The following is a 144,179-nucleotide window of genomic DNA, read 5'->3' as shown; positions in this document are numbered from 1 at the left end:
GACAAAGCAACTACTGGAAGATATTCTGAACTGTACACTCGAATCACACTGCGTTGCAATTTAAGGTAACATAAGATATTTTAGAGCTAAACCTGAAATAAAGGTGATTAAATTTTCAGTTCGGCTGAACTTAAGAAATCCATTGTCCTATGGACTTAGCAGACACGCGCATAGCCGGAGATCTTACCACTTCAGACGCTCGCCGTGGACAGACTGACCTGGCCACCTACCAAGGGTGCTTCCGTATACAAAACAGAAGTGACCAGAGAGGCAGCTTCCTATACCAACATGACAAGGGATGGACAGGACCATACTAAGAATAGAAACCTCTCTGCTTTTAGAAAGCGTAGCTACCTGTTCCGACGTTGGTCCTACTGTTCTCTAGCAGACAGGCTTGTCTGCTACCATCCAGCATGCAACTAGAAATACATTTGCTCATTCATCCTCTCACACAGAAGGGAAGGGGGATGACAGTATCTTATCATATACAGTATATAAAAGAAAGCGGATGTAGGTTCCGTATGAGACTGTGTGACATGAATTACATATAAACTGTGTTTTAAAGTGTAGTAGTGTGACAGATCGTTCTTGTTTATGTGTAAAAGTAACACGTTTCACTGCTCAGTCTCCTCCCAGATAGTCAGAAACACCACAGTAAATTGAGAAGAGGAATTTATGCCGTAAATGACAACAGATTTCAGAAATTAACATGAAAGGAATCCAACAGAGACCTTTCAGTAAGAAAAAAGTAACTTTGGATTAGTTATAGGTTTTTGTATCTGTGATGTGAACCAAAATATTTCAAATAGTACCTCGTTAAATCTGTAATGTGAGTAAAAATATTTCAAAAAGTGTTACTCTGAATCTGTGAGGTGAGCCAAATATTTCGACCAGTGATACTTTGAATCTCAGATGTGTACTAAAAGAGCTCTGTCTGTGAAACATTTCAAACAGCTGTGACCTGAACCAAAAATCTGGCTGTAAAATACTTCAAACGAAGATACTTTGACTCTGTGATGGGAATCAAAACACTTCAAACAGCTGTGACGTGAACGAAAAGAATTCTGTAAAGTATTTCACATTATATACATATGCACAGCACAGTCCCACTAATCTGAACCCCGGTAATCCGAACATTAGGTGAATCCAAACATGAAAAATGTTAGTTTAAGTACGGAAAACTGTGCGGTAAACTGCTGTACATACATACTATTTTAATTTACACAATACAGTAAACATGTATTAAAATTGGCAAGAAAACATCAAGTTTAAACAATTCATAACAACGAAAGAAAAACTGTCAAACTTACTAAAATACAGCGGACATTTATCCCCACTTTTTGGATGACTAAAATTCAGTCACTGTTTTTTGGCTGTTGCATGACGCGTAGTTGCGCCATCGTCTCATAAAAATCACATCAGCAGGTGTAGCAGTGGGCTGTTGCTCCAAATAACGTAGCGCGTGGTCGAGGGCTTCTGCTGCATCACTGCGTCACTTCCATCACAGCAGTTCACTTCTTCCTGGTCTTCAGTCACAGCAGCGTTAGTAAGGTTCTCCACAAGTACCCCATCCGCTGCCATCCACTCATCTGCATCTCCTTCACTAGCTTCTTCACATCCAGGGAATGTCTGTGTCTTTTGTAGTAGATTTTCATTTTCAACTAGGTTGTCCTGAAATTCAAGAGATGTCCACAGTTTTCTCCACGATTTTCTCAGAGTGTTTTCTGAAATATTCTACCATGCCTCAGCGGCCCAGTAAACAACATCCGTCACATTGGTCTCTTTTATTTTGTCCACTAAAGGAATGCTATCATCTTGGATCAGCATTCTTAAAAATTGTTTTCTGTAAATCAGTTTTAATGTTTGCAGTACTCCCTAGTCCATTGGCTGTAGAAGTGGTGTAACATTTGGTGGCAAAAACTTCGCCACAATTTCACCATCACATAATTCCTCAGAGGCGTGAGATGGCGCGTTATCAATCCAAAGGAATGCATGGGGAGACAAACGATTTTCCTTAGAAAACCGTCGAACAGAGGGAACAAACAGGCTGTGAAACCATTCTTTGAACAGCTTACCATCCATCCGTCCATTTTCTGGTTGCGATGATATACGGGCAAGGACTTCATGTTGCAATTTTTAAAGCTCTGCACCTAGCAGATTTGCCTATCAGAATTAAAGGCAGCTTGTGATTACCAGTAGCGTTGCTGCACGCTAATAAAGCCTAATTGTTAGCTGACAGATTCCATGAAGTTTTTTGAATCTGTCCAACCGACCCGTACTCGCACTGAAGGGCTTATCACCAATCATTAACTTGTTCAGGTACACCACCTTCTCCTGAACCAGTGCTCCACTCAAAGGGGTTCCCCCTTTCTCTTTCCTGTGTAAACCAAAGGAGAAGAGCTTCATCCACTTTATCGTACTGGGACTGTTTCAAAGTGTGCCGAATTTCGAGTGTTTTTCCCTAAGATGTTGCACGGGACCGTTCAAGTTTCACTGGGTTCTTCTTCCAATCACAAATGGTTGTTTTACCAACACCCAGTTCCTTTGCCGGTTTAGATACGTTCTCACCATTATCTGTCCGTTTCAAAGCATTCAGTTTTTCTTTGAGGGTTAACGTTGTATGTTTCTGTTTACTCATGACGAAAATGTGTACACCACTACACCTGTATGAATACAACTGTTACGCGTGCCAGCGATCGATAACTAACATAACAAGCACTTTGCCAGCCAACTGTCAGTGTACTGACATCGGACACTGCAATGGTCTCAACAATGCACAACAAGAAGGGCAGGGAGTGAGAGTGAGCGATTGTTCCCACACTTTTCCCATTTGTTACCATGGTGTACCTACTTATCTGCTTGGTATACTTCATTCTAGAAACTCGTCACCGTAATTCCGGCTAATCCGAACAAATCGGTAATCCGAACAAGGTCCGGTCTCAATAAGCTAGCACTCACATCGTATTAGTTTGAAGTAGAGATGGGCAAACTGAAACACATAACTGTTTCGAAACAATTGAAACAGTACAATGTAATGTTTCGATACGCTGTTTCGAAACAGTGAAACAGTTTGTATTTTGTAATCGAATAGACCTACACATTTTATCATCTTGAATGGCTACTGTATAAGTATGTCCATATAAACACAAATGAGGTGCGAGAGCGCTAATCATATCGTAGAAAGTATGAAACTTTCACTTAGGTGTCTTGGCAGTTTCGTATAGTGCTTTCGTGTCGTGTGACTTCCATACTTTTCAATTGGTTGAGGACAGAGTTTGTATGCTTGACATAATAGATTTTGCCAAACTCGTTTCCCTGTATTCTAGCTCTTAATTTTGATAGGTTGCATGAGTGAAAATCCGTATGTGCTCTTGAAAAGGCATATCATGAGATGTAATTTACTGAGATAGAGTTCTGGGAAGGGAGGCACTGAATTAACATTCATGAGTGTGCTACTCACACTTTTCTTAGTCAAATTTTCCGTTTTTTGTCACATACAGCAGGCCTGCAATCATAACAGACTAGAGCATATAACGCAATGGTAAAGTATGGCAGTTTTTCATCAAACATTCACAAGTCAGCTGAATACAGCTCTTAATATGTACACTTGACAGAACTGGAAAACATGTTAAAATATTTCAAGGTAACTGAAATGCAGAGATCGGTATGTTGCCTTGTAGTATAAAATCCAGATTAAAATTTAAAACAATTCATACAGTGCAATGCCCTTGTGATACTTACATCATGGCAGATCTGGCGCTACACCACTTACAATTCTTGCTAAAGAAGTTTGTCTGATGTACAGTCATATGGAGATCACTCAAGTACTCACAGCAAGCAGATATATTTTCGTTTTATTGTAAACTTCGCCAGGAAATCAGAGATGAAGTTAAGTTGCTGTTGGAATGAAATTTTTATCACAGTATCTGAAAGACAAAAACAAAAGTATCAAAGTACCATTGTTGAACTGCCTGAGAATTATTTATGATACACAAGTATTAGGACGCCTATATTGCGTAATAACCAAACATAGTGTATTTATAAAAATAAACACACAAACATGTACATACATAAATCAGATGATTGTTCTCAAACACACAAATAAACGTACTAGTGAACAAAAACGTGTCTCCTGTGTGCAACAAATTTCAGAAGTATGTTCCTGTAAGGTAGCTACATGTAGGATTTAGTGGACTAAACAAAATACAGTCGGATACAAATTTAGTGCACATTCTCCAGAGAAAAACAATATCAATTGAAATTTTACTGTTTAATTTCTGAGTAGATCTACTGTACCTATTCTCAGTTTTAGTTTAGAAATATCATTTTTGATACTTTTCCACTTGAAGGACGGGATCGTCTGTCTTTTATTGTTTGCTCTTGCTTTCAAAATATGCACTGACATAGAACAGAGGTGGCCATAATACAAAGACATCGTTTCATTTTTTCAAACAGCGGACGAAACAACACATGGTTTTCTTTCCACGACAGCAATGGATAATGTGCAACTCTCCTACAGCTTGGTCAAAATCTTGCCAAATGTTGCCAGTGCTAGAGTTGAATGACCTCACCTCAAATGGTTTTGCCGGTGGTGGATTGTCTGTAGAACACATTGTGGGTTTCTGTCGTATTAAACAGCACTTGTTAATTATGGCATCTTTTGTTTCTTTTAATCGATGCCTAGTTTTTATGAACCCATGCTCCGTGAAGCGAGGATCCAGTAATGTTGCTCTGCAAGCAATTGCTTTATCTGCAAACTTTTGAATGAGGAGGATACAGATTCCATTATCAAGTTTAGCAGTTACTATATTAATGGCTTCATTGCTGTAATCTGAGTTTTTCAGTCTCAGACATTGACTTTGTAAACCTATGCTTAATAAGACAGCTTTTGACAATGTTGCATTTCTTTTGTTGCTAATTTCTGTTGTGACTTGCTCAAAGGGAGATTGTATTTCACAAGATTTTTCAATAACTGATTAGTCTTCATTGGACAGTTTTGTCTGTGAATCCAAACTGAGCATGGTGAGGGTGCAAAGGCTATATGATACATGGAATTCCATCTTGTAGGGAAATCTTGTTTTGGCGTTAAAATACGGAAGCCCATTTGCTTCTGAATATTGTGTAATTTCTCAAATACTTGATGGTTTCTTTTGAAAAATTTCACTATTGACTTCACTTTTGTCCTTGTCTGTGTAATTGGTTCAAGGCTTACTTTCACAATTAAATTCAGTGTATGTGCAAAGCAAGGTATATGCCACCATTTGCATCATCACTGCCTTCACCATATTAGGTGTATTATCTGTAGTGCAAGGTATAATTTTATTGGTAATACCCTCAGTTGAAGTCACATTTTGTAATTCGATGGAAATGTTTTCAGCCGTATGCTTGTTATGGAATTTAAAACTAGATAACAAATATGACTTCAGATTGAAGTTTTCATCAATGAAGTGAGCAGTCATTGCAATATAATTCTCATTTTTCACAGATGTCTATCAAGCAGTCGTAATGCAGATGGAGGATGCAGTTTACACTGCAGATCTTTCTCATATTAGTATGTTGTCAAACACTTGAGAGATTAAGCTTTTGGTGACGGTTTTTCTACAGGGATGTACACAGTTTTCATTTAATAAATAAGTCATTTTTCTAATCTCTGCACTCTCAACTACATTAAACGGAAGATATTCTTTAACAACAAGTCATAAAATCTGTTTGTCTATTATGGTTCACTTGGATGAAGGCACTGATCTTGGTGCAAATCCAGTAATCTTTGTTTGTCTACCACACCTACCCAGAACTGAATTATCAGATTCCTGAACAGTTGCTGTAGTCGTTGAACTGACTTCGTCACTGCCCAGATTCATAAAAACTGGTTTCGAACGAGTTTCACTTAAATTAACTGTTGGATGCTTATGTCGCAAATGCCTGTTTAAGCAAGAGGTTGAACTACTTTTAAACGACAACACTGCCGAGCACAAGTTACACTTAATTTCGTCAGGATTCGTTTTCATAAAATAATCCCACATCGTGCTTCATAAAATAATCCCACACTGTGCTTCTTAACGCCATAGCTGAAGACAGAAGAACCACCACGAGTGGATCTGGAGGTGGGAGCAAACTGCAGAAACAACGGATACGCCACTGGGATTCCCACATTCCATTAGTATGGGTAAGATACCCATCCTGCTAATTTCCATGCACACAAAAGGAATCTTTGTGGATAACAGACTCACAAATAACACCAAGTAATTCGAATAAATAACAAAATATAACAGAAAAAATGTTTGTCTTTCAAGATGTTTCGAACCATTACTATAAATTCACCATGCTTCCTAGACCTTCCCGTTCACCATTATACTATCAGTGACACGTCAAAAAGATTGCGTGCAATCATACCTGCATCAATTTTATGTATGTGTCTAAAACTGTCACTCTACGCCTTTTTTTTATTCAAAATGTTGTAGGCTTATTTGCGTTTCTTAATATGATTACTGTACATGAACAGAGAAGCGTATGTTTTAAAAAATGTCTAATTTAACTGAATGATTTTCACACATTTATTATTTTGAATGTGAATAGTGTGCGTTATTTTATTGTTTGGTTAATATTTATAAAGCAGATGTTACGCCACTTCGGAATAGGGCAGTCAGCTAGAAACGAAGCTGTATTTTCGGAAACCTTAAGCTTCATGCTATTGCTTGCCAAAAAGATTTAGACAGTCTTGAAAGTGTTTCATGAAGTGGTATGTTAACTGTGTTTCAGTACCTGTGCCGAGCCCGAATCTCGTCCGACACAGAGCGGAATGAAACATCACTGTTTCGATACAGTTAGTCCGTTCCAAGCACAGACGGACTGAAACAGCGTTATTTTGAAACAACGATACAGTTTCTGTGTCTGGCTCGAGATCGCATCTGGTTCGATTATCCGAGACAGGGGCGGAATGAAACACCACTGTTTCGAAACAGTGAACCATAGCCGTTCCGAAACACTGAAACAGTTCCACGTATCGATACACTGTATCGAAACATAGAAATAGTGGCCAAGTCTAGTTTGAAGCATGAGGGAGGTGACGTTAAAACGTAAACAAAACGTGTGAAATGGAGAGAAGGGACTTAGCTTATTGTGCTGCCCGTTTTGCGTTATGGGAGCTCACAGCATGTGACCGTGTCCATTTCCAAAGACGTATAACAAACATATTTAAAATTATATTAGCAGTGCTTGAGGAAAATCACAGAAGGAGACTCACGTAATAAGACACACACAGCTGACATAGGCAACTGGGTGGATGAGACAGAATGCATAGTAATGAACGAAGAAGTGATAGAGGTATCGAGATGGTAGAATCAACGAAGCCAGCGGCCTTGCCGCAGTGGTAACACCAGTTCCCATCAGATCACCGAAGTTAAGCGCTGTCGGGCTAGGCTAGCACTTGGATAGGTGACCATCCGGTCTGCCGAGCGCTGTTGGCAAGTAGGGTGCACTCAGCCCTTGTGAGGCAAACTGAGGAGATACTTGATTTAGAAGTAGCGACTGTGGTCTCGTAAGCTGACATACGGCCGGGAGAGCGGTGTGCTGACCACATGCCCCTCCATATCTGCATCCAGTGACGCCTGTAGGCTGAGAACGACACGGCGGCCGGTCGCTACCGTTGGGCCTTCCAAGGCCTGTTCGGATATAGTTTAGAACCAACGAAAGTAATTGCACCGAGAAGAGAAAAATATAGAGTAGCCTACAAAAACGACCCCAAAACCAACTGTTACATTTGTGACATTCACTAATGGGTTTTCACTGACACGTTGCATGTGCATATTGGATGGTGAAGTTAAACATTCAAAGCCAACACTTTCTTTTCAGGCTTACGAGACAGTAACCCTAAACTACGAGCAGAAACTACGTAGCATTAGCAATAAATTGAACAATTGTGGTGCATATATGGCGATACCACAGGCACTGCGCGCATAGTCACAGCGGAAGTGATGTCGTGCCTTGTTAATGGCATTAGATTTACAAACAACTATGCCCTCTCTGGGAACCAAAATAGGGGGGTTGGGGAAAGATTTCAGTTCCTTTAAACGAGATTCTGTATCGCCTATGGCAAAATCTTAGGGAAGCGATTTTGATCATGTCATAAAGGCAGAAGACCAAAGACCAGACCCCAACAAATACGCAGTACTCGAAGAAAATGTACGCTATTTGGAATTGGTGAACCCTAGGGAAATAACGACGGGAGACCAACAATGCTTTAAGTATCATACAGCTACAATTGCCAGCTGCCCCGATAGGATCTACTTCGGGAAGAACCTGAGAGAGAAAGTAATTGCATCAGAAACTTGGCCAACATATTTTTCGGACCACCTAGCATACTATTGTACCACTGGAATGACAAGAAAGAAATGTTCCATGTTAGAACTGAGTGGAAATTAAACGTCGAAATTCTTGGGCAGCACGAGTTTTGTGATCCAATGAAAGAAATATGGGAGACTAGTTGGCGCCGACATCATATATTTCCATCGGGAATGCTGCGGGAGTGTAACTGTGTCAAACATAGACTAATCAGCTGTATGGAGGGTGATAGCTGCAGAAGGAAACTTTTGAATTTTCTTTTCGACAACTCCGTGAATTGTATTTCGAAAGACCTATAACAGAGGAAAATTTCATATAAACCAAAAGGATTAAATCAAAGTTGTCACTACTTAAACGAAGACAAATGGAAGGGATTAAAATCCGTTCAGACAGTAACAGTAGTTTCAAGAAAACTTCATTAGTGTTTCATCTCTGGAAAGAAAAACGTCGCGTAACACAAAAATTAATTAACGGCTTAAGAAAAAGAAGACGGTACCGATGTAACGACTCACGCTGAATTAAGGGAATATGCCACGGAATATTATGAATAGCTGTATAGCACTGAGCCCATCGACGACAAATTAACACGAAGTAGTAACTGCCTCGCAAAACATCGATGACGAAGCAATACGAAGCAATAACTACCATGCAAAACTATCTTTTAGTAATGCTAGATGAGCAAGACAGACAACTCTTAGTGAGTGAAGTAACTACAGAAGAGATTTGGGATGCAGTAAGGAAGGTACAAGTTAATTAATCGCATACCAGTGATGGTCTGTCAATTGAGTTTTATAAGCAATTTCGGCATTTATTGGAATATTTCTTTGTATCCACATGCCACGAAATTGTAGTAGAACAGCAAACACCGGTAGACTTCAATGACAGCTTCATAATACTGATTCCGAAACAACACCTACAATAAGATATAAGTAAATTTCGTCCCACTCCCTCCACAACTCTGAATACAAGCTTGTGGAATTCGTTATAACAGCTAGAAGAAAGTATTTCCTACAGAAGATCATAGGCAACAGACAGACAGCAGCATTACCAGGGGAAAAAATAAAAGAATAATCTTTTGAAGAAAGTCTTGCTGATTATAGTGGGATTCATTGAACCCTCTGCCAGACACTTAATTGTGAATAGCAGAGTAATCACATAGATGTAGATGTAGATCCCATCTTACAGTGAAATATCACGACCAGAGGCTGCAATTTTAGCTCTAGATCAGAGGTAGCCAAGAATTTGGTTCGCGAGCCACGGTTTGGCACGAGTGTAATTGCACTCCATCCAGCTGCACAGTACTCCCATCGCCACACCACGCTGATTGAGCGGGAGGAGGGGAAACTGAGAACTGAAATGTCGTGTGACTAGGGCCTCTCGTCGGGTAGACCGTTCGCCGGGTCAAAGTCTTTCGATTGGACACCACTTCGGCGACTGACGCGTCGATGGGGATGAAATGATGATGATTAGGGCAACACAACACCCAGTCCCTGAGCGGAGAAAATCTCCGACCCAGCCGGGAATCGAACCCGGGCCCTTAGGATTGACATTCTGTAGCACTGACCACTCAGCTACCGGGGGTGGACAACTGAGAACTTTCCGCATTTAAATGGCAGTGCCTTCGCACTGCATATGACTTGGTTTTATATTTCAGATTTCTCAACAACATAGCTCGCAAACAAAACGAATTTTCAGTTTTAGTTAGTTATTTTTGGGCCGCTGAAAACACAACAATTTTTAGCCTGTACAAACTGTAGGCATACAGACAGACGCTAATAATTTCACAGATTTTCAAACTCAGGTTGCCACGTAATCGTGACTCATTTTGTTTCATAGTCGAAAAAACGCCTTTCACACACAAATGTTGATTGAAAAATCGTAGCACTTTGATAGCCTCACTATGGAGACGTTGGAACTCTACCCGAGGAAAGAACTGTAGACATCCTAGACAGTTTTAATGTTAAAGATCAGTCAGGTACACATGCGTATGCACAGGAACACTTTCAATTGAAAAGGCAAATGGTCTCGAAAACAGTTCTAAGATTGACAGTGACCTCAAAACATTTAGGAAACTAATTTTTTAATTCTTTCAAGGCCACAATAAATTCTCCAAATCCAATGTTTTCTTAATGCCAGTGAGCTTAGGGAAATGGACTGTATTTGTCAGTACAAGTCCCTTCTACAACGCGAATTTTTTTTTTTGATGCATCCCCATCAATTTAGAAGGAAGTTGTTTCTCACCTTGCAGTGTCTTACTGTGGGGGTGCGCACCATTCCACTTACAAAGCGAGGTCTGCAGACTATTCCGGATATTCTAATTTTCGTTTCTGCAGTCTAGTTTCCTTCATAAATTCAGCAATAGCGAGTTTTCAATCAAAAAATAAATAAATAAAAAGCCGTTCTAGGCACGACCTTTGACTTCACCAAAGTATTTTACGGTAGTATGTCAACATTCCACACTCTTCGTTCAGTTCCATCGAAAACTGTTGCAACAGCCAGTGAAATAATATGTGCGACTTTAGAAGTTCTACAATTCATAGTACCAGTTTCTCCACGTGCTCCATGCCTGTAAATTTAGCACATAGTGCTTCTTAATATACAGAGCAATGAATTCTCGTTGTTATTTTTTGCTCTTTCATTCTCAACTAAATCTTTAAATTATTTCTGCAAGGCATCGTAATGTCGTTTCATAGGAAATTTCCGATACTTATTGATTATGCGACTGCATAATACACACTTCAAAAAAAAGTTTTGCATCACCCTGGTTCCCAGAACTCCTGAACATAGACGTTGACTGTGCATATTGTATCACAGACACAGTCCGTTTGACTGTTCAGAGATGTCACTAAACCAGCCAAAAGATGTAAACAACCATGCATGAGCAGCGCCTATTAGACGGAGAGGGTCCGAAAGCCGATCAGTTCCAGTCATTCCTCCCAGAAGGAGGTATACGGCTCGTGTTGTCTGTAGTTCAACCATGCCTAGACGGTTAATATCGCTGTTCGATCGCGTCCGCATTGTTACTTTGTGCCAGGAAGGCCTCTCAACAAAGCAAGTGTCCAGGCGTCTCGGAGTGAACCACAACAATGTTGTTCAGACATGGAGAATATACAGAGACAGAAACTGTCGATGACATGCCTCACTTAGGCCGCCCAAGGACTACTACTGCAGTGGATGACGGCTACCTAAGGATTATGGCTTGGAGGAACCCTGACAGCAACCCCACCATGTTGAATAATGCTTTTTGTGCAGCCACAGGACGTCGTGTTACGACTCAAACTGTGTGCCATAGGCTGCATGATGCGCAACTTCACTCCCAACGTCCATGGCGAGGTCCATCTTTGCAACCACGACACCATGCAACGCGGTGCAGATGGGCCCAACAAAATGCTGTACGGACGGCACAGGATTGGCATCATGTTCTATTCACCGATGAGTGTCGCATGTGCCTTCAACCAGACAATCGTCAGAGACGTGTTTGGAGGCAACTCAGTCAGGCTGAATGCCTTAGGGCTTAGACACACTGTCCAGCGAGTGCAACAAGGTGGAGGTTCACTGATGTTTTCGGGTGGCATTATGTGGGGCCGATGTACGCCACTGTTTGTCATGGAAGGTGCCGTAATGGTTGTACGATACATGAATGCCATCCTCTGACCAATAGTGCAACCATATCGGCAGCATATTGGAGAGGCATTGGTCTTCATGGACGATATTTCGCGCCCCCATCGTCCATATCTTGTGAATGACTTCCTTCAGGATAACAACATCGCTCGACTAGAGAAGCGAGCATGTTCTCCAGACTTGAACCCTGTCGAGCATGCCTGGGATAGATTGAAAAGGGCTGTTTATGGACGACATGATCCGCTACCACTCTGAGGGATCTACGCCAAATCTCCGTTGCGGAATGGGACAATCTGGACCAACAGCGCCTTGATGAACTTGTGGATAGTATGCCATGATGAATACAGGCATGCATCAATGCGAGAGGACGTGCTACTTGGTATTAGAGGTACCGGTGTGTACAGCAACCTGGACCACCACCTCTGAAGGTCTCGATGTATGATGGTACAACATGAAATGTTTGGTTTTCATGAGTAATGGCGGAAATGATGTTTATGTTGATCTCTATTCCAGTTTTCTGTAAAAGTTCCGGAATTCTCGAAACGGAGGTGATACCAAAATTTTTTTTTTGGTGTGTGTATATACTGAGAGTTCTCATTCATTTTTAATTGCTTGTGATGATAGATTCCTAGACTGCCTCTTTTTGAGTAAAGGGCCATTGGACCTGTGAACATCCTTCGTACTATGAACAAATATTGAAGGGTAAACAGTGCTGACACCACGATTCTGCCGAAATGAAAAACATAGGGTTGAGCGAAAAATGCCAGCCGCAGTACTCAATGAAATATTGTGATGTCCCGGATACTTCCGAGAAGGACCAAGCAAAGCCGAGATAGGTGAGGCCATAGCCCCCACTGGCCCACAGACTCTGCATGCATGAAGTTTGACACGTTATGGCCGGCCCTGCTTTAGGTCAATATAAGACCTTCAACAAGATGTTTCACCACTACTTGTTCCAAGTACTGAACCATCTCGGATTCGGCGTAAACTTCATTTGAATGCTTAGCAATATGTGTTACCGCGCCAGTTACAAGATTATCTTCTATGGCAATGGACAACTCAACCAACAAATACCTATTAAGAGGTCGATTCGACAGGGTTGCCCCTAGTCAATGCCGCCCTTCGTTATTGCGATTGAGTCACTAGTCAGAATGATGAATTGTAAACTTCAAGGATTAAATCTGTACTCAAGCATAATGGGATGCATAGCATACGCAAATGATGTGGATGTTATCACATGATTGGAGCAGACCCTTCACATAGTCAGTAACAGAAAACATGAGAACGAAAAAGCGCTTGGATCCAAACAAAACGTAAGAAAACTAGCCTAATACCAAAAGGGATAGGATTCAAAACAGACGAAAATACTCCATTCAAAGTATGCCAGAACATCAAACTGCTAGGAACAACGATGAGTAACTGTCCTCAAAAAATAACGGCAGGCAACTGGAAGAAACTTTCGCCCTGATAAGAAGCTGTCTACAACACAACAAAGGCAGAGTACAGAATTTGAGACATAGGGTAGATTTCGACAACACCTAAATATTATCAAAAGTATGGTATATTGAACAATTAATTCCTGTGATAGAAAATATAGCTAGGAAAATAATGGCTGCAATAGGCTGTTTCATCTGAGGGAGGGTTGGATGAAATCTTTAAGCTGGGGAAAAATGTTAAAACCCTCCCACCAGAAATGGGGTCCTGGCCTAACATATGTCCAAACAAAATGCAAGACATTTCTGATATGGAGAATGATGCACCTGTGCCATAAAAACCTGGACAGTGCGCTGAGTGAGGCCATAAACTGTATAAAAGTACAAAGATATCCAAATACCAATAAATTTGGAGGTAATACACCACAAGACGAACATCAGAATGTCTCTGCTGGAAATCAGCTAGCGGTCTAAGGCGCTACAGTCATGGACTGTGTGGCTGGTCCCGGCAGAGGTTCGAGTCCTCCCTCGGGTGTGTGTGTGTGTGTTTGTCCTTAGGATAATTTAGGTTAAGTACTGTGTAAACGTAGGGACTGATGACCTTAGCAGTTAACTCTCATAAGATTTCACAAAGATTTGAACATTTTTCTGGAAATCAGCTACCTCTGGGTGAAGGTAAGCACACTGCACTATGGCATCATCACTAAACTATACCAGCAGATGAACAACCACATGAAAATAAAGTATCCATCTAACAACTGGAACACAAAGCTAGAGGAACGCCCAAAACCAAGTTCTAGGCATCGACGTAAGTTCAGACTAGTACAAAATAGTTGAAAAATATTAACAGAAGATAAACTTCACAGAATACATTTGTCAGAGTTTGACAAATATTGAAGGTGTAATATTATCGACATCCTGCTACTCAGAGACGTCTGTGGAGAGAACGACGTTATACGGAAGAGTTGATGAAGGAATCTGGTTATGATTTACAGAACAGCAAGACAGCACATCACACTAACATCGGTGCTACAATTGGATGAAAACTACCATCCAGTAAGCAAGAAAAGCCCCTGGACATGGCTAGTAATGCATACCCAGCATTACTTAACAGTGGACACGAAGAACTGTTGTATCCAGGCTACAGAGTATACATCTCAGCCTAGGCACAACTATTAACGAAAGACGTCAAATATAGGCGCAAGTATGCAAATTATATCTCAGCACTGGGGCTAATGAAAAAATGAGATGAAAAAGAAAGATATAGACATAAGAAGCCGCCTTTAATTTTTTAATTTTGTTGGCTGCTGCAATGGGGAAGACTACGAGGAACCATGTTCCTCAAAGTAGAGTATCAGTGCCAGTTTCAGGATAGATAACGATCTTATCTCAGTGTCACTGATAAGATAAAGGGGGCCTCAAGTTACGTGTTCGGTGTCAGGTTACACATTTTGGCGATTTATAATCAAGGTCATCCTCACTCTCCTTCCACAAGGGATCAATGTACACTACTGGCCATTAAAATTGCTACACCAAGAAGAAATACAGATGATAAATGGGTATTCATTAGACAAATATATTATACTAGAACTGACATGTGATTACATTTTCATGCAATTTGGGTGCATAGATCCTGAGAAATCAGTACCCAGAACAACCACCTCTGGCCATAATAACGGCCTTGATACGCCTGGGCATTGAGTCAAGCAGAGCTTGGATAGCGTGCACAGGTACAGCTGCCCATGCAGCTTCAACACGATACCACAGTATATCAAGAGTAGTGACTGGCGTATTGTGACGAGCCAGTTGCTCGGCCACCATTGACCAGACGTTTTCAATTGGTAAGAGATCTGGAGAATGTGCTGGCCAGGGCAACAGTCGAACATTTTCTGTATCCAGATAGGCCCATAAAGGACCTGAAACATGTGGTCGTGCATTATCCTGCTGAAATGTAGGGTTTCGTAGGGATCGAATGAAGGGTATAGCCACGGGTCGTAACACATCTGAAATGTAACGTCCACTGTTCAAAGAGCCGTCAATGCGAACAAGAGGCGACCGAGACGTGTAACCAATGGCACCCCATACCATCACTCCGGGTGATACGCCAGTATCGCGATGACGAATACACGCTTCCAATGTGCGTTCACGGCGATGTTGTCAAACACGGATGCGACCATCATGATGCTGTAAACAAAACCTGGATTCATCCGAAAAAATGACGTTTTGTCATTCGTGCATCCAGGTCCGTCGTTGAGTACACCATCGCAGGTGCTTCTTTCTGTGATGGACCGTCAACGGTAACCGCAGCCATGGTCTCTGAGCTGATAGTCCATGCTGCTGCAAACGTCGTCGAACTGTTCATGCAGATGGTTGTTGTCCTGCAAACGTCCCCATCTGTTGACTCAGGGATCGGGATGTGGCTGCACGATCCGTTACAGCCATGCGGATGAGATGCCTGTCATCTCGAGTGCTAGTGATACGAGGCCGTTGGGATACAGCACGGCGTTCCGTATTACCCTCCTGAACCCACCGATTCCATATTCTGCTAACAGTCATTGGATCTCGACCAACGCGAGCAGCAATGTTGCGATACGATAAACCGCAATCGCGATAAGCTACAATCCGACCTTTATCAAAGTCGGAAACGTGATGGTACGCACTTCTCCTCCTTACACGAGGCATCACAACAACGTTTCACCAGGCAACGCTGGCAACTGCTGTTTGTGTATGAGAAATTGGTTGGAAACTTTCTTCATGTCAGCACGTTGTAGGTGTCGCCGCCGGCGCCACCCTTGTGTGAATGCTCTGAAAAGCTAATCATTTGCATATCACAGCATCTTCTTCCTGTCGTTTAAATTTCGCGTCTGTAGCACGTCATCTTCGTGGTGAGGAAATTTTAAGGGCCAGTAGTGTATGTGATACATTCAAAGTCATCTACGGGAGCCCCCACACATTCCCTCCTCCCCCTCTCCCCCACCTCTCAAATCCCCTATGAGCCAATGAGATCTAAGCACCCTCTCCAAATCTTTATCTTTTATAGCTGGGGCACTTGACTCGCTGAGGTTCACTATGAAACTGGGCATCTTAGGGAGAGGACTAGGCAGTGTGTATTTGTCCATAACAAATTGCGTTAAGCCATGCCACTTGAGGTCTGTTTGTTAATAACATTGTGGTATTATGTAATCTAAGGCACCAGCAGAGACTGCGCCAGGCAGATATGTAAGTTCTCTTATTCTTTCATTTTTACGAAACTTATTCCATTTTCGTAATTTTTCGTATTTTCCACCAGTTTACCTTTTTTCCAAAATATTATGTATTTTATCCGCTTATGTGAGCTCGATCCCACTGCTCCTGACGTTGTGTGCTCTCAGTTAATCACAATGCAGCATGTGCCAGAATGATTTATCACTGCTATTGAAGCACCCCCCATCCCACCTTCGTCTTTTATAACTGGGACACAACACAACAGAAAAAAACCCTACAAGGTGCCACTACATCATTAGATTGTGTGATATCATAGCAACATTCTGATGCTTCCAAAAGTACTGTTTGTATAGGAATTAGCTCAGCGCCACAAAATACCCTCCTAGAGAGAGAGAGAGAGAGAGGGGGGGGGGAGGGGGGGGGAGAGACAGAGAGAGAGAGTGTGTGTGTGAGAGAGGGATCTGAGCATTACCTTCAACCACCCCAGCGACAAATGTGTTGCCTGCAGGGTAGCCCTCCCCTCTAAAGCTTACATGTGGGATATGGTCGTGAACACACTGCCACCAAACCCTGCAATGACTGAGAAATTTGCACATTGACTGCGTAATAGTCTCTGGCGTGATGGCTGGTATAAAAGTTAATGCTACGAAAATCGGGTATTCAGGGAGAGGAAATCCCAACACAGTAAACCAGTCGTAGCTCGCTAACGCCTACATGTCTACCAGCGGAAATCTCTGAAACGACTTTGCAAACACATGTTGCTAACAGTTTATGTGATAAGCACTGCCCTCCTCTATCCCTTTCTTTCTGGACCAATCATAATCTGCTTTCAAAACTAGTGCTTATGCACGGTCGAACTCATTTTCAGCCAGACGGCTCTCCTAGGTGGAATAAATACACATAATTAAAATATCTAAACAAAATAAATCCTGCAATATTATTAGTATATGCAACATTACTATGTCTCGTTTATTAACTACAGGAAAAACTGAGTATTGCCATCACTATTAACATAGTTTCGACTTACCCACGGAATTCCAAAGACATACGCTGGACACCTAGCACAGTTCAGTATTAAAAAGAAATATTGCTATGTAAAATCTGTGCATTAATAGTGGATGACATGACATATACAGGATGTTCCAAAACTATTCCTTCAAATTAATACAGGAGGTAGAGAACATCTAAACAAATGTTTTTGATAAGGAACATACAGTCTCTGAAGTCAACATGCAATGTTAGGAAATGTTTAGTTAGTGGTGCTGATGTAGTTCTATTGGTGTCACTAACTGATTTTGTGTACTGACAGTCAAACCTACTGTGTGAACAGATGACTGGCGGTAAGGTCTGCTTGAAACACACCGATTCATTCGCAAGCATCACCACCTAGCGACAACAATGGTGACTGCCTTGTAAACAGTCCGCAGCTCGTAGTCGTGCGGTAGCGTTCTCGGTTCCCACGCCCGGGTTCCCGGGTTCGATTCCCGGCGGGGTCAGGGATTTTCTCTGCCTCGTGATGACTGGGTGTTGTGTGGTGTCCTTAGGTTAGTTAGGTTTAGGTAGCTCTAAGTTCTAGGGGACTGATGACCATAAGTTTTAAGTCCCATAGTGCTCAGAGTCATTTGAACCTTGTAAACACACCGATTTGGTAACAGTCATTACTGCCAACTGACAACAACAGTGAGAATGCAGTAGTTTATGTACGCTGAAATGGCTGACATGCGTTCTGGCATATGGGTCTGTGAATGGAAATGGACGAGCTGCAGTGAGAGAATATCGACAGAGATTTCCCTCCCAATGGGTTCCACACAACCAAACATTCGGGTGTCTGCATCAACTGCTACATGAAACAGGCACTTCCTGTGCAAGTACATACGAAGTTGGTCTGAATCGAACAGTGTGAACTCACGAAATAACAGACGAGATCGTTCAACATGTTGATAACACTCGTTTTATAAGTACACAAAGTACTGCATTCATCATTCACGTCAGGTTACAGCCTTGTATGGAATGTGTTGAACGACCAACAGCTTCATTCTTTCCATCTTCTGTGGGTGGCAGCATTAGCAACTGAAGATATTTCCCAATGTATGCAGTTCGCACAATGGTCTTTAAAAGAGACTGCCCTGTACCTCTTATTTCTGACTGAGATCCTGTACACTGATGAGGAATTGTTTATTGTGAAAACTGTTTCAATACCACCATTCGCATGTTTGGGCACATTTTAATCCACGAGGAACTCGACCTCATGCTCATCAACAGCGATTCAGTGTTAATGTGCGAGCTGGTATTGATGTTGATAAGTTGACTCGACCATACATTCTTCCATTCTGCCTCAACAGACAGAAATATCACATCTTTGCAGAATGTGTGTTGCCAGAACTGCTGGCGGATGTACCAGTGAATGTTAGACAAAGAATATACTTCCAGCACGATGGTGCACCAGCCCGCTTCAGCATTGTTGTGAGTAGCTATTTGACAGTCAGTCCCAGGAGTAGTCACTCATGTCAGCTGATCTTACATGTCAGAATTTATTGCTCTGGACACATAAGAGGCACCTGGTGTATGAAAGCATTGTGGAAACAAAAGAAAACCTCATCACTAAAATTGCCATTTACTGCACTAGTATTAGTCTTAGTAGTAGGAAAGGGGAATTTTTTAAAATTCAGTAAAGGCACGGTTGGGCGTTGAAGTCTGGGGCCGCTGGCAGTGTGTGGTAATAGTCGGCAGCCAGTAGGCCAGGCAGAGTAAACATGGCACGGAGATGCAGTGGCATATTGCATGTACAATTTGCTTGGTATGGAGCAACAGCGATTCAGGGAACTGCAGCATTGCATTAAGTTATTGCGATGTATGAGGTGAAGCAGTACGCCATAGCTGGGAGTGGCGACGTGTAAGTAGCTGATGTATGGGAATTTACCCCTGCCATAGTTTCTGTCTCTCTCAGACACTACGTCAGAAGCGAGAGGAAAAGCAATAGAAATAATCATGCACTTTTAGCCTGAGGAGTTGCCAGGTCAGTTGAGAGTCGGATCGGACCTGTGCTGGTATGCACTTATAGGGGCCAGTCTGTCAGCGATGTCGTAAATATTCTCTGTAAACCTGTACTTTGTTTCTGTGTACTTGTTTAGGCTGCATTCCGCCTCCAGGGACACAACACCATGGTGGCATGGAACGGCAGCTGGGTACTTGGAGATTGCACAGTTTGCCTGAAGGAGGCACTGACAGTGGTCTGCAGCGGGTCTAGGACGGGCCATGTTCGCTTCCCACCTGGCGTACAGGGGTCCGGACGAGGCGTATGCTGCGGGAGGCACAGCAGCACTGTAGCAGCACCAGAGACGGCGGCAGGTGTTGCCATCCGACAAGCACCACTAATGCCAAGTTGCGGCACGGTGTCCAAGAGGGCACAGGTTCGAGTCAGGTCCTGTCCTGGGAGCAGCAGTGGCCAAGGGCCACGGGTGACCAGTACAACCACCTTTGTCCTATGGTCGGACAGAGCAGGCCAAATGGGGTGGAGGGCAGCGAGTGCTAGGTACTGTAGCAGTCTCTGGAATCACAGGCAGCTACGCAGCACACGACTCGACGCCTCGGTGGGCGGCGACCGGGCAGTGAGCGGCCGACTTCCAGCTGAGCGGCCTTGATGACGGAGCAGCGGCGTCGGCATACCAGGAGTTGCTAAGCTGGCTGGACTCGCGGAACAGTGCTGCGGACTGCACGCCGACGCTACACTGCACCCATTGAAGTACTGTAAATTATGTGAATAAGGCAATGGTACTGAATACCACTGTATCACTCTGCACTCCCCCTTGACGCTATTGAACTTGCTCGATCTCCTGACGAGAAATGGCGCAGTGGGCCTCAGCTTCAGCTCTGCCAGCTGGAGTCCCGGGTTCGACCATCGACAGCCCACAACACATTGCTGCTCGTATCACTGCAGACATGCTAGGAATCTTTCAATGTACACAACAATCAATGGACCACCGACATACTTCCTGTGAATGTCACCACTGTAATTAGTATGCTAAACTACCTTCTGTGTAAAGCGTCGCTAGCATCAGAAATTGCCGTTGGGGAACCATATGTACCATAATCAAATATATTTGTTTTGGTGTTCTGTACCTCTTCTATTAATCTGAATGAATAGTTTCTGAATGCCCTGTATGTGTATGCTTTAACAGTGAAAAGCCAATGCATTACTACTAACATGTCAGAACACGATATTGATACAAATAAAACCTGCAATATTATTAGTGTGTGGCGATGCTATAAGACTTGTAAATACCACTGACAATGGATGAGATATGCCGGTGATCCAAGGCAGAATAAAAGGACGTGTAACTCTCGTCACATGAGTGTGTGACATCACTCTAAGACTCGTAAATATATATACAACTGCAGAGATCACACAACTTCTGTCGATAAGAGTTCACCAGAGACACAACCAGGAAGTAATTTGCGACCAACATACACACAATGACTCCTGCAACATGGTCTGCACATATCTGATAACAGTAGAATTGCAGAGATTACTCGAGCGAGTGCTGCCTCCACCACCACAAGGCTCCAGGTAGCTCAGAGTGGTGCTCCTCACGTAAGCGACACGTCTAAAGCCCGGTCCACACGGAACGATCTGTCTGCGCAGACATCGGTGCAGTGGTCTGTACATGCAAAAGATCGCTGCAAATGTGGTGTGTTCACACGACACAAACCCCAATCTACTACTCGCCCGCCATCTATCGGTGTAGAAAAGAAATATCAGTGGCAAGCGACTACGCTCCCCGTAAACGTCAAAAATTTAATTCAGTTAGTTTGAAATATAGAAACGGGGGAAGTTCTGTTGTGGTCTGTGTTCGCAACTTGTGTTGCAAAAAACATTCAAACCAACAGCAGGAAACAGAGAAAGCGGTCAAAATGGTGTAGATAGTGGCTGCTAAAGCGAAAGCAGTTTTCTCACGTAAATGTACTGCGAGAATTGCAGGGCGAACCTTAAAAAAGCCAAGCAGATCAAAATACCATAACGTTGGCTGGTATACTTGATCTACTCCTACACCAGATCTTCTAGATTTCTGAACTTTGGATAACTCTTTTCGGTAAACAGTTCGCAACGAATTTTTTTTTTTTTTACTGTTTCTCTGTTTGACGAGGCGTCAACTGCTCGCAATTTTTCAATTAGAGCATTGTATGCTGCTGTCTTTTTGTCTCGGTCATTTTATTCTTTACTTTTCATCTTCCACAAACATGGGTGGTTTCTATATATTTCAATGAATTCACTAACAAACTCTCGAGGACACTGACGAGTATCAGCCATTTTAATGCCCTGTGCGCACAAATACAAACACTAGACTGAGCAAACAGCTGATTCGCGCCAGATTTGCGGTGATCTCCTGTCCACAGGCTCCAACTTGTCTGCGCAGATGTGGTTTGAACCTACAGATTTGAGAGGTTTCGCTCAAACCTCCAACTCCAACTTCCAGGTTTACACACACCTCAGGTTGGTGCAAATCTTCTGTCCACACGCAACGATCTGTCTGCTCAGATGTGATGTGCGCAGACATTTGCGCAGACAGATCGTTGCGTGTGGACGGGCCTTAACTCCGGGGGAGAACCACCAGAGCCTCAAGTGCGGACATTGGTTGACGGTATCCGTCGGAAAACGTCCCGCATAAACTGATAATTGGGAGAAAGGAATCGCCGACTTGTGTGTGCATCTAGTTAACGGCGCAGAAATCCTTTCAATGGCTTGATACACATGTAGTAGTTTTCGTCAGGTAACTGGCCGTCACGTCGAGGAGCCCACGCACTTAGATAGATACGGTCGAGTACTCTCCGAATGCTGCATAAAGACGACGTTAAAACGTTCTAAAATTATTTTTGTTACACGTCTGTGAGCTGCTGGATTCGCCTATACAGTCCTATTAACAAAAAGTATATTGATATCCTATGTTAAACAAAAAACCGTTATTTAGAAGCAAAGACACCCATACATGTACTCGATACAATAAAATCATAAGGTTTAAACTGATGGACGTTAAAATTTTACCACGAATCAATCTCTCTGCTGCTTCTCATACATCGTTAGAGCTCTGACAGCACTCGATCTACGACACTGTCATTGATGATGATGCACAAATCAGCCAATACCGGAGTCAAGCTCAGAGTCTGAAGCTGCCAAGAGGAGAAGGCTGTAGGCAGGACGTTACTAATTAAAAAAAAAATTCTTCTAAGGCGGTTTGTAAACTGCTTTAATCCTTGCCTATGATGATTTCCTCTAATAGCCCTGTGTTGGGTAATTGATTTAGGGAACATACATTTAATGTAGGTTGCGTGATAATTATATCCCACATTTATTAATCCAACCCAGCAAGAGTCTCAGACTGATGAACAAATCTCGTATTTTTTCGTAAAACAACCATGCAAATCCTTAACATGTTATCCGAGCAACACATAATTATAGATTCGATGGGTAATTGCAGATATTTATTTACGACAATATACTCACATTAGCACTGTGTGGTGGAAGCGTTACACATCTGCGAACGCTATGGTTCTGCCAGCCATAAATGTGAGTGCACAATGAAACATGTTTCCAGTCTTGGTTCTGTAGAAAGTAATTTGGCAGACGAAATGAGTTCAGTCATCCGGCACAGTAACACTGAAGTCCATCATTAGATTGTCTACAAAAAAAAAAAAAAAAAAAAAAAAAAAACTTTCAGTATTATTGTTTATGTAATCAATTTCCACTTCAAATAACTAAAACTATAGATATAAAATGCAGAGTTTTATAGCTCATTATGGGTCTTGATTGTCTTTGTAGTCATACATTGCATAGTTTCATAATTCAGTAACGACCCAGAAAATGCTTTGCAATTCCTAAATATGAGGGCTATCTGAAGAGTTCTTGTCCTCGCCCATATATCACAGCACTATTCAAGAGATTCTTTTTCCCTCACGTCGGTACACGTATTAGTAGTCGCCACGTAAAATTACACGTCATTCCAGGCACCAACGGACTGCAGGCAGTAGTTTGATGTGATGTGTATGATGTCGCAAATGAAAAAAAAAAAAAAAAAACCATACCGTGCAGTGATTAAATTCTTCGTAAAAGAAAGTTTAACACCGACCGAAAATGATTTCAGCTTGTAAATGTGTATGGCGATGATTCGCCTTCAATTTCCACTGTAAAGAAATGTGCGGCCGACTTTGAACGTGGCAGTGAAAGCGTCCAAGATGATCTATATGAAGGATGTCCAAAAAGTGCAAGCACACCGAAAATCATCCACAGAGCGCATTATATGATTTTGGAAGATCAGCATATAAAGGTGCGTGAAATTGCTAATGCTCTATGGACATCAAAGGAACGTGTTGATCACATCTTGCTCCAGGAACTGAACATGAGAAAGCTTTGCGCAAGATGGGTGCCACATGTGCTCACAAACGCATTCGCACGACACATTCTGAAAAGTGCTTGGTGCTTTTTCAGAAAAACCAAGTGACTTTGCGTCGATATGTGATGGTGGATGAAACGTGGATTCACCACTACTCACCCGAGTCCAAACTACAGTCTACGTAGCTGACAGAAGCCGATTATTCAACCCCAAAGGAGATAAAGATGGTGCCATCGGCGGGAATATTTTGACTGATTATCTTGAGAAAGGTAAAACCATAACTACAGAATACAACTCTCAACTTCTTATGAAACTGGAGGCAAGAATTCATGAAAACAGACCCAGCTTAAAGAAGGAAAAAAATCAATTTCAGAAGTGGAAAAAACTATGCTTCAGGACAATTTATTAGTGCAGGTTTACTATATTAAGGGGCAAGCATACATTGAGGGGCAAATCTATTGTTGTCTTTTGACTGACAGGTCCCTAACCTATTGTTCTGCTAAGACGATTAAAAACCCTCAGGACACTCCAACCTTTTGATTGGGAGGTTAACCTATTGTTCTGCTACGACGATTAAAACCCCCGGGACACTCCAACCTTTTTATTGAGAGGTTATGGTCCCCTGGGTATAATCCTTCCTTCCTTTTTATTGACAGGTCCTTAACCTATTGTTCCACCACCCCTCCCCCTCGTCCTCCTCCCAATCCACCTCCCACTCTGCCATCCCTCTGGGAACTCCCCTCACCAATACAAGCACAGTTTTGATATCAATTTGATTGGCTAATTAATTAAATCGATCAGTTAAATCCACCCTCTGGGAAACGCCCCAGACTTTCCCCTCCCCTCCCCCTCCCAGAAATTGGTGAGAAAAAGACTCAGTTGATCAGCCATTTGGAGGGAAATCGAATGCAGTGGATGGAATATTATTCGTATTTAAACAATATAGACAATACGTGGAATATTGTTTATTTAAACAATTTATAGGACACAAGAAAGAGTATGAAAATAGTTTATTTATTTATTTAAAGAATTTGATAGGAAATCGATTGCTGTGGGTGGAATACTGCTTAAAAATTTATACAATGTGTGGAATATTGTCTATTTAAACAATTTATGGGATATGAGGCCATGTATGGAACATAGTTTATTTATTTATATAAAGAATTTGACGGGAAGTCGATTACAGTGAACTGAATGTTGTTTAAACAATTTAGACAATGTGTGGAATATTGTTTATTTAAACAATTAAGGGGATAGAAGGTGATATATGGAATATTTAAACAATTGCGATGTTTTTTAATTCCGATCGTATAAGAAAATACATATTTAGACTGTCACAGACTGCTTAAACATATCTGAAAAACTTTCTCGCTTCTCGCCACGCCCGCATGCCGCTTGGGGTCCCGCGAATGGACGCAACCGTCTGCTGGCCCGCCCCCCCAGTGCCAGCTCACACCACGCGCACAAGCTGTCTGGACTCAGGTTGCACCAGAGGCACCGCAAAGCGACGTGTCCATCAGCGGGCAGGCCACACGCGAGTGTCGAAGAGGTATCCACTCGGGCCCCGCGACTGACGGACCGGATGTCATGCTAATCCCCAAACACCCAAGAAATTCCTGTCAAAACGCGTGCTTTCTCTCTCTCTCTCTCCTCCTGCAATGTGCCACTGCCGGTCCTATCCGTGCTGTCGATCGTGGTCGAACCGAACCGCAAACAAAGCACCATTTATTCTGTTAACCCCTGTGGAATACTGATGCATGCGAGAAATCCTTCCAAGGCAAATGCCTGACTGAGAATGGATTCCGCCATGACCTCTAAACTGCCATCTGTGCTGGAGAGGAAGGAACTCACGACAGGAAATTCAATTATATAGTATAGGATATACAGCTTATTTATAAAATTCATTTCGCAGGGGCTAGATCTCACTTTTATTTGGTGGGGAAACCTCACATCCAGCTACTACTTGGCCTAATTACTTAATTACACTGCTACAGATTCGAGATTTCGTCTTATTGGAAACTTTTCATATGTGCACTCATCTTGACATGCAGGGATCGACTTAGCTAGTGAAATTGTCACCAAGAGAGAACTTCACCCCCCCCCCCCCCGCCCCTCGCCCCATCACCCCCAACCATCCCAGAAACAAATCAAAGACAGTTATATATTGATACATATTCTTTATTTAATAAGTTCACAGGCGATGGGGCCTCCCCACTGGGGTAGAATCTGACTGCACCCCATCCTTTCCCTCCATGGCATAATAACTGTAATCACTAGGGAATGGAATGAAGTGCAGTATAGTAGCCACCATTTAGGGTCTCCTGTGAGTGTGTCTATTGTCAGGGCACCACTACGAAGGTCAAAACAGTCAAATGTCATAATTATAGACCACGTTACTAAATACCACTGACCACGCACCGGATATTGGCCTCCCTTGAACTCGCGCTTTCTCCCACCCAAATAAATCACCAAGTGGCGGCATTCACTTGATCGGCAAATTCCAGACTCACTTCATGTCTGTGTCTCTCTCGAAAGGCCACTCCATGTTGTCTGTGTGAATTAGTGTCTCCAAACACAAAGATTGAGGTTTTCATCTCTCCTCGGTATACTTTATTCCCATTGCCTAATTTTGGAGACAAAGGGAAAGCTGATGCAATTTCGATATAAAAAATAGATGAATATCCATTTGCACTACCCCGGCAAATTAATCGTTTAACAACTTACAGGAGTCAAATAGATCACATCAAACACTCACCTCCACCTTACGATGATCTGTCTTCATACTAAAATATTTGCAACGTTTGAGTATGTAATAGTACTTGAATTAACGTAACCATTACGGCACCTCACCTGAACCTCTCGATACCAGTAATATTCTACTGTGCTTCTGTTAACTACTTAACATATTTCTGAGACAACATTCAGATTTGATTTCACTTTTGATACATCGATATGTTTATATTGCAATGACATTATTCTTATGTGTATTCTTTCTTTTGTTACTATGATCTTTCACGTACTTGCAACTCTGATTTTTGAGCGCGTAAGTGATAGGTAGTTGTTAAGTTGTTAGAGAGTCGGACCTTGAAAAGATCAAGTCTTGGACACCATGTTGGAAAGACGCATATTATAGTTGGCTTATAAAATGTGAGGAAAATGTTTTCAAGTATGTTTTGTATTGTGATGTTTTGTATGATACGTGATATTGCAATAAAAGCAGTTAAAAGGAAGTGTAACTTAAATTCGGAGTGCTGATTATTTTTTTTTACATCACCATTGTGCTAACTTTGAAAGGTTTAATCTCCAAGAATGGTTTGAGAAGCGCATCTACAAAACTTTTGAATATGGCAGAATAAAACCTAGGCCTCCTTGCATCCGAGCTTGGAATCATAACCAGCTAAATTTTCAACGATTGAGCCATGATTTTACGATGAGACCAGCGTGGGAAACACAAAAAGATGAGTGCCTAGTTTTTTCATTATTACATGAAATGACTATTAACTGTGTTCTAATGACACCTGCCACATAATATGACTGTTGTTGCCCGATAATGCAGTATTTAGCAGCGTGAGCAACACCACAATCGTTATTAAGATTTTGACCTTTGTTGTGGTAGGGTTGTTAGAAGTATCACACGCCAACATTAAACAAATCAAGCAATGAAACTTTCTTCTCAAATATATCATAGCGCAAAATATCTCCGAGGTCCTGTGTGCACCGACGCTTGAGAACACAAACACCCTCGTCCATCATATACATTTAGTGGAAACAAACAATAAGTTTGCCCCTGAATGCTGTTTGCCTCTGATGTAGGCAAACCGCAATCTGGGGCGACACTGTCTTTAGCCCACTACTACCTTCCATTAGGACAATGCACCTTCCCACAAATGTGTCATGGAAATTTGGAAATTGAAGGATTTTCGCTAGGAATTGCTGAACATCCACCCCATTCCCCAGATTTGGCTCTGTCAGACTTCCACCTATTCTCAGATCTTAAGAAATTTCTCACATATCAGCATTTTTTGTCCAGTCGAGAAATCATTGTGGCTACAGATGGGTACTTCACAGCACTCCTGGAAAAATATAACAAAGAGGGGATAGTGGTATTGGCACACCGCTAAATGAAATGTATTTGTGTTAGAGGAGATTATGTTGAAAATTAAAACTTCTTTGAAATCATAAATTGCTGTGTTCACTGTCAGGCTCAGGACTTTTTAGATCGCCCTAGTATGTATGGAAATTACATATATATCCTAAATCATATCCTCCACTCCCTCTCTTCCCATCAGCTACTCCTTCTGTTTCTGTACATTTCGTTCCCCCTCTCTATCCTCTCCTCTTACCCCTCATTCTGACTTTGAGCCTTGTTTCTTGTGACTACAAACAAAACCTAGATTGGGAATTAAAGTCTCTTCGAATGAATGGGTAATTAGGTGATATCATTCGTATACTGAGTCCATGAGACACCTCTCCAGCTGCTGGATCTGTGAGGACCTGCGAATGGTTAGAATTGCAAAGATTTGGGTGATTCAGGTTCTGTTGCAGTATCCTAATCATAACCTGATAATCTAAATTGCAACTTTCTTAAAATTCTCTGTAAAACCGATGGCGAGGAAGCAAACAACACAGCACATTATTATGTATACAAGTTGTGTCTAAAACTGCACATAGGGAGAAAGAATATATATAGGCAAAATAATTTGTCTAATGATTTATATTCTCTGCTATTGTAGTTGAAACTGACTATGAGAAAGAGAAGAAAACCACACATTTTCACAGCACAGCAGAGCATTTTCTTTCTTGCAATCAGATTTAACAGAAAATCTGTACATTAGCATATTAAACAACACATAACCTATGTCTGTCTGAATATTTATTAGTGTATCATGTAAAAATTTGAAATAAATTGATCAAGTACTATTCGAGATTTGTGTTAATATAGTTTCCCCTTTCTGTAATATATATATATATATATATATATATATATATATATATATATAATTTAAAATAGATATTTGTTATTAAATGCTGTTTTTGAAAATGTGTGGTTTCATTTTCTTTCTCGCAGTCAGTTTCAACTACAACAGCAGGGTATGTAAATCATGAGACAACTTGTTTATCGCATATACATTCTTTCTCCCTATACATAATTTCAGACACAAATTGTATGAGAACGAAATCTTTCGCGATGACACTGATATGTAAAACATTCTCGGTTTTCTTGCCGTGTCAGTTCAGAATAAAATCTCAAGCTTTCGACTTGTCTCCATCGTCATCGTGAGGAGCAGCTATCATCTCCTTAATTTTCTTAGGAGGACGAAAAATCGGTCTTATACCCCGTCTTGATGGATATAGAGCCACAAAAAGGAAGAACCGCAATCGGTGGTTCATCCTGTGAGTGTGCAGTATTTTCACGTTTCCTTTTCTTGGAGAACGCTGCCTTTATATCGTGTGCACCATAGCCATTCTTCGGAACACGTACTTCAGATGGTTAATTTCGGACTTCAAGTGGTCATCGTCAGATAGAGTTTTTGCTCTATATACCAACGTGTTCAAAACGGCCCTCTCCTGAACAGGATGATGGAAACTCTGTGCATTAAGATATCAATCGGTATGCGTCGGCTTACGGTACACAGAGTGGCCGAGACGCCTGTCCGCCTGTCGTTGTACTAAAACGTCTACGACTGGCAGCCTTCCTTCCTTCTCCACCTCAACAGTGAACCAGATGTATGCTGTTCGAGAGCTTCTGCGCCGTGTGGCCAGACCATAAATGTATCACCAACATAACGTTAAAATAAGGATGGGTGGAGGGAAGCCAAATTTAATGCACATTCCTCAAAATTCTCCATAAAATGTTGGCCAGTGATGGAGACAACGGAGAAACCCAACGGCATACCGCCCCTCATTTCATAAAATTTATTACCATACAAGAAGTAGGTGGTCGTCATCACAAATCGGAACAACTTTGTAGTTTCCGGAGGAAAAAGATCCGCCAGCATTTTCAAAGTGTCCTCAATAGGAACTTTTGTGAACAGCAATATCGCATCCAGGCTGGCTAAAATGTCATTTGGAACAACTCTAATCTGTTTGATTTTCTTAATGAACATCTGGGAGTTTTTGATGTGATATTCACATTGGCCAATGATAGGAGCCATTAACTTTGTTACGTATTTGGTCAGGTTGTAGGTAGGAGAACCAATTGCACTGACAATAGGTCTCAACGGACCATCATCCTTGTGGATCTTCGGTAGTCTGTACAACCTGGGAGGTCTAGGAGCTCGGACACACAGATTTTTCGTAACATCATATGGCAGACCGGAATTCTTCAGTAGCTCCCTGGGTTTTCTGCTGTACACCAAAGTTGGGTCCCGTTTAAGGCATTTTCACGTACTGTCCTCCAACAGTGATGTCATTTTGCTATGATGTTCGATAGTATTAAGAACGGTGGAAGCAAGATCTTCGTCTCTCCAAAGTAAAGGAGCCCCTCCCTCTCCTCTCTACTGATAGTAGATCTGGGATGCTTAGCTGGGGCCAAAGAGCGACTGGTAATAAGTCTCACTTCGTCGGCGTAGTCCTGTGCAAGATGCCGCACTGCCTATTCTACTCCACTGATAAGATCAACGATGGGTAAATTACGAATTTTAGGAGCAAAATTCAAACCTTTATTAAGGGCCGAGATGGCTCCTTTGCCCAGGTTCTTGTGTGACCGGTTGACGACAGTGCGTGCTGTTTCATACAATGACTCCAATCTTTGCATAGCTGCAAGCTGCTCAAATTTATTAGCTTGTTTAGCCGATGTATGGCTAAGATGAGCTCTTTGGTGAGCACCCGTCGTCATATCAACCCACGCGCAGTCAAACGGCGAGATAACTGTAGATAACAAAAGATGGCAACTATATAGACTTCGTGCATTGTATATTAAAATTTACATGTATATATTGAAATCTGTAGAAATACACTTTAGCATCAAAAACATATAAATGCATATATATATATATATATATATATATATATATATATATATATATATATATATATCTTCTGCCCAGATGAATGATCATTAGATTACCGATTAAAACTTTTAAGTGAGTAATTGAAGAACTTTTAGAGAATTTTGGTAATAATATTTCTCCCTTATAAATTACAGGTCTTTATACATCCACATAGACACCCCGTAAGCCAATGTACAGTGCACGGAGGAGCATTCCCTGCACCATTACTAGTCATTTCCCTTCCTGTTCCACTCACACATGGAGCGAGGGAAAAATGACTATCTATATACCTTCATATGGGCCTAATTTCTCGTATTTTATCTTCGTGGTCCTCATGCACAATGTAGTATGTTGGTAGCAGTAGAACTATTAGCCAGTCAGTTTCAAGCGCCAGTTCTCTAAATTTTCTCAATAGTGCTCTTTGAAAAGAATGTCGCCTCCTCTCTAGGGATTTCCATTTGAGTTCCCAAAGCATATCCGTAACGCTTGCCTGTTGTTTGAACCTACTGGTAACAGATCTAACAACCCACCTCTGAATTGATTTGATGTCTTCCTTCAGTCTGACCTGGTACAGATCACAAACACTCGAGCAGTATTCAAGAATCTCCTTTACAAATGAACCAGACTTTCCTAAAATTCTCCCAACAACATATATTAAAAAGTATATAACTTATGTTCACAGAAGTATTGTGTAAAAATTTGAAGAAAATCTGACAAGAAATTTTCGAGATTTTTGGTAACAATGTTTCTACTTTATATATTACACACACACACACATGTCAAGAACTTTTCAAGACTGTTGGTAACAACTGTCATCTTAGGATCTGCAATATGACATAGACGCACACTACATTGGTAAACATCTTTTCTATGCCAAAAGCAATGAAATACATAAGTATAATATTTTGCATACAGGTAACATATCTCATCTTTTTCATTATGCCATATTTTTTGATAGTGTTGCAAATTTAAATAGGTTGGAGATGCAAACTCTACCAGCAAGTAGATCGCAACCAACCAGCATCTCATCAATAAAAATTTCTGTTTTGATAACAGAGCTACTTCATGTATTACACATATCTTTATATGTTACATCTATTTAAAAATGTAGCCTATATACAACCGAATGTTCGTTAGCATAGCATGAACTTTCTGGAAATTTTTTGGTAACAACATTTTCCCTTCATATGTTACATATAAAATTATGAATTATATGTATTAAGGAAAGTTCATTAGAGTATTATGGAAAGACAACTGGTTCAGAAGTTTTTTTACAATTTTTAGTATCAATATTTCCTCTTTTATATGTACTTACATCTAATTTATATTAAAAATATATAGTTTATACCTATCGAGTGTTAATTAGGGTATAGTGTAAACAACCAAAGGACAATGATGAAGAACACTTTCAGATTTTTGGTAAAACATTCCTCGTTTGTATATTGGATATATATTTGTATATTATATATATTAAAAGTATATACCCTCCCTATATCAGAATGTTAAGATTACTATGTAAAAATCTGAAGTAAATCAGTCAAGAACATTTTGGGATTTTCGGTAACAACATTACCCCTTTATATATTACATAATATTTGTGTATTATATTTATTAAAAATATATAGAATCTGTTTTTCCACGTTTTCAATAGAGGAAAGTATAAAAATTTGAAAGTAATTGGTGAAGAACTAATCGACAATTTCGATGAAAACCTTTTCTCTTTTATATATTACAGATGTTTCTATATTTTATAGATATTAAAAAAATATGTAGCCTACATCCTTGTGAATATTCGTTAAAGTAGTGTGTAAAATTCAGAACTTTTCGACATTTGTGGTAATTTTTCCATATATATATATATATATATATATATATATATATATATATATATATATATATGAGAATGTTTCCTCTCTATATATTCGTCGTTTTCGAGATGTTTGGTGACAATGTTAGGGCCTTTGTCTATGACAAGAATTTTCAGTGTTTGCCAGTATGGCAGAATCGCTTGGTTGTAGTCACAGATTATATCTTATGAGCAAGGGCGTCCATACGATAGTTTGTAGGGGGGGGGGGAGTCTAGACTCGGGGATATGGTGCATTTTTAATATTGTGGAAGACAAATGTCGACTTGTAAGTAGCCCAAAAAATTTTCAGATCTGACCATGTGAAAAACCTGTGTAATAATGTCATTTAAAATAATTTCTTGAAAGAAAACACAGCTAGGTGTAGCCACAGCCTAGCTTTGCCCATAGCTATGAGTGTCCTTCCTTATGAGAGATTGTTCATAGGATCTCATGGTCTGATTGTTGGTTGCAGCTCCAGTTTCCTGCTGCAGAACCGGCATCCGCACGGTGTGCCAGGCCATCAATTGGACATGTTACTACATGTCAGCACGTGCATGAGCTGGCAACTAACCGTGTGCTGGGAGCCATAAGTCATCAGAGACATACAAGCCGTTGTATGTGCTAGCTGTTGGTTTTCACATTGAATGCTGAATTCAGGATTGATTCTGTAGTTTTGATTATGTTGGTGGAGAAACGACCAGTCCTGTGGAAAAAGATGGTCAAAGAATATGAGACAGGCGGTTGACTTCCGAAGGAGGGAAGGATGTATGTGCATACCTTAAAGAAGATTTTCAAAGGCTGAGAGAAAAGGAAAGAAATTATATATAGATTAATTTCGTCTCAAATTTATTTTGTTTGATTTTTATTAATACACAACACGTTACTTCTCTTCATAGTTATTGTCTATTTTGCATAATGTATGACTACATATTGCAAACTAATTCTGCCACGGAATTTTTCCAGTTTCTGGAACAAAGTAATTAGCAAATTGCTTTATGATAGTGTTCGCTGACAAACCACACTGCTTGTGAATGCAGGAGTTCTGAAAGTTGAGAGTCATATCAGCACACATAGTATTAAGTGCCTCTTCTTCATGGATAAAATTTTGTCGAACAGTACAAGCCTTCACTATATCAGTCGCAAAAACTATGGAGAGGCTTAATGCTCGGTGAAAACTCCACCATTTACTGGCAGTTATTTCAAATTCACACTCTACAAATTGTCTTGCTTTACTTAAGCGATATCAAAAATATGCTTATTGATGTTAAGTTTTCATCCAATACAGGGCCGAAGGAAATTATTATGCAGTGCAAGCGTTACATCTAATACGAATATGTAAGGCAATTCCCCTGGAATATCTGTAAGTGCGCTGGGAGGAGGTAGGTTAAGTGTGTTTCTTTGCAACTTTTTCATAAAGACGTTTCTTTCAGAACACCTGTATCACAATATTTACCATAAACACCGACATCCACTAAAATAAAATTGTAATTCGCATCCACTACTGCCACCAAGACTAACTGAAAAACATAGAACCATTTACTCCTGCTTTGATAGTCCCTGATGTATTTACCGTCAATGCCACCTATTTGTGGTGGAGAATTTGCAGTAATTTCAAGCTGACCCGCTATGTTGAACCAGTCACGTTTCTCCAGAATGGGCATACATGTGTTGCACGATAACAGCCCCAACTTAATGCAAACCTTACGTATAATTCTACTAATTGTCTTTATTTGCAGTCTGAAACTGTAATGGAGATCGGTGAAACTACATTCTAAGACACAAAACAACGATGCATGACAAAGAAATTATCCAAATGGGACAGAAATCAGTAGATGTGATGTACATGTACAGACAAACAAAAGGTTACGATCTGAAAAAAATTTAATTAGAAAGAGCTTCACAAATTTAGAAAGTCATTAACGCACTGGTCCACCTCTGTCTCTTATGTAAGCAGAGATTCAGCTTGGCATTGTTTAACAGAGTTGTTGGATTCCTTCCCGAGATATAGTGCTCCAGATTCGGTCCATTTGGCGCGGTAGATCGTCAAACTCTCGAGCCGGTTGGATGGCCCTGCCCATAATGCTCCAAACGTTCTCGATTGGAGGGAGATCCAAGGATCATGCTGACCAAGGTAGGGTTTGGCAGGCATGATGACAAGCAGTAGCAACTCTCGCCATGAGCAGTTGGGCATTATCTTTGCTGAAATGTAATGCCAGAATGCTAGCCACAAAGGGCCACAAAACGGTGTGTAGAATACTGTCGACATACCATTCTTCTGTAAGGGCGCCGTGAATGACAATCAAAGAGGTCCCACAATGAAAAGAAATGGCACCCCAGACCATAACTCCTGGTTGTTGGATAACATGGTAGGAGACAGACAGGTTAGAATCTCATAGCTGTAAGGGGTGTCTTGAGACATGTCTTCATTCTGAAATCACACTTCCTGGAGTAGAAGTGTCTTCAGTGACGAGTCCCACTTTGAACTGAGCCCTGATGATCAGCAAAGAGGTGTCTGGAAACGTCGTGTACAGCTGTGGGATACCAGTCTGACTGTTACCCACTATATAGCATGACAGTAGTAGGGTAGGGGGAGAACAGTCATGCTTTTCTGGTGTGCAGACATACCTAACCATACCTAACCCTTCCCCCAACTGGCCTATGTGTCAAGCAAAGTTAAATTTAAATTTTTGAGGGAAATTCCAAAAAGGTCAGGAAATTCAAAAATGGCAGGAAATTCAAAAAATAGCCCAATTGCTCTAGTGCGTGTTTCCTATGAAAGCAGGGCTGTTGTCTGAAGCATAAATTGGCTGGAAACTTGAAGTGATGCATTGTCATGCTGGCTCATGTTGAATACTGGGACAGATTCTATGACATCACAATTCAGCTCAGACCTCTTGGGTTATTTACAACAGTGTAGCATTCAGCTTCGGGCATACTGGCGCAGGTTTCATTCCCCAAGTTCTGGAATACTGACTTGTCATCAGAGACAAAGAATGTTTTGTGCAGGTCCAGACCTGTCTGTGACCTATCTGACATGTATTTCCCTCTACGCTGCTATGCAATCAGAGGTGTATGGTCACTGTTAACTCTAAGTTTCGATCTTTCTGCTTGTGGCTTTATTTGAAAAGCTGTTATCTAAAGACGAATGTGTCCACTAAATGCAGTTTTTTGCAATCAACATATAACTTGTGTCATGTATACATATGAATGAAAATAATACGTTGCAAAGCAAACGCTCTTACTTTTGTGCCAAAAAGCAGTTCATATCTGTAAACCAAATCTACAACAAAACTTTTAAAAGTATATTTAAATATGGACATGCTCTAATTTGTATGAAAAATTTGGACACGTTTGTATTTCAATGATTTTCAAAAGGAAATCTCTTGCTTTTTTTACAAAAGAATTTCTATATTATTGTAGAATTTTTGCTATAATATATCGTATTATGTATTTGTAACAATTTTCTATGTGATATCACGTAAAAAAATATAAATTGGCAACTGTAACACTGATATTCCTTTTCAATGTTTTGCTGAAAGTTCTGATGTTATTGTTGCTTCACAATTATTTAAACTATTCCAAAGTACTGTGACAGAATACAATGATGTAACAATGGCATTAGTTATCATTAGAAAGGTTCTTTGATGCTATATATAAACATATAAACAAGACTTAGCTTCTAGACAATCATAAGCAATTTCCCCTACCTCTGTGCTGAACAACATGATGTTGATGTTCTAGGCGCTTCAGTCCGGAACCACACTGCCGCTATGGTCGCAAGTTCGAATCCTGCCTTGGCCATGGATGTGTGTGCTGTCCTTAGGTTAGTTAGGTTTAAGTAGTTCTAAGTCTAGGGGACTGATTACCTCAGATGTTAAGTCCCATAGTGCTTCGAGCCATTTGAATCATTTTGAATGTTTCCAAGAAATCTTTGTCCACCATCTGTTTCTCCTGTAGGTCCATCATCTGTTTCTCCTACAGGCAGCCTCAGTAGTAGGACAAAGTTCACACCACCCCAAGTTGCATTGCTGCCATATTTATTAAAGATGGTGGTTCCAAGATGGCGGCGATAGATATGGCAACTTCCCAATGACGTCATGGAGGGAAATTCAAATTTTGGCGGGAAAATAGGTCAATTAGGCTACCTCCACTAACCTAACCCCCTCTCCCCTCCCCTCCAATACCCCAGCAAATGGCGGGAAGTTCAAGTTGCAGCAGGACAATGCAACACACCATGGCTACCTCCACTAACCTAAGAAAATGGTGGGAAAATAGGTCACTTAGGCTACCTCCACTAACCTGTCATCTGACCGCTACCTCTTCAAAAAGATCAAATGGTTCTGAACACTATGGGACTTAACGTCTGAGGTCATCAGTCCCCTAGAACTTAGAACTAAGCAAAACTAACTAACCGAAGGACATCACACACATCCATGCCCGAGGCAGGATTCGAACCTGCGACTGTAGCGGTCGCGCGGTTCCAGACTGTAGAGCCTAGAACTGCATGGCCACAGCGGCTGGCCGCTACCTCTTCCTAGGAATTGGTGGGGTAAGGACTCAGCCTGTGCTGGGCTGCTGGATAGGTTGGACCCAATTCTTTATTTTGCATCCAGTATTTATTTAAACAATTTGAGGCAGTAGCCCCATCCATTGTGTCCACCATGAGGTCTGGAGTCCAACTGACTCAGCTCACAGTACTACTACCAGAGGGCTCTGTTGTCCCTCCCATGACATAATCCAAGATGGTGGTCAGGGGGGAAAATGGCGGGAAAAGGACTCAGCCTGTGCTGGGCTGCTGGGTAGAAGGGACTCTATTTATTTTGGAACAATTTCTTTAGGGACGGATTTGACATAGTATATTTATTACACTGATACAAAATACTCGCCCTGATGTGGTTGGAGTCACGCTACATAGCCTACAGACCTGCAAACTACTCGTAAATTATCGAAATGATGCAGTACACTGATGTACAGACACGCAAAGAACTTGGAAATTACCAAACTAATGCAGTACACAGCATACAGACCTGCAAGCTACTCGTAAATCACCGAAATAATGCAGCACACTGATGTACAGACACGCAAACAATTCGTAAATTACCGAAATAACGCAGTACGCAGCATACAGGCCTGCAAAATACTCGTAAATCACCGAAATAATGCAATACACTGATGTGCTGGCACAAAAACAACTCATAAACTGTAAAAAATAATGCATGTAACAGGGTCTGCAAACACGCTTACAACACTTAAACAGCCGAAAATAATGCACTGCACAAACTGTCATTGCACGTAAAAAACTCTTTCGAATTATCGTCAACTGCAAAGTATTAGAGGCTCCAATGCGCACACGCTCTGACGCCACAGTGAGCCAACGCCAGACACAAGCCAGCGCTGGACATTGAGCCATCGCTCTAACCCCACTATCGCCTACAGCAAGCAGGTGAAAGTCACGCCTATTTTCCGGTTTACAATTAGAATTCTTCGAGTGTTATACTGACGTCACATGCCTATGTAAATAAGAGACAAGTCACCCTCTGGACGCACACGTGTTTACCGTTGCTGGCGCAATGCCTCTCTACCTGTGGTCCAGTGAAGACCTAATTGCCGAGCGACTCACCCTTGAGGTTCTCAATGTTATGACTTCACAGGACACACTATAGAAACCTGATACAGTGCTTCCCAGAATAGCACAGGGTGCATTCTCCCTAGCGATCCTAATGGGACATGTGAGACACCTACGGCCACACACGTGTTTACTGTGACTTACATCTACCTGCAAGTCCAGCATCAAGCGAGAGATGTCTGCATAGCGGCTCACGCATGCAGGCACAGCTAAAAGATTCTTAATGTTTTACTGGCGTCACAGGTCTATGTAAATAAAAGCCAAGTCTACCTCTCGGAAATAGTAAAGTGCTCCAGAAATGGTTAACAGTCGCCTTTGTAGGAGCTTTCGTGATGTCTCAGCTTGCCTGTACGGAAATTCTTGTCCTAACAGGATCTGTTTACGAAAATAGCCCAGAATAACATCGATAGCATTCTTCCTGATGGTCCTAACGAGGCACCCCTCCGTCATGTGTTATCCTCCCTGAAAATCGCGACATCCTGCTTTCAGCATATGTCTCAGAAACAGCAAATGTTCTTCCTGGTATGTAGAGGCTCCTGTGTTCGAGCACAAAAGATGTCTTGCGAATGAATGGAGAGTCTGATCGGCTATTACTGAATTTATCCACCCAATTACTGATGGCACAACTGTGGAAGCACAGTCCCCCTTTTTCTTTCTTTCTGCAAGCGAGACTTTCAGCGACAAAAATATTTTGAACAGATCACAATATTGCACTGACAGTTAAACCCTACAAAAGTGGCATACAGATCGTCAAATATGGAAATACATATTCTCAATTACACTGCTCTGTCACTGAGGATGGAAGATTGAATATTAGAGCTTGAAACCGGTCTCCAACCCGAAAATATATCACCGCATATCGTGTCAGCATAGTAAAAATACACTTAGTATCCTGCACCATACAAAATCGCCCCTTTTGCATCATTCATATAGATATCGACCACCAGATACTCGTACATATACTTCAAAGACAGACAGCACCATATATACTCCTCTCAGCACTAGATATTTTCCCGCAGCCGACGGTCACAAGTCATTCCCTTCCGACGCGTGACCAGAGTGCTCATAGCGGATCGAAGTCACTCTCCAAACTGTTGTACAAAGACAAGCTCATTTCCCTTTGGCACAAAGGCATCACCGTTTCTGGTCCCTGCCTGATTGCTTGCCTGTTTTCTACACTAATCTCCAGACTCTGGGATTAGAAGAATACATCTATTTCAACATGGTTTGCCATAATACTATACCATTTACACCATACTTCTCGATATCTCGATGGCATATCATATTTCTGGCACGCACATATCTCGAAACGAGTTACCTTTCTCGAACCTGTCTGCTACAGTAAAATTCCGTCTTGTAACTGCTGCCATTTCTGGAGCTTTGCGCATGAGATCGTTGTAATTCAAGTCGGAACAACAGAAATCGGAGAAAGCCATATGCACCACCTTCTACAACCCGTGTAGAAACATAACGATCTGAATTAGTGAGATATACAGATACTGCAGTCTGAAGCAGATACATGTCCCTCAGGTCCCATTCACGTCTATCAGCCCAACATGCTATCATCGTTATCCTGTACCATCCAACAGAGAAACACTACGAACTATAAAAGCTCCACTAACTTCATTGATAGAGAACTCAATAAGATTTTTACCGCATCTCTCTCCTCCCATATTAAACTAAACTAAACTCCTCGCACACAGACTATGGAAGCCCAAAGGTACCGACTGGCCGCCGTGTCATCCTCAGCCCAAAGGCATCACTGGATGCGGGTATGGAGGGGCATGTGGTCAGCACACCATTCTCCCGACCGTAGGTCAGTTGCCAAGACCGGAGCCACTACTTCTCAATCACGTAGCTCCTCAGTCTGCCTCACAAGGGCTGAGTGCGCCCCACTTGCCAACAGCACTAGGCAGACCGGATGGTCACCCATCCAAGTGCGAGCCCAGCCCGACAGTGCTTAACGTCGGTGATCTGACGGGAACCGGTGTTACCACTGCGGTAAGGCCGTTGGTTCTCCTCCCATAGATCAAAAACACATACCACATGTGTGCCAGCATCGAGCACATGTGACGATCCTATTAAATATACAGGTGTTGATCCACTGCACCAACAAGTTTAAAGTTTCATCACCTGTACTGTAGGAGGATGACTGTATCCAACAGACCATACTTTAACTGACAAGAGACGCTCCCTGTGACCCTGTGTCGTTGTTTGAAACATTCTTTTTTTCTGCTGTAACACCCTTTGTACACTGCCATACATTTTGTTTTTCCACCACGACTTCGAGGTCTATGTCAGGTTTTAAACTGACATTAACACGTTCCGATCCATTGCCTCTCACAGAAAACTAGTCATGGCACGGTGTGAATCATCTTGTTACTCCGACTATCATAACACGCCACACACACCGGATGATTTTAAATAAAATACAGTTACAACATAAGGAAACTGGAAGAGTTTGGCAGCGTTGTGGTGAGTTTCCAAACTCCTATCCGACAGCGATTGACGACCTCTACATTAAACTCAACTGTCACAGTTACGGAATAGCTGATTACTCTGTGTTCTGTTTTGACTGATTCCTCACATTGCAGTCATGTACGCGATCGCTGTTTCAGGGTTATCCATCCCCAGAAAGTGTTGTCCCTCCACGAAAGCTTTTTCTCCAACTCAAACGAGCGATGTCAGTCAATTATTATGTGGTAACCAACAGCTTACCAGTGGATGGAAGGGGTGGAAAAGACACCATCAATGTACTCTAATACTAAGTAAGCATCACAGTTGATAGTGCGAACAATTTTAGCAATTTTACAGTAATTTCAACACCGAGCAATGTTGCAACAGTATGTTTCCCAATTTCAGTATCAAAGCTAAACCGCCCCTCCTCTCTACTTTGCGAGTATCATTACGAATGTAGATAGATAACTGTGCAGTACGCCCATTTATTGTTAATTGTCGAACACATACGTCATCAAAGCTCTACATATTTCTAACTCCTCGAGCATAGTGCTTACTTTACGCTCTAACTATATACTGATGGCGACCACAGAGAATTCTCACAGTCTTGGGGTAAAATTAGTGACTGAAAAACTCCTCACACTGTCACTGACCAACCTGCCCTGCAGCACCATTACCGATTTAATCTGCAACCGACCAGAAGTGGACCGTTACATTCCACGTCTCGTGAATGAATGGAGCTAGCCAAGTCCTCGCCCATCCTTGTGAGCAAGATTTCTCCAGATGCACCCATATAGATGAGTTAGCACCCCTTATCGGAGTATAGTAACATATTCAAAAGCGTTGTGATGTAATAGCAGACGGTAAAGAAGAACTTGAAACAGGTGATTTTTATGCATGATGGAGCTCCAGATGGATGGAGTTCGAAGCATTTTACGTAAATCAACTACGCTCTCAACTCTAAAGTGTTGTTCTAGAGTCTAGGATCAGTACCTGGAAGGTAATGGTAAGAGAGAACATAAACACACGCACTCCTAAGGCTACAATGTTCCGCACTTAAAACAGGCTATAATGTTAGATTGCTTGAGTTTCCGACCTATCAGTCATGTGGAATGTAATTTCTGTTAATATTCCAATGTAAGAAATATATTTCCAGAGCATGACATACATCCTTCTTGCAGGTTTCTCTACGATAAACTATGGTATCGAACTGTAAAAAGAGGAAACTACTTCCTTAAAACAATGACTCTGTGTGATACACGCACAATATAGCTTTCCAGAGATGTATAGCATCCACTGTCCACATCTGATCACGGTTCAGAAACTAAACTATGCCAGTATCAGTCCTATATAAAATGATCGTTAGTAACGGAGAATACCTCTTAGAAGGAAACAGATAAACGCATAGCAACGGCGTCTGACACGCGAAATTATAAGTAATGCCGCCACTAACTTTGTACGCAGCATATCTGTCACATGCGCAAAGCTGCAGTATGGCAGCAGTCGCAAGATGCGTAGGGGCTGACTAAAACCACGTTAGAAGTTTATTATAACAGACAGGTTCAAGAAAGGTAACTCGTTTCGAGATATCGTGAGTGCCAGAAATATGATATGGCAACGAGACAGAGTGTATTACAAATACTGGAGAAATATTTAGTGTAGAGTTTGAGTACGTCTGCCACTAGTTTCGAGTGGTACTGTAAAATTTTTTTCCCAGCAAGATATCACCAGTTGTATGACATCGTCAATTTTCGGGGCTGTATTGTGATTTTAGATACTTCTTGTGTAGCACTATGCATATAATTGTGTAATTAGGAGCAATTTTATGATTAATTACGTAATTGGGACCTATCTTTATTTCAGTTTCTCAACCAAAATAAATACACTAACCTAACCTTTCTTGATGTACCTGGACAGTTTCCATGTGTTGCGGGTTACAACTGGGCTTTCCATCAAGTAGGACCAGGGTTCGAGTCCCGGAAAGGGCACCCTCATTTTTAATTTTCCGACAGTTTCTGGGGGAGGGGGCTGGGAAGAGACATAGCACAACCCTGGGTAAAGGAATTCCCACCACAATTCGAAAATCACGCCAAAATTCGAAATTTCAGCCAAAATTCGAAAGTGCCGCCAATAGGGTAGGTGGGGTGATGGGGAGGGGGAGCGGGAGGGGGAGAAGTGGAGGGGGGAGGGAGTGGGGAGCCATGTGCAGGCTGAGGAAAACACATAATGTCATCTGGCTTGGGTGTGGGTGGGGGTAATTATTTGATGTATTTAATTAACTTGCATATCAACTTCATATCACAATTGTGGTCAGCGTTCCACTATCCAACTATTACCATATACTAGTTTGTGAATGTAAATAAATGACTGTGCAGTACATCCATTCATTGTTAATTCTCTAACATATAGATACCAAAGTATACCAGATAGCATCCTATACCGATGAGTTAGGTTATCTACATTTTTCTAGTACTTCGATCATAGTGCACAATGTACAACTGCTCGTCTTTCCCTATGAGGAAGGGACTGACAGAGCATTCTCGCATTCTCAGGATAATGTTAGAGATTGAAAGATCTCCTCACAATGTCTTTGACCAGCCCTCCATGCAACACTGTCACCTATTTAATTTGCAGTTGACGAGAAATAGGAGACCAGTATACACACTACATTCCACATCTTGGGAAGGAACAGAACGAGCCGAATCCATAACTGCTGTTCAGCAAAAGCTGTTCCGCAACAATCTTACTCACAGTGCCCAGCCAAGTGTACAAGGTCTCACCAGATGCGCACATGTCGAGGAGGTTAGCACCCCTTATTGGTGTATAGTAGATATGAGAGTGTTGTGATGACATAACAGACAGTTAAAAAGAAAATGTGTGGTGTGTGGTTTTATGCATGATGGGGTTCCATACAGATAGAGTTTGGAGCATTTTTAGCAAATCAACTGTAAAGTATTGTTCTAGTGTCTGGGGTCAGTACCAAGAAGGTACTGATAAGAGAGAAATAATCGTAGAACATAAACACATGTACTCTAATGCAGGTCATATATTTCCAACATAGATCCATCCTGCTAGTCTTCTATCCCACTCACTATGGTGACAAGCTTTAAGGAGATAAAATTACCTCCTTCTACACCAATGAAAAAAACGTTGAGTCTTTGTGATACTTGCACAATGTAGCTTTCCAGAGGTGCATAGCGCTCACTGTCCACATCCGATCATAGTTGAGAAATTGTACTATGCTCACATCAGTTCTACAAAACGATTATCAGCAATGGAGAATGCCTCATACAAGGAAACAGACAAATCCATAGAAGCAGTGTTTTGACACGTGAAATTATATACCATGCTGCCACTAACTCCGTAAACAGGACATCTGTCAAGCTGATGTATACACAGGGATAGGTATTCTCACAAAGACCCGCCACTAACTTAAAATCACCGTTGTTATGAAACTGAAGATTCAATTTATGCCCAAGAGGCGGCAGGGGAATGGAATACGTCGAATAAATCTTCATTCGTATAAAGGAAGGTGCGAAAACCGCTTTTCCATCGATGGACATGTTTCATCATCACACATGAGTTGAAGTTCTCTGATGACTGTTGTATGGAGACATCTGCTGTTAATGATCACAGGTAGATAGTGCTCTAATTCACACACAGCACACGCAGTTGTTTATGAGTCGAACACAGGCTATACCACACAACTATTACACCCCAAGAGGACAACGGAAAAAATGTTTAAATGTCTGGTAAATAGCTTGCAGACACATTTCCCTCTCTCTAGAATAGTAAACTGTACATTTTTGAGAGATCCTCAGTGTGCTAGTGTTTTGGACCAGAATTTATTTGTAGGACATAAGTTATAACATGTTATAAAACATGCCAAAATACGAGCTTGAAGAAATCCAATATGGACTCACCCAGGTGTTTCAGCGAAAGTGTATCTTTGAAAGAAGTGCAGTCACAGAACCTCTCATGGTGTATATGTAAATAAAGGCTCTTGAAATGTACATGTGTGATTTGAACCCACAGGTTAGAGTAATTTCGCTCAAACTAGTGGATTCAAATCACACATGAACAGACAAGCTGGAGTGTGTAGATTCGAGATAGGCCCAAATCTGGCGCTAAAATGTGTTTGAGTCAGCTGTCTTTTCACTAAGGTATTTCTCGTCTGTGTGTGTGTGTGTGTGTGTGTGTGTGTGTGCAGATTGAATTTAGAATGGTAGGTACACATCAGTATATTATATAGTTCATTGCCGAATTTATCGAAATGTATAAGACTTACACATTTTTGTGGAAAATTAAAATCAAAGGAATATGGCTATAGGAGTAAAAGGCTGCTGCTTATAATTCTTTATCAGAGAAATTTTGAGCGACTGACCTATGTAAAACAGAGAAACGTTACATAGTAATAAAAAAACTGTTGCATAGTGTTTACCCACAAAACTTAGCAAAATAACAAAATCTATTCGATTTGGTGCTGGGGGATTGCTAACACACTTTCACTCAAAACTGTCTAATGCCACAATCTAACATGAATTGTGACAGGTCAGCAAAAAAAAAGTAGACCTTATTTGTTCTAAAGAAGAGTGCAGTCAGAATATTGTTTTAAGATATTAATGGAAGATTTTCGACAGTGCCTTCAGGGACATAGTTATTATTACACTTGTATCAGTGAGGGGATTTACCAGAGTACCGAGGGAGGAGAAGGGAGAGGGGGGAGAGGTAAGGGGGTTTCTCAGAAGGATAGGTTATCCTCAGAGCATCATAAATTAGTTAGCGGAACAATAGGTTAAGGGGGGAGTGGGTCATATATCAATCAAGTTTGCCTCTGAATGTATGCAACCTGCTCTAACAAAAGGTGCTGATGCCCCCAGTAATGCATTACTTTTGAGACAGAATATTCTTAGAAGATAGAATATTCCTAGAAGTTATTACGTAGCCAATGAGCTATAGTTCAATTTCTTTCTAAGTCGATATTTTCAAACTTTAGACAGAGATTCATAGCATATGTGAAAATACTTACTTGTAGTATTGTGGTAGCAATTTCTACAGTTCACCTTCAAATCACTCTTGTTGAGAACCACATATTATATTAGGAAGTGAACAAGTGTAATAATAACTATGTCCCTGAAGCCACTGTCCAAGATCTTCCATTAATATTTTAAAACAATATTGTGGGTGCACTCTTCTTTAAAACAAATAAGGTCAACTTTTTTTTTGCTGACCTGGCACAACTCATGTTAGATTATGGCATTAGACAGCACTGAGTGAAAGTATGCTAGCAATCCCCCCCTCCCCCCCCCCCCCCCAGCACCAAATCGAATAGATTTTGTTATTTTGCGTAGCTTTTTCAGGTAAACACTGTGCAACAGTTTTTTATTGCTGTGTAACGTTTCCCTGCTTGCCATAGGACCAATCGCTCATAATTTCTCTGTTAAAGAATTGTAAGCAGCAGCCTTCTTATTCTTATCGCCGTATTCCCTGCTTTTAACTTTCCACAAACATATGTAACTCCCATACATTTCGATAAATTCGGCAATGAATTATCTAGTATACTGATGCGTACCTACCATACTAAATTAACTCTGCATACACACACAGACGAGAGATACCTGAGTGAACAAACAGCTGACTCAAACACATTTTAGCGCTAAATTTGCGGGTATCTCCCATCCACATACTCAAGCTTGATGTGCATGTGTGATTTGAATCCACAAGTTTGAGTGAAATTACTCTAACCTGTGGGTTCAAATAGCACATGCACATTCCAAGCGCCTTTATTTACATATACACCATGAGAGGTACTGTGGCTACACTTCTTTCAAAGATATACTGTGGCTGAAGCATCTGGGTCAGGCCATATTGAGTTTCTTCAAGCTCGTATTTTGGCACGTTTTATAATATGTTATATCTTATGTCCTACACTAGCACATTGAGGATCTCTCAAGAAGGCATAGCTTATTGATATTAAATGTTAGATAATGAGTTATTGCCTTTTAAAGGTTCCAGATGGCTCATGACACAGGAAAAAGTCGTAAGTTTTACATCACCGATGAGGTGCAGTAGATGAGGATATGGAACTGCAACTGCAGTAATGTTCTGTTCGCGTCTGGCTATGTGCAACATTTTTATTATTCACCTTCAGGTTTCTGAGAACTTCTAAGACTTGTAATTGTCAATAATTTACAAATTAAGCATTAAACACGGAAACGCGAGTGAACATTCAAACACTTTGTTTATCTGGTAAAAACAAACTACCTCCCATCGTCAGAAAAAACCATGAAACAACTGACACGTGTGAAGAAGAATTAATAGGTGAGTTAGTCTCACTATCAGCTGCCTATAAAGTGTAAAAGAAAATTAACAAGTTAGTTTTTTAGGAGACATCTTTTCCAGACAAGAAAGTCTTCAAATTAAGCACATATGCAAACCAAGTACATTCTGGCACTGGTGCAAGCATATTTCTCCCCATGTTTTTTGTAGCTGTTTCAGTTACTTTCGAGAGCAAAGGAAGAAGTTTATTTTCCTGGCAATGAATTCCAATTTTTCGCTCAAACTGCAATATACTTCACAAAACCAGCACACTATTTGTTATTTATTTATCGTAAATTAATTCTGTTTTGGAGTTTGCTAACAACTGTAATTAACATCTAAATGATTTAGGAAACTGGTAGCTTCTACCCGATTTTTGTGTTGCCTTAACAGAAATCTCGTTTTGTGTATTTGCTTCAATTCTTATTGGGAATTGCAACTTTTCATCTCAACAGATTAAAAATAATCAGCAGCCTTTATTTAAAGTTATTTGTGTAGGTTAGAGTCATAACTCACATGCTCCAAAATAATGAAAATTGAGATGCCAACGTATTCTCATATAGCTTTATACAAAGAACATAATTCACGAAACAATTATTCACATTTGGCACAACTTCATGGTTAATTTCAAAAGTCTCATGATCCGTGGGATCTTGTGAGTTTTCTCCCGTACCTCATCTTGACCAATCAGCAATTAGCTCACTCGGCGCTATTTTCTTGTGTAGTAGTACATATTGATGCCAGTGAAGTGGGTTTTCTGTTCTGTTCAGTTATTTTGGGGAATATAATTCAATGTAGTGGTTGGAATAAAACTGATTTGAGACACAAGTCATGGAAGAAAACGTTTCACCCGTTGGAAAAAGAGGAAGGCCAAGGAAACGTTCACAGCATCCAGAAATGTGGAAGCCAAACGAATGAGGTTAGAATATCCTGTTTTCTTCATTGTTTTCAAATTAAACTGATTCTTGTTATTGGCTTGATTTGTTCCTCCACATAAGAATGTATAGGACTCTTTCTTTAGAACTTAACAGTGAGGAATCGCAAATTCAATATTTTAAGTCCATTTTTGAAAAATAAACCGAACCTCACAGTGTAGTTTGTTCCACCATTAAAGGTACAAACCTTCAGTGCTGCCCCAGTATCCGACATGTGAACACCATGCAGGAGCATTTAATTGCTGTTCAGTTTCTATGAACAATATCAAAAACTTTCATGATCTGCATATCGAGTCGCAACACGATAGTTCCTGCGAAACCAACATCGTCCAAACAGCTCAGTACCGAAACTCACAAGATCCAAAATGGGGATTGTCAAAACTTACATATTACATAGCTTACATATTACATAACAAAACTCACATGATTCATAATATAACCTTAAATAATTGTAATTTCTCAATAAGCAAACATAATCTGAAATATACATAATCATTTACAGCCATTGTTCTTGCACATACTGATGTAAATATATGGGACATCCGTATGACGCATGTAAAACTCGTTTTTAGTCATTTGTGAAAATTTATGTTTTTGGAGCATGTGAGTTATGCTTCTAACCTACTCATTTGTTCACTGCCTTGTAATATACATTACCCACCAAAATGCATCCCCACTGTGAATGTTATTCTCGGACACAGGTTGAATTGGTTGACATCTGTAAGCAGCTGGAAATCGCCATCACTATTGCCAAACGATTGGCAGCTGCTGTGGATCAGAGTGATGTAAGAGCTCTTGAGAGTCGTGTACCTGTGATACCTGTACCAGAGGCACCTCAAGCACTGTCCTCTCCCATGGACCCTGTCTCCTCTGCCGAAAGTATAGGATCTGACATTACTCGTCCACTTGACTGGGAGTGGCATGTCAGTGCTACATCTAGGTGTCCTGTACAGGGCGGACAGGGATCAGGAAGGCCCCAGGGTGTTCCTCCGATCCCCCAAACCAACAAGTTCGAGGTGGTCTCTTTACTGAAGCTGAAACTGAGTCAGTGGGACTAACTTCACCTGTGTAGGGGAAACCATTTTCATCTGATGTCAGGTGGAGGAAAACGCAAAATGGTTTGGCCTATTAATCGTTGGCAGTTAAAATGTTCCGCAAATGATGGTACCCCTTAGGCAAATGGCACTAAAGGACAGGAAAGGACACCAGGTCCACTCAAAGTGTGTGTGGGGGGCCTCATTCAACATGTTAAATAGGCTATTCCAGCAGCCATTGAGGGAACAGGATGAACCAACCACAGATTGTGACACACATGGGAACAAATGATGCCTGTTGTGAGGGCTCCAAGGTCATTCTTGGATCATTCCAGGGACTGGCAGAGAAGGTTGAGAAGACTAGCCTTGCACATGGAGTTTCAATGAAGCTCACAATTTGCAGCATTGTCTCCAGAACTGATTCGGCCCTTTGGTTCTGAGTCGAGTGGAAGGACTGAACCAGAGACTTCGAATGTTCTGTGACAAGCTACACTGTGTCTTCCTCGACCTTAATGGGTCAGGTGTTCAGTGCACATCAGGTAGCTGACTGTGTGTGGGGCGCACAAAAGGATTTTTTAGATTAGGTGACTCTCTATCCAATTCAGATAACGATAGCTGTAGGAAAAGTAGAAGTATCAGTGTAAGATCGAAATAAATGCCTCCCACAGACGAGAGCATTAAAATCCCAATAGTAAACCGCTGAAACATTCGCAACAAAGTGCCAGAGTTTGAAGTACTCACGAAAAGTAATGAAGCTCACGTAATACTAGGTACATAAAGTTAGTTGTAACCTGAAACTGATAGCAGTGGGATATTTGGGGAAAACTTAAGTGTACATCGAAAGAATAGGCAAATGAGAAATGGAGGTAGTGTACAAAGTCAGTTCAAAAAATACCATAACTGTGCCTACAAAATTTTTCTACACTTACGTTTTACTTATTATGCATGAATTCCTTTAAAATACTCTCCTCCACAACTGATATACCGCTCACAACGCCGTTTTCACTTCCAGAAGCAGTCTTGGTATGCCTCTTGCTGGATCATGTGAAGCATCTTCTGCGAATTTTCTTTTATCTCGTCTATCGTTGCAAATCGTCATCCTCTCAGCAGTGTTTTCAACTCTGGAAATAAAAAAGTCCACAGGGGGCGGGTCAGGAGAGTACGGAGGATGAGTCAACACCGTGATTTCATTTTTTTTTCAACAGTCACGCTCCAACAGGGATGAATGTGCGGGTGTGTGATCGTGATGGAAGAACCATGAATTGTCTCGCCGCATTTCAATCCGTTTCCTTCTTACATTTTCTCGCAGGTGTCGCAATACATTTGTCCCTGTCGCACGAATTCATGAGTAACTAATCCTTCAAAGTCAAAGAAAACCATCAGCATAGCTTTGACATTTGACCTGATCTGACGAGCTTTTTTTGGTCTTGGAGAAACTTTACCGACCCATTGTGAAAATTGAATCTCGGTCTCAGCATCATAACTGTAGACCCAAGTGTCATCACCAGTTATGAGTCTTTTAAGGAATATCTCGTTCTCATTTGCGCGATTCAAAAGCTCTTCACAGATTGAGAGGCGAAGGTCTTTCTGGTCTTGACTCAAGAGCCGTGGGGCGAACTTGGCGGCAACACGATGCATTCCAAGACGCTATGTCAGGATTTCATGACGTGAACTAACTTAAGTATTACATTCTTCGTCAATCTCTCGAACAGTCAATGTTCGATTGGCACCCACATTTTCGCTGTCATTCCTGACATGAGCGCCGTCATTAGAAGTCGAAGAGCATCCTGAACGACGATCATCTTTAACTCCTGTCCGGTCCTTTTTAAATCTTGTAAACCATTCGTAACACCGATTACGGCTTAAGCACTCATCATTGTAGGTTTTCTGCATCGTCTGGTATGTCTCTGTAAATGTTTTCTTGAGTTTCACGCACACACCACTGTGTAAATAATGATTGTGAAATTGGCATGTCTGCCGCAGTCACGACGATACTTGGCAACATACACATCTATCGATGCCTTCGAGAAAACCAAAGTATGTCTTCGAAAAGAGCACAGCCACAGTATGTCTCGTGCCGTATATACAAAGAAAGGCATTGCCCAACTCCAACTTCCAGGTTTGCACACATCTCACATCTGCGCAAATCTCCTGTTCATACACAACAATTTGTCTGCACAGAAGTAATGTGTGCAGATATTTGTGCAGACAGTCAGTTTAGTGTACTGTTTGTCAAACCAGACATCTATGTCTTACTGTTTGTTTACACTGATGAAACAAATAATGAAATTCCACTGAATTGAGCGATAGCAAAGTAACATTACAAACGATTTTGTTCATCAATACATGATAACAACTTGTCATCATCTTTTACATTCGTTGCCGTGGAAAAATTGTTTCTCAGGGTGTTATGTATATGCATACTATGCATTCAGCACCGTACTTGACAGCTGAGCAATAGTTAATTTTCGTGTCCATAATTTTGGTAATTTTTTAAAATTGCATTCTTGCTCATTTAAATGGGGATAGTATTGCTGATTCGTTCTTTATGCATGCTCATGTGATATGTCCTGTCATGTATGGTACCGTACTCGATTTCTACATTGTGCTCAGTATTCGGTTTCCGTGTTTCATTATTCCCGGCACTTGATAAATTACGTTTGTGGCTATTTAAATAGGATGATATCGGTGATTAGTTCTTCTATGCACGTGTTAAACGCACAGTTGCATGTGCTAGTAAAATATCTTTGTTAATAACCCACAACGGGACGTTCACTCTGTCAGTCAGGGCATCTATTTGACAGCTGCGCGGTGTAGTGAAGATCCGACTTATGTATGGGCTGTGGAGCAAACTATGACTGTTCCGCTCCGTTCCGCCCCGTCCTTCGACCATAAATATAATACACTGGCCCTGACGTCATTTTCGTGGCTCCAACATCTCTGGGCTGAAGTCACGTGAATGTTGGCAAAACATGGTTGTTTCGTGTTGCGCTTAGGGCTGTACTCAGCGTTTTGTCGGGGGAAATGGCATTACATTTCACGTGTGTTTCTATGATAGTGCAGATGCCTTATTGAAACCTGCTGAAGCGACTTTTATATGTTTTTTACACTTGAAATAGAGTATCATGTAAATTAAAGTGTTGAAAGGGCACTTATGCAGTTTAGCAGGAACGGAAAAAAGTTTTCATTTTTTTTCAAAATTTGATCGATTATAGTCAAATTTGATACGCTGATTACGAATACGATATTTATTTTCGCCCCAGTCAATTATTTACATCAAAAAAATTGTTTTAAATTTTTAAAAATTTTTTATTTTTTTTATTTTTCAATATTTTGTCGATATAGTGAATTCTGATGCGCTGATTTCGAATATAATATCCATTTTCATTTTCCCATGACCGTCGGCGATATCTTCTGCCCGATAAGCACGGCGCTGCCGATGACGGAACATTGCGTAATACACTAACTAATCAGTATTTTCAAATCATAGGCGGCCGCTGCCGCGGCCGCATTCCAAAAAAAAAAAAAACTCCCAACCTAACCTCAAGTGGGCTACGCTACAGATCAATTTATGCAGTTTAGCAGGTACGGAAAAAATTTTTCATTCCAAATGTATCTGGCTTGGAGAGCTTTGTGGGTGAATATGTAAAGTTTGTTGGTGATTGTACTTTGTATTTTCATAAATAAAGTGATCTGTAGCGTAGCCCAGATACAAACATAGGATGGCAGACCGCTGATTTGAAATCCCGCCACGTTTTGCCAACAGTCACATGGTTTATGTTGGAGCCACACCAGCCCTATAGCTTCTGCACAGCAAGGCCAATCTACTAGTATCTATGGTCGAAGGCACCGTCACATGTGAATCGACTTCATGTTTCGCAGTGTGTATGAAAAGTGGAACATGTTTTGATGCTTCCTTCATTCCTTGCGTTTGTTGTCGCGCGAAATTGAGTTAGGTTGTGGCTCGGATCTTTTGAATTGGTGAGTGGTATTTGTTATTTTATTTATTTATTCATCGGTTGACCATTTAGAACAATAGTATCGGGAACATCGATAAATTACAGAAATAATAGAGATATATACAGGGTGCTCGAAAATCTCCCTTAAAAACTTCTAGGACTTGCAGAGGCGACTCAGTAGACAATATTTTGAATTGGAACCCATGTTCGGAAACGTACCGTTCACATGCTACAGCCGTTTCAAAACATGTTTGATAAGTAGGAATTGAGAACAGAAAAGAGTCAAATGTCTTAGAAGATACAAATACAGACAAGGGAGGGGAAAGAAGTGACAGATGCGCAACAAGTGTGTAATATTTTCAATGAAAGACTTATTTGTGAACTTCATAGAGAAGCGAAACATCTTAAACGAAGCCCATCATGGGTCTAGAAAGGGGAGATCCATTAAGACTGCGCCGGCCGAAGTGGCCGTGCGGTTAAAGGCGCTGTAGTCTGGAACCGCAAGACCGCTACGGTCGCAGGTTCGAATCCTGCCTCGGGCATGGATGTTTGTGATGTCCTTAGGTTAGTTAGGTTTAACTAGTTCTAAGTTCTAGGGGACTAATGACCTCAGCAGTTGAGTCCCATAGTGCTCAGAGCCATTTGAACCCATTAAGACTGCAGTGACAGACTTTGTTGTTGTTGTTGTTGTCTTCAGTCATGAGATTGGTTTGATGCAGCTCTACAAGCTAATCTATCCTGTGCAAGCTCTTTCATCTCCCAGGACCTACTGCAGCCTACATCCTTCTGAATCTGCTTAGTGTATTCATCTCTTGGTCTCCCTCTACGATTTTTACCCTCCACACTGCCCTCCAATGCTAACTTTGTGATCCCTTGATGCCTCAGGACATGTCCTACCAACCGATCCCTTCTTCTAGTCAAGTTGTGCCACAAACTTCTCTTCTCCCCAATCCTATTCAATACCTCCTCATTAGTTACGTGATCGACCCACCTAATTTTCAACATTCTTCTGTAGCACCACATTTCGAAAGCTTCTATTCTCTTCTTGTCCACACCATTTATCATCCATGTTTCACTTCCATAAATGGCTACACTCCATACAAATACTTTCAGAAACGACTTCCTGACACTTAAATCTATACTCGATGTTAACAAATTTCTCTCCTCAGAAACGCTTTCCTTGCTATTGCCAGTCTACATTTTATATCCTCTCTACTTCGACCATCATCAGTTATTTTGCTCCCCAAATAACAAAACTCCTTTACTACTTTAAGTGTCTCATTTCCTAATCTAATACCCTCAGCATCACCCGACTTAATTCGACTACATTCCATTATCCTCGTTTTGCTTTTGTTGATGTTCATCTTATATCCTCCTTTCAAGACACTGTCCATTCCATTCAACTGCTCTTCCAAGTCCTTTGCTGTCTCTGACAGAATTACAATGTCATCGGCAAACCTCAAAGTTTTTATTTCCTCTCCCTGGATTTTAATACTTACTCCAAACTTTTCTTGTGTTTCCTTCACTGCTTGCTCAATATACAGATTGAATAACATCGGGGAGAGGCTACAACCCTGTCTCGCTCCCTTCCCAACCACTGCTTCCCTTTCATGCCCCTCGACTCTTATAACTGCTATCTGGTTTCTGTACAAATTGTAAATAGCCTTTCGCTCCCTGTATTTTACCCCTGCCACCTTTAGAATTTGGAAGAGAGTATTCCAGCCAACATTGTCAAAAGCTTTCTCTAAGTCTACAAATGCTAGAAACGTAGGTTTGCCTTTCCTTAACCTTTCTTCTAAGATGAGTCATAAGGTAAGTATTGCCTCACATGCTCCAACATTTCTACGGAATGTAAACTGATCTTCCCTGAGGTCGGCTTCTGCTAGTTATTCCATTCGTCTGTAAAGAATTCGCATTAGTATTTTGCAGCTGTGACTTATTAAACTGATAGTTCGGTAATGTATTTTGCAGCTGTGACTTATTAAACTGATAGTTCGGTAATTTTCACATCTGTAAACACCTGCTTTCTTTGGGATTGGAGTTGTTATATTCTTCTTGAAGTCTGAGGGTATTTCGCCTGTCTTGTACATCTTGCTCACCAGATGGTAGAGTTTTGTCAGGACTGGCTCTCCCAAGGCCGTCAGTAGTTCTAATGGAATGTTGTCTACTCCCGGGGCCTTGTTTCGCCTCAGGTCTTTCAGTGCTCCGTCAAACTCTTCACGCAGTATCGTATCTCCCATTTCATGTTCATCTACATCCTCTTCCATTTCCATAATATTGTCTTCAAGTACATCACCCTTGTATAGACCCTGTATATACTCCTTCCACCTTTTTGCTTTCCCCTCTTTGCTTAGAACTGGATTTCCATCTGAACTCTTGATATTCATACAAGTGGCTCTTTTTTCTCCTAAGGTCTCTTTAATTTTCCTGTAGGCTGTATCTATCTTACCCCTTGTGAGATAATCCTCTACATTATTACATTTGTCCTCTAGTCATGCCTGCGTAGCCATTTTGCACTTCCTGTCGATCTCATTTTTGAGACGTTTGTATTTCTTTCTGCCTGCTTCATTTACTGCATTTTTATATTTTCTCCTTTCATCAATTAAATTCAATATTTCTTCTGTTACCCAAGCATTTCTGCTAGCCCTCATCTTTTTACCTATTTGATCCTCTGCTGCTTTCACTATTGCATCCCTCAAAGCTACCCATTCTTCTTCTACTGTATTTCTTTCCCCCATTCCTGTCAATTATTCCCTTATTCCCTTATGCTCTTCCTGAAACTCTGTACAACCTCTGGTTCTTTCATTTTATCCAGGTCCCATCTCCTTAAACTCCCACCTTTTTGCAGTTTCTTCAGTTTTAATCTACAGCTCATAACCACTAGATTGTGATCAGAGTCCACATCTGCCCCTGGAAATGTCTTACAATTTAAAACCTGGTTCCTAAATCTCAGTCTTACCATTATATAATCTATCTGACACCTTTTAGTATCTCCAGGGTTCTTCCATGTATGTGACAGACTTAATAATACACATTACTGAGCCACTGGATCATTAAAGGAAAGTATCTAGTGTATATTTACATCTTTCAAAAGCTTTTTATTGTGTCTATCACAAAAGTCTTATAGAAAAACTGGACTGCCATGACATAGGTGGAAAAACTGCAGACAATGTAAAAACCTCTGTTGAAAACGGACAAGTTTTGTCGAAATAAAACATAAATCCTAAAATACACAGAAAATTATCTACTCTGATGTTCTGGAGATTAAATATGTAGTAGCTCAGGGTTCAGTACTAGAACCTGTGGTCATTATCTTGTGTATAAGTGAAATGCCTACTGCAGTGCCGAGCGAGGTGGCGCAGCAGCTAGAATGCTGGAATCACATTCTTGAGGACAACAGTTCAGCCATCCTGATTTAAATTTTTCGTGATTTCCCTGAGTCACATCAGGGAAAAGTCAGGATGATTCCTTTGAATGGGCATGGCCAATTTCCATCACCATGCTTCACTAAACTGATGGGACTGATGACCTTGCTGCTTGGTCCCCTCCCCCAAATCAACCAACCAAGCCACTGCAGTGAATGAAAAAGTGATTATGTATGCTAATGACACAACTTGATTAGTGTGTAGTTACCCCGAAGGAGTATTTGGAAAAGAGAGCTGGTGAGAATCTGGAAATGGCAGAATGGTATTTTAGAGAAGATAATTCTGACTCTGAAGAAGTGGACTGTAACAGCTTTCTGGTAATAGAGGTGGACAAGTTTCTAACATGGGGAAACCACATTGATAAGATATGTTCAAAACTAAGTATAACTATATTCCTAATGAAAAGCCTGTGCAATACAATGGACACAGGAACCTTGGTATAAATGTACTATGGACTTATCTTCCCCAGTACGGGGAGGAGCAGTAGATGTATACATTCAGAGAATCTTAAAACTTCAAAAGAAAGCCATTGGATGCGTAGCTAAACTTCCTCCAGAAACAAATTAATAGAATTTAAAATACTGACTGTGCAAAGTTTATGCACACATGAGACAATACTTTTTTAATGGTAAATTGTACAGCACTTCCGAACAGAGATTTGCATAATCACAGCACGAGAACTAGAGATAACTACCATATGTGCAGCAAAAAATTGAAAGTGACAGATAGGGACCCTGAAAATGCAGGAAGCTTATTTTATAACAGACTTCCACTTAGCATGAAGAGTGGAAAGGGAGTGAGAACCTTCAAAAGAAATCTGAAGGAACATATCATCTTTGGATGTTCGTATACAGTGAAGATGTACTTGCAGGCAAATCCATAGGACAAATGTAAACTTGGATATGGCGTAAAACAATTTCTTTTTCATGTGGAAACAAATTTCCTAGAAGAAGGTAAATGGAAGACAAAATGTAGTGCTGAAAATACAGACGAGAACACACAGATGAAATGTATTGGTGCAGATATGTTTCAAATGAATTTTCACTTTGTGCTTATGTTTAAATATTTTGTGCAGTATGGTCGATTTACATGATCTAAAAAAATTTGTTTGCATTTTGTCTAAGTATATCAGTATTTTCAGCGGTATTGCAAAAATAGAAAAATGCAAGACTGCTACATAAATTAATGTAGGCTAGTAGTATATTTGATCATTATGTATTAATATTGACTATCTATAAAACATTATTAGAAAAAAAATTGTTTTTATTTGTCAATGACAAATTAAAAAAAAATTGTTTTATTAACATATGAAACTGTAAATAAACTTACATGAGCTAAACTAAACTAAATCTTTATCAAGATCATTATCCACAACCTCCAAGTCCATTGCAATCCCTTTTCAACACAGTTATGCAAGGGGAACCTTCACCGTCAGCAGGAGTGACTGCGGTGCTTCAAGGAGACATCACACAGCCAAATTCGAAGAGGCCATTCTGCATCATGTTGAAGATAACTTGCCAACACATATACGAGCAATTGAACATACCATCTGGTATGTTCTGCTGGACCAACAAGTACATCCATATGTACTCCAAATTATACAGTAAATAATGCCAGGCAATTTTGCACCATGCATTGAGTTCTGTATGCAGTTTTGCACTGCTGCATCAGTGAGCCCCTAGTATTTTAATGGCACATTCTCTTCAAAGATGAATTTAAATTTACTAGGAACTGTATTCTCAATTCTCAAAATGCCCATGCCTGGGCAGACAAAAAACCCACATGACGTAAATGTCTAGGGATTCCAACACAGATTGGGTAGCATTGTGTGTGCAGATATTTAGCATTTTTATGTGTCTGGACCACCCATGCGTAATCCCAAGTTCCCGGGTCCCATCCACTTAACCTTTCGACAAAGAGTTGTTGGATGCCATGCCACTGAAAGTCCATTAAGATGTGGTTTCAGCATGACAGTGGAACCAATCACTTTTCACATCATTTTTGGAAACATCTGGACCAACGATTCAGACACGGATGGATAGACGGAGTTGGACCAGTCGCATGGCCTCCACGATCGCTGGGTTTGACTCTGGGGTCAAATGAAGAGTTTGGTTTATGGTACTTCTGCAGGGACAGAAGAAGATATGGTGGTTCCATTGCAGAACAGATTTCAAAAAAATGGTTCAAATGGCTCTGAGCACTATGGGACTTAACAGCTGTGGTCATCAGTCCCCTAGAACTTAGAACTACTTAAACCTAACTAACCTAAGGACATCACACACATCCATGCCCAAGGCAGGATTCGAACCTGCGACCGTAGCAGTCGCGCGGTTCCGGACTGCGCGCCTAGAACCGCGAGAACACCGCTGCCGGCGAACAGATTTCAGACACACTATGTGTGATAGAGCATGTGTACCATGTCGTCATTTGTAGATACATTGTGTGCACCGAACTGGGTGGTCACCATATAAAACCTTATTTTTAGTGGATCGAAATTCTAACCCTCCTAAGATTTAACTGTAAACAACAGTATTTGTGAAAACTGATTAAGTTTCCTTGTTCTTTCTTTGCTTATTAATGAGTGGAATTGAAAAACAAGTGATGTACTGGGTCACACCTGATAAATTAGTTGTAAAAGTGGTCACATTATGTTTCTAGTAATAGAACCCATATTATAAAATATTAACCCCAACTGTTACACCTAAAAATGTAATGCATAAGGTCAACCTCCGTCCTCAGGACTTGGTCTGGTTAAATTTTGAGTATGTTTTCGTAGGGGAAAAAAAGATTGGGTGGAATTTAAATATTAAACATTTAATAGAGATTTATCATCATCATTGTAAAACTATAGTCATCATTTCTAGTGGTCCTGTTAAAAGGAAGTGAAGTGCATAGAATTTGGAATGTGAAAAATATTTTTCCAAGGACCTACGCAACAGCTACAAATACTATGCTACACAATTGAAACTTCACATCTAAACACAAAATAGACTAGGCTTCAAAGTTGTAAACCAAAAGAAAAGTTCTAATTCAGTATAAAAATTATACAATTGCTGAAATCGCTATAAATATCTTAGATTTTGATCATTCATCGCCTTCACCACTCAGTTCCAGTATTTTTATTCAAACTAACTACCAAAACAGGTTGGACACAATTGCTGTTTCTTCAGCTTATGTCATCGCTATCACTGTCCAGTGGTTTGTTTAGTCTGTCCATAATAACATCCTTGTTAATTTTTTTTATGTGCGATGGCACAGATCAAAACTATTGAGGGGGGGGGGGGGGGAACACCTCCCTAAACGTACGTCTTTACACCTGGGTTCACAGGACCCAATTGCCTTTATACAGTGAACATAATGCCCAGCAGAGACTCCAGTTTATTTGTGAAAATGTCTGTGTCCCCACTAGGTGCTCTAAAACTGCTATAGTTATTATGGTACCTAGCTCCTCATGTAGCAGCTTCAGTATGCTTTTCAGTACTCAGCATTTGCCTCACATCTCCTTTCATATTCCTCAAGAGAATTACAATATTCAAACTCCATCACTGTTCACATCCTTCCTGCAAAACTGACAAGTCAAATTGTAATGATTAATATTAATAAAACCACATTCAAAATCCCTACAATAGTGCCCCATTATACACATATAGTCGATAGTTGCATCTTTTTCACAGCCTTTGTATATTATAGCTCAGTACTGAAAACTTATAGAATAGAGACTGATGGCAGTTGTATTCACACTTTGCTATGTCATAGTTGGTACTGTTTTGAGGCCAGGTACCAAAAATTCTTGAGCACTACAGATTTTCTGTGCCTTGTGGAACTCCCTCTTGACTGCATCTTAATCCTCTCCGTGCTGTTATACTGTTTAAAACTTGCAGTGCTTTTCTCTTGCATTTGAAATGAAATTGCATAGTCACAGCTGAATCGTGAAAAGTGGATAACAATTAGTTATTTGAACAGTTCAGTGGGCTCTAGAAAAGTTTTTACAAGTTTTGAATTATTGTGATGTGTAAATGTGAATGTAATTAATTTAAGAGATTTTTAACAGTTGCCATATTTGTGCACGAGAGCTGTATGCTGATATTATATTACAAGGAGTATTACTAACTTTCTTATGGGCTTTTTGTTGTTCACAAACTGTATAACTACTGTTCAAATTACTGTTGGATTAGAAACATGTCTTGCATCGTTATAGGAAATAAATACCTTTGTACAGCACATGTACCTTGCAGAATCATAGCCAGTGACCAGTATTTTTTTGCACCAGGATGATATGCATAACAAGTCTTTGACAGACAAATTCAATCCTGCTGGAAGGCCTAAGGCAAGGCATGTGTTGAACACCTGATAAGAATGTATCCAAATCTTGGAAGGACCTACCACTTGGCTTAGAGTCATAATGCCCTTCTACAGCTCCATCAGTTAGGATTCCAGGGGATGAAAATCTTATGCCAGGCTCTAGCATTGCATTTATTTGTGTTGCTGTAGTCTTCAATCCAGAGACTGGTTTGATACAGTTCTCCATGCTACTCTATCCTGTGCAGACCCCTTCATCTCCGAGTAACTGCTGCAACCTACATCCTTATGAATCCGTATGGTGTATTCATCTCCTGGTATCCTTCTATGATTTTTACCCTCCACGCTTCCATCCAACATGAAATTGGGATCCCTTGATGTCTCAGAATGTGTCCTTCCAGCCAGTCCCTTCTTCTAGTCAAGTTGTGCCACAAATTCCTCTTTTCCCCAATTCTGTTCAGCACCTCCTCATTAGTTACATGATCTACCCATCTGATCTTCAGCATTCTTCTATAGCACCACATTCTGAAAACTTCTATTCTCTACTTGTCTAAACTATTTATTGCCCATGTTTCACTTATGTACATGGCTACACTCCGTGCAAATGCTTTCGGAAGAGACTTCCTGACACTTAAATGTGTAGTCGATGTTAACAAATTTCTCTTCTTCAGAAATACTTTCCTTGCCATAGCCAGTCTACATTTTGTATCCTCTTTACTTCAACCATCATCTGTTATTTCACTCCCCAAAGAGCAAAACTCATCTACTACTTTTAAGTGTCTCATTTTCTAATCTAATTCCTAAGCATCACCTGATGTAATTCGACTACATTCCATTATCCTCGTTTTGCTTTTTTTAATGTTCATCTTGTATTTTTCTTTCAAAACACTGTCCATTTTGTTCAACTGCTCTTCCAGGTCCTTTGCTGTCTCTGACAGAATTATAATGTTGTCAGCAACCTCAAAGTTTTTATTTCTTCTCCGTGGATTTTACTTCGTACTCCACATTTTTCTTATGTTTCCTTTTCTGCTTGCTCAGTACACAGATTGAATAACATCGGGGAGAGGCTACAACCCTGTCTCACTTCCTTCCCAACCACTGCTTCCCTTTCATGTCCCTTGACTCTTATAACTGCCATCTGGTTTCTGTACAAATTGTAAATAGCTATTCGCTCCCTGTATTTTACCTCTACCACCTTTAGAATTTGAAAGTGAGTATTCCAATCAATACTGTCCAAAGCTTTCTCTAAGTCTTCAAATGCTAGAAACATAGATTTGCCTTTCCTTAATCTTTCTAAGATAACTCATAGGGTCAATATTGCGCTACGTGTTCCAACCTTCCTGCGGAATCCAAACTGATCTTCCCCGAGGTCAGCTTCTGCCAGTTTTTCTATTTGAATGTAAAGAATTCGTGTTAGTATTTTGCAACAGTGACTTATTAAACTGATCGTTCAGGAATTTTCACAAGTCAACACCTACTTTCTTTGTGATTTGAATTATTATATTCTTCTTGAAGAGTGGGGGTATTTTGCCTGTCTCATACATCTTGCTCACCAGGTGGAAGAGTTTTGTCATGGTTGGCTCTCCCAAGGCTATTAGTAGGTCTAATGGAGTGTTGTCTACTCCCATGGCCTTGTTTTGTCTTAGGTCTTTCAATGCTCTGTCAAATTATTCATGCAGTATCATATCTTCTATCTCATCTTCATTTACAGCCTCTTCCATTTCCATAATATTGTCTTCAAGTACATTGCCATTGTGTAGACCATCTACATACTCCTTCCACCTTTCTGCTTTCCGTTCTTTGCTTAGGACTGATTTTCGATCTGAGCTGTTGATATTCATACAGGTGGTTCTCTTTCCTCCAAAAGTCTCTTTAATGTTCCTTACCCCTAGTGATGTAAGTTCTACATCCTTACATTTGTCCTCTAGCTACCCCTGCTTAGCTATTTTGCACTTCCTGTTGATCTCATTTTTGAGACTTTTGTATTCCTTTTTACCTGCTTCATTGACTGCATTTTTATATTTTCTCCTTCCATCATTTAAATTAAATATATCTTCTGTTACGCAGTGATTTCTACTAGCTGCCATCTTTTTACCTAGTTGATCCTTTGCTGCCTTCAGTATCTCATCTGTCAAAGCTACCAATTCTTCTTCTACTGTGTTTCTTTCCACTGTCCTTGTCAATCTCACCCTAATGCTCTCTCTGAAACTCTTTACAACCTCTGGTTCCTTCAGTTTATCCAGGTCCCATCACCTTAAATTTCTGTGCCTTTTTGCAGTTTCTTCAATTTTAATCTACAGTTCATAACCAATAAATTGTGGTCGGAGTCTATATCTGCCCCTGGAAATGTCTTACAATTTAAAACCTGGTTCGTAAATCTCTGTGTCACAATTATATAATCTATCTGAAACCTTTCAGTGTCTCCAGGCCTCTTCCATGTATACAACCTTCTTTCACGATTCTTCTTTATTGTGTAATATACAGTGCAGTATACTTTGATATCAAGTGTAGTAACCTTAAAGTTTTATTCCATTTATTTTTCATTTGCATGTTTTGGTTTCTAGATTACAATTTAAGGAATTCATATATAAACTAACAAAACATTCATGAGCTCCACATTTAATTCTTGTGCTATGAAAAACAAATATATATGCTACTGCCTGTTATCAAATAATCTATTATTCACGAAAGGAGTGGCATTGAGTACTATTGGTAAATCAAATTTCTTCCTCCTTTTACATCTGTGATAGATTTTATATTTTTGAATGTTGGATCATTTCTCTCCCCTCCCTGTCTGACATTTGTTTGTGTTCGTTGGCATAACATGAAAATGATCTTACTTTTGTGTATAATTATTGTGATTGCCTGAATTCTTAAAATCATTTTTTTTTATTGATCTCAAGTGTCTTTTTATTCATTTATTTATTCATCCAGGGATAATCTTACAGCAAAACAGTATTTATCATCATAATACAATGGGACTAAATCACTCAAAATATAAATAAACACAGAATGTAGAAGTATGCTTTTAATGAAGCTAGGCTTGATTGTCTCCTGTGGCCTTGACAAATAGTAGGTGTAAAGTTCCTGTGGATCCGGGAAGTGGTGGAATGCTTATTAGACAAAGGCCTGCATGAATCACTAACATTATTCCCAGTACTATGAAAAGGATCACCAGAATAGACAACATATGCACACACACTCTTGCAAACACAACACACACACATCTCTCTCTCTCTCTCTCTCTCTCTCTCTCTCTCTCTCTCTCTCTCTGTCTGTGTGTGTGTGTGTGTGTGTGTGTGTGTGTGTGTGTGTGTTGCCTATTCTGATGCAGACCTGTTTGGCCAAAAGCTATCTGTGATCAGCATCTCTGCTATTTGGTACATAGCACTATCCTTTTCATAATATTGTCATTATTGCATCCTGGATTTTCCATTGTTTCATTTAACACTCTTCCTAAATCTAAATATGTTATAAACAACCACTTGAAAAACCTGTTAAAAAAAAGTAACAATGCTTTAGCCTTGATAGCAGCACATGGGACAGTTTCAACAGTGTTGAAATGTACCCGCAGCCCATATGAATGATTTTATTGACAATAATATATTATTACATGGAATTATAAGTTCAAAGTAAGTTGTTTTCTTTGCGCTTTCAGAAAGATGTGCACTAAACTGGAAGCAGATGAAGAATAAATTCTTTTAGAAATGGGTAAGATGCTTTGAACTTTCAAAAAGAAGTGCACTAAATTAGAAGCAAATGAGGAAGTAATTACATTAAAAGTTGGTGTCTCTTCAGCTGCTACAGATTTGTACCAGATGTTTTATCCTGCTTTATTTGACAGATTAAAGAACTGTGATGCAGTTGATGTTTAGTTGAGTGGTCGTAATCGGACACTAACAATGTCAAATTGTTATCACTCAAAGTATACGAGTATACATGTTTTCATAGCAGATGTATAATCTAAGATTTCTGACTTAAAATATGAGCTATGGGCTAATTTAATTATTATGTCACCTGGACACACGTAGACAAAATGGCTGGACTGAAGCATACAAAGCAGTTCGGACATAAAACAGCTGGAATTGACTCGGCCAAGGGTTTCATGAGCCTTCATCAAGCGATCAGATTCTGGAAATTTGAAAACATTAGCTCATCAAGAACAACAGATATTAATAAAGCAAATATCTATGATTTTTTGACATCTGTGAATGACCTTTTCATCGAGAAGAGCTTGGAGGAGATTGAATCTACAATCAGCATGTTTTATTTGGTTCTTTGTGTGCTAAAGTGAACTGCACAGCTGAAATTGAAGAAGTCCATCCGTTTTGAGACTCTGTAGATCTAGGTGTAGAATGGAAAGAGTAAAAAACTTTAAAGCAAGCATGAATGAAGGATTCTGATATCTGGTCTTATCAAAAGCAGCAGCAAAAAGTAAAATTGGGTGAAGAAAACAAGGGAAATTGTAAATAGTATCAGACTCGGTAAGTGTGTGTAGTGTCGGCCAGTTGTTGACAAGATTCGGGTGCGGTAGCCGTGGCGGGATCGTAAGTCATGCAGCTGTTTGTTTTGACTGGGTCAAGGTCAGTGAGCCAGCAGGCGGCGGCCATGATGTCGCTGTCGGTAGCAGTCGAGCTGAGTTGGTGCTGCGTAGAGGGAGGTGTGGCACATCCAGTGTTGCACAGAGAAACAGCCGGCATTGTCATCAGTGTAATTGGCGCGTTATCATTGATCAGTAGGACGCCCTTGATGAAATTGTTCCTGTGATGTTGGTGACAGGTGCTGAATTAAAGCGGCTTTCGCTCTGGTGTACTTGTCACTCAAATTGTCACAGATTATGTCCGTAATTATATAATGATAGTCCTTTATGTGCCTGAAGAGTACGAGGTATTTTTCACTTTTGTCGGTGATGCCATAAGAGGAGAATATACAGGGTGTTACAAAAAGGTACGGCCAAACTTTTAGGAAACATTCCTCTCACACAAAGAAAGATAATATGTTATGTGGACATGTGTCCGGAAACACTTACTTTCCATGTTAGAGCTCATTTTATTACTTCTCTTCAAATCACATTAATCATGGAATGGAAACACACAGCAACAGAACGTACCAGCGTGACTTCAAACACATTGCTACAGGAAATGTTCAAAATGTCCTCCGTTAGCGAGGATACATGCATCCACCCTCCGTCGCCTGGAATCCCTGATGCGCTGATGCAGCCCTGGAGAATGGCGTATTGTATCTCAGCCGTCCACAATACGAGCACGAAGAGTCTTTACATTTGGTACCGGGGTTGCGTAGACAAGAGCTTTCAAATGCCCCCATGAATGAAAGTCAAGAGGGTTGAGGTCAGGAGAGCGTGGAGGCCATGGAACTGGTTCGCCTCTACGAAGCCATCGGTCACCTAATCTGTTGTTGAGAAGCGTACGAACACTTCGACTGAAATGTGCAGAAGCTCCATCGTGCATGAACCACATGTTGTGTCGTACTTGTAAAGGCACATGTTCTAGCAGCACAGGTAGAGTATCCTGTATGAAATCATGATAACATGCTCCATTGAGCGTAGGTGGAAGAAACTAAAATGAGCTCTAACATGGAAATTAGTCGTTTCCGGACACATGTCCACATAACATCTTTTCTTTATTTGTGTGTGAGGAATGTTTCCTGAAAGTTTGGCCGTACCTTTTTGTAACACCCTGTATACTCCGTGACCATGAACCACATTGGAAGTTGGTTCGAGAGAAATGTTGGTAGTTGAATGCTGCAAATGAGGGACAAGCACGGAGAAGCGGCATAAAAGTCGGCACGAACATTCGAACTCTGGAAGACGGGCTGTGCAGAAACCAGGTCAAATGAATTTGCACGCGGCGCGGAAGACGCGGTACCCGTGACGGGCGTTTGTGAATTCGACCAGGCGTGCGATTTAGCCGTAGTTCAGAGTTTATGCGAACTGGGATTTTCAAAATAGTCTCAGTTTGTTGCATTCCATTGTTTGGCATGATTGTCCGATGTCGAAGCAGTGCACAAAGTTAATTCATTACACAAAAGCAAGTCAAAATTAATCGGCGAAGGAGCACTGCACTGTCCAGAAGTAAAATTACCGACGCATTGAGCGGGTTTCGATGGACGACGTGTGCGCCTCGGTCGCATTGTCGATGTGTAAGTAGGTGACGAAAGTTACCAAAAAGCACGATTCACACAAGAGTTGGGAATTTACACACTAATTACACTTCCTGTACGCTGCATCCAGATGCGGTGTGATGCGAAGTCGATGGATGTAGAAATCCGACAAAGGGTTGCTGCATTGTTTGTCCATGGCGATGTTCCAGTACATATTTCTGGCGTCGTAAGCGGCGTTCGTGAGCGTCGGGGTCACCAGTGTGGGGATCGGGATGTTACGTACGGTAATATTGAACCCAACATTAAGTATTTGCTCGTTTATAATGAATTAACTTTATTTTGATCATGTTGGTACAAACACATCCGCTCGAATACAGAGTTCGGAACACACTGAGATCAACAGTTTTCAAAGAAGCTCGTTCTCATAGATGAGGCGGTCGACTCTTGCAGTCGATAACCACCACAGACCAAATTTAAAATGCTGTCATGAACTACTCATTATAAGCTATAAAGTTATGTTAAAGGTTTAACATAATAAGACAAATATTACAGTTACAGAAAGACAAATATTACAGTTACAGAGTGTGTGTATATCTTAGAGGCAGCATAACTCACGGCACACAAATTATCCAGACTTATTCATCCGGTATTTAAGAATGAGAGTGCTTAGTGACTTTTTACAAACTGTACACACAATTTCTAACTTTTAAGATAAGTTACATATGAAAGATTACAGTCTAGCAGCTTATTCATGCAGAACTAATATGGGAAAAGGAGGAGTTGTTGCATACATTAAGGCAGAACACAAGTTCAAAAGAATTGACACAAGTAGATTTTGTAGTGATCAGCACCTAGAAGTGTGTGCTTGTGAATCAGTGCTGAAAAACAGTTCACTTTTAATTGTAGTGGTATATAGATCTCCATGGGGAAATTTTGAATTATTTATGAGGGGCCTGGATTCGTTACTGTGCTTTCTGTCAGACATGAGCAAACAGTTAATAGTCTGTGGTGACTTCAGTGTAGATTTTATTAAATGATTATGATAGGAAAAATGATCTGGAAACCTTATTCGGATCCTACAATTTGCTCTCAGTAGTTAACATTGCAACACGGATGGATAAAGACAGTAGGTCCCTAATTGATAATGTTTTCTGCGCTGAGGGAAAAAAGCAAGAAAATAACTGTTCACCCAGTAACAAATGCTGTCTCTGATCATGATGCACAGTTAGTCAGGATAAATGACATAGTGCTGTACAGTGTGGATATACCTCAGTGGAAGTCAGTTAAAATCATTAATGACTACTGGCAAATATTTTCAGAGTAGTTTACAAGAAACAACCTGGGACGAAATTTATAATGAACCAAAAGCCAGTATAAAATATAATCTGTTCCATAATAAATTCATATCAGTATTTGAAAATAGCTTTCCGCATAAGCTAATTTTATACAGGGGAGTTCAATTCATTAAAGCAGCGGTGTACAGACTTGCAGGTACTGTGAGCTGTGAAACCCTCAATGTGACTAGTCAGGGCAGCAACCTCAAAACTAATGTGCCATGAAGTAAGTTATTATTCCAAGTTTTGATCTCCCCACTACCCCAATGCCTGCTAGACTCGGCTCAAAAGAACTAAGTTCCACAAGTGTCTGCTCTTTCCTTTTTGGGAGAGAGAAAAATGAGTAAAAAATTACAAGAACGAACAGTGAGAAGTGGGCTGCCATCAGATCAGTTACGGGCCACAGTCTGTGCATCCCTGCTTCAAAGAATGAAAGGGGGGGGTCACTGATAGTAACTAATAGTGCTAATTAATGGTGTACTGTTGATCCGTTTTATGCACAGTTTTCGATGACCAATCCAGTTATCTTCTTCAGGTGCTGCGAGCTGTGTTGCTAAGAGTACTCACTGCCTGGGCTCCAACAGTATGGTTAGAGTCAAGACAGCGAGTGTGCCTAACACATCTTGCACCACCTGAAGAAGACAACTGGTTATTGAAATATTGTGCATAAAACGGAATCAAAAATTTTGCTTTACACCAATCATGCCGAGGCAACGTGAAAGACCACTGCTAGTAAAAAAAATGATTCCATATTGTGGAAGTGAATGGAAATTTGCATAGTATGGGCTTGATATTTTTCTGCTCAGTGGTGCAGCTTTCCAGGATCCTTAGGGCATAACAGCCTTTTAATGATGAACATGCATGTACAACATTTACATTTTGTGTGCTGTGAAAGTTAATTGTCATTGTACTACCATGATTAAAATTTTGATGTTTTAAATGAGACCAGTTACTGTGTTGGTTTGTGGCCATGTTTATATATTCTTTTTGATACTTTTCTTCTTAGTTTTTATTATTATTGTGGTGTCATCCATAAATTCAGATAAGAAAGAGAAGAGCTCCTAGTACAGAACCTTGTGGTACGCCATGTTAACTTGCAGAAAAGAGAGAAGATGCAGTTGTTGTTGTAATTGTAATTGTTGTTATACATGCCCAAAGACAGGTTTGATGCTGCTCTCCATACTGTACATTTTATCTTCTTCCAAAATGCTTTTTGTGTCATGGCCAGTCTACATTTTGTATCTTCTCTACTTTGGCAGTCAGTTATTTTACTGCCCAAATTACAAAACACATATACTGTTATAACTTATTTCAATAGTGCATATCTGAGATATAGTTATATGAATGCCGTGATATTCATTAGACTTATGGATGTGCCACATTAGAGAAGTTACTCAAATTACACTTGGATCTGCGTATCAGAAGAGTCCATTTTTTTGGATGGCTTGACATATTGACTGTCATGAGGTTCACAGACAGACACAGCAGAGCCCTCATGCTCGATGCCATGTGCCCAATGACAGCCAGAAGCTTCACTCTGTTTAGTGAAGTACAGTAGAGCGTCAGTCAACTGAATGAGTATTTCTCGCTGCTCTCTGCCCGTTTGGTCCCCCTGCCCCCTTCCTGCACCAATACCAAGCTGCTGAGATGGTAATAACCATTTTCACTCTGTTACAGACGTGTGTTTCAACTTTATTGTGTAAAATAAACTTATAATATAAAATGCCTAATATTGTCCTTTTTGTGGAAGATAAATATGAGAGTAATAAAAGTTCAGAGGAATGGGAATCGGCAAACAATTTATCTAATGGTTAAGTCGACAATTGCGGGTATAAAAAAAAAACAAAAGATGAGCATCACAAATTTCATCTCTGAGCTTGATTCTACTGGTTGACAAGTTATAAAACTGTGAAGCTCGCCAAGAACATGGATCTAGCTGATGCTGTTTACAAGTGGTTTACACAAATATAATCACAAGAAGAACCTATCTCCGGTCCCATTCTATGTGAAAAGGTAATTCAGTTAATGAAAATCTTGGAGGGCTTTCAAATTTTAAAGCAAGCATGGGCTGGTTAAAATGATTAAGTCAAGGCAAGGCACTTATGAGCATCAGATACAAGGAGAAAAACTGTCTACTAATTCTTCAGCAACTGTTCTTTCAAAATCAAACAAAGAGATCTGTTGAGGGTAGAAGATTATGCTCTCAAAAACTTTTATAATTTTGATGAAACTGTGCTCAACTACAAAGAAAAACTCTTGCTTCATTTCATGGATTAGCAGCACTTGTTCCTAAAATAAGCAAGGATCACATTAGTGCTTTAGCTTGTGCTAATGCTCCTGATAGCCTATGCTTGCCTCTGGTAAAAGTGAAATCATGTTGTTTTGAACATATTAATATGTCTGTCATGACTGTTGTTTACACCACACAAAAGAGTGCATGGATGGATAATATGGTTTTCATGGAATGGTTTGTGGAAATCTTTGTGCCCTCTGTAATAGCTCATCATTTAAAGAATACAAAAAGGAGAAAGCATTACTGCTCCTTGACAATGCACTAACTCATGTAATATGTGATATCTTAAACAAAAAGTGATGTTTCTTCCACCTATTGTAACCTCTTTATTACAGTTCATGGATCAAGTCCTTATCAAGCCTTCAGAAGGTATTACAGAAAAGAATAGTTATTGTAAACCTTATCACTCATAAAGCTGATGCTGTCAGCATCTCATCAACAAATGGTTCAGAAAATTAAGATGAAAATATACCAGCTGCTTCTGAAGCATTTGCATGTTTAGATATTTCCTTGTGATGGTTTGAAGACCGAGATGAAAGTGACCAGTATCAGATACCTGTCCTGGAAAAACTGCATGACTTAACTGCTTGTAAGTGGGCTGCTTGTCCCCCAGTTATTTTGGATAATCAACACACTACTGTGACTGAGCAATGTGGCGCAGCGGTTAGTACACTGGACTCATATTTGGGTGGACAACATTTCAAATCCCCATCCAGCCATTTAGATTTAGTTTTTCTGTTATTTCCCTAAATCACTCTAGGCAAATGCCAGGATGGTTCCTTTGAAAGGGTATGGCCGATTTCCTTCCCCATCCTTGACACCATCCGAGCTTGTGCTCTGTCTATAATGACATCATTGTCGACAGAACGTTAAACCCAATCTTCCTCCCTTCCTTGCTCGACTGTACATCTTTGGATGGTGTGTTTACGTGCAACCACAGTCAAGTGTGGCTAGATGAAACACACATTGTGGATGACTGTGGTCTGTATGTGCGATCTTTGGTTGGCAAGGTATTACCAGTTTAATCTTGGTCACAGTTGTGGCTTCGGACTGTTCTGTTTTCTGTATGTTTCTTGCAGTCCATTGCCAAAATAATTGTCATAGTCACTGCTTCTTCCAGCTTCCTTGGTAATCCTTTATCTGTAAAACCAGTTGTTTTCCAACACTAATAATGTCACACTGACTAAACGGTTGAAGATTCAGGATCCATTTGAGCTAAAACAATTTATGATCATATTATATGATGAAGCATACCAAGGTATAAATAGTCAACTTTATAATGGATGTTGAGCAATGTTGAAATTTCATAAGAATTATTAATGAAAATTCTGATGAAGGTAAAGCTGCAAAAAGCAAAGTTCAAAACATTGAACAAGATAATTGACCCTGATTTCCTGCGCACTATCATCAACTCTATCAAGAAAAACAAGTTAATGAACAGTACTGCATTCTACTAAGCAAAGTTGAGTATGTGCACACTGGCAGGCACATGGTGTTGGGCATTGGGCTCTGTCGTGTTCACTGGCAGTCTTGTGGTTGACAATGTGTTACTGATTTTCATAATTAGTTTTAGCTTTCATAATTTATGCTTTCTAAGCCTTTTCCAAATCAGTATGTTTGCATAAAAAATTAGATTGTTTGCTGAGAGAACTGAATTTATTGAGACTAACAGGTTGGATCTGATCTGTGACTCATGCACAGTGTATGTCAGTGCAATGTTAAATTCTTACAGAAACAGTAATTGCCTGCTGTTAGTCAATTTTGCTTTGCATGTTACTTTGTACCCTGGTAGGTGTTGTGCATTTCAGAATACATTATTTTGTTGCCATTTAAGGTGCAAAACAAACCCCTTTGATTGTCACACAAATACTTATTATTAATGATGGTAATTAATGTAATATAAAGTGTAAAGTGTAATATATTTCCTTTACTGTTGCGTCTCTTTCTCCCGATGCGGTTTTGAAGTGTAGTGTCTGTGTCATTTGGATAAATCAATCTAGTATGTTAGAAGAATGTGTGATGTAGACCTCAAGGCAGATTGGAATTTTTCAAGATATGTTAAATTTTGAGATTTGGCCTCACTTGTGGGCAAGAAGAATAAGCAGTTTGATAATTTTTAATATTTTTCACACTGTTTTATTTAGCAGAGTGTTAGGTTTTTGGTGTATCAAGTACAAAATTTAACTGCTGAAGAGAAATGCACAGCTCTTCTTCTAGTAGGAAGGTATTTGAGTTCTATTTTTGTGGTGAATGACAGTGTATAGTCTACTTGTACATAGAGCAACTCAGAAATACAAATCAGCACTTTTTCTTGTTAAGTAGATGCATTATTTTTAACTTGTATTGCTCCTGTTTCTAGTGATAGTAGTAGCAGTAATTAGTAATAATTTATGCATCTAAAGATCATTATACAATGATACACAGTCTATCAGTTCAATATAAGGAAAATACACATCATATATAAAGACATAAAACAAACATCCTTTGTTGGTGAGGATAGAACAGGTGATGCGCTAGGGCCTTGTTGAAGGAACTGTCCCTTCATTTGACAGAAGAATTAAGAAAATCCACAGAAAACATCAATCAGGTTTGCCTGGACAAGACATTAGCTACAGTTCTTCAAAATCTGTTGCTGTGTTTATACGTACTTGGAACAAGTTAGCTTGATAACACAGTTTTGGGGAGTGGGGGGGGGGGGGGGGGGGGGGGAATTACATGCTACACACACTTAGAAATGACTTCAGGAACATGATGACCATGCTGGCACACGCCCACATCTCCCTTACATCTCCGTGTCTTCCCTTTTGTATGTCAGAAAAATTGAGTCAGCATCCACTCATGATGAGTGAAATGTTGAGCCCAGAAAAGTGGTGAGGCGGAAGTATTATGCGGTATCAATCAATTTATTTTTATTATTAAGATCTACTTTGAGTTCTCAGATTGTCTATAGAACAATTTGTGTTTACTAATGTTTTTCCTGATATGCACTACAAATTAGTAGTTGTCATGCGCTGTTTGATGGACAAATTGTATTTTGATCAGTAAAAGTATTGACCAATTGTGTCTCGCCATATATATTTTACATTTCTTGCCATATATATATATATATATATATATATATCTAAAAAGAAAGATGATGAAACGTACCAACCAAAAGCGCTGGCAGGTCGATAGACACACAAACATACACACAAAATTCTAGCTTTCGCAACCAATGGTTGCCTCGTCAGGAAAGAGGGAAGGAGAAGGAAAGACAAAAGGATATGGGTTTTAAGGGAGAGGGTAAGGAGTCATTCCAATCCCGGGAGCGGAAAGACTTACCTTAGGGGGAAAAAAGGACAGGTATACACTCGCACACACACACATATCCATCCACACATACACAGACACAAGCAGACATTTGTAAAGGCAAAGAGTTTGGGCAGAGATGTCAGTCGGGGCGGATGTACAGAGACAAAGATGAAGTTGAAAGACAGGTGAGGTATGAGCGGCGGCAAATTGAAATTAGAAATTAGCGGAGATTGAGGCCTGGCGGATAGCGAGAAGAAAGGATATGCTGAAGGGCAAGTTCCCATCTCCGGAGTTCTGACAGGTTGGTGTTAGTGGGAAGTATCCAGATAACCCGGACAGTGTAACACTGTGCCAAGATGTGCTGGCCGTGCACAGTGTTACACTGTCCGGGTTATCTGGATACTTCCCACTAACACCAACCTGTCAGAACTCCGGAGATGGGAACTTGCCCTTCAGCATATCCTTTCTTCTCGCTATCCGCCAGGCCTCAATCTCCGCTAATTTCTAATTTCAATTTGCCGCCGCTCATACCTCACCTGTCTTTCAACTTCATCTTTGCCTCTGTACATCCGCCCCGACTGACATCTCTGCCCAAACTCTTTGCCTTTACAAATGTCTGCTTGTGTCTGTGTATGTGTGGATGGATATGTGTGTGTGTGCGAGTGTATACCTGTCCTTTTTTCCCCCTAAGGTAAGTCTTTCCGCTCCCGGGATTGGAATGACTCCTTACCCTCTCCCTTAAAACCCATATCCTTTTGTCTTTCCTTCTCCTTCCCTCTTTCCTGACGAGGCAACCATTGGTTGCGAAAGCTAGAATTTTGTGTGTATGTTTGTGTTTGTTTGTGTGTCTATCGACCTGCCAGCGCTTTTGTTTGGTAAGTTTCATCATCTTTCTTTTTAGATATATTTTTCCCACGTGGAATATTTCCCTCTATTTTATATATATATATATATATATATAAGGGGCATTCAAATGAAATCTGATCACTAGTATAAAGTAATGGTAATGATTTAATTAACTCAAAAATGTAGTTATGCACAGTACACATACTCAAAAATAGTCGCCAAAACTGTTGGCACATTTATCCTATTGTGACACTAGCTGGTCAATTCCATTCTTGAAGAAGCTAGTAGGCTGCTGTTGGATCCAGGCCCGGACTCAGTCACACACTTTATCACCCGTTGCAAATCGATGTCCACGAATAGCTTGTTTTAGAGGTCCGAACACATGAAAGTCACATGGTGAAAGATCGGGACTGTATGGTGGGTGTCCCAGTATTTTTAGCATTGTAAAATCTTTAGGTAGGGGGTTGTTGCGTAGAGTGCTCAGAGAGAGTGGGAGACAGGTTCCAGTGCTTGTAATGTGCGGAAGTGTGGTGTTAACGCTCTCGCAGTAGAGAGTACCATTTAGGCGGCATCATGTACGTGCGCCGGCAAGATGACTAGTAGCAGGAGGAAGGACAGTGGATGGGTGGAAGAGGCTGTATTAATTAGTATTGCCCATGGCCCCACAAGATGCTACCGTCTTCAACAACAGCAGCAGTTCTAGCAACACAGTTTCTTCATGGCTCCGAGTTTCGTCGCACGCACAGCACTGAAGTAAGACTGTTCATTGGTAGAAAGTATTAATGGCTAACCCAGCAGCACAACGGAATGTGATTTGATTAATGAACTTTATTTAAATAATAATCAGTTAAATTCAGGGCGATTGTGTCCTCATTGCGCCCAAACAGTTACCAAGCAGGGTCCTTGTTCCCTTTTTTCCTTATATGCTAACCGAAGTTTGAGACTCTATCACTGGAAAAAATCCAAATCTAAAGAAAATGCACAAATTAAGAGTGCAGAAGTTTTATTTATTTTACATATAGCTTGGAGCACATGGCTGTTTGGTTTGGTACGTATTCTAGTATTTAATTCTGTTCAAGTCACTAAAAAAGGCTCAGTTATTCAGACAATAACATGAAATCCAATTTGAAAATTAAGTAACTGCAAAGTAAAAAGTGCTTACCTTTCTCTAAATTTCTTTGATGACGTTATGTTGAGGTCTCTGAAAGTCATTGTTCACGTAACGAAGTTCAGTACTAACATACAGCTTAAGTGGATATTTTCAAATCATTACTCGATTGCATTTTTCAAAATTTAATGACAAACTTAACGTAAAAGTGACTTCTCAGTTTTCTTTATCATTACATACTCACTTAAAATTAGCATAAAAAAGGGGGGGGGGGTGACAACCTTCAGTTGCCATGTCAGTGTTTAATATTAAATGTTTTTCTTTCCCATCATCTTGTACAGGGTTTTGGATGTAAATCGCCTTAGTGGGCTGGCGACTGTAATTATTTCCTTTTTGTTAATTAGTGTAACTTTTGGCTTCATGATCAGTGGTACCCCTTTTCTGTCCAGTGTTGTTCGTGAGTGAATGCACAAAATAACTTTCATTTTTCCAAATGGTAGCCCTGTTCGGTTTAATTACTTTTTTATTTTTAGTCGATTCATTAGGTATACATGTGATCCACGGTCATATTTTATATCGCAAGCAGGATAGGTCGATTAGTAAGGGGGAGGTTACACGTTTCCCATCAAAACTGCTGCAATGTCGTATTCACTGCATTGGCCGTATGTGGGTGGGCATTATCATGCTGAGGGATAACGCCGTTGTACAACATGCCTCGACATTTCGACTTAATGGCTCATCTAAGGTTCTGTAAAGTGGCGTGATAATGCTGGGCATTGATGGTGGTTCCCTGTTCCAGGATCTTGACAAGCAGTGAGTCCTTGTGGTTAAAAAAGGAGGACATCATGACCTTACCAGAACTGGTGTGCACAGCCATTGATTTCTTTGGAGGCCGTGAAGTTGCATGTTTCCACTGCTTGTTCTGATGTTTGCTTTTCAGTTCAAAATGGTGACACCACATTTCATTACCTGTGACAGCATGCAACAGGAAGCTATATTCCTCCTCATGATAATGTTGCAGATGACTCAAAGACAGCGCCATTCAAGTATTGCACTATTTGGCAGTCAGTTGGTGGGGAGCCCACTGTGCACAGATTTTTCGAAAGTATTATGGTGTGGGCAGTGTCCATGCTAATACCCAGTAACCGATGGATCTCATCCAAGGTGATTGATTGTGCTGTTGTCCAAGACTGAATCATTCACTTCCGCAACCATTTCAGGTGTGATGACATGATGAACGTGTTCAGGACAAGCATTGTCTTCCAGTGACTCGCGCCCCTCAAGGAATCGTTTGCGCCACTCCACAACACTTGAACGACTCAGTCTGTACTCACCATACACAGCCTTGATCCGTTGAAACATTTCACGGCCTCCAACTCCCTCCGCCACCAAAAATCGAATCACTCCTCGTTTTTCCTGCTTACTCGCCTGCACGTTCGGTAGTGGACGATAACTTGTGTGACCACCTTCTCTTTGGCGTGAAACCACACTGGTGCTGTGCAACATCAAACGATGGGCACACGGCAGTCTCTCTACCAATATATGGCGCCACCGCACCAACAGTTACGTGGTGCCACCTTACGTGTAACGCAAAGGTAGACGCACTGACCAGGTTTCATTTGAATGAACCTCATATTTTACAAATGTATACGTAAGATGTATACCAACTGAATAAAAAATAGAAACCCCTGTCTTGTGAGAAAATAAAAAATAAATTGTAAAGATGAGTGCTTCTGATCTCTTCTCTGTATCGTATGTAATTTGAGGCTAGCTGTTCATTCCTTTCACAGATCTGTCATATGAGTTGTCTATCTGTGTATACTAAGTAGTCTTGAAATTTAGGGTGAAAATTTTTCTTTTTTACAGCTGATGTTTCGTAAGCTGCTTACTTTGGTAATAGTACAGAGAGACAGAGAAATTCTGTTAGGATTAAAGAAGAGAGGATTTGGAAAAGGGAAATGGAATGGCTTTGGAGGGAAAGTTGAACCTGGCGAAACAATACAGTGTGCTGCTGCAAGGTAAAAACTGTGGTTTTGAAAACTTAAGTTTATGTCTGAGATTTATAAACCTTATGCTGAAAGGTGCCATTTAGTTTTTAATGTGTTTTCTAATTCGATAAGTGATTCAGTGAATTAGTGTGGCTTTACCCTGCCTTGTAATTGGTTTCATTACCCTCTTTCCTCTTCTTCACAGGTACTTCTTTCATGAATTCAGTGGCATGATGAAAAATAATTTTCATAACAAATGGAATAGATTCTTCAATGGATAACTGTATTGCTTAGTGTCCCATAGAACACCAGGACAGCTACTTCCATTTCTATAAATGAAAGTCACAAGATGGCCTATTAGGAGCAGAACTACTAAATTATTCTTTTATATTCTACTCTATAAATGTATTCTGGCTGTCAGCATAAATTCTTGTTGTAAAAGGTGCAGTTTTCGTTAACAGTTAGGATCCACCATACAATGTCCAAGGAGTACCTCAGCTGTACCAAAAATATACTATCACAACAAACATCGGAATGCTACAGTTATCACACACACAATAAAATAACATGAAAACATATTAATTGTTAATTTTTATTATGCTTATTTGTTGTTGAACTTATGACTGCTTGCTCATTTATACGGGGTCCAGATACAGAAATTTTTGCAACTGAAAGCAGCAATTTTGGCAATAGAAAGTCTGTGGAGGAATATAAATAGCGGAAACAGTAAAACAACTCATCGTATAGTAGAGTTGCTGATAGGCACATAAACAAGACAGAGAACTTTGCTGAGCTTTCGGACAAATCCTTTTATGGAACTAAAAAGTATACGTATGTACATGTACACCTACAATGCATCATCTTTCTTGTTGACTACAGTGTATCAGCACTGCAGCTAGACTTGGGTGAGGGTTCTGTCAGTGGGCAAGGGGAGAAAGGAGATGGGAAGTGGGTGTGTGGTTTTGATGAGCTCACACTGGTGCAGGCAGGAAGAATAATGAGAGGGACCTATTGATGTTGAGGAGTGAACTAGATGAACAAGATACAAGGAAAAAGGATCTGCAGAGAGGAGGATGTGGGTGTATAATGAATCTACATACATACTATGCAAGTCACTGTACGGTGCATGGTGGAGGGTTGCATCTGAATGAGTCATAATTTCTCATATCTTATCTTCATGGTCCTTACACGAAACATATGTTGGCAGCAGTAGGACCCTTACGCAGTCAGCTTCAATAGCTGGTTCTCTAAATTTTATCACTAGCGTTCCTTGAAAAGAATGTTGCCTCCCCTCCGGGGATTCCCATTTGAGTTCCCGAAGCATTTCCATAACATTTGCATGTTCTTCGAACCTGCTGTTAAAAAACCTACATGGTGTATGTGTTCCGGGAAAAACTGGAGAATTTTTTAGGATTCCAGGGATTTTTCGTTGTTTTAGTTTTCAGGTGAATTTTTGGATTTTGGTGGTAACAACTGATAATCTACTGCAGAATAATACTGCAGCGATAAAACATAAATGAGGGAAAACACCAAAATAAAACATAAATTGCAAATAAAATGCAGCTCCATTTACAACAACAAAACAATACGACACCAAAATGTGTCAAAGGCTTTAGGGCAAAGACTATGCTATCTTTGTAACAACAAACTGCTTTTGATGAGTGTGAAGCCACAACTGTTTAAATGAGGTTTGTTTGAGCAATTGCCAGCGGGGTCATGCACATGCCCAGAGCTGAAGTCGTGTACAAGCAGTGCCTTCTCCTGCTTCTGGCTACTTGTAGTGTGGTTGTTAGCTGCATAAGTAGCTTCATGTGATCCATACATGTGTTTCATGATATAGCTGTTTTCTCTTCATTTACAGCTCTCACGTCAAATGAAAACACAACAATTTCTATAGTTGGGAGCTACCCAGTGAATTAAAATACATTCACATAGTTCTTCAACACTAAAACATGTTGTCAGTTTCAGTTTTCTGATTTTATATTATTTCCAGGTTATTGACATTCAAACACCAGTCACCTTGCAAAACAATGAAGTTATTTTTGTTGCAAAACAATGAAGTTATTTTTGTTGCAAAACAATGAAGTTATTTTTGTCAGTTTACTAAAGAAATGTGGTCTTTATTATTCATTTCCACGAGGCAATCAATTTACTTGAAACAAAGTGTTCCGTGCTATTTGCTAGTTTCAACTGTTCACTGAATTTCAAGTGCACATTTTCATCTTCTGGCACATGTGGCATTGTGCCATAATAAAGAACTAAACATGATATAATACAGTTGTTGTGCTCCAAGAAGATTGGTATCCTGAAAACCACACTGAAAAGCTTAATACTAGGTAGGGCCTAAGTCATTGTGAATCTGGACATATGAATGTGCACTTTAAGCTGAATTATGCAGGCATAATCCGTATCACTTCAAAAGTAAGTAAGAAACATGTATTTTTTTTCCTTTCTCCAAAAAAAAATTCCTGCTCCAAGGTACAGGCCTCCAAAGATGACACTGTGAACACTATTTTGAAGATGTGAATTTCGGAAAAATTTTAATATGCTCTCTGTAACAGTTCTTTTACTGTCGCCTTTTGAATTTTTTTATAACTTACAGAAAAAAATTTCAAAAATGCCAATCCAGAAAAGTTAGATTTTTCCCTGTCAATTAATACTATGTAGTACTATATTCTCTGTAAAGGAAAGCCCCCACTTGTGTCCAGGCAGACAGTGTTTGTTGGTAATGAGGATCACCCTGTGGCTAAACATGCCTTGGTGCACAGCCAGCACATCTTGGCACAGTGTTACACCGTCCGGGTTATCTGGATACTTCTCACCAACACCAACCTATCCGAACTCCGGAGATGGGAACTTGCCCTTCAGTATATCCTCTCTTCTCGTCATCCGCCAGGCCTCAATCTCCGCTAATTTCAGGTTGCCGCCACTCATACCTCACCTGTCTTTCAACAACTTCTTTGCCTCTACACTTCTGCCTCGACTGACATCTCTGCCCAAACTCTTTGTCTTTAAATATGTCTGCTTGTCTGTATGTGTGGATGGATATGTGCGTGTGTGCGAGTGTATACCTGTCCTTTTTTCCCCCTAAGGTAAGTCTTTCCGCTCCCGGGATTGGAATGACTGCTTACCCTCTCCCTTAAAACCCACTTCCTTTCGTCTTCCCCTCTCCTTCCCTCTTTCCTGATGAGGCAACAGTTTGTTGCGAAAGCTTGAATTTTGTGTGTATGTTTGTGTGTCTATCGACCTGCCAGCGCTTTTGTTCATGTTGGGGAGTTCTACACTAGTATATGACACCTGCACCATTCAAATCGTAAATAAGTTTTACAGTTCCAAGGGAAAGTATAAAATCATTTAACATGGTGGAGGAAGCATATTTTCACCTGGGAAAGTGTGTACCTTCACCAGGGAAAAGGTGTATTTTTAACTGGGAAAAATCGGAGATTTTTTTCCCCCTATCCATGTATACACTCTGATCTATCAGCTCGCCTCTGAATTGCTTCAATGCTACATGGTGTGGATCCCAGACACTCAAGCAGTACTCAAGAATAAGTTGCTCTAGCATCCTATATGCAGTCTTCTTTACAGATGAACCACACTTTCCTAAAATGCTCCCAGTATACCAAAGTTATCCTATATGCAGTCTTCTTTACAGATGAACCACACTTTCCTAAAATGCTCCCAGTATACCAAAGTTGACCATACACCTTCCTTATCAGAATCCTCACATGCACATTCTATTTCATGCTGCTTTGCATACCGTTAAATTGTTTACAAAACAACCTTATCCCCTTCAAAACACTCGCCATTACAACTAATACATTTGTCTCAGTGGTGCTTCTATTGTTCGAAACATTTTTTGTAGTCATCTTCAGAAATGGCTGACAGTTCATCCCTTATTTTTTTATTTATTTTTTTTTACACTTCTTCATTGATGTCACTTCAGTGTCCTTTCATGCCCCTTTTCATGCATGGAAATAAGAAAAAATCGCACAGAGCCAGGTCAGGCAAGTAAGGTGTGTGGGGCAGCGGAACCTTTCCATTTTTAGCCAAAAACTAACCCTGCCGTTTTTAGCCAAAAACTGTCTAACAGAGATGGCTGTGTGTTAGGTGTGTTGTCGTGGTGGAGGAACGGGTCTCCTTTCCATCACAAATTGGCTCTTTTTTGATGAACACTGTTGCACAATGTTCTTAAAACTTGCAATTAAAAGGTTTGATTGATGGTCTCACATTTTTTCAAATTTTCATTGATGGACATCCAGAGTGAGGTTTGTCATCAATCGATATGTCACCATTTTTAAATCGAGCAAATCACTTGTACACTGGATTCAACTTGGTAAGCTGTTTTCAACATTAAAACGGTTTCAGCAACATTTTTACCAAGTAGAAAACAAAATTTCACAGCTGCATGTTGTTGACTTAAACTTACCACCATAAAAAATGAAACAAGGACAAACAGCGCTAGCAAAAACAGTCACTGCAAATGAACAGAACAAGCCAGGTCGATAAAACAGGTGACACTGAACTGGCGCTATACATGCCTAGCATCTGAAATAGCAGAAATGCTTACTACCCAAGCTCCGCCCACAGCAACGTTATTCCCCCCCCCCCCTTTTTTTTTTTTTTTTTTTTTTTTTTTTTTTTTTTTTTTTTTTTTTTTTTTTTTTTTTTTTTTTGTGGAGGCTGGGGGACCCCTTTGTATTTAAATGATGTGACTGTGTCTGACGGGGTAATACTAATCTCGTATTGGAACATTACTGGTTTGTTTTTCATACTCGTGTGCATTAACTTTTTCCACATTTAGGGCCAGGTGCTGTTCATCACAGCACCTAGAAATTTTTCTAAGTCATCTTCTATCATCCTACAGTCACTCTTCTTCGACACCTTCCCATACATCACAGCGTCATCAGAAAACAGTCACAGGCTGCTGCTCGCCCTGTCCGCCAGATCGTTTGTGTATATGGAAGACAATAGTGGTCCTATCAGGCTTCTCTGGGGCACTCTGTTGATACCCTTGTCTCTGATGAACACTCGCCATTGAGAACAACATACTGAGTTCTATTATTTAATAACTCTTCAAGCCATTCACATATGTTGGAAACTATTCCATACGCTCATACCTTTGTTAACAGTCTGCAGCAGTATATCATTCAAATGCTTTCGGAAATCTAGGAATATGGAATCTGCCTGTTGCCCTTCATCCATAGTTCACAGTATATCATGTGAGAAAAGGGCAGAACAGATCCATATTTTCTATTTTCTGCTGGCGTCCAGCAACAGTAAATCTGATAATCATACTGAAGGAACACTTAAATGCTTTGTGCAATCAAAATTGAATTGGTTGTAGAAATGGACTTGGAGTTGGAACTGTAGGCAGTGAAACAAAACAAGGCATGCATACCAATATGAAATTGCTGTAGTGTTGTACTTTATGAATGCAAAGGCTGATGGACACAAACTTGATGAAGTAATTGCATGATGTGCTCACACTGATGTTGATAGGAAATATGAAACTTGAGACAGGTGCATTTACTGATGGAACTTCAGAGATACGGATGAGTGAGGCTTGTGTTTTTGTATCTATTTCCCTTCTTGTCTCTTTTGAAGCTGTTGAAATATTGAATTATCGCACAAAGAATGTGTCACGTTATGGAACAATTTAGTGACAATGGAATTTAGAGTGATGGTTATGTCTTAAGGTGCAGCATTTGTGATGTCTTAATTACACCTGACAAAAAACACCTGCGGAAATGTATTACTATGTGAGGCATCTCATGCATGTGGTATCCCCCCTTCCAAGCTTAATAAACATATTATCACACTAAATCTCAATTCAAACTACAAATTTCATTCCAGTTGAAATTAACAACAGTCACGGTAAAGTCAAACCAAAAATGTACAAATTAAAATTATATCTGTAAAATCACACTAGGAAGTCTGCTTCCTAAAATAATAAAATCATACCTTCAGCCTAGCTATAAAGAAATAAAGGGAGGAGGGGGAGGGGGGAAGTCAGATCAAATGGTAGTAGCTAAAAATTCATTATATTTTATGCTAGATGAAATAACTACAAGCAGAACAGATCCATATTGAATAATCTAGTGGGTCTCCAGAACAAGGAAAGAAGTAGAACCTGATATTTTATTAACTTGTGTTATTGAGGAAACAGTAAGTACCTGCATTATGCAAAGTTTCACTAACATGCATATTGTATCGTGGCATGAAGGAATAAAATTTGATGAAATATTTCCAGTGCGATTTCTTTGTGCATTAATGTGACTGGCATCATGCATGAGGTTTGTAGAGATTGAGGTATTGAAAGATGAATACTTGTATGTGTAAGTACAGTAAAACCATATTAATTTATTCTAAAGAAAATTGCAAATTTTTTTGCCTAATGTTTTTGAAAGAAGCCAGTTCTCCAAAAGTGTAGCAGTGTTGTAAATGTTTCACTTGACAAGAGAGGAGACAGAAAAGTTAGAAAAGAACTATGGACCTATCTTCACTTCTCCATAATCTACAAGGCATCAAACAAATGGAGAGAATAAAAAATAGGTTTTAATCTGACAAGGAACAAATTGGCTGTTGCATTGTATGTAATACATCTGCATGTTGTTACCAAAATTATGGACCAGAGGAATAAATATGAACTTCCATGTTGCTTTAGACTGATAGAATTTGAAAATGCTTTGGACTTATTTTCTCCTTCATTTGTGCCTAATCCCTAAAAAGGCATTAGCATTATACAGTGTGTGGGGAAGCAAGTGAAGATTTCTCCTAGCCAGCACCATTTTCATACGCACAGCCAACCACTCTGTGTGTTGTCTATACAGTGTCACAGTGATGCTACAGCCTGTTGCGCACTCATTTTAGAGCTGCTAAAGTAAGCTTGTGCAGTAAATGTAATGTTGCCAGTGCATAGAGCTAACCAATGAAAAACGTGTTGTAAAGTTTATTCAAACTTAAAATGTATTTTTGGAGATATTGGCATTTTTCAATGTGTGTATCATCACTAGGGAATGGTGTTAGAGAGCTGTAATTCAACAGCGACGAGTACTTCATGTACAGTGAGCATTCCCATGCCCGTGGAGAAATATTCTTCAGTTTGACCAAGTTATTTTGAAATTAATGATTTCACTAAAATTTATATTAACTATCCTTCGTTTTAAGCTCTCAGTATAGACATTATAGTACATTATAGAAATCTTTGGGGATATGTGGTTGTGGATCAACTTAAAGTTATTTCAGAACCCACAGCAGACCATGTTGCATGTTTAATGAATTTCTGTGCCTTTGTTTTGAAGAATAGGGTAATAATTTTTGCTGGGCTTCACTTTGCAAAAAATCCATGAATCTTAAAAAATTAGAAAAGCATAGCAGAGACCCAAATAGGAGCGCTTTGAGTGATCTAGTTGGTCATACGTACCATATTTTGCTCAGGATGAAAGCACCTCTAGCAATTTGAGGGTGAGTGCCCTGTCTTCCATCCACTCTTATCAGTTGAAAGGTGCACCTCAGCTGGCCAGAAATGAGTTACGGCGGTATGCGGGTGCTGATACTGCGTTGCATGTGGAAGATTTTTCATCATGATAGATGGCAAACTCAGAGAGAATCTACTGAGTAGATTTCAGACTTTAAATTTTGTCGAGTAGCAGAAGCACTGTTAAGTATTATAAAGTGTATAATGTCAACATACATACTATGTGACGATTGGATTCTTTTAATGTTAAGGAACTTTAATTAACTTTGTTTTCAAGATCCAATTTACGGTGAGCTATTAAATGGTTTTTGTAGGTATCATTCGCAACTTCTCAATCAGTTTTCAAAGCCACAAGTGCAGGTGCTAAATTTCAACAGTGCGGAAAGTTGTGGGAAAGAGGCAATTGGCAGTGCAACCAGTTTTAGATTTTGTATTGACCATGATTCATAAGAGTATAGTGGGCAATACTATGCAACAAACAGTGCTAAGGAAATAAGTAAGAGTGTTTGAGTGTGAACAGGCAGAGCATATTATTGAATTGGCTAGTGTTTTTTGTGTGCTAGGCTACACCACTCCTCATCACCCTTTACAGCGCCAGTGGAGCTTGATAAATTGTTCGGACACTGCCTGATCATTGCTGCTGGGTGCTCTTTTTTTCTGCCATGGCAGTGCCCTCATCTGAAGGGGTGGCCACTGCTGTTGCAGCTGATTGACTGACAACCAGCTGGCTGACGAACACATTACAGCTACGCAGCACTTACGTCGAGCAGAGGACACATTGTTTCATTGTTTGGTGACTTGGTCTAACAAACTTATTACAAAGGACCCCAAAGTAGTAACCCAAGTAGAGGACACTGAACAGGAGAAAACACTGAAAGTTGAAGAAAAGTCTTCTGAGGATTCTGGCCAGCCATTAAGTGAATAAGATGGAGAACCCCATTGGAATGACAAGAAACACATAATATAGAAGCTGTGCTAAATAGTTGTATGGCTGCCCTAAGTTTTGAAATTGATTCAGTACTCGTAGCATAAATGATACAAATTCAAAGAAAGATGCTAATAATTCTCCTTTGAGAAGCGAGTTAACTTCAAAAATTGAAGTTACTAGCTCAGTTCTGAGCACTAGTTTAAATGAGAAATTAGATATCAACAATACAGATTTTAAGGCGGATGTAGAGCAGAAGCTGATTAGGCAATAATAAATGTGGAAATCCAATTTGAATGATCCGAAGGATTACCTTTAAGGATGAGATAACAGTGGAGCTCAGAAAAACTTGCCAAGAGTCTGTTGCAGATCTTGAGACGTGTGAAACAGAAAAGATTGATTCATTGTTCAAGATTTGTTCAGAAAAAGATGGCAGACAGACAAGTGTGAGCAGAAAATTGTATTTCAATAGTGAGTGTGGGAAACAACATGAAAAGATCCATGGAGGTCTCATTTGAGAAACTGATACAAGAATACAACATTGACACAGTATTTCTATTAGCATTGAAGATGTGTAAAATAAAACTGCAGATACAACTAACAAAATAGATACTATACATAAAATAAGGGAAAGAAAACTGCTCTCCTACTGATGTGTGGAGGATATAAACACACAATAGTATTGACACTTTTTTTTTAAAGTACACACATTTACATTCTCAACCACACAGGCACCCAAACACACACTTCCATGGCCACAGTGAGGCTGATTATTGAAAGCAGTTGTGTGGGCTGATGACTCAGTGGCTGCACAAAGATGGGAGAATGCAATAATGATCTGGATGGGGAAGGAGTGGCGTGGACAGAAAAGAGGAGGGAAAAGGTAATGAGGTTTAGGCCAGGGGGGATTGCACGAGCATAGGATGTGCTGGAGGGAGTATTCCCACATGCATGGTTCAGAGAAACTTACGTTTAAAGGGAGTATCTAAATGGGTAGCATAGTGAAGCGGCTATCGAGTGGTGTGTAGCAGCTTTGGCAACTGGATGGTCAAGTTTACAGTTTGGCAGTAGCCATTCATGCAAACAGACAGTTAGTTACGTGTCATGCCCACAGAATACTCTACAGTAATTGCAGCATGGCTGATACATAGTATAATATGGCTGATTTCATAAATGGCCCTACATGGTATCGGGTAGGAAATACTTATGACTATACTTCATAATAAGAATAAACCTGATGTAAACAAACACAAACACCATGATTGGTCAGCAGCTATAGCCCTTGTACACTGGTGTTGTTCCGCTCTTGGAAGTAGGTCCAACTTATGTGTTAGATACCTTATTATTATGTCACTCTAAATTTAACTTCAAGACATTCTGATGTGTTAACAACCAGCAATGTTTTTCTTAATCATACATTAGCTATTGGATTATTTTGGGGGAGGAGACCAGACAGCAAGGTCATCGGTCTCATCAGATTAAGGAAGGATGGGGAAGGAAGTCAGCCGTGCCCTTTCAAAGGAACCATGCCGACGTACTTTAGCTATGTAATTTTTATTTAAAAAATCGTGTACAGTCACAGAGTCTGTAAGCGCTACTTTTGCTCTGATTGTCTCGTTGTTCATATGTAACCTGAAAATGGATGACACTGAATCCTGCGTCATAGTGAAACATGCACGCGGTACGCCATTAACGGCAAGAAGCAAGTTGTTGTTAATGTTGTTCACAATATTACACAAAAAAATCAGCTTTGACGTTTTTCGAGAAATGCTGTATATAAATAAGCAATCAGCATTGTAGTTACATACATTGCGTAATGGGTAGTGTCTTAGCTTGTTAATTTATTATGCTGGTGGGCAGCAGTTCGAAAATCCTTGTGGGCTGAAACTTTTTTTTTTTTTGTTCTGTTTGAATACCTAAATCATTTAAATATGAAATTCATTAGATATATGGTAATTAACTCATACTTAACCATCAAGAAAAATGCACATCTTCTAGGTTCTAATTACGTATGGCACAAGCTAAGGAAAAATTACACAATTAACTTTTTTTGGAGAAAAATGAAAAAAAAAAATCTAATAGTCATTGTTTTAATCTGCCCATAGTCCGCGCCCGGCAGCTGAGTGGTCAGCACGAAAGAATGTCAATCCTAAGGGCCCGGATTCGTTTCCCGGCTGAGTCAGAGATTTTCTCCAATCAGGCACTGGGTGTTACGTTGTCCTCATCATCATTTCATCCCCATCGACATGCAAGTCGCTGAAGTGGCGTCAAATCGAAAGACTTGCACCCGGCGAACGGTCTACCCGACGGGAGGCCCTAGGCACATGACATTTACATTTATCTGCCCATTGTTTTGTAGGAAAGATGCGGTCTGACACAAGCCAGAGTGATAAGTGTCCTGGAAACATGGAAAACAATAATTTTCACTGTGTTGAGCACATTGTACAAATGCTGCATTTCAACAGTTGTGACCTTAACACTGCGGCCTGAATCCAGTAGAACTGATCTGTAGCCAAGTTAAGGCATTTGCCATGAGAAATAACATCATCATTTAAGCTGTCAAATGTACTGGAACGAAAGCATGAAGCTTTGTGATATGTCAAAGCCGAATGATGGTGAAATGCAGAACAGCATGTCAAGAAAGGAAGAAATGTGAATATTTTTTTTTGGTGGCTTGGGATTCTGTTACTGATTGCCTCGTTATCAACGTAGCAGTACTGAAATGTATTCCTCTGAGTCCGATATGGAATGAGTTCAGAGATTACCGGACAACTGACTGTAATTCCTTCGGTGGCTGCAATTTTTAACTACATGGTGAAATTCCAGCAGTGCACTTTTATGCTGCACGTAGCTCATGCAGAAAAATTACCCTTGTTAAAGTCACGAATTTTCATCGCTCTTGTTTTTAATTAAAATACTATGTTAGCTATGATCGAGAGCATGTTATGTTTTCCGTCCAATCACCTAAGAAAACTAAATATTCAGAGCTATATTGTTCTCTGCTCATCTCTTTTTATATCTTTAGTGCAACGGTTCACATCACTGCTGGTTAGTTGGATCACTTGTCTGGCCAAAGTTAAAGGTGCCGGTAAAGCTGTTGACCCGTATTGATCGCTGAGTTGATGAACACCTAACGCACGGCACAAAACATATCCTCATTATCATACTTGACTGTACTTGAGACAGCTTGGCTTCTGCTCCACATGAACAAAATCCATTGAGATTCCAGCAAATGCAGAAGAATACATAGTGTAATGTTTGCATGAGGTTTATTTGTATGATGAATGGAGTATAGTATGGTGCAGTAGAAGGTGGTGGGGTGGTGTATGGGACAATGGAGTGCAGGATTGGAATCAGGATTGGAATAGGGATGTACAAGGATATTCTTTAGGTTGGGAGGGGCAGTGGAACACTACTTTGGGTGATGTGGGTAGGATTTTGGTATGGGTATCTTTCATGTCAGGGCATGGTGAGAGGTAGTCAAAGCCCTGGTGAAGGATGTGGTTGATACCAGGATGTCACTGGATGATCAGAGGAGTGCTGGTTGGTGGCTGGTTCATCATCATCATCATCATCATCATCTTGGACAGTTTCCAGCCTCTGGCCTGGTCTGCATGGAACATAGGCCTCTCCATCGTCTTCTGTCTTGCCACCATCTCTCTGTATTCACCGTGGTCCAGTCTTCTGGACACATTCCTCTACTCCTTTCAGCCATCTGTCTCTTGGTCTTCCTCTTCGTCTCTTTCGTTTCAGTTTCATCTCGTGTATTGTCCTGGGTATCCTCTTCTCCTCCATACCATCTCAGCCTTGATTTCTCTATCTCCTCCTGTAATGTTTCCACCTTCATTAACTCTCTGATCCTCTCATTTCTTAACCTGTCTATCTTTGTCACTCCAATACTGTTTCTCAAGAATTTCATCTCACTACCTTGTACTTTGCTTTTCTCTCTTCCTTTCATAACCCAGGCTTCTGATGCATATGTCAAGATTGGGACATAGTATGACGTATGACCGTTATATAACCTTTTTACTGATTTGGGGTATATCCTTGCTCCATATCATGCTTCTGACACTCTTCTGAAATGCTTCTGCTTTTCTCCCCCACTCATTTATTTCTCTGTCTTTTTTCCATCTTTTTGTATCAGGCTTCCTAGTACTTGAATCTCTCCCTCTCCTCAGTATCGTTCCTCACTAGTTGTTATTCCAGTCGTTCCTCTCTCCTTCTTTCTTGTTGTGATAATCATCTCACTCTTACTTATACTTCATTTCATCCCATATTCTTGTACTGTTCATTCCCATATGTCCAACTGCTCTTGTACTTCCTCCTCATTATTCCCCCAAATCATCAGATCATCTGCAAACATCATAGCTTTCATTTTCCTTTCACCAATTACTTGTGCTACTGTACTCATTATATCCTCCATCACTACAATGAAGAGTAATGGTGAAAGTACACTTCACTGTCTCAAGCCATTCTTCAGTTCAATCCAGGCTGATCTCTTTCCTCCCACTTTCACACAGTTCACACTTCGATGGTACATTTCCCTTATCCTCCAGATAATCTGTTTTGCTATTCCTCTGTTCTCCAGGGCTTTCCACACTTTGCTTCTATGTACACTATCATATGCTTTTTCAATGTCCATGAAGGTCATTAGTAGATCTATTTCATATTCATAGCACTGTTCCTGTAGTTGTCATACAGCAAAATTAGACCCACTGTGGACCTTCCTGTTCTGAAGCCATGTTGCTCTTCCCTCATTCTTCCTTCTTAATTTTGTCCAAATTTGTGCTTCCAAAATTTTCTAAAAAATCTTTGAACAATGACTCATCAATGTTATCCCCCCCAATAGTTCTTGCACTCTTTTCTATTTCCCTTCTTATAGATAGGGACCATTATTCTGTTTTTTCAGTCTTCTGGGATCATTTTCTGTCTCCACTTAATTTTCATCACTTGATATAGCCATTGTATCCCCAGCTCTCCTGCTGCTTTCACCATCTCTACACTTAGCTCATCCAGACCTGGTGACTTCCCTCCCTTTATCTTGCTGATAGCCTCTTACACTTCTCCCCATGTAAGGTCTTTTTTTATTTGCTGTTCCTCCTTATTTTCTCCTCTGCTTGTTCCTCCTCATCCAGGTCCCCATTCGGGTTCAGGAGTTCTTCAAAATACTCCTTCCACATCTTCTTGAGTTCCTCCTTATTCTCTACAACTTGTCCACTTTTGTTCACTATTCAAGCATAATCTGTCGTACTGTTCTTCCTCCTACTTTTAATCATACCTTATAATGCCTTTTTTGAACCTTCACTATCTTCCTCCATCATTCTGGTCCACTGTTCCATCCACTTTCTTCTTTCTTCCGCCACCACTCTTTTTGCTTCTTTCTGTCTTGCCTGATACTCTTCTCTTGTCTCTACTGTTCTCCTCTTGAACCATACTCTAAAGGCTCTATTCTTCATTTGTACTATATCCTTTGTTTTATCATTCCACCAGGGTGTTTCTTCCATCTCTTTTTGTTGCTTGTCCTCCCACATATTGCTTCCTCCGCACACATCAATGTTCCCTTGAATCTACCCCATTCCTCTTCTACCATTTTTGGTTCATCCTTTGGGATGCTTTTCTTTACTACTTGTAGGTACTGTAGCCTGCTTTCTTCCTCCTTCAGCTTCCATACCCTTATACGTCTTTCCTGGTTTTCTGTCCCTTTATTATCCTTAGTCCCTCTCAGGTTCATTACCAGCAAATGGTGGTCGCTATCCAAGGCCTCTGATGGTAATACCTTAATGTCAATGATGGTCCTGTTCGTCTCACTATCATACAGGAAGTAGTCAACTATCGACTTTCTCTTTAAGTCTTGACTGTACCAGGTAATCTTATGGCTCTCCCTTTTCCTGAACCAAGAGTTCCCAACTAGCAAGCCATTCCTTTGACAGAACTCCAATAGTCTTCAAATATTTATTGCCACGAGTGTGGTCAGAACATGAGAGAATTTCATTTATTTGCAGACGTTTAGCTGGAGGTGCATTACAAGGATCAGCCAAGGTTTTGTTAAAGTGCAGTACTCTTGTGGAATTTAAAACCGAGTTTTTGAATGAATATTAGTCTACTAACAAACAAAACAATTTTGTGCAAGATTTCTGAATAGGAGCAAAGTTTAATCCAGGACAACACTCTTTTGAAGAGTTTTGCATACAAATGGGTGTCCAGGCATTTGGACAAACAGTGAAATCTGAACTTATAAATTGTGGGTCTTGAAAATAAGTTGCCATGGCATAAATGAATAGTTTCGGCACCTAGGGATAAGACTGATAGGTTTATTGAGTATTTTGAGCATGTAACTGAGGTGCAGCATTAACACGGTAATTGACTGGTACAGGGAAACAGGCAGTGTGATAACTAAATGTGCAACACTTGGAGGTACACAAATGGAAAAGAGGCTATTGTGGATGGGGCTGAGGAAGATTTCACCACACTGTTCCTCTAGGGTGTCAGGAGGCGATTGACCAACCATGAAGGTGTGCACGTCTAAGGTGAGTTGGGGTTAGAAAAGTGCAAACATTCAAGAATGTGGAAAGCCATGCTGACACAAGGACAAAGGAAAACTTGTCACTGACTTAAAAGACACAGGTGTAAATAAGGTTGGAAGTAAGCATACGCTAGCATAAAATCTGGGGAAATAGCTAATATGGACCCACCAAGAATCAATCCTATAGACAAAGTAGAAAATGCCATAAACCTAGAGGCTAGGGTCAGTAGAGAAGTTAAGAAGTCATATACCTTGTCAATCCAAAAAGTTTTGAGACTTCATTAATAAAAAATATAGAGGAGGGAAGATGGTGGTTTTAACACTTCTACATAATCCCTCCCCACTTGAGTACAGCACACAGAATGTTTATGCCATGTGAAACTAGATGCACCTTCTTCAGTCTTTTGGTGAACCATCAGAGATCCATTGTGCACTTTGTTGTTTTGTGATAGGTTCTTACTGATAATACCAGGTCTCGTTACCCATGAAAATTTTTTCCGAAAAGAATTCACCACATTTTTAATCTCAGTCAAGTCATAGCAGGTGTCCACACTTCCTTGTTGTTCATTTGTGTGTCAAGATTTGTGAGACAAATTTCACATACACTTTTCTCTTCTTCAAAACATACTGGAGAATGTCTTGAACTCAAGAGTTAGAGATGTTCAGTTCATTGCTCCATTGTTTAACACTGCCTGCTCACAAATGACTTGTCGAATGCACATCAGTTTTTTGCAGTTGTTTATTCAAGCTGCCACTGTAGTTACTGTCTTACATTGGTTATAGGGTAGGAATAAAATCAGTCTCAGAACATCTTGACAAATGGTGAATAATGGACTGTAAAGAACTGATAAATCAGAAAGTTGTAAGTACACTGTATGTGATACCACTGACTGAGACACAATAACTGGCAGTATAGAGAGGAAAAAAGAATAAATAGGTTCATTTATCTATGATGGTAATGAAGTTTTGATAGACAGTGTGAAGTTGAGCAAAAAATATTACACTAGTAACAGTTATTGCTGGTAACAGGGGAGCACAAGTTATGATGGGGAGCAGTTTTAAGCAAAGGTGCTACGAACACAACCAAAGCAACAGAAATAATTAAGAGGCTAGTAGATGGTCTGACATCAGTGAAAAAGTATTCTACAGAAAGTGCAGCTCTAGCAGCACACTGCAGCAGACTTGCAGGACATGTTCACACCATTCCCAAACTGAATGTGGACATGCCTGCAGTTGGTTCAGTTTGTGTTTGTGGACAAGATGAATAATGTAATGGGAGAAAATGTGGAAGACACCATAGTAAATACAAATGTACTTAGTACTGATGCAGAACACTGTCATAGACAAAATAATGTAAATGATCTTTTTTAGAGAAAGAAAATGTGATTTCTACGTGTAACAGAGCTATTTACCCTGTGGTAGAAATGAAGGTTTCTGGGTAAAACTTACACAGTGGATTCTCCCTTGCATTTTTCAAAGTTTATGTGTGATAAAAATAATATTCTTCAAAATACTCATTAGAGTCATGTCAGTTATCTAATACATATTTTCTGAATTTACTGTGAAGTGTTTAAATCTGGCATGAGCATAATTAGGCTACAGTGCAGGTCAACCTGTTATGACAGCCTTTATATGGCAGTCACATTTGTTGGCTTAGCCAGCTCACAACTAGATTATCACCTGTCAACCTAATGTAGATCATGAGTGTGCTATGTATCAGTCCGTCATCACAACCAAGATGTCAGGAGGGGTCCAGTATCACACTCTAGCCATTGCCTGGAATGCCAACTCATTGTCTGATAGAGACTGTATGGGTGGCTTGTAGGTGTTTGCATGTATTTCTGGAATTCATCCCAAATAAGAAAACATTAGTTGTGGTGCCCGTAACTGGCTTGCATGTAGTTGAAGCCATTGGCAAAATTACGAAACCTGGTAAATACTAGGCCTGGCTATCTCCGGAAATAGGAGATGTGTTACATGTCATGCATATTACTCGGTCAACTTTCCCACTTCGCTGATGAAAGTTGCAACCCTCTACCGTTAGAGAGTTCTGAATTATGGTGTGTAACATGGCAGCGTGTAATATAACTATGTCGGTGTGTGGGAAACGGCAACCTGTAATCGAGTTTCAAATTTGAAGAGTCCATCCACACATGGAGCACCCTCTTCTTCAGCACGATGAAGTCAACATACACATGAGCGCTGTGACATCTACAGCAGTCAGACACTTGGGTTCACTGCTATCAACTTGGCCCCCATACAATTTTCAACTTTTTTCGAAACTTAAAGATCACCTTTGAGAACTTCACTTTGATGCTGATGAAGTCGTGCAAGCAGAAGTGAGATTGTGTCTGTGTCAACAAAGTCAAACATTCTACAGTGACGGTATCAACCAACTGGTCTGCCATTGGGAGAAAGGTGTTCACCATTGGAGTGACTGTTGAGAAATAAATACATAGACAGGAAGAGTTACAATGTTAATATGTTTGTTTCATTTAGATAGCTTTAGAGTTTTCACATAATAAAATTGGAGGCATTACTTTTCAGCATGCCCTCATACAAGTAGAACCTGATCTCTTGTCACAGTTCTTTCAGGGTAAGATGGATTTCAGCAAGTGCTGAGTCTTATTGATGATGGGAGACATGCCACCTGCAGTACTGTTTCTTGGACCAACTAAAGACACAGAGGATGAAGTTGGAGTTACCAGTGAGGACCAGGAGGCGAAAGGAATATGTAGAGCAGTATGCCAAATTTGGCACTAAGATTAAAGAATTCGAAGGTGTATCTAATTAGATTGAGGAAAATTTGAAGAAAAGATCTGCGAGATAAAGAATATTTCAGAGGAGGAAGCATTTACCATAATGTTTGTTTGCTAAAAATTTCAAGCACTATTTGCTTGGATAGCGTGTTATCGTTTACATTGATCATAAGGTCCTCATGTTCTTGAGAATATGTAAGTAGAGGCACACAAGGTTCATGAGACGGACAATATACGTGCAGCAGTTTGGCATTGAAATTTATTGCATCCAGAGGGAAGAAAATGTGGTAGCAAATGGACTAAAGAGAAGCTCAGAGTTGTCAGTTCCCAAGAGACTTAAATACTGATTGAAATGTAGTTCATATGCTCATGTTCATGGAACAAATAAGAGGAAGGCGCATTAAGAAAAGTATGTAAAAGTATGAGAAGTGAATAGAATCAAGGTGATAATTTGAGACTGACGAAAAACTACCTTGAAAACCCTCAGTGCCCAGTTGTTGCTCAGTATTATTGCATCTGATGGGGTATATTTTCGTCATGTAGAGCTACCCGTACTTAATAAATATTCAAACATGCGCTGAGAATATGCTTCAATGGTTTATTACTTGGTATTACAGAAAAAGAAGCACAGTTGCCATAGGTAACTTGTAAACAACAAAACAGTAACCAAGGAACAGAATAAACTTAAAAACAAAAGTTATAACTCTAAGGAGTAGGCAACAACATTATTCAGTGCTCCAGGTGGCAGATTCAAACTTGGCGGTTTATGCCATTCATTTGTTGCCGTGCAGTCACTGAATTCACGACACAACTGTATCTATGGAAGGCGCAAACGGAACTAATGTGTGCGGACACAGCAGTTGACGTGAGTAGCGGTCGCTACACATCTATGGGAATGTACTGTTCCAAAGATAGAAATTAGGTGTTGGAGAATGGGAACCGTGATTTCCATCTCGGCATGTAGGTTTATTGGTTTTGCTACATTAATCAGAATATGGACATTACGGAATAAATAAGTGCATAGTTAAAATTAGTAGGAATGTGATTTTTGATAACATACGTAGAAGAGTAGCTAAGACAATTTGCCATGCGTTGTACTGAAATGCAGGAGGATCTGCAGCGAATTGACGCATGGTGCAGGGAATGGCAATTGAATCTCAATGTAGACAAGTGTAATGTGCTGCGAATACATAGAAAGAAAGATCCCTTATCATTTAGCTACAATATAGCAGGTCAGCAACTGGAAGCAGTTAATTCCATAAATTATCTGGGAGTACGCATTAGGAGTGATTTAAAATGGAATGATCATATAAAGTTGATTGTTGGTAAAGCAGATGCTAGACTGAGATTCATTGGAAGAATCCTAAGGAAATGCAATCCGAAAACAAAGGAAGTAGGTTACAATACGCTTGTTCGCCCACTGCTTGAATACTGCTCAGCAGTGTGGGATCCATTCCAGATAGGGTTGATAGAAAGAGAAGATCCAACGGAGAGCAGCGCACTTTGTTACAGGATCATTTAGTAATCGCGAAAGCGTTACGGAGATGATAGGTAAACTCCAGTGGAAGACTCTGCAGGAGAGACGCTCAGTAGCTCGATACGAGCTTTTGTTGAAGCTTCGAGAACATACCTTCGCCGAGGAGTCAAGCAGTATATTGCTCCCTCCTACGTATATCTTGCGAAGAGACCATGAGGATAAAACCAGAGAGATTAGAGCCCACACAGAGGCATACTGACAATCCTTCTTTCCATGAACAATACAAGACTGGAATAGAAGGGAGAACCTATAGAGGTACTCAGGGTACCCTTCGCCACACGCCTTTAGGTGGCTTGCGGAGTATGGATGTAGATGTAGTTGGGCCAAAAAGTGACGCTAAATAATACCATCATTCAAGGTGATATGTGTACAGTGGTGTAGCAGGAGCCTGAAAACAGCTTTCGCATCCTGCAACTACCCTCCCGACCTGGTACAGAAGCAAATAGCTAGAGCCACTTCCTCATCCCCTCAAATCCAGAACCTCCCGCAGAAGAACCCCAAAAGTGCCCCCCCTTGTGACAGGATACTTTCCGGGACTGGATCAGACTCTGAATGTGGCTCTCCAGCAGGGATACGACTTCCTCAAATCCTGCCCTGAAATGAGATCCATCCTTCATGAAATCCTCCCCACTCCACCAAGAGTGTCTTTCCGCCGTCCACCTAACCTTCGTAACCTCTTGGTTCATCCCTATGAAATCCCCAAACCACCTTCCCTACCCTCTGGCTCCTACCCTTGTAATCGCCCCCGGTGTAAAACCTGTCCCGTTCACCCTCCCACCACCACATACTCCAGTCCTGTAACACGGAAGGTGTACATGATCAAAGGCAGAGCCACGTGTGAAAGCACCCATGTGATTTACCAACTGACATGCCTTCTATGCCTTCTATGTGGGAATGACCAGCAACAAACTGTCCATTCGCATGAACGGACACAGGCAGACAGTGTTTGTTGGTAATGGCTAAACATGCCTTGGTGCACGGCCAGCACATCTTGGCACAGTGTTACACCGTCCGGGTTACCTGGATACTTCCCACTGACACCAACCTATCAAAACTCCAGAGATGGGAAATTGCCCTTCAATATATCCTCTCTTCCCGTTACCCACCAGGCCTCAACCTCCGCTAATTTCAAGTTGCCGTCCCTCGTACATCACTTGTCACTCAACAACATCTTTGCCTCTGTACTTCTGCCTGGACTGACATCTCTGCCCAATCTCTTTGCCTTTACATATTTCTGCCTGTGTCTGTATATGTACGGATGGATATGTGTGTGTGTGTGTGTGTGCGAGTGTATACCTGTTCCTTTTCCCCCCTAAGGTAAGTCTTTCTGCTCCCGGGATTGGGATGACTCCTTACCCTCTCCCTTAAAACCCACATCCTTTCGTCTTTCCCTCTTTCCTGATGAAGCAACCGTGGGTTGCGAAAGCTTGAAATTTGTATATGTGTTTGTGTGTTTTTTATTGTGTGTATCTACCAGCGCTTTCTTGTTTGGTAAGTCACAGCATCTTTGTTTTTTAATAGGTTTTTCCCATGTGGAATGTTTCTTTCTATTATGTATAGTCTTTTAAAAGCTAAAGAATATAAGTCTTTGGTTTTAAATACCACGGGAGAGCTAGATATATGTCCTGCAGTGTCGATCTCGCTGATACTCCATGGTGGAACTGCTCCACCTGAAATCTGTAAAATGTTTATTTCGCTACGAAGATTGTCCGGCACAACTAGGTGCTGTGTTATATGATTGTTATATGATGTGTATGGATTGATGCGTCTAACTTTTTTATCAACAAAAACTTTATTGCTTCTGAGATATTCTTTCGAACAGTATTGACCATGAAAAGATGCAGGCTTACAGTATCATTCCACACTGCACCTCCGATCAATCGTATGTCACGTGATATCTGAAGAATGTTTGTCAGATCTTTTAAAAAATGAAAAATACACACCTTGAATGTGTATTATTTTCTTGCATTTGTTTCTTGTGCCATCGACTAACTAAACATTCACAATGGAGCTTAATAGCGTTGCACAACAATAGCAAAATCTCTCCAACGTAATACACATCCGATCTCTGTAATCACTTCACACAGAGTCCTCAAATATACATCTTTGGTTACTTATCCCAGAGAGATACGTCCGTAGCTTGGAATGTCCAATTCTTGCAGGCAGTTTATACTACTCTCGGCATTAATTATTCGCCGCACCTGAGTCAAAGCTTTTGTATGTCACGTGATATCTGAAGAATGTTTGTCAGATCTTTTAAAAAATGAAAAATACACACCTTGAATGTGTATTATTTTCTTGCATTTGTTTCTTGTGCCATCGACTAACTAAACATTCACAATGGAGCTTAATAGCGTTGCACAACAATAGCAAAATCTCTCCAACGTAATACACATCCGATCTCTGTAATCACTTCACACAGAGTCCTCAAATATACATCTTTGGTTACTTATCCCAGAGAGATACGTCCGTAGCTTGGAATGTCCAATTCTTGCAGGCAGTTTATACTACTCTCGGCATTAATTATTCGCCGCACCTGAGTCAAAGCTTTTTACCATTTATGATCCACTACACAGTCCAACAGAAGAGTATAGATCAGGCAAAGGTGGTGCTATGGTTTGGGGGCATTTGACATAATCAGGATATGATCTTGTTATTGTTCTTAGAAAAATGCTAAATGCAGAAGAATATGAACTCATTTTACAGCAGTATGTACTGCATATAATAGAGAAACAGTTTGGAGGTGACAGTTGTTTGTATCAGCATAACAATGCACCCTGTCATTTATCTGCATCAATGGGGCAATGATTTATGGATAATAACATTTGTGTATCCAGAGTTCTGACCTGAAGACAGTGGAACGACTTCAGGATGAGTTAGCATGTCAACTTTGCTGCTACCATTACTAACTTCTATGGTTTCAACTCTGGAGAAGGAATCGGCAATCATTCATACACGTACCTCATTAAAGGTGTCTCCAGCAGAGTTCAAGCTATCATAGAGGCAAGGGGAGGACACACCCCTTATTGATGTCCATTAATAGATACCCTGTTACTTTTGGTCAGATTAAAGCTTTACTGATTAATTCAGGTCAAAAAGATAGTAATATTTTTATTCACGAGTGTACCCTGTTGATGGATGATAGAACAAGCTGTTGCATATGACTGTCAGAGAGCAAAACTAGCCTTAACTAGCCTTACACTGAAAATATACTAATCAACTCGTGTCTAATGTAAAACTTTCATTACTTTTGGTGGAATGGTGTGGTGGCTTGTTTTGTGGAAGACAATTACAAGTTCTCATCAGGGGAGACCCTGTAATATCAATAGAGACACTGCAAGTACTTTCTGGTTTACCAGATTGTTTGATGATTTGATACCTTTTCAAAATTTCAGAGAATTGCAAGAAGAAAGTGGATTGACAGCACTAGATTTGGAACATGTAGGAGTAATAGAGTTTGAATTTGTGGGTGACATGACAATTCTAGAGGTACATGTGTTTAAAACCCATAAATGGTCAGGAAATGTCTCAGAATCAGATGGTATGTATATGTTAAAAATTTATTAGTTACGTTTAGTAGAAGAGGACTGCCATCACTACTTTAAGTTTATTTTATTGTATGGCTAACTTGAATCATAATAGCGCACATAATAAGACGACAGAAGTATTCACTCAGTTTAAAGAGTGATTTTTCAGATATGTATTGTAATTCTGAGAGTTAACCAATTTGTTGTCTGTTTTCCTTTCCTTTTTCTGTTTTCCAATGCTTTGTAACTAATTTTTCATTAGTGTGAACACACCACCACATCTGCTATAAAATGTTTTTATGCTGAAGGAAGGAAGGGATATGTAAGTGTACATCTAATAGACTAATGAAATGTATTGTGAATACGGTTATGACCAGCTGTGCAATTGATTAGTGACAGATGAAAATTTGCACCAGACCGCGGCTCGATTCCTGATTTCTTGCTAAGTGCATGTGGTCATCGTACCCACTTTGGCTGTGTGTACATGCTCGCAGACCAATCCAGACTTCCATATGTCACTGTGTCCACATCTCATGCTCACACCTGTTCCTGTGATTCCTGCACAGGGAGAGACATTATTATTCTCAATATTTCCTTGGTGTGGCATGAAAAAAAGCTTGGCAATGTTTGGATTTCTGTGTGTGTAGTCTAATACAAGGTCCTCCAGACATGCATGCTAGTTAATTAGTTGGTTAGTTACATGTTCCATAGATCATTTGAATGATTCTTTTATTGGAATTATGTGAATGAGTCAGTTTACAGGATATGCCAATAATCTACTGCTGTATTAAATTAACAAAATGTATTCGCAAATTGTGAATATGATTATACACCAGCTGTACAAATGGGTAGTGACAGATGAAAATTTGTGCCACTTGAAACTTGAAACCAAGTTTCCTGCTTAATGCAAGTGGTTGCCTTAATGACTGTGGCTCTCCGTGCACACTTCCTGGAGTGACCCAAACTTCCATTTGTCGTGGTGTTCATGTTCATGCCACAGCAAGGCAAAGTGATGGGAATACCACTCCCTCTCCCTGCACAGGAATTGTAAGAATATGTGTGTATGTGAGGATGGGACATGGACACTGTGGCACATGGAAGTTTGGGTTGATCTGGGAGGAGTGCATGGTTAGCCTGGCAACTACTCACATGAAAGGCTCAGTCAAACAAAGTATGGGCTACCTGCATGGTCAGAATGCACTGTTACCCACTGTGGTTGGCTGTTCTCCAACAGAGCACAGGCAGGATGCAGCGATCCAGTTATTGAGCTGTGCTCATTGCGATTGTCAGCTGCTGTGCAGTAAGTCACAGTTCTGACGACAAACTGAACAAAGTTTTACAACCACTGTATTTATGACAACCAACATAAGAAATATGGAAGAAAACTGAGATAAGGCTTCATGGAATGATGGCAGTTTCCTAACTGCATTGGTAGCATAGATGAGAATCATGTTGAGAATGAAGTGTCCTAAAAACAATGACTCAAATCATTTTTGTTACTTTTTTTTCAGTTGTCATGCTTGAAGTTGCTGACCATGATTACAGTTTTTTTTTGCTATTGGTGCGGGCAGCTCTGACAGATACACTGACATCAAAATTTTTTAAACTGTGTTTTTTCCATGAATTCATACATGGCTGATGTGTTTTGTCTCCAAAACCATTGCCATGAACAAACACGCCCTTCCTTCATTTGCTGACTGGTGATAGAGGGTTTTAATTTCAGATATGTCTGATTCCCCCTTAACCCGAATCAGGAGCCTTAGAAGGCAATTATCAATAAACAGACAAATACTGTATGCAAGGGTCATCAGTGGTGGAAAATGCTTTCGGTATATTCGCTCAAAAGTGGCAACTCTTTTTAAGATCTACAGACATACAAATTGATACTGCAAAAGCTGTTGTCAAAACAGCATGTTGTCTAGGAACTTCATAGACAAACTGCATATCTATTGACAGAGAGGAACAGCCTGGTGACAAATGAACTAATGCTTTCCAGAATAAGATTTTCACTTTGCAGCGGAGTATGCGCTTTACAGAAGCTCTCCTGCGAACCTTGCAGAACCAAGCAGGAGAGCTTCTGTAAAGTTTGGAAGGTAGGAGACGAGATACTGGCAGAAGTAAAGCTGTGAGTACCGGGCGTGAGTCGTGCTTCGGTAGCTCAGATGGCAGAGCACTTGCCCGCGAAAGGCAAAGGTCCTGAGTTCGAGTCTCGGTCGGGCACACAGTTTTAATCTGCCAGGAAGTTTCAACTAATGCTTTCTCAAACATGCATCGTGTGGCTCTGCTTATGCTTTGCAAGACCATTTTCTGAACTGTTTCTTAGTAATAAGTTGTGAAGTGACAATATCTTCACACCTGTTATAAAGGACGTGTTTGTAGCTTAAATTATACTACAATGTCACCACTAGTTTGCATAAGCATATTATAATTTCAACTGAACTATATTTTAAATTACAATATTCATCTAATACTGCAACCAGTATATAATGCAACAATGCATTTACTTACAAAGAAAGGAAATTCCTTTTTAATTTAGACATGTACCTATTTCCTTTCATGTTCCAACCTTTCTTTATCACATTTTTATAATGAATGTGTTGTATATTGTACAGAAGTACATTTGCATGTACTAAGTCTTTCGCTTTTTCCACCATCTTGTCAGCACTTGCCCGCTGAGGTCTCTCTAGAAAAACACAACCTGCCCACTACCCATTGCGGGCGAGGGTAGTCTAGTGTAGGTGCGCATCTCCTGTTTGACCGGGACAGTGCCACAGCATGGAACACAGAGGCCACAGCAGCTGCCTGCATGTGCAGCCTGCTCCCTGTTTGGTAGAACCTTAAGCAGTACAAATTTATATTTTGTTGATTTAATATGGCTGTAGAATGTCAGCGGTGCCTGTTCTTTCCAATATTCATGCATGTTTGAAGGAAGTTGCAGTAGACTAGGTAGACACTGAACAAACAGCCATTGCCAACCTGTATATCTAGCATATTGAAATTATTTTGTTGGAAACAGTGAAAAGGGTGTAAAACAAAATTTCTTTTGTATACTGTACTCTTCATACATTATCAACTTTGAATTCATTGTTACTGAGGCTTCTGAAAACTACATATGCTAACACCATTTTTTACATTGTTTTTGTTGGTGGTGATGTAGCCCCCTGCCAAGATTTTTCATTTTACTGGCATTACATTTATTAGTTGGTGCTATTCTCTCTTTGCTTAGCCATATGAACAGTAAGCTGCAATCCATTGTACAGCCCAACATATTTTAGTTTGCTGATCATGGTACACTTTACTTATTATTTATCTTGATTTATGGCTAACTTAATAAATACCAGTATCATACAGTCTTTAATGAATGGTACTGATATCATGCATTTCATTACGTCTACCTCTATTTCATTTACAGGTTTTTTGTATGTACTCTATTTGAAATTATTATTATTATGCTGCAATGTTTTGATGTAAATAACCTTTCCTTAAACACACTGCAACTAGAAGTAAGTTGAAAATATATTTTCTTGAGATCTGAAGTGGGTTTGGGAAGGTGTAGGGATAGAAAATAGGGGTGGCGGGAGAGGAGTCAGCACTGTCCAGCGGAGCATGCAGGGACTAGATTGTGACCAGACAAGACAGCCTGATGCGGCGTCAGGGGGCCGTGGAGGAGGGAGGGATGGCAGTAACTGGGAAAGGAAAAGGAGGGCATCAGAAAAGGGGAAAAGACCGGTGGTGTTGGCAGAGAGCAGAGGACAGTGAGTGGAGCAGGGGATGGAAGTGGGAGGGGGGGGGGTGTTTGGGGGATGTGAATTGGTAGGTGATAGGACAGAGGGGGCAGAAAGTATTTGGTGGATGGTGTGGGGACAGTAGATTACCTTAGGTTGAGGCCAGGATGATTTCATAAAGAAAATTCCCAACTGCACAGTTCAGAAAAGCTGGTGATGGAGGGGAGGATCCAGATGGCCCAGTTTTTCAAACAGCCATTCAGATCAAGCATTTATGTTTGGCTGCAGGTTGTGTCACAGGGTGGTCCCCTTTGTTCTTGGCCACAGTTTCCCAGTGGCCATTGACCCTATAGACAATTATGAAAAGCTGTGCTGTGGTTGCAGGAGAGCTGGTGTATGACAAACCCCAAATCCCTGGTCTGGTTCAGGTTCGTTGATGCTATCCGCAGGGCCAAGACACCCTATCTTCATTCCTTCACAGCCTCAAAATGTCCTCTCCAATCTGCTTCATCTGGTCCTCCTCAACCCAGTGTGCCACCTTTCTAGATGTTGAACTCCTCTCTGATGACTTCATCCACACCTCAGTCCAGATTAAATGCACCAACCACCAACAGTACTTGCATTTTGGCAGCTGCCATCCCTTTCACACCAAAAAATCTCTCTTATGCAGCCTTACCACCTGGGGGTAGCGTATTTGCAGTGATAAGAGCTCCATGGCCCAGTATGCTGAATGTCTCATAAAGGTCTTCAAAGACAGGCACTATATCCCACACCTAGTTTACAAACAGATTTTCCATGTCATATGCCCCCCCCTCCTCCCTCCCAATCCTCTCACCAACCTCAAACACCAGCTACAACTGAACTAAATCCTTCGTCAGGACTCTGATTATCTATCATCATGCCCTGAAATTAGTGACATCCTACCCAAGATCCTTCCCACTCCTCCTAACGTGGTGTTCTATCACCCTCCCTACCTCCACAACTTTCTGTCCATCCCTATGCCATTCCCAATCACAACCTCATGCCACAGGCTTGTCACAGGCTTATCTTAGCCCATCAGAGCCTGGGCCATCTGTGAAAGCTGTTCCGTCATACATCAGCTTTGCTGCAAACATTGCACACTTTTTATATTGGTATGACTATCAACCAGCTGTCCACCAGAATGAATGGCCACTGCCAAGCTGTGGCCAAGAAGTAAGTGCACCATCCTGTGGCACAACATGCATCTGATCATAAGATGCTTAATATCAATGGTTGCTTCAAAATGTGGACCACCTGGATCCTCCCCTCCCCAACCAGCTACTCTGAACTGTGCAGATTGGGGTTATCTTTACAAAACATTTTCCACTCCGGAAATAATCTAGGCCACAATCTAAGCTAATGTACTGTCCCCGCACCCTCCATCCAACAGTTTCTGCCTCTCTGTCTCGTTCACATCCCCCACCCTCCTTGTGCTCCACTCTCTGCTATTGCCACCAGTCTTTTCCCCTTCTTTGGCTGTTCTCCTTTTCCACTCCCCATCCCCCTCCCTCCTCCACAGCACCCGATACCTCACTATGCAGCCTTGTCTGGCCACCATCTACTTCTTGCACACTCTATCAGGCAGTGCTGACTCCTCTTCTCCCACACATATCTTGTTATCCCTCTCCCTTCCCCACCCTACTCCCTTCTTCTGCTCAACATGACATCATCGCAGTCTGGTCGCAGCAATGGGGAGAGCAGTCATATAGGCTTGAGGTGTGTTTGCTTTTGTGAGTACGTGTGCGCGTGTGTGTTTCCTTTTCTTTTATGAAGTCGGTTTTGGCTGCAAACTCGGTGTGTAAGTCTTTTTTTGCGTCTGTCTGCAACTCAACTTATCGTCTTTATAGTGAGTAGCAGTCTATTAATTTCGTAATATTATTAATATTCCAACCAGAACTTTTCATTGTTTGATGTTGTTGAAATCTGTCCCAGTAGAATACTGTCCCTTATTTGTACTTTTTTTATGTCATCTACCTGATCTTTAATTGGTAGTAAGCTGATTGAGACAAATGGTGGGTTTCATAGCCTCCTAGCTCATACATTAGTATAACATAGTAGCAGTTGCACTACTGTTGTAGTACACTATCTTATATTCTTATTCTGCTTTTCAAGTACTTCATGAAGAAAATAGTGAGGGCCGGCCGGTGTGGCCGTGCGGTTAAAGGCGCTTCAGTCTGGAACCACGTGACCGCTACGGTCGCAGGTTCGAATCCTGCCTCGGGCATGGATGTGTGTGATGTCCTTAGGTTAGTTAGGTTTAATTAGTTCTAAGTCCTAGGTGACTGATGACCTCAGAAGTTAAGTCGCATAGTGCTCAGAGCCATTTTTTTTTTAAATAGTGAAGCAGTCCCTGGCCGATTGTGGGTACCATCTACAATTCCTATTTGGAGATATTGTGTTACATTTCATTTGCATGAAACATGCAAGTCTTGGTCAAGGAGAGAGCTAGAAAATAATGTTGACAAATGCACTACCTTATTCTCTGATGAGCGGTGTCAGGCTGACTGCTGCCAGCACTTTACATTCCATCTGTTGAATGCCATTTGTTCTGAGCCCATTTCTTGATGTAATTATGTAATACATAATACAGTCTTATGTAATAAATAGTATGCAAGTGAATATTTGTTTAAAATATGTTAAATAACTTTCTTGAAGTTTTCCTGGCAGATTGAATATTCCAACATTTGTCAGGCAGGCGTGCATCCTGGATATTTTTAATTCATGTTCTGATATTTTGGTTGACAACCTTTCAGCCACTCTCAAGGTGAGTTACTTGCAAGTTTTTAAATCACTTTACACACTGTGGAGTAAACAAACTTGTGTCAGAGATAGCACTGTTGGTAACAAGTGCATCAGTCATAGATTAAACTTGACATGTCCAAAAGTAAACCAAAGCAAGTGCAGAATCAACAAATCCTCAGTGTTTAATAAGTATGTTGTTGATAATTTTTGATGGCATGAATACAGACCCCCCCCCCCCCCCCCCCCCCCCGTGAACCCTGGACCTTGCCGTTGGTTGGGAGGCTTGCGTGCCTCAACGATACAGATAGCCGTACCGTAGGTGCAACCACAACGGAGGGGTATCTGTTGAGAGGCCAGACAAACATGTGGTTCCTGAAGAGGGGCAGCAGCCTTTTCAGTAGTTGCAGGGGCAACAGTCTGGATGATTGACTGATCTTGCGTTGTAACACTAACCAAAATGGCCTTGCTATTGTGGTACTGCGAACGGCTGAAAGCAAGGGGAAACTACAGCCGTAATTTTTCCCGAGGGCATGCAGCTTTACTGTATGGTTAAATGATGATGGCGTCCCCTTGAGTAAAATATTCCGGAGGTAAAATAGTCCCTCATTCGGACCTCCGGGCGGGGACTACTCAAGAGGACGTCGTTATCAGGAGAAAGAAAACTGGTGTTCTACGGATTGGAGCGTGGAATGTCAGATCCCTTAATCGGGCAGGTAGGTTAGAAAATTTAAAAAGGGAAATGGATAGGTTAAAGTTAGATATAGTGGGAATTGGTGAAGTTTGGTGGCAGGAGGAACAAGACTTCTGGTCAGGTGAATACAGGATTATAAATACAAAATCAAATAGGGGTAATGCAGGAGTAGGTTTAATAATGAATAAAAAAATAGGAGTGCGGGTAAGCTACTACAAACAGCATAGTGAACGTGTTATAGTGGCCTAGATAGACACAAAGCCCATGCCTACTACAGTAGTACAAGTTTATATGCCAACTAGCTCTGCAGATGAAGAAATTGAAGAAATGTATGATGAGATAAAAGAAATTATTCAGGTAGTGAAGGGAGATGAAAATTTAATAGTCATTGGTGACTGGAATTCAACAGTAGGAAAAGGGAGAGAAGGAAACATAGTAGATCAATATGGATTGGGGCTAAGAAATGAAAGAGGAAGCCGTCTGGTAGAATTTTGCACAGAGCATAACTTAATCATAGCTAACACTTGGTTCAAGAATCATAAAAGAAGGTTGTATACATGGAAGAATCCTGGAGATACTACAAGGTATCAGATAGATTATATAATGGTAAGACAGAGATTTAGGAACCAGGTTTTAAATTGTAGGACATTTCTAGGGGCAGACGTGGACTCTGACCACAATCTATTGGTTTATGAACTGTAGATTAAAACTGAAGAAATGGCAAAAAGGTGGGAATTTAAGGAGATGGGACCTGGATAAACTGACTAAACCAGAGGTTGTACAGAGTTTCAGGGAGGGCATAAGTGAACAATTGACAGGAATGGGGGAAAGAAATACAGTAGAAGACGAATGGGTAGCTCTGAGGGATGAAGTAGTGAAGGCCACAGAGGATCAAGTAGGTAAAAAGATGAGGGCTAGTAGAAATCCTTGGGTAACAGAAGAAATATTGAATTTAATTGATGACAGGAGAAAATATAAAAATGCAATAAATGAAGCAGGCAAAAAGGAATACAAACGTCTCAAAAATGAGATCGACAGGAAGTGCAAAATGGCTAAGCAGGCATGGCTAGAGGACTAATGTAAGGATGTAGAGGCTTATCTCACTAGGGGTAAGATAGATACAGCCTACAGGAAAATTAAAGAGACCTTTGGAGAAAAGAGAGCCACTTGTATGAATATCAAGAGCTCAGATGGAAACCCAGTTCTAAGCAAAGAGGGGAAAGTAGAAAGGTGGAAGGAGTATATAGAGTGTCTATACAAGGGCGATGTACTTGAGGACAATATTGTGGAAATGGAAGAGGATGTAGATGAACATGAAATGGGAGATATGATACTGTGTGAAGAGTTTGACAGAGCACTGAAAGACCAGAGTCGAAACAAGGCCCCGGGAGTAGACAACATTCCATTAGAACTACTGACGGCGTTGGGAGAGCCAGTCCTGACAAAACTCTTCCATCTGGTGAGCAAGATGTACGAGACAGGCGAAATACCCTCAGATTTCAAGAAGAATATAATAATTCCAATCCCAAAGAAAGCAGGTGTTGACAGATGTGAAAATTACTGAACTATCAGTTTAATAAGTCACGGCTGCAAAATACTAACGCGAATTATTTACAGACGAATGGAAAAACTGGTAGAAGCCGACCTTGGGGAAGATCAGTTTGGATTCCGTAGAAATTTTGGAACACGTGTGGCAATACTGACCTTACGACTTATCTTAGAAGGAAGATTAAGGAAAGGCAAACCTACGTTTCTAGCATTTGTAGACTTAGAGAAAGCTTTTGACAATGTTGACTGGAATACTCTTTTTCAAATTCTAAAGGTGGCAGGGGTAAAATACAGGGAGCGAAAGGCTATTTACAATTTGTACAGAAACCAGATGGCAGTTATAAGAGTCGAGGGACATGAAAGGGAAGCAGTGGTTGGGAAGGGAGTGAGACAAGGTTGTAGCCTCTCCCCGATGTTATTGAATCTGTATATTGAGCAAGCAGTAAAGGAAACAAAAGAAAAATTTGGAGTAGATATTAAAATCCAGGGAGAAGAAATAAAAACTTTGAGGTTTGCCGATGACATTGTAATCCTGTCAGAGACAGCAAAGGACTTGGAAGAGCAGTTGAACGGAATGGACAGTGTCTTGAAAGGAGGATATAAGACGAACATCAACAAAAGCAAAACGAGGATAATGGAATGTAGTCGAATTAAGTTGGGTGATGCTGAGGGAATTAGATTAGGAAAAGAGACACTTAAAGTAGTAAAGAAGTTTTGCTATTTGGGGAGCAGAATAACTGATGATGGTTGAAGTAGAGAGGATATAAAATGTAGACTGGCAATAGCAAGGAAAGCGTTTCTGAAGAAGAGAAATTTTTTAACATCGAGTATAGATTTAAGTGTCAGGAAATCGTTTCTGAAAATATTTGTATGGAGTGTAGCCATGTATGGATGTGAAACATGGACAATAAATAGTTTGGACAAGAAGAGAATAGAAGCTTTCGAAATGTGGTGCTACAGAAGAATGTTGAAGATTAGGTGGGTAGATCACGTAACTAATGAGGAGGTATTGAATAGGATTGGGGAGAAGAGAAGTTTGTGGCACTACTTGACTAGAAGAAGGGATTGGTTGGTAGAACATGTCCTGAGGCATCAAGGGATCACAAATTTAGCATTGGAGGGCAGTGTGGAGGGTAAAAATTGTAGAGGGAGACCAAGAGATGAATACACCAAGCAGATTCAGAAGGATGTAGGTTGCAGTAGGTACTGGGAGATGAAGGAGCTTGCACAGGATAGATTAGCAAGGAGAGCTGCATCAAACCAGTCTCAGGACTGAAGACCACAACAACATGAATACAGAATATTTCCTTTGAGAGAGTAGACATGAAATGACAGGTTTCCATGATTTGTTGAGCAGGAAACCCATGTCTCGGTTGAGCAGGTTGTCTGGTAATTGTATTTCCAGAGCTTCCTTGACCACCGAACCCCATTAGGATGATGTTGTGACCAGTATCTTAGCTTTATCACAATTCATGGAATGGCCAGTGGAAAAGCAATTGTCAGCCTCTCCTGATTTATTAGACTGCAGAAGGCAGGTGTACTGCTGGAGTTCAATGTGACATTCTTTTAGCGTTCATATTGTTTGTCCTATGTACCTTTTATTACACTCTCACAGAATTTTGATATGTGGCTGCCTTTTGTAAAAGAAGATCATCCATTGCAGATTCCAGAAGAGCTGCTATCTTGGCTGTTGGAAAGAAGATCATATCCACTTTATGCTTCTTCACTGTTCTTGCTACATTTGGTTAAATATTTCCCACATGCAGTACGAAAGCCGTAGAGTTTTCATCTCTTTCTTCTTGCTCTTCTTTTGGTTGGTGTGGGGTGTGTGCTTAAAGACACTACATGTGCCCTAGATACTAAATCTTAAGTAAATTCATAGTTTGTGGAGGATGCTGGCAGCTAGATGCTTGCAGTTATAGATTGGTATGAGTGGGCTTACTGTTAATGCTGTTTCCTAAAAAGCTGTCTTCCTTATGTTGAACTAATACATCCAGGAACAACAGACAGCAATTCATTTTCCGTTCCATTGTAACTTTGATATTTTCATGAATTTCATTAAGACTGCCAATGCTCTTAAGTTTACATGTAAAGCAAGCTTGGCACAGGTTAAAGATAAAGAAAGAATCAGGTACACTCAAAGTTGGATTTGATCTCAGAAGAGTTTTTTCACTTACACCTCAAGATAACGGCTAGCCTCCCTCGTATTATGTGGGAATGGGCTGTAAGGGGTCTGCAGGCCCTTACTACTAGGTTTGCACTTACACAGGTCGACAGGGCAACTATCGATTAGTGTGTCGGGTCGCGAGAGCTAGAGTTGAGTCAAGTCAGTGCGTGTTGTAGGTTCCCGCGAGGCGGGCAGAGCTGAGCAGAAGCCAGCGATTGATAGAAATTACCGACAAAGGGAGTGGCCATCGCCGCGGTTCAACCCCTTTGTGTTAGTATTATACGGGAAAGTGAGAAAGTATAATTAACAGAGTGATTCAGTGATATTTATGTGCCGTTATTGAGATTCCGCGTCTACCGCGCCGGCATTATTTGGATTACAGTGTTGGATTACAGTGATTGTATGTTGCGTGTGACGATTATGAATAGCGAGGAAGCCTGTGCTGAGATTAGCCGTTATTAACAGTGTATTGATGAAGGCAGTGGCTGTCTCCTTATCTTTGTGGTTTTTGATAAGAATATAGGTTTTGTTTAGTGAAGCTGTGTTTGTTGTTCTTCTTGCCACCAAACAGTACATTATTACAGCATTTGAGAAGGACAAAATGGAATGTAACAACTCCGTAGCAGTCCAATCCGATTGCCAGCCCCATTAGGCACACGGTCACATTAATTAATATCTATCTGGGCTGCTATCAGATCCCGATCGAGCGGGATAAGTCAGTAAGATCAAACCGGAGTGTTACAGGGCTGACATAACTTGTCCAAAATCACACTGGACCAATCAAAACTCTATCGTCTGCAAGGCAAGTTGCAAAGTTTGACTGCCTGAGTGCTGGGTCTCGGTAAGAAAATGAAGTGGTTTTAATCTATCGAATAGGAACCTGAACAACTCGACGTTCGCTGTTGTAGGAAAGGGCTTGAATTTAGCTCCTACACTGAAACCTCTGCCATTAACATCTTTTATCAAAGGAATTTAAGAAGCCATTAGAAAATTATCTGATGACACTGCTGGAGAAACAAAGCATGAAGAAAGTCAAGCACAAACAAGGTACTATCCACACAAAAAAAGCAGCATATCCTTGTCTGAAAGAGCTGCAGTTTGTAAACTCCAGATTGATTCCCAGATGGCAGCCCTTCCTGCAGATAAAGGAATGTCACTGTTTTGCTGCTGAAAGGCAGGTACATAGAGAAAATGTACAATTTACTTAATAATACAACATATTGTAAGATTGACAAGGACTGCTCCACTGCACGTGTTCAAAGAACACTTCTGAATTCCAGCTTTCTACCCAAGTAAGTTATTAGCAGATTGAAGGGACACAGCTCTGTACCACCAAGATTATACAGCCTTCCAAAGGTCCATAAAATAATACATAAATAAAAACAAAAAATGGTTCGGAAGAAAATGGAAGTTATAAACCACACTGGGAGCAGATACTAAAAGCATTGATGTTTAGATGAATAGTAACATTGATGCACCTACTTATTGATTGGCCAAGTATTTAGCTTCATTGTTGACACCTTTTGTAGGTAAATATGAATGTCCTATCCATAAATCATCCAGTTTTGTTAGTAGGTTAAAAATTTTGAAACTTAACAGTTCTGATTTATTAGTCAGCTTTGACGTCATTTCCTTATTCACCAAATACCTAATACTGACTCTTTCACTGATCAGCAGCAAGTTTGAGGCAGACATAATGGCATTATTTGAGCATGCACTAACCTCCATTTTCTTTTTATTTGATAGCAAATATTTTGAAGAGATTGACGGTGTTGCAATGAGGAGTCCTCTCTCTAATTTATTTACAGAGGATTTCAAAGAAAAAGCAGTCATCTCTGCACTGTGTTGTGGAGAGATGGCAGTGACACATTCATGGTTTGGCAAAGACAAATTGGTCAAGTTTCTTGAACATCCTAACTTCATCTACAAAAATATCAAATTTGGAATGGAATGGGAAATGTTTTAGTGTGACTTATGGAAAATGGGTTTCTAGGACATAGCATTAACCTGGAGCCCACTCACACCAACTATAATTGCAGGCATCTAGTTGTCACCATCCTTCACATACTATGAGTGTACTTAAAACTTAGTATGTAGGCTCATGTAGTGTCTGATGCTGACAGCCTACAGAGTGAACTGATACACTTGAAAGAAATATTCCATAAGAATGGATATTCAAAACATCAAATTAAGAAAGCTCTGCATGTGCATACGCCACACCAACTGAAAAGGAGCATGAAGAAAGAGTTGCAAGTCTATGATCTTTCTACTGTATGTGGGAAATATTTCATCAAAAGTGCAAAAATAATGAAGAAGCATAAAGAGGATGTGATCTTCCATCCACCGGTGAAGACGACAGCTCTTCTGGAATCTGTGAAGGATAATCTGCTTTTATAAAAGGTGGGCATTTGTTAAAATCCATGTGAGTGTGATAATGGGTACATAGGACAAACAATACACACTGTAAAAGAACATTGCATTGAACATCAGCAATATACCCACCATCTGCAGTCTAATAAATCTGTAGTGACTGAACATTATGTTTCCACAGGGCATTCCATGGCTTATGATAAAGTTAAGATACTGACCACAGCCTCTCCTTACTTGAGTTCAGTGGTCAAGGGAGCAGTGGAAACACACAATTTGCTCAACAGAGACGAGCGTTTCCAGCTCAACAAATTATGGAAACCCCTTATTTCACATCTTCACTCTCAAAGTAAATATTCTAAGTCTCCATGCCATCCATAATGATCAACAACACATGGATTACACACTGCGAATCTGCTGATTCGGCACTTACTTTGTTTAATTTTTAGATGCATCAGTTTTAATCAATGACTGATGCCCTTGTTAGCAACAGCACTCTCTCTGACACAAGCACGTTTACCCACACTGCATAAAGTGATTTAAAAGCTTGCAAGCAACTCACCTTGAGAATGGCTGAAAGGTTGTCAGCAGAAGTATCGCAATATGAATTAAAAATGTGCTGGATGCACATCCAAAAAATGGTGGATTAAGTTAACACCTGTATGATTACAATTTTCAGAAATGAAGTGGTTTGATGCAAAACTCACATTCTATGTGGTAGTAAATTTTACAGTATGAGGAAGAAACTAGCAATAAATACACACTTTTTTTACTATGCTATGAGAAGGAAAGTTGCTACTCACCATATAGCAGAAATGCTGAGTCACAGATATGCTCAACAAATAGACTCTCACAATTACAGCTTTAGGGTGGTAAGGCCTTCGTCAACAATAGACAGACATATATATGCGCGCTTGCATGCGCCACATCCCCCCCCCCCCCCCCCACCACACACACACACACACACACACACACACACACACACACACACACACTTGACTCAAATTTTCCATTGTTTGATTCACACTTTGTAACTGTGTGATTTTTGTTATGATGTTCCTGGAATCCTTTCTTTGAAGGTTTATTATATTAAGACAAGACTGAGAAATTAACACTTAGTTTTTTGCAGAGTATGACTTTTGGAAAGAGATTGTAGAGAACATCACTTTGGCAGCACATTTGTGAGGCAAAGTATGGATTTTGCTAGCATTTCAATTTGTTGGCTGTAGCTCATACTTGAAGTTGCGTTTGTACTATATAGCTTGGTGAAAATTTCAGAAGTCCTCTTTTGTACTGTGCACTTCCTTATTCTACAACACATTAAATACTGTTATGCAGGGTTCACTCTACCTGACTACTTTGGCCAACAGAGGGCCCAATGACCTGTTTCCGGAGGTTTGGCACAAGCATGACACTGACTAATAATGCTTGTTATCTGTCATAGGGATGTATTGCACATTGTCACACTTATGCCCTGCAGCTAAGCTAGCATCTGGCAGAGCAGGTGGCACTTTCACTCAGAGGATCATTCAAAGAAATGGCCACAACACATCAAATGCAACCAAAGAAACGAGACGGTTTTCTTGGAAGTGCTTTCTGAATGAACGTACATTGGTTTTGATTATCGTGTAACACAAATGATTGATTGGCTTAGTTTCCATCTCATATGAATATATCAGTGTTTCACCTCCTTTTACAATGTTGTATACAGATTTTGCATTTCCTTGGTCGAATTTTTTGATCATTTCCTGCCATTAATTGACTCAAGCGTGTTATTGAGCTTTTTTCATAGTTCTCGGAATTTGGCTTAATGTGTCTAATAAATAAAATAGTGTACCACCAAAGTGGTAGACAGAGTGAAAGCAAATGATACTGTAATCAAAATCTTAAGTGTAGCAAGCCTGCGAATTAAACAAAAAATAAAACTAATCAAGTTAAAAGTTTTTGCAATGCCCCATAAAGTTCTGTGCTTTGTTCTTTATATATTTTTGTACTTATTATTTGAATTAAACTTATATTTCTTTGTGCCCTAAATATTCATGTTAATTTTCTGTGGATCAATAATGGTAGGCTAGACCAAAGAGTTCACTGTTGATGGACTGGTTATTTATTCACTCATTAAAACTCTTGCCATATTTTGAACAATACTGGCATACTCTACTTCTGCTTACACTTTCCATCACATTTTCTTTCTACACTGTCACTTCTTTTTCCTCCTCATCGACAATAAATTTAAAATGATGATAACAGCAAGGTATTACAGCTGCCTGTGAAGACATTTTCTGCATTCACTTTCTGTGCTTGCACTGCGAGGTAACAACACGCATTACTTTCAACTGGAACATGGCTGTATCTAGTCATGTGACAAAGTAGGTTCCCACTACAGCATGTACAAGGTATGGTTATAAAATAATGAGAATGATGCTGTCATAGAATATGTATATGTCAAAAGTGAATGACCAATAGCTGTGCAGCTTGAAGCCTTCTCAGTCAAATTTGGTATCTCTGGTGTGTATAACAAATCAGTGCCGCCATGGCCTCCATTTGTGTAAGAGCTGTAATTTTGTTGTGCCAGGTAAAAGGATTGGCATGAAGTTTCACATGAAACTTTGGAAAACTTTTACTGAAACCTATATTGTACTATAAGAAGTGTGTGGTGAAAACTGCTTATCATGTGTGTAAGTTTTTGAGCAGTCCAAGTAGGCCAGAAGATGTTGAAGATGACACGCCCTTCAACATCAAAAACAGATGAAAATCTAGGTTCACATATTTTACTGTTTGTCTTGCTTCTGCATAATCTTTCACTGATTATATAAATACTCATTTGTATTGTGATATATTGTGAAATTTCAAACATTTGTGAGTGGTGCAATAAACTCTGACTGTTAGTTATTTGTGCTCTTTTAAAATTTTTGACAGCAGTAGGACTACCCTCATTCAAAACAATCATTCTCTAATTTCATTGCATGATTATGTGAGAAGTAGGTTATTTTTGCATGTTATCGGTACAAGCGTTTTGGGTACTTAACTTATTTCATAGCAAATGAACATTTGTGGTTCACAGTTACTGCCAAAGAATAGATCACCTCTCAGTGTCATTGTATGTGAACACAAATAAATGTGTAGTTTTGAGAATTTTCGGAAGCTATCATTGTCCTGTGCATAATCCAGTTTTTAAGTAAATTGGCATTTGTGACCTGGCAGGTTAGCCGAGAGCGCTAATGTGCTGCTTCCTGGGCTCGGGTAGGCGCGCCTCCTGGATGGACTATGCCCAGCAGATTAATGACACGGGCCGGTGTGTCGGCTGTCCTGGATGTGGTTTTTAGGCAGTTTTCCACATCCCCTAGGTGAATACCAGGCTAGTCCCCACGTCCCGCCTCAGTTACATGTCTCGCAGACATTTTGAACATGTTCGCAGTCTTTCATGATTTACGCTAGATGCAGACAGCTGGGGTACACTGATTCCGTCCTGGGGGGTACCGGGTGGTGGTAGGAAGGGCATCTGGCCACCCCTTCAGACAAACCATGCCAAATCCAATTGTAACCATGCTGACCCTGCAAAAGGTGTGGGACAAGGTGCAAGCAAAAGAAGAAGAAGAAGGTAAATTGGCATTTGTGATTTGGTTACTGTATCAGATATTCCAGCTAACCTATTGTGTTAACATCTAATTTTCCCTTAAAGGGGAGTATATATTATATACATTTATTGTAAATTAACTCTATTTTCGAGTTTGCTAATAACTGTAATTAACCTTGTAAAGTTTTAAGAAATTAGTAATTTTTACCACAGGTTTCTGTTGCCTCAATAGAAATCTTGTTTTGTGTATTTGCATCAATTCTTATAGGGAACTACCAATTTTGTAGCTCAAGAGATTAAAAGAAAATCAACAAGATGAATTAAAAGTTATTTGTTCAGTGTCCTGCAATACATCACACCAACTAAAATGCAGACTCATTATGAATGCTGTTCACAAACACTGAATGAGTTGGTTGACATTTGTAAGCAGCTGGAAATCAGCCTGACTACTGTCAGATGATGGGCAGCTGCCGCAAGTTGTTGTGTTGATAGAGCTCCAGAGAGTCATGTACATGTGGTACCAGTACTAAGGGTACCTCAAGTACTGTCCACTCCTTTCTATTCTGTCTCCTCTGCAGAAAGTATGGGATCTGTCATTACACATCCACTTGACTGTGAGTGGAGTGTCAGTGGTAGATCAATGACGAGGGCCGGTGTGCCGGCTGTTCTGGATGTGGTTTTTAGGCGGTTTTCCACATCCCCCTAAGTGAATACCAGGCTAGTCCCCATGTCCTGTACAGTGTCAATGGGGAGCAGGGAGGATTTGCCTGTTATACTGATCCCCCTAACCAACAACTTCAAGGTGCTGTCTTTCACTGAAACTGAAGCTGAGCCAGTGGGACTCACTTCAGCTGTTGTGGGGAAACCTGTTTTGTCTGGGGTCAAGAGGAGGCAAATGCAAATGGGTAGGTGTCTATATGGTGGTGCCACATAGGGAAATGGCACCAAGGGACAGGAAAGAACACCAGGTGCACTCATTATGTATGCCTGGGGTCTCATTCAGCATGTTGAGGATGCTATTCCTGCAGCTGTTGGAAGAAGACAATGCAATCAAGTGCAGACTGTGGTGCATTTGGAACAAATAATGCCTGTTGTTTGGGCTCTGAGGTCTATCAGAGAAGGTTGAGAAGACCGGCCCTGTGCGTGGCATTTCAAGGAAGCTCACAATCTGCAGCATTGTCCCTAGAATTTATCATGGCCCTTTGGTTCTGAGTCTAATGAAAGTACTGATCCAGAAACTTTGAAGGTTCTGTGACAAGCTAGGCTACGACTTCTTGGACTTGCGCCATAGGGTAGGGAACTTTAGCGTCCCCCTTAAAGGGTCAGGTGTGCACTACACATCAGAGGCTGCTACTCAAGTAGCTGATTGTTGTGGAGTGCACACAAAGGTTTTTCAGATTAGGTGACACACTATCCAATCCAGATAACGATAACTGCATGAAATCCAGAAGGATGAGTGTAAGATCAAGAGAAATACCTCCTACAGGTGAGAGTTTTAAAATCCTAATAGTTAACTGCTGAAGCATTTGCAACAAAGTGCAAGAGTTTGAAGTGCTCCTGAAAAGCAGCGAAGCCCACATAATACTAGGTACAGAAAGCTGGTTGAAACCAGAAATTGATAGCAGTGAGATTTTGGGGAAAATTTAAGTTTATATCGAAAGGATAGGCAGATGGGAAATGTAGGTGGTGTATTTGTTACAGCTGACAAGAAACTCAAATCCACTGAGTTGTAAATTGAAGCCACGCATGAGATTGTTTGGGCAAGATTCAGTATCAGGGGTGGGCACAAAATGATGATTGGATCCTTTTTTCGCCCACCAGACTCACCTCCTGATGTAACCGAAAACTTCAGAGAAAACCTCAGTTCACTTGTAGATAAGTTCCCCCAATAGTCATCGGTGTGGACTTTACTCATCAAACAGTTAATTGGGAAAATTACAGTTGTGTTATGAGAGGGCATGAAAAGACACCCTGTGAAACATTACTAAATGTCTTCTCTGAAAACTACCTAGAACAGGTAGTTAGAACCCCACTCATGATGGAAATATATTGGATCAAATGACAACAAATAGACATGAGCGCCAGCCGGTGTGGCAGAGCGGTTCTAGGTGCTGCAGTCTGGAACCGCGCGACCGCTACGGTCGTAGGCTCGAATCCTGCTTCGGGCATGGATGTGTGTGATGTCCGTAGGTTAATTAGTTTTAAGTAGTTCTAAGTTCTAGGGGACTGATGACCTCAGATGTTAAGTCCCATAGTGCTCAGAGCCATTTGAACCATTTTTTTTTTTTAGACATGAGCACTTTGAGGATGTCAACATCGAAACTGATATCAGTGACCATGACTTAGTTGTCGCAATAATGATTACCAAAGTACAAAGGACAACTAAAGAAAGATATATATATTCAGTAAACTACATAAAAAAATCAGTAGGGTAGTATCTCAATGAGGAACTTAAAACTATCAGCACAGGGCAGGAGCATGTAGAGGAACTATGGCTCAAGTTTAAAAGAATAGTTGGCCATGTACTGGATACATATGTACCCAGTATAACAGTTCATAATGGGAGGGAACCTCCTTGGTGTACAGTCACTGTAAAGAACCTTCTAAAGAAACATAGATTACTGCATAATAGATGTAAAGCAAAGCATAGGGCTATAGATAGAGAGCTGCTGAAAGAAACACATTTGGCTGTCAAGAGAGTAATGCGTGAAGCCTTCAGTAACTACCATGGTAGAATATTGTCAAATGATCTTTCACAAAATCCAAAGAAATTCTGGCTGTATGTAAAAGCTGTTAGTGGCACTAAAATTAGAGTCCATTCCCTAGTGAATGAGACAGGAACTGAAATTGAGGGTAGCAAAACAAAAGCTGAAATGCTTAACTCTTTTTTTTCAAATGCTCCTTTGCAAAGGAAAACCCAGGAGAATTGCCCAAATTTAATGTTAGTACGGCGGAAAACATGAGCAAAATAAGTGTTAGTGTCAGTGGTGTTGAGAAACAGTTGAAATCATTAAAACTGACACAAAGCTCCAGGGCCCGATGGAATTCCTTTCAGATTCAGTATTGAATTTATGGCTAAGGTAGCCCCTCTTCTAACTATAACCTATTCTAGATTTCTCAAACACAAACCTGTGCCAAGTGCTTGGAAAAAAGCACAGGTCACACTCGTCTACAAGAAGGGTAATAGAAGTGATCCACAAAACTACTGCCCAGTATTGTTGACATCAATTTGTTGTAGAATATTAGAACATAGCCTGAGCTCGAACATAATGAGGTACCTCGAACAGATTCTCCTCCTCCATGCAACCAGCATGGATACCAAAAACATCTGTCATGTGAAATCTTGAAAGCTTTGGATTAAGGCAGTCAGGTAGGTGCATTATTTATTGATTTCTGAAAAGCATTTGACTCAGTACCACAGCTGTGCTTATTGTCAAAAGTATGGTCATATGGGATATCGAGTGAAATTTGTTACTGGATTGTGGACTTTTTGGTAAGGACACAGCATGTTATCTTGGATGGAGAGAAGTGTGTTGGGACCATTGCTGTTCATGTTGTATATTAATGACCTTGCGGACAATATTAATACTAACCTCTGGCTTTTTGTAGATGATGCAATTATCTATAATGAAGTACTGTCTGGGAGGAGCTACATAAATATTCAGTCAGGTCTTGATGATATTTAAAAGTGGTGCAGAGATCGGCAACTTGCTTCAAATGTTCAGAAATGTAAAATTGTGCACTTTACAAAAAGAAAAAGCATTGTATCCTATGGCTGTAATATCAATGAATCACAGTTGGAATCAGCCAACCCATACAAAAACCTGAATGTAACACTTTGTAGGGATATGAAATGGAATGATCACATAGGCTCAGTCCTGGGTAAAGCAAATAGTAGACTTTGGTTTATTGTTTGAATACTGGGGAAGTGCAATCAGTCTACAAAGGAGATTGCTTGCAAATCACTTGTGCGATGGTTCTAAAATATTGCTCAAGTGTGTAGGACCCGTACCAAATAGGACTAACAGGGAATACTGAATCTATACAGAGAAGGGCAGCATGAATGGTCACAGGTTTGTTTGTTCCATGGGAGAGTGTCACAGAGATACTGAAGGAACTGAATTGGCAGACTTTTGAAGATAGATGTAAACTATCCAGAGAAAGCCAACTAATAAATTTTCAATAACCAGCTTCGAACAATGACTCTAGGAATATACTACAATCCACTACATATCGCTTACATAGGGGTTGTGAGAATAAGATCTGAATAATTACAGCACACACAGAGATATTCAATTGATCATTCTTCCTGCACTCCACATGTGAATGGAATGGGAAGAAACTCTAATAACTGGTATAGTGGGATGTACTTCTGCCATGCACTTCTCAGTGGTTTGCAGAGTATAGATGTATATTGAAAAAGTAGGTACTATGATGGGATATGGCTCTCGGCTGAGTGTTCGATCAATTGCTGAAACTGTAGGTATTGACAAAGAATGTCTAAGACATATTTTACATCACTATTTTAATATGTGAAAAATGTGTGTGAAACTGGCACTTAAATTCTCATGATCAAACAAAAAGAAGCTCATGAAAATGTTAGTACTGACACTTTAATCCTAATTTCTTTGCAATAGTGATAACATATGATGAATCTTGGTTTTTCATTTAGATCTAGAAACCAAGCACCAATCCATGCACTGGAAGGGGTCAAGTTCACGGAGAGTGAAAAAAGCTCAAATGAGCAAATCAAGATTCTGAGAGGTCGTGATTGTCTCCTTTGATATTCCTGGATTGTGTATCTTCTCTGTGTTTCTGAAGGACAGACTGTTAATCAGCTTTACTACCTTGGGGTTCTTGCTCAACTCTGTGAGAAAATAAGGAAAAACAACCTGAAGTGTGCAATAAATAGTCATGGGCTCAGCATCAAGACAACCCACTGAGTCATACTGCATTGTCTGTTAAGATGTGACTAACAAAGTACAGCATCCCTGTGTTAGACCACACACCTTATTCGCCTGACCTAGCACCATGCGACTCTTATCTATTCCCCAAGGTCAAGAGAAAGGCTTCCAGCCCTGTTTCCGTTAGCGAAAATTCACATGAAGCATTGTAGTGATATAGAGGAGGGGGGGGGGGGGGAGTATATTGAGAATCACAATAATATGTATGTTTTTGAAATACAATGTTTTGCAGCAATATTCCATTTATTTTATAGCCATACCTCAGTTGAGTAATACTTCTAGATTACACACATCTCAACCCTACACAGGGATGCATTAGCTATACAGAGTTATTTTTACTTCTAGTATTGTGACTGCAAGTTTCACAGCTTTTTCGAAAGTCAGTCTTTCCGTTACCAATAAACATCTTTGGACATTGACACGGCTGTGGACTCAGTAAGGCTATATGAAAGCAGTTGCCTTCACAGACAGGAACCCTAATACAAATAATACTTTCCTCCTATGATCCACATTGTCAAGGTATCAGTGGATACAAAAGAATCAGATGCACCTTAGACATCCAGCAATGGTTTCAGGAGACGCCAGCCAGTGTCTCCAAAATGGCTAAAGGCATTCGACGCTATCGCAAAATGCAATGGATTGGTTGACTTGATGAATCTTCCCAATGTCTGTCTGTACTTGGACTGTACTGCCCAGCAGTGAGAAAGCTCAAGAGTTGGGACAACTTCCAGGCAGAAACGAAGAACATGTATGACAACAATGTGCATTGCCAAAGCACAAGTGAAGAACAAGGTTGACTGCCATAAAGATGACAGTCATATCTATAGAGTGTTGCATATCACACAGTGAACCTGAATAGGACCAAAGTTGACAAAGTTTCATGGCTAATGAAGGGCGTAACGGAGGATGTCTGTATCTATCTGGTGGTTCTTTTGAAGGATGTCACAACACGAGAACTTAATCAAATGATGTCAGCAACTGCAATTTGAGGCTGTTGTAATGGACAAAAACACACTCGTTGCTTTGCTCCAGGAGGAGACTGATTGAGTACTATGATACATAAAATATTAGTCATTACAACTTAGATCAGAAGAATTAGTTATCTTTGTTCAGTCCATTTTCACAAGAATGTGATGAGTATTTACAACTGCCTCTGAACATTGGTTTATCACTTGATACAGATGACAAGTTTCTCACACAGAGTACATTTAACAATAACTTTCATGTTTAGTTCTGCATAATACATTGATCACACAGCTGGCCTACTAGATGACGATGTTATTGTCTTATTCAATGATCGCATACTGGGATGGGTGGTCTTGTGCTAGGCCCTAAGTAGAAGAGCTGATGCAACGGCCTAACAAATGTTTCTGAGCATACCTATCCCAGTGTCTCCCATTTGTCAATTCGGCTCACAGCATTGCAGTTTTGTTGCGAGACACCAGCTGTGCTCTAACACATTGCTCCTCGGATGACATTACAGAAGCAATATACCAGAAAAATGTATACCAAATGTTGTTTCATTGGTTATCAAATGATAGAGGAATGGCAGTTGTGGAATACCATCAGGGTCTCACATCACTGTTACAGTAAAAAGTTAGACAAGATATGAGGGGTTACGATGTCTATTAATGTCAAATAATGACAACTGGAAGGTCCATAATGGTAGATGTTCATAATAATGTGGCTTGGTGGTACATCAGTAAAATTCTGCTTTAGAAGCAGTGCGGTGTCTGATCAAGCTTCTAGTGCTGACACAGATTAGATCCTTTCTGGATTTGTAGAATATTCAGGAATGTAACATATAGGAGCAAAAATTTTACACCCAGTGAGGCTCGCATGGCCCACAGACTGAGGTGTTACTTCTGATCTAAAGCAGTAGTATTCGTTAAATATGGTTTGCACTTTCAGATGGAATGTTAAAGTATAATAATTATGTTACTGTTCTTTTGTTTGTTAATTCTGTGATGAAGTTGATAAAAAATGCTCTAGGCATATGCTGGGGTGGCGCCTTTGAAAAGGGCACAGCCTATTTCCTTCTCCATCCTTTTGTAATCGTGAGCTTGTGCTCTGTCTTTAATGATCGCACTGTCAATGTGATGTTAAACTCTAACCATCCTTCCTTTCTTCCTTTCTCATTGACAAAATTTTTAGAATCTCACAGTCGGCTGTTACTCTATTAATTTCTGGTCCGAAAACAGGATGTCCTGTATCTTTAAGATCGAAATTATGTAAGTAGTAGAGGACCCTAACTGAGTACTTAGGGATTAGGTGCTAGTGCTCAAAACTGAATATTCAGATTTTATAGACATAAACAAATTACATTTTGTAGCAATAACTTAGCTCATAGCAACTGTTGAAAGTGATAATCACCAGTCTCAGTACATGCATTACAGTGTCACATATAATTTTGTCACACTCTCTTTAGTATTCCTGTTTTGTGGTGTACAATGAGATAGATAGTTAGGGACCCTCAACCAGTTCCTCTTTAGTGTGAACTGGATTTACATACACCAATGACTTCTTGTGACACCAAAGGAAAAAAATCCACAGGAGGGTGATCTGATAATCGCACTGACTGTGGGATAGGACCTCTTCTTCCAGTCCATCTCTGAGGGCATCTATTGTTCTGGGTTGAAATGGAAATTAAAGCTGAAGTAGGAATCTGCACAGTAGTGTTGAAACCACTACTACAGTAATCTTGAGCAATGTCAGGTAATGTACACTGTCAAATCTTTGTGGTAGCAAGTAAGGTCTTATTTGTTGATCTCGTATAGTTCCTGTGCACAAGTTGTTATGGAATTGTCACTGGTGATCCGAAATAAAAAAAATTGTACATTGGTTTTCATCACTCCGGCAGTTGAAAGCTAACACAGTTAAAAGATGCCTTATTGGTGAACGATATAAATCGTAAGAAGTTTGGCTCTGCAGAACTGCAATGGGTAATCTGTTGACAGAATGGATCTCTGGGGCCCATAACTTACACATATTGTTTATGAAAGAGATGTAATTGTTAGTCAAACAGTGCTCTTTACATTCTGTTCTTTGAAGTGTGCTTTTCAAGGACAGGTGGACAGGTGCTTGTTGATGAATCTTTAGCCACAATATCCAGCATCTTTGCATCTGATTCTGCTGTGTGAAGTTATTTGTTGAGTACCTCTGTGGTTTTAATGTCCCAGTTTCTTTTACATGTCTATGCACAATGATGAATTTCTTCCAATTTGGATGATGCCTGTTGCAGAAATTGTATGTGTGCATTTATTCAGGTACTAGGCACTCCATTCTGCCCCACCATACATTATACACATCTGGAATTTCATATAGCTACTAATTCTCCATCGTCAACATTCTGTCATGAACTGTAAACTGTGGTAATCTCCATTTGTGTATATGTCAGAGATGATTGTGTATTGTTTTTAAATGTAGTGCCCCCAACATTTGGTGGTTATGGAGCACACACATGGCAGTTTCAAGACCTCATATTGCTTGAAACAGTTATTTACAACCACTGAATCAAAGTACTGAGTTAAAGATCTTCTGCCTTCCATAATTTTGATCCTGAAAATTTAGGACATCCCGTATAACTGATTCCCATAGCACTTGCATTTTTCTATTGTTGTATTTATTTAATTAAGCAATGATATTGTTTCTTTTGTTCTGTTATTGAGAAAACCCTAAGAACATTTCACATTGTAACTGTTTCCAACCATTCTGCAGTCATCTTCAGACATGAAGTCCACATGCCTCATTCAGTGACATCAGATGTTTACAATGTGTCATACTTTATGCTGACACAATGTAGTTTATTTTACTAAACAATATTCCTCTTGAAAAATCAAAATTATTTTTGTGGGAGATCGTAAAACATTATTTTCATTGTTAATGTAGCGATCAGAAAGCAGTAGTACCTTCTAACCTCTCTCTTATCTGCACTGTACTGAAATAAACAAAAGAACAATAATGCTCAGCAAACCTCACTAATTGCCACAGTGATTTGGTTTATGTGAATATTTCTCAACACCTTGAGGAGCAGTAAGAGGTGGGGATCAGAACTTCCTTGAATCGGAATATTTATAATTTTGCTTTTTACTTGACTTTTGTTCGTTGTTCATTAATTCTTTTTCTGCTTGTTGGCACAATTTGTGTGTCAGGGGATGGTATTCCTGCTTGTAGAGATGATTTGAAACTTTCATTTGGTATAACATATGTCTTTAAATGAAATAGTAATGAGTTTTTCCTTTCTGTCTTTCACATTTTAATCAACACCTTCAATACTATTCTTCTTAAAGTATATCCAGTCAACACAAGATCAGGGTTACAATACCTAACATGTACATGCTCTGCGCAATATTGCATTTCCTTACCAAGAAGCTGACTATGAAGATAATCCAGAGGGATGAAGGAAAATGTAGACACTCTTTGATAGTTAATATCTGTGGAACAAAGTGACATATCATTCCAATTTTTTGCAGTAAAATAGTTGATTGTTTTCTCAACAGATCATGCCATGTGTTTTCCAGCAGGTGACAGTGCAATGATGAGTGAAGTAAGATTGTCATTTGAGCAATGCAAGGCTGCATGGAAGTGGTACTGGAAGTGCGAAAACATGGTGGAAGTACAACAGTGGCATAATGTGTACAGAACTCAACCATCAACATGTACAACAATTTATTGTATTCGGGATAAATTTGAAGCCGACAGTACTGTTCAGGATGTGCATAAGGAAAGGTCTGGCTGACCAAAAACCTCATCAAGTCCAGCTTCCAGCACTGCTGTGTTGCAACATATTACTAGATCACCTCAAAAATCTTTGACTCAGGATGCACATGAAAGTGGGGTAATCTGATCAAGCACACAATGAATTCTAATTCTGAAGGCTACAAAGTGGAAAGGATACTTTCCAAGATCACTGAACACTGTGAACAAGAACAACCTGTATTGAAGGCTGGAGTGCTGGTAGTGGTTTGAAGGCATGCTTCAAAAGGATGAACGGCTTGCAAGGATGGTTATCTGGTCTAATGAGGCACAATTTAAACTGGATGGTACTGTAAACCACCACAGCTGTGTGTACAGGGCTCCTGAAAATGTTGATGTTCACGTGGACAAACATGTTTATCTGCTGAGTGTTAATGACTGGTGTGGTCTGTCATTATACAGTTTGGTTGCCCCCCCCCCCTCCCCCACCCCCTTTTTTTAAAGGTACCATAACTGGTGAGGTGTTTTCTTTGTATTTTTTCTGCAAACATTGATTTTACCTGCCACCCAAGAGGTGTTTAAAAATGAAATATTTTACCATCAAAAAGATGGTGCTCCACCTCCCTACCACAGAGATTTCAGAGCCTACGTGGATGAAAATCTACCTGAACAATGGGTGGATCAAAGAGGAGCTGTTGAGTACGCCTCTTGACTTCTACCTATGGGCAACCTTAAAAATGAAGTTCATCAACGGAAGCCAACTACACTGAATGAACTACAAGAAACCATTGAGGCATCCTGTGCTGCTATCACACCAGCAGAACTGACTGCCATAGTTCAGTCAACAGTTCAGTGGCATCGATGTTGTTTGGCTACTAATGGGGGTCACTTTGAATAAATAAAATAACATTCCCCCTGTGGAAGAATTGTCATGGAATGTCATTTTGTTACATTAATATTGGGTATCAAAGGGTGTCTTCATTTTTTGGACCACTCTGTACATGAAAGATATAATAGTAATGTTAACAAAAGTAGTTCATTCATTTTGTAAGCATTTCAGTAGTCATTAATAATAATAATAGTAGTAGTAGTAATTGCAAATGTAATTTTAACATCCATTATTTCCAGAGATATATATATAAAGACAAAATCTATGGAATATTCTCAAATTCATCATTCCATCGGAAGTGCAATCCCCATAAGTACTTACTATTGATAAAAATATGTAATTGTTTTAAATGCCATTTAAATTATAAATGTGGATGTAAAAATTATGTGAGGTTTTATTGTTTCATACTGTATTTTAAACAAGGTATCATGTTCTTCCCCAAAAAAGTGGGAGTACAGCTTTACCCCGTTTCATTACAACAAGCATCCCCCCCCCCTGCCCCCCCCCACACACAAGACTTATGTATTTATGTATGCATCATATGTGAGCAGAATTCTGCCATCAGTGTAACAAAAGTGCCAATTTACAATAAACAATAACAGTTTTTAAAAATATTATTTCCAAATATATTATTTCCAAATTCAAAATGTTCTTCAAAACTGTGTTTTTTGTGCTCCAATAGAACTTGTCTCATAACACTACACTGTACAGTTACTGAAATATCTAATTTTTATATTTTATAGAAAATGAAATGTCTTTAAATTTACTATTCCTTTAAGATATAACATTTGACTTGACTAATGCTCAAGTGTTTTACAAGTAATTTAGAATTTTGTCATTGAATCTGGTCAACACATGAAAATTTTTATTTTACTGTCAGACTGGTAGGAGTTGAACCATTGAATAAACTTCCTTGTTCCAAGGCCCATTCATTTCCATACCTGAAATGTACACGGCTCTCATTTCACCATTGCAGTCCACTGTGGTTCATCTCTTCTATTAGGCTCCATCATCTGATAATATTCTCATTTTCATATTAAAATATTTGACTGTTCTACCATCACTACAGAAGTAATTAAATAAATTAGTTTTCACAGTAGTGATCAGGTAAACAGAACATAGTTTTCTACACCTCATGTTATAAGTGGGGCTGGAGTAGAATCTTTACAGACTACTGAGTGTATACGTTATCTCAAGGAGAGGAGTTAATATGTCAGGCAAAAAGTTGATATATCAAGAGTTAAAAAAAAAATACATTATGGGCAAAACATTTCATAATTAGTACAAAAATTATTTGTAATTCAAGGAAATTACTACTTCTACAAGGACACACAGACAGTGTGTATCATACCAAATTGTAAGATAATACTAAAGTACACGCACTAGTAAAAAAAATAATAGTAATCAATTAGCTAATGTACACAAATTTTAACCCCAACCACACCAAGACTTTGCAGTAGCTGACACAACTTCAATGACAATGTAACTGTGTGCTTCTCAAGTGTTCAAATAGTGTTGTACTTATATACTAAGTACCCATTAGCTTAACTTTCCATTGTAAATGCACAGATGATATTATTACTGCTCCACTAGCCTCATGTCATGAGCTTAGCTCTTCACATTTCCTCATAATTTTTTGTAAACATCTGTTCCTTTATGATTAATTATATCTCTCACTAATTCTTCATCATTATAATCGAAATATTGTGATGTTTACAATATCTGTACTCTTCACCAAAATAAACTTCAACAGTACCACAATACACCTATTGATATCTCCTCAATACATAACCAGCAGTACTACATAATCTGCCAAATATTCACTTCACAAAAGCTTCATTGAATAAAGTGTCACAAAAATCTCATTGTCCCATAAATTTCAGGGTTACAATCCATCATTAATTATTCATCAACCAAAACTATGCTATTCTGTATCTACCCATTCTCATGACAAGATAATGCCTCATCCTCACAACTAAGTTTTCTTCCCTTTCATCGATATGTTTATATAGGCAGACCGCTTTAGTCAGCTTTTTTAATATTTAGGAATCGTGAGGACTTTTTCTCTTTTCTTTATTTTCTTTTCCAATCGAAAACTTCAGGTGTTTATGATGCATGAGTAATCTGTTTTCCATTCTTATCTTTTTGTACTACCTTTTTTCCTAGTATGTTCTATTCTGCATTAGTTGTAGCTCGGAGGAACTCTGGGCGAAATAAAAGTGTTCTTTTGACACTCATTTATTTCTACAAAACACAATAATGCCAGTCGTTCATAGAATTTATATCTTCCAGAATAATTCCTATAAAATCTGTGACTTTTGCCACGATACTGTCCCCTTCGCCTAGTATCAGCACCTATTCCTTACTTGTGGGTTGACCTTATGAGAGCACTTCCTCTATCCATTCTGGTAGGTACGCTCCTTATAAAACATCCCTATTTTTTAGGCCACGGGTCGTCCTATCTCCATGTAGGTACATCTACATCTACATCTACATCTACATCTACATGACTACTCTGCAATTCACATTTAAGTGCTTGGCAGAGGGTTCATCGAACCACAATCATACTATATCTCTACCATTCCACTCCCGAACAGCGCGTGGGAAAAACGAACACCTAAACCTTTCTGTTCGAGCTCTGATTTCTCTTATTTTATTTTGATGATCATTCCTCCTATGTAGGTTGGGCTCAACAAAATATTTTCGCATTCGGAAGAGAAAGTTGGTGACCGAAATTTCGTAAATAGATCTCGCCGCGACGAAAAACGTCTTTGCTTTAATGACTTCAATCCCAATTCGCGTGCCATATCTGCCACACTCTCTCCCCTATTACGTGATAATACAAAATGAGCTGCCCTTTTTTGCACCCTTTCGATGTCCTCCGTCAATACCACCTGGTAAGGATCCCAGACAGCGCAGCAATATTCTAACAGAGGATGAATGAGTGTAGTATAAGCTGTCTCTTTAGTGGACTTGTTGCATCTTCTAAGTGTCCTGCCAATGAAACGCAACCTTTGGCTCGCCTTCCCCACAATATTATCTATGTGGTCTTTCCAACTGAAGTTGTTCGTAATTTTTACAACACTTGGCTTTCTAGCCTGTAATTGTATGTTTGTGTCTAAGTGTATACTTGTGTACATGTGGAAGTGTGTTCATGTAGTCTGATTCTTTGGCCTTCTTATCTAAAAATAAGATGTAGGTTATTAGAAACCACAGAAATAAGGAAGGACTTCCGTAACAGAAGTTTATGAATGTGGAAAGAGGGAAAAAATAAACAGGTCCTCAAATGAGAAGTAAGAAAGGAAAAAAATAGGTGTGGATGCTAGACTCAAAGAAGAGAAAGAAGATAGCTCCAAATACAGGAAACCCTACCCACCCCCATACCCCAGGATCCCTACCTCCCAGGTACTTGAGTGAGATGCCGGAGGAGGTTTGGTGTTAAATCGTCTCCTACAGAATGGACTTGTCCCACCTTCACCGTCGAGGTACCCGAAGGAAATCCTAGCAACCCTATGGAAACGGCAAATGATGATGAATCTGGCACACTTGTTTGTGAGGGTTGTTTGAAAGGTGTGCCGAGTGTTTTGTGTTTGTCATGATTTATCTGTTTGTGTAAATCATGCCCTTATCTACAATCTACATCTACACCCATACTCCGCAAGCAACCTGACGGTGTGTGGCGGAGGGTACCTTGAGTACCTCTATCGGTTCTCCCTTCTATTCCAGTCTCATATTGTTCGTGGAAAGAAGGATTGTCGGTATGCTTCTGTGTGGGCTCTAATCTCTCTGATTTTATCCTCATGGTCTCTTCGCGAGATATACGTAGGAGGGAGCAATATACTGCTTGACTCTTCGGTGAAGGTATGTTCTCGAAGCTTCAACAAAAGCCCGTACCGAGCTAGCGAGCGTCTCTCCAGCAGAGTCTTCCACTGCAGTTTATCTATCATCTCCGTAACACTTTCGCGATTACTAAATGATCCTGTAACGAAGCGTGCTGCTCTCCGTTGGATCTTCTCTCTCTCTTCTATAAACCCTATCTGGTATGGATCCCACACTGCTGAGCAGCATTCAAGCAATTGGCAAACAAGCGTACTGTAACCTACTTCCTTTGTTTTTGGATTGCATTTCCTTAGGATTCTTCCAATGAATCTCAGTCTAGCATCTGCTTTACCAACAATCAACTTTATATGATCATTCCATTTTAAATCACTCCTAATGCGTACTCCCAGATAATTTATGGAATTAACTGCTTCCAGTTGCTGACCTGCTATATTGTAGCTAAATGATAAGGGATCTTTCTTTCTATGTATTCACAGCACATTACACTTTTCTACATTGAGATTCAATTGCCATTCCCTGCACCATGTGTCAATTTGCTGCAGATTCTCCTGCATTTCAGTACAATTTTCCAAAGTTACAACCTCTCGATATACCACAGCATCATCCGCAAAAAGCCTCAGTGAACTTCCGATGTCGTCCACAAGGTCATTTATGTGTATTGTGAATAGCAACGGTCCTACGACACTCCCCTGCGGCACACCTGAAATCACTCTTACTTCGGAAGACTTGTCTCCATTGAGAATGACATGCTGCGTTCTGTTATCTAGGAACTCTTCAATCCAATCACACAATTGGTCTGATAGTCCATATGCTCTTACTTTGTTCATTAAACGACTGTGGGGAATTGTATCGAATGCCTTGCGGAAGTCAAGAAACACGGCATCTACCTGTGAACCCGTGTCTATGGCCCTCTGAGTCTCGTGGACGAATAGCGCGAGCTGGGTTTCACATGACCATCTTTTTCAAAACCCATGCTGATTCCTACAGAGTAGATTTCTAGTCTCCAGAAAAGTCATTATACTCGAACATAATACGTGTTCCAAAATTCTACAACTGATCGACATTATCAAAATTTTATACAATGCATCCCATCTGTATCACATCTCATAAAAGGTATAAAATGCTGTATACAAAATAGAAAAATCTATACATTTCAGTATCACAGTTGTTTAACTAGACATATCATATTATATTATCCATAAATATAATAATCTGTTTGGCTTATTTTGTCTAGATATCATTTCTTTTCGGTGTTTTTCTTAAGTTGTTCTCTATTTTATAGTCATATTCTGTTTTCTAAGCAATAAGGCTCCAGGATAGTTCTAGATTTTAAAGGATAGATGACAGAATAGTTTAAGATTTTAAAGGCATTCGGTGCAGAAAGACTATTTTGGAAGAAACAACTCGGGGTCCGACGGTCATCACTCCGCCATTAATTCAGAATGTTAACGTCCATGGGGGATAGATGGCTCCGCCCAGGTCCCATGGATCTGATATTAACTTTTCTTGTGCACTGGCAGACCAGTAATTTTTTAAAAATTTCTTTTGAAAGTCCTCCCAAGATGAAAAATTCTCAATATTTGCCGTTCCCCATTCTGAGGCTTCCCCTAGAAGGTACCCTACTGCAAATTCGATCTTCTTAGAATCTTTCCAATTTTTTTGGTAATGCTTGGTTAAACCTTTTTAAGAAATGGGTTGGATGTACATCTCCCTCTGTCTTAAATTTAGGGAAGTGTCTAGATAACCCTGAATTAGCCCCCCCATTGTAAATCAGTCACAGGTTCACTAGTTAATACCTCATTAGGTGACGTTAATGTTTTTTCTACTTTATCCTGGATAAGCTTGAATTCTCTCAACAAGCCGTCTATACCCTTCCTGTTATCACCAAGTTTGGAAGACAGAATAGGCGATACGTTTCCGGAGGTTATTCTCTCGGTAACTTTTCGATCTATAATTTCTTCAAATTGTTCCTCCAAACTGCTTCCATTTAGGATATCAGAGTTTGTTATTTTCTCTTTGAAATTTCTTTCAACATTATCTATTCTTGTACTGACACCTGTAATTTGCGAGTATTCAAAGTATTCAATCCCTGCTTTACAGCATTAAACTTAACAATGCACACATTTTCAAAGGATCCGAACTTTTCGTTAACTTCAGATTCCACATTATTACATCTGTCCTCAATGTTAAATTCTAACTTTTTTGATAAATCTTGGAAATTGTCATTCTGTTTCTGGCTAAGGTCAGTAAACATTTGATTTACATGAATGGTCAAAGAATTAGTCAATTCATTCTTTAAATCTGTTTTTAAATTCTCTTCTATACTGTTTAAGGCGAGTGTCCTCAACTTGTTGTTGTATATTGTCCATGCTTTTATATGCTTTAGCCCTAGTAAGCATTTAAAACTAACTTTAAATACTATAATTACACAATAAAAGTTCACTCAATAGAATGTACCCTTTCGTACTAAAGTTATGAAGTTTTGTTTGACGCTCACCTGGCGTAGAAGTCTCGTTATGTAGGTGAGCGGAGGGAGAGGCAGGTCAGCACTGGTGAACAGCAGCTAGTGCCAGCGGCATCAGATGTAGGTTGGTTTCCGCATCTGTGTCCCTGCGAAGTGTTCTACGTGTATTTCTTCTTAGACAAATGTGTCGAAATCTTAGCTGTTTTATAGTTGTGAATTTTCCATGTTTCACCATTTTTAATTCAAATTGTGCTTCGTTGGATACTTGAACATATTCCAATGTCTCAGAGTAAATCCCTTGTCGTGTTATGTTTGGTTGCTAGGGCAACACGTAACAACTTCTTTTCTAGTTTTTGACTTAAATTTTCCATTTTCTCACGTCCTTTCAGACATATCGCCACGTTCTAATGTTTTTGACGGTGATTTAAAACGAGAAGTAGATGTACAAACTTCCCATTTCTTTTATACGAGGTGACTTACTTGAGATTCGCAGCTGATCTTCTTTGCTGGCTGCTAGGAAACTCTCTGGACTTCATCTCTGTAGAATGATGCTAGGTATGGGAATATTTAAGCCTCTCTCTCCACTTGTGAACTAAGGAGATACACGAACTTTACTTTTCATTAACCAACGGTATATTTGAACTCCATACAGAATAAAATTCTTACTCTTCATATACATATATGACTTCCGGTAAGTCACTCGCTCCGTCCAACGTCAGAAACAAATTTAATTACATTTATAAAAGAGATGGCTTAATAACCATGACTCTACTTCAAATGAATCATAGAAAGGGTCTTGCCTCTAACAAGGCTGGATTAAGAGTTTTCAAGATTATTTTTTCAACTGTTCTTCTTTCACATAACAATAGGCACAGAGCTGCATAAAAACTCCACGGTTCTTCCTCTTAAAACATCTATGGATTGCCCAACAAGTACTTGTCAGTGCCATTCGACCGCCATGTCTACTTTCTTCTCGCGACTGACTTTAAACTTGGACACACAAACATGTGATGCACAGTAGGTAGGATTTTACCATCTGACACTTGTATCTGGAATATTGTGTGTTCGAGACAGCAGAAGGCTGAGTAGTTCTAGAATTTACACAGAAATTCTCGAATCACTAGAATAAGGCTGTATACATGGAAGAGACAAGTAAACACAAAGAGATTTAGGAACCAGATTTCAAACTGTAAGACATTTCCAGGGGCAGATGTGGACTATGACCGTAATTTATTGGTCAGAAACTACAGATTAAAAGGTACGAAATCACAAGATAAAATATTTACGTAAGTTATACATGTACCAGTTGGCCTTAGTCTGTGACATAAGGTACAAGTAACTTGGCAAATATTTTATCTTGTTATGCATATTGCATCGTGTGATGTAATAAAGCTACTTCTTCTGAAGAAGATATTTTTACATATGTCGAAGCCATGGTCAAGGGATAATAAACCTTTATTTTCAACTGGTTGACTGATTTTTCAATCTTCTCTGAATTACACAGTTGCTGTTTTGCAGCCATGTTTAAGATTTTGATACTAAGGAAATTGGACCTGAATAAATTGGAAGTACCAAAGGTTGTTGAAGGTTCAAAGGGATCATTAGGCAATGATTGAAATGGTAAAAAGGAACACAGTAGAAGATGAATGGGAAAATTAAAGAGGCCTTTGGAGAAAAGATAAGCAGTTCTACGAATATCAAGAGTTTAGATGGAAAACCACTACTAAGCAAACAAGGGAGAGCTGGAATGTGGAATGAACATATGAGAGTGGTGTGATAAGTTTACAACAAAGCAAGAAAAAACATTTGTTTCGTAAACAACTCACCTTACACCTCGACGTAGTCTCCTTTGAGGGATATACACTTTGTCCAGCGATCCTCCAGTTTTTTCATCCCATTGTAAAAATAGGTTCTATCAAACTCTGCAAAATACTCATTGACCGCAACCATCAATTGCTCATCCGATCAAAAGTTCTTCTTGGCAAGCTAAAGTTTCAAGGTATGAAACAGAACTTGACGATAAGTCTGACGAATAGGGTAGATGAGGAACCAGTTCAAAGCTCTGTTCATGCGCTTTCACCATTGCTATTGCTGATGTGTGGGATAGTGAATTATCCTGGTGAAAGAGCTCTTTTCTGCATGCCAACCTTTGTCTTTTTTCTGCCAACGCAAGTTTCAGATGATCCAACAGTGAAGCATAATAGGGTCCAGTTATTGTTTTGTTTCTTTCCAAGTTATATATGAGGATTATTCCTTGGGAATCCCATAAATCCCTGGCCATCATCTCACCAGCTGGCTAAATGCTCTTCGCTTTCTTTGGTGTACTTTCACCTACCTTTGCCCATTGTTTTGACTGCTATTTTGACTCTGATGTGTAATGATGGATCCAGGTTTCATTAGCAGTGACAGATCAGCAGAAAAAATCTTGTGGATTGTGATTAAACATTACCAGATTTTGCTGTGAGAAATTGCCGCATCACTACACATGCATCTCCTTTCTAGCCAATTCTCTTTGAAGGATATAATGCACTTGCTCAGTTGAGATGCCTATAGACTCAGGAATCAACAGTCTTGCATTACTAAATCATGGATTTTGTCAGTGGTTTCCTTTGCTATGACCTCAGCTGGATTGCTAGAGTCTGCCTAGCCTCTGGTGCTTGTACGACCATGTTTAAATTCACTAATTCCAAGTAAATGGTAGTCTGTGATGGTGCAGAGTCTGCAGAGCTTCTTCCAATTCCATTTTGATTTATGTGCAGTCCAAGACTATGAATGAAATTGTTTAATAACAACACAAAACTCAATTTTCTGCATTTTCAGTCACAGACACATTGACCAATTAAGATGGCGATCAACAGAGAAATTTACACTGTGCATTGTTGAAATTCTGTATACGATCCTTGAAATAATCAAGCTTACCAACCGTAAAAGAACGATGAAAATGTTCCATTCTTTCACGGAAATTTTCCAGGCTATCAAGTCACCATCATATATAGGGGCTATACAAGGCAAATGAATAAGAAGACAACACTAAAGGAAGGGAAGACGAAGTAGATGAAGATAAGATACGGCAAGAAGAATTTGACAGAGCACTGATAGACCTAAGCCGAAACAAAGCCCTTAGAGTAGATGATATTCTATCAGAATTTTTGATATCCTTGGGAGAGCAAGACATGATAGAACTATTCCACTGGTGGTCAAGATGCATGAGACAGGAGAAATACCCTCAGACTTAAAGGAGAATGTAAAAATTCCAATTCCAAAGAAAGCAAGTGCTGATACCAGTTATGTACTGAAGAATAGAAAAAATGATAGAAACCAACCTTGAGGAAGATCAGTTTGGGTTCTGGAGAAATGTTGGAACACACAAATCATTACTGATCCTATGACTTAAGTTAGGAGGTAGCTTTTGTGTTTTAAAGAAAGGTTTTGACAATATTGACTGAAATACACTCATTGAAATTCTGAAGGTACCAGGTATAAATAAGATGGGGGGGGGGGGGGTGAAAGGTTATCTACAACTTGTACAGAAACTAGACTTCAGTTGTAAGAGTCTAAGGACGTGAGAGGGAAGCCATATGGAGAAGGGAGTGCCCAATGTTATTCGGTTTGTACATTGAGCAGGCTGTGTAGGAAACCTAGGAAAAATTCAGAAAGGGAATAACAACACAAAACTCAATTTTCTGCATTTTCAGTCACACACACATTGACCAATTAAGTTCAGGAGGAAGAAATGAAAACTTTTAGGTTTGCTGATGATATTGTAATGTTCTCAAAGACAGCAAGGGACTTGAAATGGCATTTGAATGGAATGCACGATGTCTTTGAAGGAATATATAAGATGAACATCAGCAAAAGCAAAGGTGTGTAGTTGAATTACATCATGCGACATTGAGGGAACTAGCTTATGAAATGAGACTATAAAATTATTAGGTGACTGTTTGTATTTGGGCAGTAAAATAACTAATGATAGTTGCAGTGAAAAGAGGATATAAAATGTAGAGTGGCAAGCATTTCTGAAAACAAGGACTTTAATTCTCAGGAAGTCTTTTCTGAAGCTATTTGTTGGAACTTTAGCCTTGTACAGTAGTGAAACATGAATGATCAGTAATTTTCACAAGAAGAGAAAGGATGATTTCGAAATGGGGTGGTAGAGAAGAATGCTGGAGACCAGGTGGATAGATCTTGTAACTGATGAGGTGGTACTGATTTTGAATTAGAGAGAAAAGAAATTTACAGCACAACTTAACTAAAAGAAAGGATTGTAACAATATCATGAAAAGGAAAGTTGCTAGTCACTATATAGTGGAGATGCTGAGTCGGAGATGCTGAGTCACAGATAGGCACAACAAAAAGACTCACAATTATAGCTTTCACCTGTTAAGGCCTCCATCAACAATAGACGCGCCCACACACACACACACACACACACACACACACACACACATGCGCAAACGCAATTCACACACACGGCTGCAGTCTTAGGCAACTGAAACCACACTGCGAGCAGCAGCACCAGTGCATGATGGGAGTGGCAACTGGATGGAGGTAAGGAGGAGGCTGGAGTGGGGAGGGGGAGGGATTGTATTGTAGGGGTGGTCGACAGCGAAGTGCTGCAGGCTGGACCGTGGGCATTGGGGAGGGGGGCTGTGTTGTGCTGTAGTGTGTAACTGTCATTCCACCACTGCACCCAGTCTTTTTATTTCTCTCCTTTTCCACTACTTCCTCCACCCCCACCCCCCCCCCTCCCCACCTCTCCCCTGCCCTCAGTGTAACATGCAGCACTTCACTATCTGCCATCCCCACCATACTATCCCTCCTATTCCCTGCTCCAGCCTCCTCCATACCCCCACCCAGTCGTCATTCCTATCATGCACTGGTGCTGGTGCTCGAAGTATGGTTTCAGTTGCCGGAGACTGCAGTCGTGTGGATAAAGGCCTCAACAGCAGAAAACTATAATTGTGAGTCTTTTTGTTGTGCCTATCTGCGACTCAGCATCTCCACTATATGGTGAGTAGCAATTTTCCTTCTCATAATATTGGTACATTCCATCCTGGATTTTCCATTGTTTAAAAGAAAGGATTGGTTGATAGGTCACATTCTGAGCCATCAAACTACTATTCTTTCTCCCATCTGAACAGACCTTGGAAGGCCCAGTGGTACCGGCCAACCACTGTGCCATTCTCAGATGATAGGCATCACTGGATATGGTCAGCACACTGTTCTCCTGCCTATTGCCAGTTTTCATGACAAGAATCACTACTTCTACTATTTTCGTGTTCCTTCCTTATGCATTCTATTGTGGCGAGGCTGACGTTAGCATAAATTGCAGCCTTTGGATTTGGACTGATAATATTAGCCAACAGTTCTTTTGTGTCACCTTCATAACACATGCTGTAATAACATTATAGACGATCGAATGCTCGTTACTCCATAGGTACCGCCTCTCCTTCGTATTATACAATTTTTTTTTGCAATGCATGGCGATAACCTATCTCTTCCGGATACTGAAGTATATCAGTGAATATACAAAGTTAACTGACTGACACTGGCAACTAAGATCCCACAAACAGAAACAATGTATATCACTGCACGCCGATCTACTTTGCTAGACAGGCAACAGGCAACAGATTTTGGGTGCCCTGTAGGTCATTGGCAGGGTTCTTCCTATGAAAAGGCCTCTGCTGCTTGCTCTTTAGTTCACAGACAGACTATATCCAGTATTGTGTCTACAGTGTAAGACAGCCTTGTTTATGATTTATAGTGTATTAACATTTACGCTGTAGAGTCTGGGTTATGCTTGTAATTACAGTTGGTGCATGCGTATGTAAGATTGCATTTCCTGTACTCACATATAACCCTTAAGCTTACTGCAAATATTTCTCATCCCATTCTAAGTTATTAGAGTGTTCATTATATTCAGCACCATGATATTTCCAAACAACATAGCTTTGGCCATTGTAGCAGTTAGCAGCCCTCTCAGCATTTACCTCTTGGTGCTTATCGCTTGCAGCCAGATATTCACTCCTGTTAATCATTACCTCCTTTGTCTGTAGCTGACCTTGGCAGAACCCCTTACCATTGCCCAGCCTTCAATCTTTTATACATAGCACAATGAACAGTTTTGCTGCAGTGATTCCGTGTGCTGGATGCATTTCCTGACAGGAAACAATCCCTGGCGTTCTTCAGCAGCTTAAACTAATGGTCATGCTCCTTTGATGCTCTGGTCTTTCCACAGCACTTGTTTGGACCATCTATTATTGTTTGCGTTTCTGGGCCTTACCACAGCAGTGGAACCTTTCCTGATTTCCCCAGCTTTAACAAATAACTCTTAACGACAGCATGAGGCTTTCTCTCCAGCCTTGTCACGTTACAATTATATTTTTGTATGTGTTTTGGTGTGATACTGAGTGCAATGCTTTTTGGAATATTCATCTTCTTTATAAGGTTCTTGGCTTAGTAGTGACACTTTAATTTTTAAAAGCCACTCGATTTTGACAGTGTATTATATATTTTGTAAACAGTAAAGGAGTAATGGGCACAAATTTCCACATTATATTGCAGCTTATTTTCTATTAATCTTTCACTTGAATAGTTATGGTGTTCTGCTCATTGTACACAGTTTGCTGTCTTAATGAACTAGTAATACAGTGACTTATTTCAACAAACTATCAAAGGAATGGGAGCAGAAAATTAGTGTCATGAAAGATCCTTTAATGTATCGAAGATGTTTAAATCCTAGTCTTCTCCTTATTCTAAACAAATAGTAATAGTTCTGTTAACATTTTTTTTGTTAAAAAGTGCAGTGTGTTAGTTTTTAAGTATGTTAATATCATTTTACAGAAATGATGCCAAAGTGGTATTCAATTGACGAGATACCATTTGATAAGATGTGGGCTGATGATCGACACTGGTTACCACTTATACTTCAAGGGCATAAGATCAAAGGTTACTTTCTGTTTGAAGGTCATAGCACAATTCTGCGACATGATTTGAACATTGTGACAGAGTGAAGTTAATGTATTTGAAAAATAAAGGAAATTGTTTCAGATATGATCTTGAGTAAACTGTGTTTGTACCATGCTATAAAACAGTAAGTGAAACCTGAGTGAACTATTTTCATATAGTAATGTGTAAATTTTATACTTTTATTTTAATATTAGATTACTGCTTGTGTCATAACAATCATTTTTCTATAGTTAACTACACACTACTTCACATCATGTAAAAAGTGTGTATTAAATGTTAATTGATATTTGTATAACACCTATGGATGATCATAATCAACATTTTTTACTCCACTTTAGTTTTGTACATGTTTCTTTTCATTATTAATGTAAATGTAGAGGTTACTACGCAACTGTGTGTCAACCTTATTGATTAACTGTGATAGAAAATCTACAAACAGTAGTTGGACAAGGAAGGGAACATTTTCAATGAAATATTCAAATGTGTTTACTTGTCCCACAGCAGAATGCAAGAGCTGAATATTGAACTTACAGTAACAATGTTGCTGTATGAAAAAGTGAAGACAAACACAAAGGAGGTAGGGAAGTTAGAAGCTGTGGGCGAAGGACAAGTAACTCACCAGAGATGCTGGTAAGTAATTAATAATGCCAATGGACAGACAATTGGGCAGAGGATAAATATTTTCTGTAAAGTAGTCCACACACAAGCAATAGAGACCAGACCAGTGAATGGAAACATGTCAGTAACTGTAGTGGATAATGAAGAGAAAAGAAATTGAAGGAGGAGAGGGTTAAATGAAGACTAGAAGATAATCTTTAAGTCGATGGGTGAAACCAAGTGTGTTATGGAAGTAGTGTGCGCTCGCAGAAGCATCAGGAGTTGTTTTTGAAGCCCAACTGATAAAATTCACATCAGCTTATGTATGTATGTGTGTGTGCGTGCTGGTGTTGTTCAAGAGTATAATGTGGATTGTGTTCACTAACTATTAAAGTATTTCTATCAGTAATAGCACAGTGCCAAATAATGAATGTCCTTTATTAGATCATAGTGCTTGATAAGAATGTTACTGAAATGCTGAAAAGTATTTTGTTGTATTCAGTTTCATGATACTTGGAGCACCATAATCCGCCTGTGTTCAGTTCTACTGAATGGACACACTTTCCACAAACCACAGCGAAGGAAGCTAAATTTAAAAAGGTAAATGGGTGTATAACATCCAGGGGTATTAGTGTTAGTATTATACACACAGTGCAATATTATACACACAGAGAATGTGGATATTATTTACAGGTTGATTGAAGGACATGTGTGAATGCATTTATTATGTCCAGTAAGAGGGAAAGCAGGTAGCAAAATTGTGTAGTACTAAAAAAAGGTGAGTCAGCGACTGTGACAGCCAAAACTTTTTCTAGTGTTTGAGAAAAGCTGAAGAAGGCGACCTATACTAAGGGACAGGTTTAATCAAAGACTATTTATCACTGAAGCATAACAGTGCTGTTGTCAATTTTAATTAAGATAAATGTGGAGGACATTGGCTTATAAATCTTGGAAGGAGATTTGACTATGGTCGTTGCAAGGAGAAATGACAGGAAAGAGGGAAAAAAAATCCGGTGCTTGACTTGTGTAGGGCTGGAACCCAGAAATTTCTGAACATTGCAGAATGTAATAAGATAGATGTGGATTCACATATATCTGGAATGTTGGAAACATAATTATTTCATAGAGAAACAGACCAGTTATTATAAGTCATGTCACCTTTTTGTGGAAAATGTATTGATGTGATATATTGGTTGATTTTTAACAATTTATCATTATTTACAGTGGTATCAGTTATATGCTTAATGGGGCATGTTATTTTTCCTGATGGCAGTAAACTCTTTCACAACATTTGGTATATGTGGAATGGTACCACCCTTGTAGTATTGTGCAAGCTACAACTGGCCTCTGGGTGATGTTACCTTATGATCATTTGACGGAATTTGCCCGAGAGTGTAAGGGATTAGGTTCCAAGAACTCTGTGTTTTTAATTTGTGTGTTGGTCAGTGCTATTTGGGTGTATGTTATAGTAACCCAGTGTTAAGCTTGGTTACAAAAATGGACAATGTTGACTAATTAACACAATTTGTGAGGTCTATATGAACCTTAGCTTTGAGGTAAACTGGTTGCCAATGAGCAGAATGAGGTTTTAGTTGAAGCGCTTGTCAGCATCAAGTTCTGAGACATATACCACACACCACATCTATTCGGCTTTCTCAGGCATATTGCATTATGGCTAAGTCGACTCGCATTCCACAACTATTTATAAGAATGAAATTGTTCTCAACCCACAATAAAAGAATTGTCTCACAGGATGTGTGACTAAACTGTGAACTCAGTTAAGGAATAATGCTTTAGAAAACCAATTAGGAGCTATAGGAACCAACTAATGCTTTGTAACAAGTGTATAATACGTTGGAGTAAGTTTTTCTGTAAAGTATCACAAGACATCTGTAGTCAGTAGAATAACTAATATGAGACACACTGATCGAAACACTTCATGTCAAGCAGCACAACTAAAAAAATGCTACATTGTATAGAGACTACCTGATTAAGTTGGAGCTTCACAACCTGCATTTCAGTAAGCATGTTGGGTCCAGTGAAGCATATAGGACCGTGGAAACAAAGGGATTAAAATAGTGAGAGGAATGATTCAGCATTGTATAGAATGCTAAAGGAGAATACATGACCCTCATTGCTTATGGAAAGCCATCTCACATGCACGATATTTGTATAACTTTTTGTCATCTTCATCATCTTAGCCATAAAATATGTAGTTATGAACTGTGATCTGTGACAGTGATTAAAAGGGCGTAAACATCTTAAAGATTAGAGGTGAGGCACTTCATTTTTGATGATAGTAAATAGATGCTCAGAG

At 40.0% G+C, this 144,179-nt stretch overlaps 1 protein-coding gene and 2 pseudogenes across 2 annotated transcripts; 2 read left to right on the top strand and 1 right to left on the bottom strand.

The window, feature by feature from the left end:
• The first annotated feature begins 7,348 nt into the window (after window positions 1-7,348).
• On the top strand, window positions 7,349-7,466 carry LOC124778722 (annotated as a pseudogene).
• Window positions 7,467-40,345: 32,879 nt separating this feature from the next.
• LOC124778483 lies at window positions 40,346-40,463 on the bottom strand (annotated as a pseudogene).
• Window positions 40,464-53,032: 12,569 nt separating this feature from the next.
• Window positions 53,033-141,349, top strand: LOC124777126 (oxidized purine nucleoside triphosphate hydrolase-like). Of its 2 annotated transcripts, XM_047252413.1 has the most exons (5): window positions 53,033-53,173; window positions 64,534-64,586; window positions 77,734-77,885; window positions 100,475-100,620; window positions 141,140-141,349. In XM_047252413.1, exons 3-5 carry the CDS (start codon window positions 77,737-77,739, stop codon window positions 141,307-141,309), a joined length of 465 nt encoding a protein of 154 aa, XP_047108369.1. In that variant the 5' UTR covers window positions 53,033-53,173; window positions 64,534-64,586; window positions 77,734-77,736; the 3' UTR covers window positions 141,310-141,349. The 2 variants fall into 2 exon arrangements, with proteins under 2 accessions (XP_047108369.1, XP_047108368.1); XM_047252412.1 differs by lacking the exon at window positions 64,534-64,586.
• Window positions 141,350-144,179: the final 2,830 nt, after the last annotated feature.

This window comes from Schistocerca piceifrons, chromosome 2 (genome assembly GCF_021461385.2).
Source record: "Schistocerca piceifrons isolate TAMUIC-IGC-003096 chromosome 2, iqSchPice1.1, whole genome shotgun sequence".
NCBI classification, from domain to species: domain Eukaryota; kingdom Metazoa; phylum Arthropoda; class Insecta; order Orthoptera; family Acrididae; genus Schistocerca; species Schistocerca piceifrons.
The sequence above is the reverse complement of the archived record's forward strand: the minus strand, read 5'-3'. Positions and strand labels throughout refer to the sequence as shown.

What these genes read in the sequence shown, in the direction of transcription:
- LOC124777126 (XM_047252412.1), top strand. Translation starts at nt 77,737, where the DNA reads ATGTTTCGTAAGCTGCTTACTTTGGTAATAGTACAGAGAGACAGAGAA. An exon ending in ATACAGTGTGCTGCTGCAAG is followed by an intron (nt 77,886 to 100,474) that starts GTAAAAACTGTG and finishes TCAAAATTTCAG; the next exon opens with AGAATTGCAAGAAGAAAGTG. An exon ending in AAATGTCTCAGAATCAGATG is followed by an intron (nt 100,621 to 141,139) that starts GTATGTATATGT and finishes ATCATTTTACAG; the next exon opens with AAATGATGCCAAAGTGGTAT.